The following is a 144179-nucleotide window of genomic DNA, read 5'->3' as shown; positions in this document are numbered from 1 at the left end:
TAAAAGCATTATTTTACCAACAAAAAGGCAAAAATGTGCAACTATGCACTCCACAAAGATTTTCTGGACTTCTAAGGAATTTTTTTTTCTAAAAGTGGGATCTCAGCAGACCCAAGTGAAATGCCAGCTTTTCAAAGCCAACACACTGAACAGTGAGATTAGAAGCCTACTGAGGACTAATCAGATATGTCTCAAGATTGTTCTACACTTACAAAACTATGATATTTAACCAAGCAGAATGTAGAATAGGAATAGACCATAGAACAAAAGAACATTCTGCAAGGTAGAGAAAAATATTAATCAGAAGAAATGGCATATTTTTACATCAGCAAAACCTCCAAAGTATTTATAGATGCCAGTCCGCTTGGACTTGGAATCATTTTGATGCATCAGCATTGTATCAAAGTATACGGGACCAGAACATTAATAGTCGCAGAATCAAGAATTCTTAACAAGCAGAAATAGAAACCCGGACAATTATAGAGGGATGTCAACATTTCCATTTGTATGTTTATGAGAGCAGCTTTACTTTGATCTAGGAATAGTACAAGTTTTGTGTTGAATATGTTCAACACACTTACTTTACCTTGTTCAACAGTACCCATCAGATGTGAGCTGTTCACCAGGTCTATTCAGTTTGACACTGAAGGACTTGAATGTCTGCTGATCAGATCTGCACTGGGTTTTTTCAAATCTGTACATGTACCAAAATATTTCTCATCCAAACAAGTTGGCAGCCATTTTTGTTGCTATGGACATCTTAGACAGACACCAAATGGTATGATTTTTTTCGGGGGGGAGACACGTTTATGACTACATCATGTATTTGTGTCTTGGCATCATTTTGATGCATCGGCATTGTACCAAAGCTGACATTACTCTCTATAGCTACTTCCCCAGAGGGACAGTTCTCCAAGTTGCTCTCATTGCCACTGCAAATGCAGAGGCGTTCTCAGTGACAACAGAGCACTACACAGCAGTTTTTCCTGAACTTTCCTTGCCTCAGCCCCCTATGGCAGTCATTCCCCTCATCACAGGAGGGCCTTGGAGAGAGGGATTCAGTTTGATATATATCTCCACAACAGAACAGCTAGAGACTTACTTTTAAAAAAAAAAAAGTAGCAAAAACTGGGAAGTAGGGGTTTTAGATGGTTTCAACAAAAATTCTGGATGCACCTGACAAAAATGTATTGATGAATAGGGTTGCCAGGTCCCTCCTCCCCACCAGTGGGAGGTTTTGGGGGCAGAGCCTGAGGAGGGCAAGGTTTGGGGAGGGGAGGGACTTCAATGCCATAGAGTCTATTTGCCAAAGCAGCCATTTTTCTCCAGGTGAACTGATCTCTATCAGCTGGAGATCAGTGGTAAGAGCAGGAGATCTCCAGCTAGTACCTGGCGGTTGGCAACCCTATTGATGAAGCAGGGACCAAGGAGCTTGGCAAGGTAGCCCACCAAGCTGGAGGCAAAGAGCCAGGCCCAAAGTGCCACTGCCAGAAAGTGTGCTTCACACCTCTTTTATTCCCTCTCAACTCTCTGATTTTAACTTACTTCACCAAATTATTGTGAGAATAAAATTGATTAGGGGAGAATGTCGTAAGCTACTTTGGTCCCCCCTTAGGGAGAAAACTGGGATATAAATGAAGTAAATAAATATTTACACCATTCAGACACATAGGACAAAGTGCTTCTTTCCATCCCACCTTCACTGCTTCTGGAGTCAGACTAGGGGGGCTTCAGGAGAAAAGCTGCTGCCATTGATTACCAAGGGAGGGAGGGAGGGAGGCAAGGAGAGGAATGGTAAAGACTAATTCTCAGGGATGAAAAAGCCTTCTGAAAAGGTTTGGGGAACTGTTGCACTGATTTTGGAACATTGACAACTCCCCCGCTCCTCACAGCCTGGTCAGCCAGGAATATAGCCTCAGTTGGGCTGATAATTATAAGGCACAATGGGAATTGACGTTCTTCATCATGCACCCAGTACTTGCTTGGATTGTGCCCCCTCCTCTTTATTGCATCTGCCCTCCACTGAGGGGGTGGAGGTCTGCACATGTTATTTATGTGGATTAGGTGCCTGTCCTGCATCCAGCGTGGCACTGCAAGAGACCTTGAAACAGCAAGAGACCTTGGAACAGCATCCAGGGATTCTGAGGTATATCTGGTAGACTAACAAGTGTTTCTGTCACAAAGTGAAGTTTAAACAAACTTTGAATTATAATGGCACCTTAGTACAGCCTACATCTCCAGTGTCTCTTTCATCTTCTCTGCCCAGAAGGAGCAAAACCTTTGAAAGGGAACTTGTCATTGCTTGCAGAAAAGCAAGGGGAGGAAGGGAGGCTTCAAATAGTGTTGCTGAATGAGTGCTTGTGGATTGTGCCCATGTAGCACTATGAGGGACAGATGAGACAATCACGAGGACATTTTAAAAAGTGGTTGACCACCAGATGGGTGAATCCTTCACTTTTATATAGAGGGCCTGAAATAGTAAAAAAGACCAATATCCAAACTAGGGCTGTTGAATTAAAAAAAATTCGGTATAGTTCGGATTCGGCTGAATTCGGCCCATTTAGATTCGGGATATGCCGAAGTCCGAACTCCCCCGCTTCGGGTCCGTGCAATTCGGCGGGAATTCAAAGTTCGGGGAAAAAATTCGGCCGAATAAAGCCATTAAAAACAAAACCGCGCCTTTCCGCGGATCTGGGGGGGCATTTTTGGGGGTAGAGGTCCCAAACTTTCAGCGGAGCTTCAAAGGCCATTTCTTGAGAGACCCCCCAAGTTTTGTAAAGATTGGTCAGGGGGGGCTGAGATATGGGCCCCAAAAGGGGTCCCCCCCACCCTTAATGTGCATGTCTGAGCAGAGCTTGCCGCCTACGCACAAAGCTCCCAGCCCCGACAAACAGCTGAGAAGTTTTGAGCAAGCATCCAAATAGACCTAACTGCTCTTATGAATGAGGGAAAACCTGAAGACACACACCTGAAACCCCCCCTCAAACCAGGGAGAGAGAGACTCGAGGGGGAACACACACCCCAGGCAGAACCGGCAAAAGCCCCCTTTGGCTTCCCCCCCACCCACAGAAACTGCTCCCTCCCCACACACACACAAACTCTGCTTCCCCCCCCCACAAACACACACAGGAGAAAAATTATAGATTAAAGCCCCCAAAGGGGTCTTACTGTGGCTGTCTTCTGTTCCATCAGGAGGGGCTGGGGAGGACTGGGTAATCCAAGACGATTCCAATTAGGCACAGGACGTTTTGCTCTGGAGAAGCATACAGGATCAGCTGATCCATTCATCCGAATAGGGGAAAGGGGAAAGGGGAAAGGGGAAAGGGGAAAGCCCATATCTCGGGACCCCCTGACCCAATGTTTACAAAACTTGGGTGGTCTCTTAAGAAGGCTTGTCTGAAGCGCCACTCAAAGTTTGGGATCTGCACCCCCAAAAATGCACCCCCTGCAGCCACGGAAAGAGAAAAGGGGGGAGCCGATATTTCTGCCCCCACTGAACCCATCTTTACAAAACTTGGGTGGTATCTTAAGAATGATTGTCTGAAGCTATGCTGAAAGTTTGGGGGCTGTATCCCCAAAAAAGCGCCCCCTGCAGCCACGTAAATGGAAAAGGGGGGGAGGGAAAAGGGGTGGAGCCCATATCTCGAGACCCCCTGACCCAATGTTTACAAAACCTGGGGGGTATCTTAAGAAGGCTCATCTGAAGCTCCACTGAAAGTTTGGGGTCTGTACCCCCAAAAATGCGCCCCCTGCAGCCATGGAAAGAAAAAAGGGGGAGCCCATATCTCGGGACCCCCTGACCCAATGTTTACAAAACTTGGGTGGTCTCTTAAGAAGGCTTGTCTGAATCTCTGCTGAAAGTTTGGTGTCTGTACCCCAAAAAATACGCCCCCTGCAGCCACAGAAAGGAGCGAATGTGCACAAGCACCCCCCCACACACAGGAGGATCTCTCTCTCTCTCTCTCTCTCTCTCTCTCTCTCTCTCTCTCTCTCTCTCTCTCTCTCTCTCTCTCTCTCTCTCTCTCTCTCTCTCTCTCTCTCTCCCCCTCCCCACGGCCGGGCCGCACATCAGCTGATTCCTCCAGTACTCAATCCTGACTGATTGGCCAGAAGAAGACCCAGCTTGGCCACCGATAGGCCGGGGGAGGAGAATGCTGCTTACTGACAGTTATGCTGCTTACTGATGGCCACGAATTGGCCGGATTTATTCGTGAACTCCCGAACTCGCTGAATTCGGCTCTCGGTTGCCCGCCATTTTTGAGTTCAGTTCATCCCGAACTAAAAATCACCGAATCAGGGAAAATTCAGCTATTTTTCAGTTCGGGCCGAACCAAATCAACAGCCCTAATCCAAACCATTTTTTAATTTAATGTTGGAGACTCATTCCATTCTAAACGCTGCTGAGAACATATCTCAAACTAGTAGGACGTCATTATGCAATAACACTGATTGATATTAACACTGACTGATCAATATAATTTCTAAACATAGAAATAACAGCTGGGAGTGCTTTGAAAATCAAATCACCATTTGCACAACTTCTGCTGCTGCCTTGCTCACATGGTATCTTTCCCAGCTCTTTAATCACTGCTGCATTTACGATCCTCTTTATAGCCTCTTCTCATTGCTTCTCCACTGAGTGTCTTTTCAGTATTTAATATGGTCAGTTGAATAAAGAAATATTGCTCAGCCACTGATATGCATTTCTTTGTTTACAAGGTGATATAAATAAATCCATGGAAAAGGTGGCCCTGTCTGTCTGCTTTTCTCTTATTGAAATATTAGCAGGTTATCTATGTGTCTTGGCACTGCAGCAACTCGATTTTGAAATTGGTTTCACTGTTGCCCTCTTCACCTCATTTCTGTGAGGGTTTAGTGTCATATATTCCCATTGATTTGTCTCTTCTGACCCTAGAGTGATTGAATGGATACTTAGATTCTGCTATGATTTTCACTAAAGCCCAAATTTATATCCCAACTTTTCGCTGCCAGTTCCTTTTTGGATCACTAGAAAATAAGAACAACTTACAGTAACTATGTTAGAGGGTTTGTTTCATCTGTAGAACAGGCACATGACTGCAGGGTCCTCAACACAAACTCCTTCCTCTGTGATATCAGGTAATTAAAATGTGTTTTTGTTTTAAAATGAATTTAAAAGAATTCAGATATGGGAAGCAGTAGCTGCTGTGGTGGTATTAAGGATGAATAAGGATCCATGTGCATACTAGCTGTTCTCAGCCAGTAGCTGAGGAGAAAGTCCCACCTAGTTTGTGTCATGGTAACACTAGGTTGTCTGTTTATTCTTTACCATTAATATTAGTGAACACTCTGACTCTATCATTTTTGTCTTTTTTATTCTTTTTGGATCCTGAGCTACTATATGATAGATTATAATAAAATAGACAGTATAGAGCTATGGTATGTCTTGTAAAGAAATAATTACTTACTTTTCTCCTAGTGCAATCCTAAACAGGTCTTCCCAGACTCCTATTCAAGTCTACTCAGTGGGGTTTATTTTTGTCTGTCTATCCTGTCCTGTCCTGCAACTAATACTATGTATTGGCATGGCTTACAAAGAAATTTACAAACCATTAAAAGCGCAGTAAAACAACAGAATTTATAAATAGGTCTTGCCCTTACTGGCACAGCTACATATAGGGCTGATTTGCATAGTTAAGATGAACATATTATGAGCACAGATTTTCAGTATTGTAATATTTCTTTGCTTACTGGCATTCAAATTGTCCCAAACAATCCTAAACTGACAGATACTATTGAAGTCTATGCTGTATGTTTGTCCGTTGAAGCATGGTATAAAATCCAAAGTCTTATCCTGTACTAGAAGTTTGCATCAGAAGAACAGATAACATGTTGTAAGACACTTGTTCCAATGACCTCCTGTAAGACACTGTGAAGAATACTTGTGAGGAAATGGGTAAGCATGATCTTGTTCAGCCACATCCACACATGTTTAGATATTGCATACTCATTGTGCTATAGCAGTAATTAATCAATAGATTGTCCTGTGTGGGCAAGATAGTCTAACTGTGGATGGTTTCTATAGTGCAGTTATTGAGCAATATCCAAGCATTTGTGGAATCTAAGGAAGAATGAGCATTGTTTGCTGAGGAACAGTAGTTTTCTGCTTAATTGGGCAGTAGCTTGGTATAAGCTGTCTTAGCATTGAAGAACCATAATGTCAGGCTTCCCTTAGAACCTAATTCCACTCATTTTAATAGCTGACAAGGCCCTGTTTAATATAAGGTGCAACCATTAAACTCAGTGGACTGATTCGTAATGGGAGGTCAAACTGCTCCTTACGGGGATTTTAACAAATATTTGAATGGCATTATGTTTATAATGGTATCATTTTTAAACACAGGACAGTAAGTATATCATACATAATCTATGTGACCTAGTTTAGGTTTCGTTTGGAAGAAACATGGCTTAAAAATCAAGTAAGGGAAGAAGAGTGCAGCCTGTATCTGTCAAAAACCTCAGACACATCATCAACATGGTTGTCAGTGTGCAAGATCTTCCTCCTAGGCAGAAGAACTGATGAGAAGAAGCGCATAAGTGTATAAGCGATGCTTCCAAAGAAGATATCCTTGACAGCACAACTTATTTTAACTCTTCATTTATCTTATTCTTACAAATAAATTTTCCAAAGTTAAGGACAGTGACTTTTACCAATGAATACTTCTTCTTTTTAAAGAAAAAAGGAAGTGTAGAAAGAGAGGAGGGAATCAAAAATTGAGAACAAGAAAAGCAATTTGTAAGCCTAGCTTTTAGCCAATGACCTGAAAGTTCCATGAAGCTCCAAAAATGAAACTGCAGTCATGAGCTGGGGCATCATTTGTGCTGGGGGTGGGGGAAACGACAAGAATGACTTTGGGCAATTGGGCCCAGCACTGGCTGTCAGCCAGTCAACTCTCAAAAGGGTTGCCAGGTCCCTCTTCACCACAGGTGGGAGATTTTTGGGGTGGAGCCTGAGGAGGGAGGGGTTTGAGGAGGGGAGGGACTTCAATGCCATAGAGTTCAATTGCCAAAGCAGCCATTTTTCTCCAGGTGATCTGATCTCTATCGGCTGGAGATCAGTTGAATTAGCAGGATATCTCCTGCTACTACCTGGTAGTTAGTGAGTTTTGTTTCAGTTTCTAGCCCTGCGAGGCATTTATTTTTCCTTTGCCTTTGCCTGACTGCACATTGTTCCTTTATTGTATGTCTTACTAGTGCCAGTCCTTAACCCTGTGTGGTTGTGCTCAGTTACTCCAGCCTTAAGCCCTGCGAGGCGTCATATATTTAATTTTTGCTTTCTTTTTTGCTCTGACATCCTAGTAAATGCAGTAATTTACTTTACCTAAAAAAAGCCTCCTTTTGATTTTGCTATTAAGTCCTTTGAGCCTTGTGCTTACTTCTCTCTTAGTCATTGCTATTTTCAGCATAGGTTACTATATTTCCTGAGACTACCTGGTAGTTGGCAACCCTAGCTCTCAAGCAGCTTCCTGAAGCCCACCCCCGAGTTCAGCCCATCATGGGATGGGTGGGCACACAGCTCTGTGGCTGCAGGTTCTCTCTGGTACACAGCTCAAATTAAAAGGAGCAGGCCAAAGAGGTGTTTGACATTCAGCAACTCTAAATGCTGGACATCATGCAGCTGTGCCAACGGGGAACGCTGTGAACATCAAATACCAACCCTTGCTGAGATTGCTGCACACCATGGCTATTCAGATGTTCTAGTCCTCCACAACTTGGGTATTTTTTCCCCTGTGTTGTGTAACCCAGGATGACCTAGAGCAATGCCTGCTGTGGGTCCCATATGGTGGTGTGATCGAGCACCCAGGTATTTCCCACAAAAAGGTGGTCTTTAAAAGGCTGGATGGAGTATACCATTCAAAGGCACTCCAGGTTCTTATTCTATCCAAAGGCGTGATCGAACACCCAGGACTTTTCCACATGTGAAGTGGACTTTGCAGACCAGATGGAGTGTACCTCTCCAAGGCACTCTCCATCTTTGTTTTAGCCTACCATGCGGGGTGATTGAACACCCAGAACTTCTCCCCTAAGCAGAGGGTCTTTGCAGCTGGATGGAGTGTACCTCTCCAAGGCATTCCAGACTTCGTTTTAGCCCATGGGTTGTGGTGATTGAGTACCCAGGACTTTCCCACAAGTGAGGTAGTCTTTAAGTCCTCAGAGGGCACTGACATATGGCTTGGGAATCTCTGAGCTGTAATGGTACACATATTGCAGGTTTGTTTGTTTGGCAATGGAGCCGGGCAAGCTAAGCTGTCTGCCTCCTGTGGCGTTTAGACATTAGTTGGGGAATATAGTGCAGGTTGTCCATGGTGGGCTCCCTGCATGACCAAAAGGGGAGTCCTCTAAAGGGGCTCTGGGGGATAAGGCATAAGACAGCCAGCCTCAGGGCTGACACACTGGCCATGCCCTCAGCAGGATGGTCAAGGCTAAGAATAGTTGTTTCTCCCGTTTCCAGCCCTAACACCATCACTCGGTTTTTTGTTACCCTAACCGACTGGTCAGGGAAGGTGCTTGCAGCAGTTGGGTTGTCAACCATACTCTCTGTCCCCAGCCTATGCTGTGCCAAGACCTGAGGAACCTGTAATCAATGAAGTTGTAGATGATTCTTCCCAGCACATGTGTCCGTGTTGTCCTTCTCCCCCACCTGTGAGCTGGTCCCCCCTCCAGGCACAAAACACACTTTAGATCAGCTTTGCCCAGTGTTTTCAATAAGAGAGATACTCTACAATAGTCTGGAAGGTGTAACAAGATCTCTAGTGTCATGCTTTAGATAGAAGGAGCTGATAGTAGCTCAAAAAAAGGCTGCAGATGGGCTCCATGAATTCCACCATATTTGAGGAAACAATAAGGCCACTGTAACACTTAGCCATTCCACCTACGATAGCTGAAAATGCAGGTGGCTCCTTGAGTTCTACTATCTTGCAGAAGACCCAGGAAGGTGTTCAACAGTTAGACATTCCATTTGAGATTGTCAAAGTATAGTAATGTTAAAGCTGCTGCTGCTGCTTCTTCTTCTTCTTCTTCTACTTCTTCTTCTTCTTCGTCGTCGTCGTTGTCATCGTCATCGTCCCTGGCTCATAAATAAATGCATAAATATGAGAACAACAAAGCCAGATATCTCCAGAAGCAAAACCCTAGGTGGGACTTTATGCTCTGAAAATGTAGAGGGAATCCTGTGTCCAGGAGGATTTTTTCTGGAGCTCCAGGTTCCCCTGAGTTCATGGGCTGGATGGAATGAGTGGCTGGATATCCAGATCCGCATAAAAAGAGAGAGAGATACAATTGAACACACTATTACTATTTATTATACCATAAAGCAAACTGAAAAGAAGCGTGCATAGCAGTTAAACCCGAGTAAACCAATAATGCATAATATAGTAAGATTAATACAAAGGAATATTTCCATCTGCATACCAAGCACAAGCAAAGCACTTGCGACTTTGGCATGCAGCCCAGAGTAAAAGAATCCGTTAGTTTATATACCCTTTTGAGCCCATAAGAGTGATAACAAATGTCAATAAAATAATATACAATATCCAGGCATTCCAAAAGGATGTGGCGGCGGCGGGGGGCGGGGCGGGGGCGGGGAGTACATAGGGTTGCCAGGTCCCTCTTCCAGGAATGTCTGTTGATGGAAGTTAACTGTATAGGGGCGGTTATCAATTAGATATAAATGCAAGGTTTCAGTAGAAATTCAAAAATTTTAACTTTGTTCTGAGCACTCTCATGCACGCACTGTGTAAACCAGTGGTGTCCAATGTGATGGCTTGGATTGCCATGGCACTCACTGATGTGTTTCCTGGTGCCCACTTCTTTCATAAAGTATCTCTTCCCTAAAGCTAGAAGCCAATACTGACTTTTCTCCACTTCATTAAAGTAGGAGGTGCTTCAGAAGAGCCCAAGAGACATTCTCTCTGTGTCTTCAGGGAGCATTAATTTGGAAACAGCTGCTGCCATTATGGAACCTCACAACATTTTGTGATTGGACCCATGTACCCCAGTAACAGCCACTTTGTTGTGGTGTCCAATATCATTTCTCAAAATTCCAAAAATGCTTATTGTTTCAACAACTGAACTAACCTGCTGAGAGATGGATGTATGCCAATTATGAAAAGGACCTGGACCTGGCTCTTCCCAACCCTTTTAATCTCTTGAGCTACCATAAATGACTCCATGTACTGATAAACACCATAAGGGGATTGGCACTACCAGACTAAGCTAGTGTGTCATTGTGGGGCTACGGAGGGGAAGTTTCTCCATCCCTACTACTGCATGGTGGAACAGAGCTTTACATGGAAAATAGAAAGGTAGAGGGGATATAGTTTGAGGAGTCCTCCCACAACTGTCACCAGATTATAAGGAAAAACATTACATCCACTGAAATGTTCTTACCATACAGCTAGGATTTTTACTTCAAATGTTTTTCAATTCAATAGTTTTAATGCTGTTCTTCAGCTGAATCTTCGCCATAGTCTAAAGATCTGAGGTTCTGAATGTTTGGGTTTTTTGTTTTGTTTTGTTTTTTAAAAAATTGCAGTTCTGCACATCAGTTCCTTTTGGAACCTGGAAGAATAGCATGGTGAGGGAGGTTTCTGTATAAAGGAAATAAAAAGAAAATGTCTTTCAATGGCTACATACAAAATGCAAAAATATGAGAGACACAGCATTTTTTTCATCATTATATTTCCCGCTGTTGTTGAAATTCTGTCTGTCATGCAGCTGTTAAAGAATGAAGAGGAAAGAAGACAGTGCTTTAGAAGTTTATTGAGAACCAGTGCATTTTGAACTTGCTTCTTTAAGGGCTACTGACTTCATGGCCTCCAATGATAGCTGATTTTTTTCTACTACTTGAAACACATTGAACTTTAATAATTTTTCTTAATGCATCTTTAAGATTGCCTCTCTTTCTGCAGCTGTTGAAGATACAGGATTGGATCTTACATAAATGTTCATTATAGGAGTTGTTCTTCCAGCTTCTTTCCCTTTCCCTAGCAACTTTCTTTTTTCAAAATTCATTTCTGAGGATTGGAGGACTTTCATGAAAAAAGATGCACCACAGTACAGGGGGCTATAGGTTGGAAGAGAAATAGGCAAAATCACCTTCTTTTGCTCTTTCTGCCAACAGCTTGCTGTTGGAGGTGAAGGACATTGTGTTGTCTCTTAACCTCAGACTCCAGAGGGGGACAAGACTAGAGAGTCAGAGAGATAGAGGGGACAAGACACTGGGGCATCCTTTCTCTACTGCTCTGACCTATCCCTTTGATATGTAGATTGCTATTAGGGAAACTTCCTTCCTTCCTGTTTCTTCCCTACCTCCTCACACACACTGGCACTCTTCTCCATCTTGCCACCATGAGGGAAGGACACATGTCCTGAATCTCCCTCCATCCTAGTTAGTTAGAATAGATAGGCAACTATACTTTATCCTATCCAGAAATGGATTTCCTACAATAAATGAAGTATATTAGTTAAATAGCAAAAGGCTCCTAACAATTTTGTTCCTGGCACACACAGAAGTTTGGATGGGCTTCTCTGCGCACAACAGCCCTTGTGCACTCTGCTAATTTAACAGGAATTTGGGCATAACAAAGCCCTCACAATCCAACACTTGCATCTACTCAGTGAAGAGGACAAAATTTCACCTGATTCCATTGCCTTATTTCAGACTTCCATATGATGTGTACTTTGTACACAAGGACCCCCCAACTCAGAAGGAATTTGGCAGGGCATACAGTAGTCTTTTCAAGGAAGGGGAAGGTGGAGAAAAACCTGCTCCATGAACTTCAGCAAGCTTTTCTATGGAATCCAACCCACAGGCTGAGTATGGCAACCCTTTTCTAACAAAAAAGCAACAGTTAAAAATTAATTAGGCCAACTGCCTTATATATAAACAGCATGAACAACAAGATTGGCTGAGGGGGACATGATTGCTCTCTTTAAGTATATGAAAGGCTGTCACTTAGAGGAGGGCAGGGAACTGTTCCTGTTGGCAGCAGAGGATAGGACTTGTAATAATGGATATAAATTATGGGCTGAAAGTACTGGCTGGATATTAGGGAGGAGGGAATTATAGTAAGAGTTGATCAGCAGTGGAATCAGCTGCCTAGGGTGGTGGGGAGCTCCCCCTCACTGGCAGTCTTCAAGCATCGGCTGAATGAACATTTGCAAGGGATGCAGACATTGGGGATTGAGCAGGGCATTGGACTCGATAGCCTGTATGGCCCCTTCCAACTCTGTGATTCTATTACCCAATAAGCTGATTCTCATTTGTTTCCCAAGCTAAGGAACTGATTCATGGTGGCAAAGTAAGGTTGGTGGTGAGCCACTTATGATGCAAGCCTGTGTAAATCAGAAACAGGTCTCATTGGTATTGCAAATGAGGCCCACGTGAAGCCTAACAAGGCAGCCTGTCAGCCTGGGGTGTTCAGGCATACACTACTGAAGATTTGTAATTGTGCTGAACACACACAGCAAGCTAATTCACTTCTTAGAAGATCAGTCATTTTACTGTTTCAATCTAATTAGAGCAATTTGTATTTAAGACAATATTGATTTTAGATTATAGCTTTCTCTCACATTACATTAGGTGGTGTTTCCCTTCTTTAACCTGGGTGACAAATATGTCAGACACAAGTAAGACCTATTTGCCAAAGAGCAGCATTAAAGAAACTTCGACAGTTTAGGAGATGACTTAAATTGTTCTTAATTATTCCAGCAAATAAATAAATATAGGATGTTAAACCGTTAATTTAAAAGGAGAAAATATATATTTTTCCCTTGCCCAAAATAATTTTCTCTAACAGCAGATGACCTTCATTACTTAATAATAATAATAATAATAATAATGACAACAAATTAATGTATCCAGTATCTTTGCTACAAAGTATCAGCACACATTTATGTCTCTATTCAGTTCTAAACCTTGTGATGATCGATGATAGCTTCCCATGATTTCTTTGCCCATATTTTTACTTGAATGGCTTCCCATTATTTTCCTTTTAAACATTTTATCTTTCCTTCTCTGAGACCAGGTTCACACATGTACATATATCACTTTTCCTGTATTTGATGACTGCCTGACTCCACTGAGTTCAGTTGGCATTGCTGTAGCGTAGCAGAGCAATGGCATAAGGCCCCTTCCCTCAAACACCCAGGTAGCCTCCAGGGGGGGTACTGGGCTCTCTGCAATGCAGTAAGCTCTCAAAGCCTCTTCACCACTTGGAAAGGGCAGACAAAAATTAATCTTGGCCAACATCTACCCAAGTATCCACTATGACCAAAGTACGGTAACCATGCGACATGTATCCTAGTCTTACATATGTTTACTCAAGAGTAAGTCTGGATTTTAGTGGCTCTTATCTCCCAGTCAGCATACCTAGATATTGCAGACTGTCTTATACAGTGCAGTACAAAAGCCTTAACAGCGCATTCCTGAGATGTGCTGGCAGCCCTCACCAAAGGCCTTTGGAGGCCGGTGAAGGCCTACGCTGGCACAAGGGCCCACAGCGCCGGCGTCCAGGTGGCACACACCGGCATTTGTGGCCCCAGTGCCGGCATGTAGGGCCGGCCGCCGGTTGCCAGCTGCTGCTGCAGCAGCACCAAGCCCAGCCGCTGACAGAGCCTGCCGCCAGTGTCCGGCCGCCGGCAAAGGCTGTAGTGGCATTCTGGGGGGCGTTTCTGGGGCGTCATGGCACCGCCCAGGGGGCGGGGCCAACATTAGATGGCCTCCTGAGCTGTTACAGCTCAGGAATGCCCCCCTTTTTCCCGGCCAAGATATTTCCCCTATGGGGGTTGCACGGTTTTTGGGTACCGGGCGGAGGTTTCCTTAGGAGGCAGCACTGCTGCATTGCCTCCTAAGCCTGGAGCAGGCATTCCGGTCAGGAATGCGCTGTAAAAAGCCTTCTTGTTTCTTCTTCATCTTTCTCTGAATCAGCTCTTCCCTGTGTGGACTTAATGATGGTAATTCAAGTCACTTTCAGTGTAGGTCAAGGCAGAATTGCACCTTTGTAAATCTATGATGTAACTGATTCGGATGGCACTATTAATAACAGGTTGATAGGTCCTGCCATACATCTCACTATCCCTGCATTCTGTACCTATATATCTGTCCTCATTTCAAGATTTACTGGTCAACTGTTTGTGAATGGAGGAATACAACATAGGTATGGAAGTTTAGACAAGAGTGTATCCGAGACTCTCTTGAATGTAGACTCCTGTTCAGGTTTGGATTCAGGAGTAGGTAAGAGAGGCTTGGGAGGCACATCGAGATTATCTGCCCTGCGCTGTTTATTCAATGATCCACTCAGCAGATAAGAGAAGTAGTATAGTTCACCTTCACTTGTAAAGCTTGTAAAGCCACTAGTGTGCATGGATAGCACTGTGTTTACATTGGTGAGGGTTTCCATTGGAAATTTAGTGCTATTACAACAAAGATTGTTTATGTGAGTGTTTGTGAAAGCATTGATACTATAAAAATCATTGAACACTATGAGATTAATAAGTGTAAAAAAACAAACAGATTTTTTATTAATTGTGTGTGTGTGTGTTATAAACACTGGCTTTCAGATATGAAGAAGTTTTTGAAATGCAAAACAACAACAACAACGAATGTTGAAAAGCTGAACAAGTGGGGAATACCAAAAACACTCGTCCCCTGGAGCACTATTGGGTCTAAAGTCAGCCTGCTCTTGGGAAAACTGTCCTGACATTTCTACATTCCTGAGCAGGGAAGACATTAGCCTCTCTTTCTTTTTCTGTAGTCTGAGGATAGTGGTAATCGCCCTCTTCAATATCATCGAACTGCAATTCAAGAAGAATGTATAATTTGAATTCCCTTCACCTACAAAACTATTAATGGAAAAGGAATATACCCAAACCACAGTGGTGGGTTTTGAATTTCTTGCATCACATTAATTTCCAGAAGAGAAAAACCTATGTCCCTAATGCAAGTTTAGAATTTATAGACAGCAAGTCTGTGTGTGGACTAACTAAATCTCTTTTGAAAAATCCTTTGATTCCAAGTCTATTTTCATAAAAGCTCTGGCAAGAAAAGATTTGATGAGGAATGGGAGTTTTACTGAAGTAGTGTTTAAGTTTATTCTGCTAAGAAAGCTCTCAAATGTGGTGAATGGACACTGATTGCCTCTCGAAGAGACCCTAAGGTACCTCGGGTGAGAAAGCAACCTAGATAATTCAGACCAAGTCTCCCATCACTAATCAGAAAAAGCTTGAAGCACAAATAAGTGTTCAATATCCAGCTGTTAGCCAGGTCTGATTTGAGTTCAGGTCAATGAATTGACTTGCTCAGAAATAACTCACATAGATTACCATTAATAAGCTTCTGAACAACACCATATCTTAAATAATATTTTAATTAAAGAGAATATAGGTATTCATTTGGATAATGGTCAGGTTTGACATAAAGGAAAATATAAACTGTCATATGCCAATTTTTTTAAAAGTTACTGTTTTATCCACATTGATGAGTGGCTGGAAAAGAGTAATATTTTTTTCCCGTCACACACTACAGCCTTCATTTCATTTTGGGAATCATCTTCCAGTATTTCTCAGTAGTACTTTCCATTTGAAATGATGTTAAAAAAACACATTATCTTTGAAAATACTGACACATTTTCCAGTTCTAACTTTGCATTTTGTGCCTGCATGGCCAATATTATCATTTACTGACTGCCAGTTTTAAAGATGCCCATTCCATGCACCTATCCACGTTGGGCTTCCATGATATTGACTCCTCCAAGTTTTCCTGCTGTATCCCAAATTGCCCAGTCAGTGTCTATGCAAAATCATCATCCTTGAGATGGATATTCTAGGCATCTGGTGAGCCAGTGATGTATAGCAGTTAGATTGTCAGTCTAGGATCTGGGAGAGCCAGGCTCATAAGAACATAAGAAAAGCCACGCTGGATCAGACCAAGGCTCATCAAGTACAGCAGTCTGTTCACACAGTGGCCAAACAAATCCCTGCTCTGCCACGGAAGCTTGCTGGGTGACCTTGACATTGGCCAAAAACACATGGTCCCTTAACCCACTTTATTCCCCGTTTCAGCCAGGATCAAATTTACCCGGACTGGGGGGGGGGGAACTGTACCCATTACCTTGAAAAGCAGGGACGAAACTGTGTCAATCGATCCATGTAAACAAAAAGTGCAGGAGACATGAAGTTCCTATTTAGTTTGGCACACACCCCACGCCCCCGGTGATTGGTCAAATTGTCCAATGAGGGCCTTCCCTGCCCTGGGAAACGACCAATCACCGGGGGCAGGGGTGTTGCAAGCTAAACAGGAACTGTCCACGTCTCCCGCACTTTCTGTTTACGTGGATGGACTTGCACACAGTTTCGTCCCTGCTTTTCAAGGTAATGTGTACAGTTTCCCCCCCAGCCCAGGTCAATTTGATCCTTGCTGAAACAGGGAATAAAGTGGGTTAAGGGACCATGCGTTTTTGGCCATTGTTAGCCTAACTTACCTCATGTGGTTGTTTTGAGGATAAAATGGAGGAGAGAACAATGTAAACCACTGTGGGTTTCCACTAAGAGAAAGGTAGGGTATAAAGTAAGTAAGTAAATAAATAAATCTAGTTTTAAAAAAAGTGGAAGTGTAGGAAGCAATTTCTTTTAAAAAATCTTGTTTTATATAAGGGAAAAAACGAGGGACAAGGGACAAGGGAGAGTACTTTATTTGACCTATTAGACCTTTGTAGGGTTGCCAACTCCAGGTTGGGAAATACCTGGAGATTTTGGGGGTGGAGCCTGGAGAGGGTGGGACTTGGGGAGAAGAGGGACTTCAATAGGGTAGAATGCCATAGAGTCCACCTTCCAACATGGCCATTTTCTCCAGGTAAACTGATCTCTGATACCTGGAGATCAGTTGTAATAGCAAAAAATCTCAAGCCACTACCTAGAGGTTGGCAACCCCTAGACCTTTGGTATCTCAAAGGTGAAATAAACTACTCTCCCTTGCACCTTGTTCTTCCTTTTTTTTTCCTCTCCTACTCACCGGTGTGGCCTTATTTTCTTCCCGTATATAAGGAAAATACATCATCTATGCATTACATCCATATCATGAACACTCCAGACATTGTCCTCAGACATTTTATGGCACATTAACTGCAGACAAAATTAGTCCTATTCAGTCTGTTGACCATGTCTACAACATACAAAGGAATTATCTTTATCTAAAATATTTCGTAGAATCTTTTTAAAAAAATGCTACCCCAAATTTCGCCTTTAGAAAAAAAATATTTAAAATCTGTGGGGGGGGGGGGACTTTGGGAAAAATTTTCCAGTTTTTTCTCCCTCAGGCCTACACATCTCTGTGGGGTTGATATGTCAATATGTGTGAGAGAAACATTCTTGCCCTGTTGTGAGAGAATGTGTTTCTGTGAATGTAGGGCGGGGTCTTCCTGTTCAGTTCTTTGACCATTACAGATATTGTGATTACTTGTAGCTCTTCCCCTTTGCCTTGATCGGTTCCACTGATTCTCTCAGGCACTGCTACTTGACCACTTGGATTCTTTTCCAGGGCTCCCAGAAGGTATCTTTCAGAAACTGTGAAACCCTAGTGTGGTCTCCATGTTAAGTCTTCCATTGTTTCTGTCTACTATAGTCGCAAGTGACCAGTTCAGATTCAGTTCAAAGCCCATACATTCTGCACTGATAAAATAAAGGCGTCAGATCAATGAACTGCATCTTGTCCATATGCAAACACACATTTTATATCCTAGTATTCTTTTCTCCTCCTATGGCTCAGTTCTCAAATTATTTTTGATGTGCAGCCTACAGTTTGAAGAACAAAATCAGGTCTCTGTTGAAAATATTTGCCTGATCCCACCAAACAATAATTGAAATGAACACATTTCTTTATTTCTTCTCTCCTTCAATGTGATAATATCAGACCATTTCCTCCATTATTTTGGTAACCTTTTAATTATACCATTTTAATATATAATAAAGACAAATGCCACCAGTCTAGCAACAGATTTAGGTAATGGCAAGGTATACAATAATACTGAGTAATCAGCACCCGGGCTGCAAATCCTAATTGAATATTTTTTTCCCTTGATCCTTTTTGCCATTAATCTTCTTTTCATTCTGTCCGGCTTGTCTGGCCATTTTGCTCTCGCTCCTTCAGCATGTCCCCAGAAGAAATAGATTCTGATTCTACTGTGCAAGAAGGTCTTTCTTCCTATCATTAGATAAGTTTATCTTCTGTTTATCAGAAGATAAACTATTGAGTTTCTGTGGAACCGAATAGCAGAAAACCCAGACATAGCACTTAATTGGTATGCTAGCCCACGCAGAGCTATCTGATTGCATTTGGTAACTAGCAAGAGGCAGCCAGCATTTCCAAAGGGAAATAATATCTAGCTGTGAGTGTGTGGCTGTGTGTGTCAGAAACTGAACAGTAAACATCAGCCTTAATTTTAATATCTCATATTATACAAAACTTTAAAAAAAAGATGAGTACTCTGATATTCACACAGCCCCCACTGAGTTAGTAATGTTATCATAAGACTATTATGGAAGCCAGTGTCAAACCTCCAGCTGCCACGAGACGCTCAGAGTTTTAAGACATCGACAACTCCTCAGTCACCGTTTTCATCTTTCACTTGAAGTCATTTTACCTATTAGGAGCAGGAAAAACCTGTTATTTCGCTGGGGTTATATGATTGCAGGAAACATTGCTTTTCAGGTTAGATTTTTATGGGCTAGTTTATAGTACTCTAAATAGCCTTTAAAACTGAAAGGTGAAATTGTAAAGCCATAATCCAATTCTAAATGGCCACTTTAGCAGGGATCACACCAAAGTTCTAGAGAGCTCATTTCCGTTTTTGACGTTTTCCAGTTGGTGGGGTGTCTGAGATTTTGCTCTTAACTATGATGCGTGTTATATTACTACTACTACTATTATTCCTTCCCACACTATGGATATCCAAGACAGCTCACAATAGTGATACCAGTGGCAATTCAGAGACTCTGCTTTGGTTGTCTTTGCTGTCTGAAGCCTTCTCCGTTCTGGCACCAAAACTTTAGAACTGCTCCCCCGGCAATGCATCTGTCTCCCTCTATTGGTGACTTTTGCCAGCAGGTGAAGTTTTTTCATTTCATCGGGCATACCCTCCACCTTCTGGTGCTGCTTGTTTACATGTTTTTAATTTAATTGTTTTATAATTTTAAATGTATTTTTAATTGCTCAAATGTTTTTATGTTTTTTTTAATCTTCACTGCCTTGTGGGTCCTGGTTGAGTAGAAAGGCAGCATAAAAATGTTGTAGATAAATAAATAAATAAAAATAATAAAATTACTAAATAGATTTAAAGCAGCAGTACAAGATAAACACTCTTGAAATAGTAGCATAGGTTAACCAATAATGTTTCAATGGTAGGTTGGGAATCAGCTTCCAAACCTCTAGACAACCCCCCCCCCACACACACACACACACACACAAACACACACATTCTTCTCCTTTGCTCACACTTCCTCTTCTCCTAGGTAATTCTGCAACACTGTGAAGTTCATAAGTGTGGTGTTGTTTTTGGTTCATCTCATTTTGTCTCTCCCTGTATCCTCTCAGCTATTCATCTTGTGGTTTTCATTTTTGTCATTTCTATAAAATTTGCCCATTTCTCTGTCCACTAAAATTCTTGCTCACTCATCCCTCTGCTTCTGTTGCTTGACCTTTATAACCTTTCAGGGGAAACAAATGCCTTCAAAAAGTAGTGAGCTACAAATGCTACATTCCTACCAAATCCACTCCCACAACACTTTCCTTTGGTTCCACCCACCCAAAGCACCTTCTTCCAGTTTCTCTGCAGCTCTGCCCATGGAAACATCTTCTCTCAGCCATGAAAGCTAAATGTAACCTTTATTTAGCCCTCAACCATTCTTATAAGCACCCTGGAAGCGTTTGGATGTCCACTGGTGGAAACAGTGCTGGAGTAGATGAAAACAACTTAGGGACCCTTTCAGGAGAGAGTCTGGTTAGATGTTGTGCTGTCATATTCATTCACCTCCTGGAGACTGAAAAATCTGGGAGATGAACTATTATAATAGTACAACCATGAGTAGATCCAGTGTAAGAAACAGATGAGAGCTGAGTCTATCTTACATTTTGCAGAAGATAAACTGCAAGAGAATCTGAGAGACAAGGGGCTTATACTAAAAATCACACATTGGATGAGGAAAGGATGAGAAGAAGGGAAAGAGGAGACTGCTCTTCCCCTAAAGAGGTGATACATGCATGTACTCACACATACACATTTGTGATCCTGAATGACCAAAAAAATGAGATAATGGAAGGCAGGCTTCTTTTCTCAAAGTAGGTGATTTAAATCTCACACAAAGATCTGGGAATGGCAGAAGCTTGATTCTGCCACTTAAGGAGAAGAAGCTGTGGTTACCAGAGAACTCCAATGCGGATGTTGGTGCTGTTCTTGCCCAGCACCAGCCTCCAAAACATATGGAAGGAAAGAAGATCATGGTGGGTGGGTCAGTAGTTCAGATGTCCCCACCCATGCATCAAGACAAAACCTGTACCCAGGACACCTCCATTCTCATACCTCCACTTTAAAGGAGAACAACTGCTGAGAGTATCAGACTAGGATCTGGGAGACCCAAGTTCAAATCCCCACTCTGTCACGCAAGTTCGCTGGGTGACTTTGTGCCAGCCACTGTCTCTCAGGCTAACTTACCTCACAGGGTGGTTGTTGCAAAAATAAAGTTGAAGCTGTATGAATGTTAGAAGCTCCTTTGGGAACCCATTTGGGAGTACAGTGTGATATAAATAGATAAATAAATAAATAAATACATGGCATGTTTGGGGCGCTGCTCTCTGCAGGATTCTGCATAGCTCTTAGTGATATTCTTTGAGGCAGGCAGGGCGTGCAAACCTGCAATCCCTGTTACTAATCCCATGCCAGCCCTGGAGCATTAAACAGAACCCATGTTTCTTTTCTGCCCTTTTGTGTGAATTCTGTTCAGTACACACCCTGAACAAGCACCAGCTGCTTCTACCTCTTTCCTTGAATCTTTTTCCTCTTTCTTGAATTGTTCCATTGACTTACAAGCCCATTCTAAGCAGAGTTACACTCTTCTAAGTCCATTGAAGTCAACAAGCTGAGAAGGTTGCAACAATAATGTTTAGGATGACATTGTGACTTTCTTCTGACATCACTAGGATTATTATTCCTCTTTTCTGCATTCTACATGATCTCCATTTCTTCTGGCATTTTATGTAAACTTTTCTTGTTGGCCATGAAATGTCTTCTCTCTCCCTCCATGTTCTCCCTTAGCCTATGGATATCCAAAATTACTTCCTTCCATTTCCCAGGTACATAGATATTTCCCCTGTCACTCCATGTCATTGGAGCTCATTGTTTAGTTAAAACAGATAAAACCTGATTTAAAAACTCTTACATTTATTCCAGCATTCATCTGGTCTTACATTTCACCCCTACCACTCCACTCCTCTTCCCTAGTGCGTCTGATATCATGTTTGTGGGCAAGTCCAAAGGGTAGACCCTGTGCCTTACTTTTTTGTTGATGTATAACACCTTGTTCATATAGGCCATAAACAAACACTAAATAAAACATTCATGTTCAGAGGCTACTGGAGCAAGGGGACCCAGAAACAAGTGGATGCCTAGAGTGGAAGAGTAGAGGATTGGGCTGGGAGTATGCAGAGCTACAGGACTGAGCTGCTTATACAAAAACTAGACTGTGTAAAAAATGTGCATAATCTAAAATAACCCCCAGATCGGTTTCTATTGTCTGCTGCTGGAAGGAAGCACAACAAATCACTAATTACAATAGGAAATTAGTTGGGGAAAGGATTAAAGAGGACCTTAAACAAGAGCTCTTTAGAAGAAAATGGAATAATAAAATCTTTTGGATTATCATAGCTAATAATCCAATTTTCTTCAAGCAGTATGCACAAAGGAATGATGGAAAGAGGGATGTCGAGTTGATTTTTTTAAGGACATAGTGCATAATAATAAGATATTTTTTGCACTGTTTAAAAACCAAGTATGTACCTGAGAGCTGTTCAAGATTTTCAAATCAAAAAGGAAGAGAGAGAACAGGTCACCTTCCCTTGTAGCTGTGCTCATTGTAAAAAGCAGAGTCACTTTGTTCCGACTATAATTCTGTGACATTTGAATAGGTGGCTTTAAGCCTTTGCATAAAAAATGTTGCTCTAATTAAAGGATTGTAAACTTGGCAGAAATGTCTAACCTACTTGAAGAACATTTTGTGGTGGAAAAGAAAGAGAAATCTGATGTGTGCTTTTTTTTCTCAGCAGGAAAAATGTTGCTAATGATAAACAACGTAAATAGTCACTTGTGAACTATATTGAACTGGGTAATTATGTTCATCTTGCCCCGTACTTACTTGAATGTATGCATAAAGGTCAAAAAAAGTAAAGGTAGTCTCCTGTGCAAGTACTAACCCATAGGATGATGTCACATCCCGACATTAACTAGGCAGACTATATTTATGGGGTGATTTGCCATTGACTTCCCCAGTCATCTACACTTTATCCCCAGCAAGCTGGGTACTCATTGTACCGACCTTGAAGGATTTGGAAGGCTGAGTCAACCTTGAGCCGGCTACCTGAAACTGACTTCCATCTGGATCAAACTCAGATAGTGGGCAGAGCATTGACTGCAGTACTGCAGCTTACCACTCGGAGCCATGGGGCTCCTTATGAACATATGCACACTAGGCCTTAAATATAAGGTGGCTTTAGGAGGCCTGAGTATGATAGTCAACATTTAATACATCCGTCCATATCTGTCCCTCCAAGACCAAATCTGCTTGTTCCAGAATTGCACATCCAATCAGGGATCTGTGTAGATTTTACCCATGACCTTCTGACTAATCCCTAAATTCCTACTCTGTGCTTCTCTGCCATTTTTGATATCAGCATAAGGGTCTAAGTAAGTTCAGGACAGGGAGAGAACCACAAAAGGAGGCCACAATAGTGACCTACTACAGCCAATATATTTTCTGACATAGTAGTTCATACATTGTCTATTACAACTATGGCAAGATTCAGCTGTTGTTGTATGCATTCCTGTTCTAAGACAGACACATCAGAGATATTGCACAACCGAAAGTGAAGGACAAACACCTGGTAATCTGGGATTACTGCCAGGCTGATTGTAGCTAAAATTGTTTTTAAACAGCCCCAAACAGCTGGGTTTTTTAAGAAATATGCCAAAGATTTAATTTTAGAAAAGACCCTTCTAGCCGTGGAGTGATGACTGAGCCTGGGTCACCTTTCTCCAAAAGGATCTAGTGCTAACTTGATAAGAGTCATACCATCTCTTCAGCCTAACCAACTGAATTGAAAGAAGCTATTGTTTGCTGGTTTGGTTTCTGTGAATGTGTCTATCACTGTGATTTATCTTAAACTGTCACCTAATTAGAGGACTGGAGAACTTGGCAAAAGAAAATAATGGCTTGTTCATGACTATGGATTGTCAGGGAGGGGGTCAAGACTCAGCAGTAGAGCATCTGCTTGGCAGGCAGAAGGTTCGCACTTCAATCCCTAGCATCTCTAGTTAACAGGCCCAGGTCGAAGGTGATGTGAAAGGCCTCTGCTTGAGAACCTGGAAAGCCACTGCAAGCCAGAGTAGACAATACTAACTTAGATGGACCATTATTCTGATTCAGTATAAGGCAGCTTCATATGTTCTTATGTTCCTTGGATGAGCATTCAGATTCATCTACAGAGTTGGAAATAGACCATTCCTATGGGGACAGTGTTTGAGCACCCATAATTTGCAGTTAGATTACTTAGGCAGAGAGAATGAGCAGAGATTTTTTTTTAACTGGTATTAGCCAAACTGTGGGTGTAGCTAGAAGAGAAAGGTCCCAAACTGAAATTGGGTGGGGGGGGGTCTGGGGTCTGTTTATAGGAGCTGATGTCCATTTGTGCAAAGACTCATGATATAGACACTTGGGGAGGTACCAATGGTAGACTACACGTGTTGCATGTTAAAGGTCCACAATCAATCTTTGGTATTTAGTTATTTAGCTATACATATTGCTTTTCTCCCCAATGGGGAACCAAAGTGGCTTATAACATCCTCTCTCCTCCTCCTCCATTTTATCCTCACAATAACTCTGTTAGGTGGGTTAGGCTAAGAGTGACTGGCCCAAGGTCACTCAACAGGTTTCTTTGGCAGAGTAGGGATTTGAACTGGGGTCTCACTAGGGTTGTCAGGTCCTTCTTTGCCACCGGCGGGAGGTTTTTGGGGTGGAGCCTGAGGAGGGCGGGGTTTGGGGAGTAGAGGGACTTCACTGCCATAGAGTCCAATTGCCAAAGCGGCCATTTTCTCCAGGTGAACTGATCTCTATCGGCTGGAGATCAGTTGTAATAGCAGGAGATCTCCAGCTAGTACCTGGAGGTTCAGAAAATCAGTACAGGAGCGAAAAAATCTTAAGAAAGTGCAAAATGTTTATCTAGAAGGCTACTACATCTATACAACATCAAAACAACTGTACAAGGTAAGAATATCACTGAGAGGTGAAACACACTATTACAACAAGTGAAACAAACCAACCAGACAAATACAATGAATTCTCAAAGTCTCTCAAACTAGAGTACATGTGTTATCATAGACAATATTGCACAGACAATTCACTGCATGTTCTTTAGGATATGCAGCCCATAGTTCACAATGAGGATATAATTCTAAATGGTATACAGCAGCTTCAGTTTTTTAGTTCTGCCCACCTCCCTGAATTCCAAAAGTGCCTTCTGGCTCAAAACAGGTTGGACACCCCTGCCCCCTGTTCCATCATAAAACTTTTGCAGCCTTGAAACATCTTGTTCTACTCTCCCTTCCTTTTTTTGTTTAATATCCAGCCTAATTAAGATTTCTGATGAATTTGAAAGCTTTGTAGCATTTTAGTGCATCCTAATAGAAGTATTATTCTATTGTGACTCTTGATTCTTTTTCAAATGAATCAGCAGAACCTCACTTGCAGCAATAATGTATTTGATTGATTTCGCTATGTTCTTGTAATTTGTAAAGAACCCAAATATTAAAAAAGACAATGGGCGTCTCAGTTTTTCTTCAATCAAGGAAGGCAAATTCAGTTGCTTTGTCCTATTAAAACGGTGGCATCTGTTCAAACAGTTTTGGTACAGTGGCATGTGAGTTTTCGATATGTAGTGTCACATCAACATATTTCTTTTGTTGCCAGGTCTCTCTTGAGATTTGGTATCACAAGCTTTCTAGCTAGAGTCATTTCCTCTAAACTCAATGAATACTTCCAACATTTCAGAAAATCTGTATCTACAGAAAGTTTATAAAAATCCATAGCAAAACAGCTAATTTGACACAGGTTCATTCACAGTTCCTTGTATTGTCACTGGCTTGTCAAATCGATTGACCTGTAACCTATTAATATGGTTTCTGTGCTCCAGAGATGAGTGAACAGACTATGATGACCACTCCACCACTATAACCTTTGGCTTATTAATTCTGCCTTTCTAGTTGATAAGATAGCTAATGTGCACTGGCCTACAGATAATTGACTACAATGTTAGTGAGAAAGAGTTGGGGGATAGCAAAATTAATTATCCAGGTCAAATATTGGAAGGCAAAATCAGAAGTGAAATGACTGGTACATATGTGCATAAATTGATGTGCATCCCAAATGGACAGCAATTGGTTTTGAAAAGAGCTTGTGTTTAGAAGACAAAGGAGATACTATTAATTGGAATTTTGGGAACTAGGATCAAAGAATTTAGCTGTTACATGCATTTTGATGAAAGATGTGAACCATTATTTGCTGTAGCAGAAACTGCCTGCATCTGACTCTAGCTGAACTCTAGCAATCCCATGTATACTCCTTAGACTAGATCAGAAAATTTATATTCAAGCAGGAAAAGGAAAATGTTTGGGGTAAATGGTCACTGTGTGAATATACATATAGTGCATTTGGGGAAAACAACATTCTCATGTGAATGATGGCATCAAAAACTTGTAATAAATATGTCATATATTTGGAAAATGGGGAATGAAATCTTCAGTCTATTAACAAAATTATATTTTCAGCCATTCCCACTGTGCTAATTTTATCATCCACCTGTTTTAATAGAAGCTTATCTTTGCTGTCTTTTAATGGAACCCATACTGACTACTCTGTATCTTTTGGCCACAATCCAACCCAGGCTTAGGTGTGCTTAAACTCATTGATTCAATGAGTTTAAGTGCACCTATGTATTGAATGTGGCTAAGATGTTTTTCAGTGTGTGTACGGCATACTGGATTATAGCAAATCAGGCTTAATGGAAAACAATTAAGCATCAAATTAGAAAAAAGTTCACTTAGACTGAAATAGTCTAGCTCATTTTTACATTATGCTGAAACACACTCATCCTTATCAACCAAACAGCTCTTAATAATGGAGTTTTAAAAAAAGATTAATTATAGGATCCATGCTCATATATCTTTGCCAAAGGATGATATTTTAATCTTCTAAATCACACCAGTAATGAAATTATTATCATATCTACATGTGATTTTTAAGCCAAGCCATATCTTAATGGGTACTAAGTATAGTTCCCGGAGTCATTATGGCTTATTAAACATCTTGATTTCTACAGCAAATGAAAAAAAAAACACAATGTAGAACCTTATCCTGTGGACTTTCTTCAGGCAACACTTCAATTTCCTTCGAAATTCAATAGATGTATAGCATGCTACAGCCATCGACAGCCTCCTGTCGAGTAGTTCTAAATTATCTTTCTGTTAAGGGGTACTGGAGCACAGTACGTCCAACCTTCTCCATTATCTGCTGGTCTGACTGCTGCCTATTGATTAAAAAGACAAACAGCTGATCCTATAACCAACTTTCAACTGTGCAAACATAAAAGCAACCAAGCTAAGGACCAAAAGAGCTTCAAAAATCTGTTTAAAAAAAGCATCTTTAGCACTTAGGAAAATGACCTAGATGTAGTTGAGCAAATTTCCTTGGTTATTAGAAGTACCTCTACCACTGAATTTTAAAAAAACTAATTTGAAAAAAATGCCTATAATTCTTAGGGGTTGTCATACATAAAGGCATTACGCAAGAACTATATTTATATTATATATTTTATGGAGGGAAAAAATGAGGAACAAATCTGTAGGTATGAGATTATAGATTTCATTTTTTTCAGAACCAGTGTTTAAGATAAGTTCTGACATCAAAAGTATAGAATTCATACTAGTTTACAAAAAGGGAATCTTTGAAGTACAATGCATAGAAGGCTGTTCTCTTCTTAGGGTCAATGCCTTCACTACAACTGATAAAAGTTTCTGAAGCCTTTTGTTTCTTTTATTGACTACTGTCTGTTAATGTTACCACTTCAGCTGATTTTCTCTGCTTTCATATACATCCTGCGTTTGGCCATTATGTTATTAATAGGTTTTAGTAATATGAAGAATTCTGTAGATAAAGTTGGGATCTCATGAAAATTACTTTATTTCATTTCTTAAAATAAGGGACTCTTGGAAGTCATGATGGTGTCCTGCAATATTATTATCCTGCTTAGAAAGCAGTCCTATTCAAGGGTACTCAGAATCCTACTCAGTCAATTCATTGGGGATTACTCCCAGGAATGTGTTTTTAGGATTGTCTCATCAATGTGATTATTTCCTGACAGGTGGCATAATCTGTGCATTTGAATAACTGTTGCATCATATCTTTGAGAAGGTGATTCCCCCTGCTAAGAAGTGGCATACACTGCAACAGTTGGAACTCAGGAGAGATAGAGAGTGCAGGGACTCTTTCTCTGATGATCCAACGCGGGGTAATGAATCTGCTGCCTTAGAAGTGCCTCTTCATCTCCTCCTCTGGCACTCCTTTAAATAAAAAAGCAGCTATTACTGACATCATAGATATCCAAACAGCTCTCATGCAAAGAAATCAAACCCAGATTGGGTTGCCCCTAGAATTCTCCCCCTTGGGGAAACGATGAACATTTAACAGTCTATATTTTAAAGCCCCCTTTTCACATTTGATGTAGTTACATGAGAAGTTTGGCCTCTGGTTTTTGTTTTTAAAAAAACCCTCACATTTTCAAGCACTGGAAGTCATACTGAACAGTTTAAAAGTCCAATGCAGAGTCCCCAATATCTTAAAACTTTAATGCATAGGAAATATGAAGCTGTGCTTCTTTACAAATGGGTAATCATTTATGGATGGTATGTGGAATGGTATAGTATAGTCCAATGTCATCAGCTCTCAGAAGCTAAGCTGGGTCGGTACTTGGATGGGAGACTTTGCAGAGAAAGGCAGTGGCAAATAACCTCTGTTTAATCACTTGCCTTGAAAACCCTATGGGGTCTCCATATGTTGGCTATGACTTGATGGCACTTCACATAAAAACCCACACACACGTATGCATATATATGGACAGTATATGGTACATTAGATGTTCAGAGGTGAAGGCTAACAGGATACTCCAAGGGACTGTATCATCCTAGATGAGCTGGAAAATCATGATTGGTTTTTAAATTATTATGTTTGGGTTGCATGCGGTGGGGGATGGGTGGTGGCCCAGAGGAATGCTTGTTTTGAGAACCATTGCAGTTCTTGGCAGTCCTATTAGTAAAATATTATACATACATTGTAATACACACAGACATATTGGTTAGCATTGCAGTTATTTTCTTTAGTTGAAATAAACTATATATTTGTTTGAATTCTCCACATAACTTTCTGAGTGCCAAATCTTGATACTACATTTTAATTTAAAAATCTTCAGTGACTCTAAACGGTATTTAATCTGTTTTAGCAGATTATATTTTCTATAATGAGACCTTCCATCTGAACCTCTGTATCAGTACATATTTCATCTCACTGCAGAAGCATACCAATAGTAAGAGTAAAATGAATTAATTACTTATATTTATTGAATGTTACGTAATCTAAATTTATGACCCAACATCTGAGTCTCAGCAAGAGCAACACTTGTTAACAGTACTTTTATCTGTAGGACTAGTATTATTATTATTTTTTTAGAAAATGGCTGGACATTTCTGAAATATTAACTAGACTGAACTTTGTTAGCTTTCATTTACATCAGGGGTGTCAAACATAAGGCCCGCGGGCCAGATCCAGCCCCTTGAGAGCTCTTATCCGGCCCATGAGCCAGCCGAGGCAGCCACCCCCCCAGTCCGGATCTGGGCTGGCAAGGCAAGGCATGGCCCGGCCCGACCAAGTGACATTTATGTCATATCCAGCCCGCATAATAAATGAGCTTGACACCCCTGATTTACATGGAAATCTATGTTTGAACTACATTAGCACAACATAAGCAATAGGTCAGAAGTTCAACCAAGTTCAACCAATCAGTTCAACCAAGAACTTGGCATGTTCAAATTAGATGACTGTAAAGCATTCGATTTTTGAAGATTATTCAGAAATTTCATTTGGTTCAGAATGTGGCAGCAACCAAATGAAATTTCTGAATAATCTTGGTGTAGATAACCAGCAACATAGTTCACCTGTTTCAAAGAAGCCAGAGAAGTTCGGACTATTCAAGTAGATGATGAAACAATAACAAAATGGTGCCTAAGGTGAGCAGAGAGGGGAATGTCAGCCTTGTGAGGCAGAATAGAGGGTGCCCAGAAAATTCCAGTACTCGTGTGCCACCATGGTAAAGATCATGTGTACGATGCCTGCCACACCTCAAGCAGCATACAGCATGAATGTTATTTGTAACATTCATTTTTAAAGCTTCATTCCTCCTTGCAACCGATTATCCATCAAGGCTCTCCTCCATCTCACCCCCACTTTCAGGAATAAAAGGGATAGCTACCAGGAACAGGGCCTTTTTGGTTGTGGTACCCAGCATATGTAATGCAGATGCCTTCTGTATCGACCTTTCAGCATCTGTTGATCATTTTAAACCTGGAGCATAAGATCAGCTCTGCTGGGTCAGATCAGACAAATGGGCTGTCTAGTCTAGCATTCTGTTTCTCGTTGAAAATAACCAGATGCCTTTGGGAGCCCCAAGAGCTACTTAAATTAGAAATCATCACTAGATCTTGTGGCAGTGAAATTTGTTGCATGAGATCTGTTCCTTTTGATTATTTTGAATCAACTTCACTGGGTGCACCCAAATTCTACTATTATAGGCAAGGGAGGGGGAGTTCTTCCTGTCCACTTTCTCTGCCTCATACAGCATTTCACAAACCCTTGGTACCTAAAACAAAAAGGGGACATGTGTCTCTTTAAAGGGCACTCTGATGCATCTGAGGAAGTTAGTTCTGCCCCACAAAAGCTTATGCTTCAATCAATCTGTAAGTCTTTAAGGTGCCTCAGGACTTCTTTTGGCATTTGCTGTGACAAACTAGCATGCCTCCCCCACTGGAATGTGTAAGCTTTGGTAGCTAGTGATTTACTGCTGTTTCCAGATTGTTGTTTTCAATGTTTGGTTTAATTAGTTGTTTTTGCTGCTGTTTTCTCTTTTTAGCTGTATTTTTGTTTGATTTTAAAATGATTATTCATTTTTTAAAAAATTGTTTGTAAGCTACCTCAGGGATTTAAGTGGTAGAAAGACAGGATAGATGTTTAAAAAATATTTGATTTTATTGTGAACAAAAATAGAAAGCCCATAAAAATAAAAATGTTTTTTAAAAATGAAAAAGCCCAGAGAGGATTCTCCTTCTCTTTATTGGTCTTGAACCAATTTACTACTGTCACAAATTCTTGTTTTACATTTTCTCCCATCTCCCGTGACATACTTAGGCTAGATATGTCTGTTGGGCATCCTCAGTGTAGACAAAATCTCAGTAAAAGTAAACAAAGGGTGTGATCCATCTCCCTGTGAACAAAGTGGTGCTAATGGAAGTGATTGTCCTGCCAGTCCTGTTGTAACAGTTCAACAGTTGTAACAGTTCAACTTATGTCCCATATGCCAGTTGCAAAGAGAAACCTGATTTTTCAGCAATTGGTTTGATAGTCTGTTGATGGGTGTTTAGCAGGTTATTTCATTGTATGCCTTTAATATATTCCTTACTGACCATGCAGGACAGCTCAATTGGCTTTCCATTCAAGCGCAGTCTCACACAGTCTGAGTTCTCCCATTCTTGCTGTGCATCTGCTTCACTAGTAGGCAATTGTGTAAATAGTTAGATCACTCACAAATAGTATAAATGTCATCAATACATGGTGTGTTTCAATAAAATTCTGCACTTGGGTGTTTGCCTAAATAGTCCTTAGTCACGCTAATGGCTGCTGATCAGTTTGAATCAGCAGTGTCTTTGCATGAGTGCAGTTTGGGGGAAACCTGACACAAACTGGTCTGGCAAGCAGTTGTGGCTGCTCAGAATGAACCCAACAGATCAAGTGATCAGCTCAAATCTGACTGACACTTTTGAACATGTTAAGTTTAACCATAGAACATGCTTGTGGTGAAATTCCCAGCATCCCTTGAGATCAATATGTATGGCTACCATGTTCCTCCCTAAGACTCCATAATGCAAGTTACTTCTGCCCAAAGCAACTCTTGTATATGCAACTGGCTTGCTTTGAAGCCAAACCCAGGCCAGAATGGAGTTATGGCAGCCGGCAATTCTCCATAATCAGTCTTTTTCCAGCCATAAATGTGCCGCTGTCAATTGTTTATTATGTGGGATCCAAAGATTTGCCCCAAAGATCTTTATTTTCCCAGCATTCCGATACTTTTTCACAGGGAACAATAGTGTCATCACATATTCAGCATGCACACCCTCTTTTCTTGCAGTTTATTCCTCCAGTAAATTTTATTTGACCATACTTTCAATTTTAACCACTTGCTATGTAACAGAACTTCTTATACTTTGAAATTAAATATAGTCCTGGCTTCTCAATAAGGACACTACCATAGAACTTTACTGAATGAGATTTTTAATGCTGAATTACTTCATGTTGGGGGGAAATTCTTTGCACAGTCTCAAATTGTATTTTTCAAGGAGTTGGTTCATTTGTCATAGTAATCCTGTGAAATCCTGCAATGGGAGAGTGCAACTGATTAAGTTAAGACAAACGTTCCTAATTGATGTTTCGTCTCTGGGCCAGTAAATCAGGAGATGCTTTCTAATCAAGCAGAAAAGTTTGCACATTAATAACTTTTTGGAATGGTTAAATTGATCTCATACAGTGATACTGGAGAGAAATGAGGAAGCAAATTAAAGAGTCTCTGAAGAGATACACGACTGAGTTCTCATTTGTCAAACATATAGGCTGAATTTAATGGATTTTGAAAGCTGTAACAGCAAAAGGACTACAGCATCAAAGAGGGATACTGGAATGCCTAGATGGGCCTTCAACAATATTCCAATTTTGCTATTTCCAGGTTATCCTAAGACTGAATTGGAGCAATAACCAATGGTATGTTAATAAGGTATTATAAGAGCCAGGATATAAAAAGTGACGTCAGCTTATGCAAGGGGCTTGTGTTAGCCTAGTGGAATTCCCTCGGGTTTGGGTCATGTGGCACAAGAGGTTCAAAGGCAGATTGGGGGAAAAAGGATTTGAGTGGCCTATCATCAGACAGAAATAACATGGGAAATGATCATACCTGGTTTTATGCATTGATGACATACAGAGAGTGTTGACATGTGTACAAGCCTGGTGGACCCAAGACTTCTCATACTCATAAGTGCAAACGTAACATGAGATACACAGAAAGATATATATTATTTCCTACACGCCAGGAAATGTGTGTGTGGTAGAGGTGAATCTGCAGACACAAGAGGAAAAGTGGGGGGGGGGGAGACACACAAAGAAGGAAGGCAAGGATAGCTGAATGAATTATCTTGGTGTTTGGTAAGATGCTAGAGGGTGGTCAATTTTGGCCATCTCTGATTCGATGACTCTTCGAATGCCATTATTGCTGGGTACTGAAACCACTGCATAGCAGCTGGAACAGCATTAGCCATTGCCATACTTGATCCGGTAATGGCAGCATCATCTCATCACCAAAAGTGGATGTCTGGATCTGAGAAATGATACAATTCAGCTGGCAAGGGCTTCCAAGTCATAACCGGTTAATTTGAAAGTGAAGGTCCTTAAATAAAGATACTATTTGTTGACTTGGCATTTAAGTTTCACTCTGCAGGTGCTCTGCTACAAAAGCAGTATTTCGGTAGAATTAATGACACATCATTATAAGAACTTCATTGCAATTTCCCAAGTGTCTATAATTAACAAGTAATGCCATACTTTAAATTATATAAAGTATCATTATATGCGTGATAAATCATGGAAAATTGCTGAATGATTTGTCACCAAAATTACTCAGGTAATTTTCTCAACTTTGCTAATAAGAGATTTCATATGCTTCCCTCTTATATTGAGAGATTTAGAACCACAAGGGCATTGGTGCCCTTAAGGTGTCGCTAAATTACTAAAACAAATCTGCAATGTAAATGCTGTTACTTTTGCGAAAAACAATGTTGACCTACACTGATTATTGGCCTAACAGCACTCCCAAAGGGACAAAGGGGAACATGTCCCATGATACTCAATAAAAAAATGCTGCTTTTGTCTCTAATATTTGTTTATCTATTTAGAAAATGCACATGCTGACTCTCCTGCTCAAGGTGGCTTACAAAGTAAAACAAATTAAAAATAATAAATCAGAATATAAACATTAAAGGTTAACAAACTATTAAGCCAGAGCACAAAAACAGCACAAAGCATTGAGCAGTCTAACAGTGAGATCCAAATAGGGTTGCCAGGTCTGGATTGAGAAATACCTGAAGATTTTGAAGGTGGAGCCTGAGGAGGGCAGGGTTTGGGGATAGGCGGGACTTCAACGAGGCATAATACCATAGATTTATCCTACTTATAATTTAAAATCAATAAAAAATATTTATTTAAAAAAACGAGGCATAATACCATAGATTTAGGGTTGCCAGGTCCCCTTTACCACTGGTGAGAGGTTTTGGGGGCAGAGCCTGAGGAGGATGGGGTTTGGGGAAGGGAGGGACTTCAATGCCATACAGTCCAATAGGCAAAGCAGCCATTTTCTACAGATGATCTCTATTAGCTGGAGATCAGTTGTAATAGCAGGAGATCTCCAGCTAGTACCTGGAGGAGGTTGGCAATCCTAGATCCAAAGCAGAGTTACACCCTTCCATGCCCATTGACTGCAGTACATTTAGAAGGGTATAACTTTGCTTAGGTCACTACTGTCAGATGTGTCTCATAAAATGATTCTCAGGCTAGAAGGGAACTAGTTAACAATTTTCAAAAGATCAACCCACTTAATTAAAACCTTGTTTGTATGTTTGTTTGTTTAAGTTTTGGCCTGGAACCTAAAAGAGAATGGGGAAGGCACCAGGCAACCCTGAAAGGGAAGAGCATTCCACTGGTCTGTCTTAGGACATCAGTTACTTCACCTCTGCAGGCAGGGGTACAGGAAATCACTGCTACGATCCAGTGGCTCCCATCTCACTCTTGTCATTGTTTATGCAAATCTAAATTCGGAAGAGGGAGCTGAAGTGATGTGATAAATCTGTTTCTCTGCTTTGCTTTGAATTTTCCTTCTCTGATCATCCCTTGGTTTCCCTCCAGTCTGGTTCAATTGTTATCCCTTCCTTGCTCCATTCCTAGACCTTTTCAGTCATTAGTGCACAGGTGACTCACTCCACTGTCTTTCCCCTCCTCCTTTCTACTTCAAATTCAATACCTACTATCAATTGACTCTATTCTGAATTCATTCAATACCTCTTTGTCTCAACACTATATAGTCTTGTTTCACCCTCCTTACATGTTGCATGAGTAATTCCCCTTCCTTATCTTACCTGGCCCCCGCCATCCCACTTTTTGGGATAGGATGAACTAAGTATACCTACTTGCCCTTCAACTCACTGAATACATTTTAATAAGGAATGATGCAATGTGAAAAAACTGAGTCTTTTGAAATGCTGCCCCTGGTATTCGGCTCTGCCTGGCAATAAACTGTGGGTGTGGACAATTGCTTTATAGGGAGGTGAAGTGCTTGGGTCAACCATGCCACTATCACAAAGTAGTCCTTTGGCAAATCCTTCCTTGCCCCCCACGCCGCAGTTACTGACTTTCTCTCGGTCTTCCTTTTTTTCATTACTGCTTCAGAAAAGGAGTGCAAGCTCATCAGGTAATTTTCTAGTAGTAGTCTTCAGACTGTGGGGGAGGAGACATCTATGTTTTAAGACACATTTTTTTCTAAGCTTCAAAGCAACTACAGGACAGTCCACATAAGGATGTGAATGTAGTGTATCATACTTTCTCTGTGCCATTTTCCTAATCTTAAGTACCGACTCTGTATCGACTATTTGCTCTGCCTGGAAGACTATTCAATGTACCAAGGAGATAAGTAAATATTTTCCATTATAGCTTGGGAAGTGATTTATGGTGCAATCCTAAGAAAACTTTCTGGGGAGTGATCCCCATTTAATAGACCTGAGTAGGGTTCTAAGTAGACCTGCTTAGTAAGGTTGCCAACCTCTAGGTAGCAGCTGGAGATCTCCTGCTATTCCAACTGATCTCCAGGCGACAGAGATCAGTTCACCTGTAGAAAATGGCTGCTTTGGCCATTGGGCTCTATGGCATTGAAGTCCCTCCCATACCCAAACCCTGCTCTCCTCAGGCTCCGCTCCAAAAACCTCCCACCGGTGGTGGAGAGGGACCTGGCAACCCTACTGCTTAGGGTTGCTCTTAGACTGGTGAAATAGCACAGGGGAAAACTGTTAAATAAACCTGTCCTAGTAACACCTCACTGGCTCAGTTCTTTCCACTCCATGACTGCTTCATGGGTCTCCCCCATCACATCTAGTAAATGCAAGCATGGAGGGAAACTTTAAGAAATAATATCCAAACCCATCGGCCTGCTGTCCTCCCTTCCTTCCTCTGTGCTTTCCCATCCCACTGTCCGTTTCTGACAAGCAGAGAGGAAAGAGGGAGTACCTTGCTTAGCAACTGTTAGGGAATTGTACACTGCTAATATACAACCTTGTTCAACTTAAAACAGCTCTTCAGCTGTAAGAATTGCTGTTTTTGCAAGGAGGCAGAAAAAAAGACATTCTGCAGAGCAAGAGTAAAGGACTACTTGCCCCAACACCATATCTTTTCCTTAATGATTTTGAGACTCCGCAGTCTCTCTCTTCCTTCTACACAGCTGCAGTGTGTCAGTGCCCCAGAAGGACCACCCAGAATAACAGGTTGCCCATTTAGGTATCATCTACTGCTTGGAAGTTTTAATAGACCAGGGCTCAGCAGTCATATTCTGAATTCCAGCTCTCTGCTCCAGCTGCTTCTCATTACCTGATGTTAAATATATTCTGATGATGCATCAGTGTCAAGATGGTGAAAACCAATGACCTCCAAGCCCAGCTGGCAGCAACTCGGCTGTGCCCATTAAGTTGTCTACATAAATACTTAGTATTAAGTCATCCGATTTCTCCCACTGACAACAGTGGACAACAGAAAATTGAAGCTAAAGATTGTCATTAGCCCCCCTGGATTCTGCAAGCACACATGGACATCTATTCAGGCATTCATTTGTTTAGAAAATGCCAGCAGTTGAGTGTTAAGAATCTTCCCACTGACAAATTTTCATACAGCTCAATTTTTCCACCAGCACTAAGTAATGTAAATATGAAAGGCTTGTGCATCGGTGATAATATCCCTTCATACCTTCTAGCACCAGAAAATTGAATTGAAGCCACTGTGACCAGAAAAGAGATTTCTTGTTCATACCTCTATTTATTTATTTATTTTATTTTATCAAATTTCTACCCCACTCTCCCCAGCCTAGGCTGGTCTCAGACCGCCTTTTTAACATCTATTTGTAACATTGAGAATGAAATTGTGAGCAAAACCCATGTGTGCTTCAGATTCAACTCTAACAATGCTTGAGAAAGAAAGAAAGAAAGAAAGAAAGAAAGAAAGAAAGAGAAAGAAAGAAAGAAAGAAAGAAAGAAAGAAAGAAAGAAAGAAAGAAAGAAAGAAAGAAAGACAGACAAAGAGCGTTTGTCATGCACGGATTTCAAAGCTCTGCCTGTCAAATAATCCATTTAATCAATCAGAAAATTAAAGAATGTGATAGATCAGCGAGTAGCTTGAGGTTAAAACTATGCCAAGAATCCAGCTCTAACAGGAAGCTGGTGTCACAATAGCAGTTACTTAATGATTCATTTTCTGCGTAAGTGTTGATGTAAAAATGCAATTTAGCGTTCAAATTATTTGCAGCTGCACTTTCATCTTGAAAGAGAATATTTAACCTAAGGAAATGTTTACATATATGGCTGCTTCAACCACCCTTCTTCCTAACGTAATCTTTTCTTGTCAGACTCCTTCCATCTTGCTTGCTTAATATTTACTCATACACAACAGCCAATGACAGGGAGCATCCCGTAAGACAACACATCAAATGATCCTGCTTATGTATTCACAGCATTCACATTGCAGTGGTAGCCTAACATTTCACCAAGTGCTGGGCTTTCATGCTGCATTGTACAGAGGTGATGTGCTTTTATGTCCATTTTTACAAGGGGAGAGATGAGAAGAATCCTGAAAAGAGGCTAACTATACAGGGAATGAACCCAAAGTATTGTGATGTCTGAGAGAGGTGGCAGTCCTTAGTAGGAGAAGCTGATTTCCCATTTCTGGTTCGCTGGAGAAATACATGTGAGAATGTGGAATGGTATGGTATAGCTTGATCTCGTCAGGTTTCAGAAACTAAACAGGATTGGTGCTTGGATTGGAGATCCCAAAGGGTCTCCAATGGTATTACCCAGGATGCTTTTTTTATTTCAAAATTTACCGATTATTAAGGGGTTCAAAGTTTTTAAAATTTGGAAGAAGGATATTCAAAAATTTTTGTGGGGAAAAGGAAAACATAGAATAGCGTATAAAAATTTGATTCAATTAAGAGAAACAGGAGGATTAGGTTTACCTGACTTGCAACAATATTATGAGGCTTCCTGCTTTCTCTGGTTAAAAACCTGGATTAAATTAGAAAATTATCGATTATTAGAGTTAGAAGGGTATAATCTTCGATATGGCTGGCATGCATATCTGTGGTATGAAAAGGAAAAGGTAAATAGAGATTTTAAAATTCATATTATTAGAGCTGGGTTATTTCAAATTTGGACAAAATATAAGAAGACTTTAGAAAATACGACCCCGGGGTGGATTAACCCAATAGAAGCTTATATGAAGAGGGGAAAACAATTAAACTTAGATATAGAGATGTATAGGGGTATTATTGAATGGAAGGAGAGTAAATGGGCTTTAAAAAGCAGGGAAGAATTAAATATAAAAGACTGGTTTTTATATTATAAACTACAAGATATTTTTAATAAAGATAGTAAACTTGGATTCAGTAAAAATAAATCCGAGTTAGAAAAGATATTAGATAAAGGAAATAAAGGATTGATTGGTAGGATGTATAAATTATTGATGACTATTAATTTAGAACAAGAAAGAATTAAACCAGTCATGATCAAATGGATGCAGGATTTAGGATTCAATATAGACCTGGATAAATGGGAAAATTTATGGAAGAGGGAGTTTAAATTTACAATAACTAATGAAATTAGAGAAAATCTCTATAAAATGTTTTATAGATGGCATATAACGCCATTTATGATATCTAAAATGAACAGTCAAGATAAAGGAATCTGTTGGAAATGTGGAAAAGAAAGAGGAACTTATATGCATGTCTGGTGGACTTGTAAAAAAATCAAAAAAAATTGGAAAAAAATAATAAAAGAAACAAATAATTTGATTAATAGTAAAGTGAAAAGAAAACCATTATTTTGTTTACTGGGAATACCCACAAACGATATTCATGATCGGGATAGGATTATTTGTCAATATAGTTTTGCTGCTGCAAGGATTGTGATAGCGAGAGTATGGAAACAAACAAGTAAACCCTCAATTACAGAATGGAGAGAGAAAGTGTGGTTATATATGAAGATGGCCAGATTAACGGAAATTCTGCATGGAAATGATTTAGAAGAATTTAAGTTAACATGGTTTAAGGCCACCTCATATTGGGATAAGTTGGCAAAAATGGATTTTACTTTGTTATTTAGTGAGCTATAGAAAATTATTTTTTAAGCAATATTAGAATTTAGATAATTAATAAATAAAGCTACCGGACACTTCTATGGAAGTCATGGTGATGGGTCACTTTTGGTGGGTGGGGGGAAAGGGTATTTTTCTTTTGATGAATGTATTAAAAAATGAAATGTATTCAATATGTTATGTGAATACCCTTTTATATCTATATATGTATTTTTTCTTATTTTTTTCTTGTTTCTTTTTTCTTTTCTTTTTTTTGTATTGTAAAATTCAATAAAAAATTATTATTAAAAAAAAAAAAGGAAGCCTCTATAGAGGAAGGCAAATCACTAAAAAGATAAGGGTAGTCCCCTGTGCAAGCACTGGGTCATTATTGACCCATGGGAGACGTCACATCCCAACGTTTACTAGGCAGATTATGTTTACAGGGTGGTTTGCCATTGTCTTCCAAGTAAATGAAAAGGTCATTAACAGTGTAAATGAGCCAAAGTTATTTTATTTTTCATTTTATTTACATTTATATCCCACCTTTCTGCCCAATCAGGGACAACAGTGTGGCTAAGAGTTAACAGAATAGTATTAAAACCATTCATAAAATCAATTAATAGCAAGACTAAAATACATATTAAAAACACAAAAAAGAAATAAAGAACAATTAAAACATAGGGCGGGAAGAAGGGATCACTGAGGGAATGCCAGACAGATCCTGCTGGCAGGAGACAGTGATAGAAGGTAACAGATGAATATTCCAGGGGAGGGAATTCCACAATTTTGATGACACAACCAAGAAGACCCTCTCTCAGATTGCTGCCCACATACCGTTAAAAAACAGGGGCACACAAAACAGGAACTCAAAAGATGACTATAGTAGTCAGGTAGGTTTGTTTGGGGGTAGGTATGCTGGTATGCTTAAGGTATGCTGGTTCCAAACCATTTAGGGCTTTAAAAGTCAACAGCAATACCTTGAACTGGGCCCAGAAACCAATTGGGAGCCCATGTAGGAATGCTATGGTTTCTATGACATTCAGCATCCTGTACCAACTGAAGTTTCTGAACACTTCTCAAGGGCAGCCACATGGAGAGTGCATTGCAGTAATCTAATCTAGATGTTGCCAGGGCACGCACCACAATGCACCATAATGGACAGATCTGTTCTGCTCAGGAAAAGCCCTCAGCTGGGTAACCCATCAAAACCATGATGACCACTTTTGCTTTTGCATAAGAAGTGATGTTGGACATTAACACAACTCCAAAGAGCCTGTCCATTTTCCTCCCACTGGCCTGTCAAGCAGCAGTGGGAACCAGCAGGGCTGAACTGAGAGGTCTCCCACTATAATGGGAAACCTGGCCCCCCTACCCAATGAGCTTTAACCTGTATCTTATCAGATTTGTCTCAAGTCTTCCTCCACTATTGCTCCAGCCATCTCCACTTCTTCGCCCTCAGCCCCTCAGTAAAGCAAGGGGAAACCTCTGCTCCAACATCTGAAAGAGAGCACTGGGGAGTGATTGTGACCACTGCCCAAATAACAACTAAAGGTTCACTACTTGTAAATCCCATTGGTTTTTTGGGTGGGGGGGAGGGAGGCTATGCATGTCTGAAATGTGCATGTGTGTTAAGTGCCGTCAAGTCGCTTCCCACTCATGGCAACCCTATGAATCAATGTCCTCCAAAATGTCCAATCTTTAACAGCCTTGCTCAGATCTTGCAAATTGAGGGCTGTGGCTTCCTTACTGAGTCAATCCATCTCTTGTTGGGTCTTCCTCTTTTCCTGCTGCCCTCAACTTTTCCTAGCATGATTGTCTTTTCCAGTGACTCTTGTCTTCTCATAATGTGCCCAAAGTACGATAGCTTCAGTTTAGTCATTTTAGCTTCTAGGGTCAGTTCAGGCTTGATTTGATCTATAACCCACTGATTTGTTTTTTGGCAGTCCACGGTATCCATAACACTCTCCTCCAACACCACATTTCAAAGGAATGTCTGAAATAACACCCCTGAAATCAGTGGGACAAAAAAGTACTTAACTTGGGGAACTGTGCCATAAAACACAAACCAGTGTTGCTGTTCATTAGAAAGTATCTTTAGTGGTGGCAGGCAATGTGACTAGTTCTCAGCACTTGCTGGTACCCTGCCCATCCACAATGCATAATGCTAACCACTGTCCACAGGATCTGTAGTCATGTGGTTAGCACAGAGTTCTCTTTATGGCTTTTCCCTCCTGCTTCTTCTTGTGCTTCATCTCCTTGACCATGAAGTGACAGCAGTCGGAGGCGCACATAGGTTGCACACCCAACTTATGTGTGTAAATGCTCAGTATGATTTAAGGGAGCAGGACCAAGGTCACTGGCCCTGCCATGGCTACGATTGTTCACCTCAGGTGAGCACAGCACCTACACATGTACAAACTATGATCAGGAAGGATACTGCTTTTTTGAACATACTTCTTATGCACATTAATACATTAGATTGTGCTGTGACAAGATTGTGGTGTGTGTATGTTTGTGGGGGTTAGACCACCAGCCTTGACTCCCTATGTATGTTGCCTTGTACCCCACAACAACTCAGACCCTGCCTTTGCTGTAGAGCTATTCCTTGACTGTCCAGTGTCCACCTTTCTCCAGCAAGGTACATTCCCATCAATCTTGTGTGTCTCCCCCCATCTTCTAGCTTCCCATTTCTGTTTCTTTTTAAAATTAATTTGTGCTTGCTCTAGTTTTGCTCTATTACCCAGGTTGCTATCTGGGATTCTTGTTGCTCAGGGCTGCAGGCATGATTCATTTGTTAACGGCAAGCGGCTCAGTAAGACATGTGCTGTCTATTGTGAGACTTTCCAGCCCGGGGTTTATCAAGGAGCTGAAATTGGGCTTCAGAAAAGCATTTTGCAGGATGGAGTAGATACTCACCCAGTCCATTACTCTTCTTGTTTGTACCAGGAGCCAAATGCTGATTTATTGAATGTGCTAAGTATAGAGAATGGGAGTTCATCCAGCAGTTCTACTTTTAAGGACTGGGCATACAATTCACAGGACAAAAATATAGGATGCCATTTGAATGTTACTTATTATATATTATATTTTCTAAATATTTTCATAGACTGCTGTATCACATTTTGATCCCACCCTTTCTCCAAAGGGCTCAAGGTGGCTCACATAGTTCTTGCTTCAACTTAGAGCCCAATATGTTAGCCACATATTCCACAAGTTAGCCATGGGTACTAGCAACTATACTATAGCTGCTAATTCCCGGTGGCAACTCATGGGTAAATCTGCAATAGGGTCCAATTTGGATTGGGGCTGCTGTTTGGGAAAAGGAGGAATTTCTGCCTTCTTCCCTGTGGTAATTTGGGGGGCTGAAACAGTCCAGGGAGGGTGAGTCTGTGGTGGAAGCATTATGTGCTCCATTGGGAGCCAGCACATACACTGAATGATTGCACATACTGATGTCCCACAGAGAAAATAACACTCCTTCCTCTGCCACCAAAAACAGCACAGGGGAGAAGGCAGAAATTCTTCCTTCTCCCATGCAGCAGTCCTAATTTGAGTGGCTAGTAGGGTTGGGCATATTGAACCGAAAATGAACCCGAAATTAGCCATATCGATAATTTTCAGGTTTCATGTTTACCGAATGCCAAAACCTGGGGATCTGCCTGAAGCCAAAGAGGCAATTCCTGAAAAAGCCGAATAATTATTTGGCCTTTTCAGGTTTGGCTATTCGCCTTTGCTCAGGTGTATGGCTCTGAGCTTTCTCCCATTTTCCTATCTTTTTTTTAACTGGTTTTGTTAGGGCCCCATAGTTGGAGCCCTTTTGAAGTAGGGATTGTGTAATCGGAGCCAACTTGGTCTGACCAACCATCCAACTACACAACCATCCATCCATCACCATTCAGTGGGTTAATTTGGATCACGCATAAGGGTTGTTTAAAATACGAGTCTCACCAGTCCCGTCCGGAGGGATATATCCTCCAACTAAAAAATGACCACTTCTATAGCTATGCATTGGGCTTTTGAAGAAGACTCCTCACCTGTGCAGATGAGCAATCTCCTTCACAAGAGCTGCCTTGGTCATTACTTTGGCTGGCTCCGATTTCCCCCCTCCCCGAAAATCTGCTCTCAAACTGAAGGTCACTCCAAGTAGAGGCTTCATTTTCTCACACCGTGACCATCTCTTGAAATCAGATTTTTGATGACTAAAATAAAGGACTGTTCACAGGATGTCAGTTGCCACCAAAAGAAATGTTTTCCATGCCTTATTTTTCTTGCATTTAAGCCTTTCCCCTCACTTTCGAAGCTAATTTGCATGGACATCATACTATGCACCCCAGATACAAAGGGAGCCCCCAGACTTTAAGGTGCCAGCCTGCCAATCGGCTCTTTCTGCCAGTGCTCAGCAATGCTGTACTTCTGAACCTGAAAACCGATGGACAGCTCAGCTTGCAAATGCCTGGAGGACAGAGGTGACTCCTTTGCGGGCCCATAAAATTGGACCCCCAGTTCCAACATTCACCAAACTTCAGTGTCCGTCTAAGGAGAATCCCTTGCAACTATGCTGCAAATATGGGGACTCTACCTCCAAAAAGGCCCCCAAGGGCCATAGACTATAATAGGTCCGAATTTTTTTTGGTAAACCCAAAAATAAAGGTGAATATAAATTTACCAGTGTGGGTATTCGGCTTATTCCGGGTTTACCAAAAAAATCAGGCCCAATAAACCCAATCCCAAAATTTACCAAATTTTATTTTTGTGCCCAACCCTAGAGCCTAGGCTATGTGTCACTAAAGGCATTGAGCAGGCTGAGACCTGCTTACTTATACCTATGTAACAGAATCAGGCAGGGGAAGACTGGGAGGAAAATTTCTGGGAAGTTTATAAAGTTTTGGCTGAGCTTTTGTTTTCCCTTCCTGCTCCAGGTATATAAAACTTGGGTGTTGCCAGAGGCACAGGTCTTTGGCAAGCAAACCAAAAAGGACTCTGCTGTTAGATCTTAGCCCATGGCTCACAGTCTGGGCTACCCATTGAATTTTGAACCAGCCCAAGATATCACTTCCTATTTTGCTTGTTTATATTGCATTTCTAAAGCTGCTCTGAGTCCCCATTGAGGAGAAAAGTGAGGTATAAATATCTAAATAAAAATAAGTCTGTTCTTTTAGGTCTCAGGGCTGAAAATGGTTTCTCACTGGCTGCGGTCTGCCTACAGGTGAGTTCTCGGGCTCACAGAAGGAAAATCCTAAAGAATAAGACCCACATATGTCTGAAGGTGTTTTTAAAAAGAAGAAGACTTAGTTTTTATATGCCAACTTTCTCTACCACTTAAGGGAGAATCAAACCGGCTTACAGTCGCCTTTCCTTCCTTTCCCCACAGCAGACACCCTGTGAGGTAGGTGGGGCTGAGAGAGCTCTAACAGAGCTGTGATTAGCCCAAGGTCACCCAGCTGGCTTCGTGTGTAGGAGTGGGGAAGCAAATCCAGTTCACCAGATTAGCCCCCTCCACAGCTCATGTGGAGGAGTGGGGAATCAAACCTGGTTCTCCAGATCAGACTCCGCCACTCCAAACCACTGCTCTTAACCACTACACCAAGCTGGCTCTTGAGAGCCACTTTCAGTACCCTAACAGCCGACTTCTTCACTGAAGCATACTATCTGAATAGCTAGGTCTGAATAAAATCCAGTAAGCTATTTGAGTGGAGGTACATTGTACAAGCTTGGTGCTTCTTAGGAGTCCCTTTGCTCAGCAGGTCAACATTTCCCAGGAAGTGGGAAAATGCAGATGTACATATCCAAACTTAACATATTACAGCAGTTCCTGACTTTGATAGCACTGATACAGGCTTTGATAGTTCCTGATACAGGCCATTTCCTTAGTCAATTTTATTCCATTTTGCCGAATCTCTGGGAAAACGAGCAGCAATAATGAGCAACAATATGTTACCTGTGGAGGCAATCTCTGCGGTTTCTACTGACTATTTCCGCTATGTGCTGCATTCGGATACCTTACTTCAGTCCTTCTAGTTGTACCTTGCTGCAGTTTCAAAAGCAGCTCTGAAGATGAAATATTGATGAGAAGTAAGGGAAGCAAAGGGTTTTTTAAAAATGTTCTTTCTCCTGCCAGATGCTGGAGAGTTGGCAGGCGAGGCTCACTGGGGCAGGATATCTCCTGCCCTCAGCAGACACATACCAACTCTAATCATGCTCAAATGTGATGCATCCTCTCAGCTTATTTTTATTATGGCTAAGGGTTAGGATTTCCAATGGTGTTTGGGGGATTTCTGGAGATTTGGGGGTGATACCTGGAGAGTTTATGAAGGAAAGGCAGCTCAGCAGGGATGTAATGCCATAGAATCTGCCCTTTGAAGCAGCCCTTTCCTCCAGAACTGATCTCTGTGGTCAGGTGATCCACCATAATTCCAGAAGAATTCCAGGTCCCACCAGGAGGTTGGTAACCCTAGGAGCCTCAAAAGCTGGAAGTAGCCGGGGCTTCTGTGGGCTTTTGAGAGGGCCTGATTCCAAGCATAATAAAAGCTGGTACAAAATATCTTCTGGGGATATAATAGATCTGGACATGTTTCCTCTTTCTCAATATTTGCCATAAAACTGCTCACAGGTTTCTGCAAAGATTTTTGGCCTTGCCACAAAGTGTCATTTTTCAAGTACTTTGGACTCTCCTTGTACAATTAATCTCTTTTTCCCCAATTTGAAGAAATTTTGATAAAAGTATCCAAAGGAAGGATATTGTAGAACTTTTGCATTATTTGCACTCAGCCTTCACAAAGAGCAGAGGCCAACCCAGAGATGCACCACTTACCATTAGTCTGCTTATGCTTCGTTCAAATCACCTCTTCCCTTTTATGCAGGGCTTTTGAGAACTTAATTGTGCTGCTGGTGGAAGATTATCCATGGTATGCTTGTTCCACATGGCAGAACAAGACTTAAATCTTGCAGTAGGTAAGAAATGGGAGCAGTGAGCAAAGATCAAGGTATAGCCACTAAAGGTATACCTATGGGTAAAGGTAAGAAATCTCTGAATCCAGAGAAAGTTGTTTGCATTAAAATCCCATTGAAATCAATGAGTGTGGTCACAACTGTGTTGAAAATATGAAGCTCCTTATAATGAATCAGACTGCTGATCAATCAAGGTCAGTACTCTGGCAGCAGTTCTCCAGGGTTTCATGCAGAGGCCTTTTATATCATCTCCTATGGATCCTCTTATAGAGTTGCCAGGGATTGAACCTGGGACTTCCTGCATTCCAAGCAGGTGTCCTACCACTGAGCCAGAGCCCCACCAATTTAAATCCCATTTATTTCAATGGATTTTAAAGGTCAATGTATTTAGAGGGCTGGAAGAAAAAGATTCCACCCCATATGGATGAAAAAGTTTCCCCTTTAATTGGTATCTCTGTGTGTCTCTCCTCAGGAAATATGTGCTTTCCATCACCATTCAGACAGTGAAGAAATCTTATCCTCTTGAACATTAACAACTCCAGTCCGTACATAATGTCCAAAGCTTTTCTCAGAGGAGCATGAATGTGATAATTCAATATGGGTATACAAAAGGACTTCTTGATGACAGACAAGAAAGTGGGAGTACACGAAGAATGAGTTTTGCCCTGACCCAATTAAATGATGTTTGTGCAATTTCCATTTCTCAGTGATCAACTGATGAATACCCAATAGAAATACTTACTTAGAAAAGCTTGTTTTTCCTTTGCAGAATAATGGCACTCGAGTAATCTGAACAGGAGGTATTTCACTGTGGCTGTATGGTTCATTTATTTGGCCAATGAGGAACCAATTTGCCATGAAGAACAGAGTAATAAATTAGAGGGGAAGAGGCAAAGAATATACAGTAGGGCTGTTGATTCGGTTCGGCCTGAACTGAAAATCAGCCGAATTTCCCTTGATTCGGCGATTTTTAGTTCAGGACGAACCGAACTCAAAACTGGTGGGCAACCGGGGAGCCGAATTCAGCGAGTTCGGGAGTTCATGAATAAATCCGGCAAATTCGGGGCGTCAGTAAGCAGCATAACCCTCAGTAAGCAGCATTCTCCTCCCCTGGCCAATCGGTGGCCAAACTGGGTCTCCTTCTGGCCAATAAGTCAGGATTGAATACTGGAGGAATCAGCTGATGTGCGGCCCGGCCAGGGAGAGAGAGAGAGGGAAATCCTCCTGTGTGTATGGGGGGGGGGTGCTTGTGCACATTCACTCCTTTCCGTGGATGCAGGGGGTGCATTTTTGAGGGTACAGACCCCAAACTTTCAGTGGAGATTCAGACAAGCCTTCTTAAGAGACCACCCAAGTTTTGTAAACATTGGGTCAGGGGGTCCCGAGATATGGGCTCCCCCCTTTTTTCTTTCCATGGCTGCAGGGGGCGCATTTTTGGTGGTACAAACCCCAAACTTTCAACGAAGCTTCAGATGAGCCTTCTTAAGAGACCCCCCAAGTTTTGTAAACATTGGGTCGGGGCCCCCGAGATATGGGCTCCACCCCTTTTTCCTCTCCCCCCTTTTCCATTTCCGTGGCTGCAGGGGGTGCTTTTTGGGGGGTGCAGCCCCCAAACTTTCAGCATAGCTTCAGACAATCCTTCTTAAGAGACCACCCAAGTTTTGTAAAGATGGGTTCAGTGGGGGCAGAAATATCGGCTCCCCCCTTTTCTCTTTCCGTGGCTGCAGGGGGGCGCATTTTTGGGTGTGCCGACCCCAAACTTTCAGCGGAGCTTCAGACAAGGCTTCTTAAGAGACCACCCAAGTTTTGTAAACATTGGGTCAGGGCCCCCCGAGATATGGGCTTTCCCCTTTTCCCTATTGGGATGAATGGATCACCCTCGAGAGATGCATACATATGGATCTCATATTGGATACAAATGGAATCATATTGGATTACCCAGCCTCCCAGCACCTCCTGATGGAACAGAAGACAGCCACAGTAAGACCCCTTGGGGGCTTTAATCTATAATTTTTCCTTTCTGTGTGTGTGTGTGGGGGGGGAAGCAGAGTCCGTGTGTGTGTGGGGAGGGAGCAGTTTCTTTGGGTGGGGGGGAGCCAAAGGGGGCTTTTGCCGGTTCTGCCTGGGGTGTGTGTTCCCCCTCCAGTCTCTCTCTCCCTGGTTTGAGGGGGGGCTTCAGTTTTGTGTCTTCAGGTTTTCCTTCATTCATAAGATCAGTTAGGTTATTTTGATGCTTGCTCAAAACTGGTTTTCAAATGGTGACTTAAAGAATGCATCTGCCTGGTCCCAAGTGCAATGCAAAAGGAGAAATTCCACCCCTTCCTGCTCATTATGCATAGCTAGCTGCCTCTGTCCCTTTCCATGGTTTGCAAACTCCCAGGTGTCAGGTGTTGCTTTGCACTGTTGCAAAGGTGTTGCATTGCGTGCTCGTGTTGCTTTGCAGTTGTATTGCTTTGCAAATTTTTTCACACCTGCCCCGCCCTTGCTCTCAGCTGTTTGTCGGGGCTGGGAGCTTTGTGCGTGGGCGGCAAGCTCTGCTCGGAGATACACATTAAGGGTGGGGGGACCCCTTTCGGGGCCCATATCTCAGCCCCCCCGACCCAATCTTTACAAAACTTGGGTGGTCTTTCAAGAAGCGTCCTTTGAAGCTCCTCTGAAAGTTTGGGACCTTTACCCCCAGAAATGCCCCCCCAGAGCCGTGGAAAGGCACGGTTGTGTTTTTAATGGCTTTATTCGGCCGAATTTTTTCCCCGAACTTTGAATTCCCGCCGAATTGCACGGACCCGAAGTGGGGGAGTTCAGACTTCGGCATATCCCGAATCTAAACGGGCCGAATTCAGCCGAATCCGAACTATACCGAATTTTTTTTAATTCAACAGCCCTAATATACAGTCAGTGACAGTAGGTTTCAAAATCGTGTGCCATCCCTTAAGGATTAGTAACCTCTAATGTGTGCAAAGGAGTTACATTGAAAGGCAAAGCCACATACCAGCAAGAGGTAGAAGACTTTAAGAGAAGCCACTTTAATGGTGTAGAGGATAGAATCTTAGGATGTTTCCAGACTAAGAAGAGAAAGGAGAAGGGAAAAAGAGGAAAGGGATGACACACAAAGAGGAAGCAGAATAAGGGGAAAGGAAAGGAGAAGGGGAAAATAAAGGGGGGGGAAGCCAACTAATCTACTAAGCCATTGCTGCCTCAACCGTATGCCCGGCAGAACATCTCCATCTTATAGGCCCTGTGGAACAGAGTTAAACCCTGCAGGGACTGGGTCTCATTAGACAGAGAGTTTCACCAGGCTGGAGTCAGAGCCGAAAATGTCCTGGCTCTGGTTGAGGACAGCAGGATAGTCCTGCGGCCAGGGACCACTAATAAGTTGTTTCCTGAAGAGCATAAAGCTCTCTGGGGGGTATATTGGAGAAGGCACCTGCAGTACAGGAACTCTACTGCAGATCACAAATGGCATACTGGAAAATAGTGTGGACAGTGAAGATATCACAGTCTCAAATGAGACTTTTCAGAAAGGCTCCACGTTACATGAGACTACTTTCTTGAGGTATGTGCTCTGGAAAGTAGAAGGTAGATGCTTCAATCCCACTGTAAATTTCTGCTAATGGAAGGGGAGCAATTTTCACCAATTCAGACAGTGCAAATGTATGACTCTGCCCTCATACTGTTCTGGGGGGGATAAGGTTGCCAACCTCCAGGTGGTGGCTAGAGCTCTCCCACTGTTACAACTGATCTCCAGGTGAAAGAGATCAGTTTCCCTGGAGAAAATGACCACTTTGGCAATTGGACTCTATAGCATTTAGTCCCTCCCCATGCCAAACCCCACCCTCCTCAGGCTCCACCTTCAAAATCTCCATTCTAAATCCAATGAATTCAATCAACTTAGAAGGGTGTAACTCTGCTTAGACTGGCAATGTACATCACATACATGTTTCTAGTGTTTGAAGTGAGGATCCTTTAAAGTATTGTATCAGAGAAAAGAACTACTCATGGTCTACACCATTTGAGTTAGCAGTGTTTCCAGTCTACACAGTTAATCTTTATACTCATGGATGGACTTGCCCTTGATTATAACTCAAATTCTAATATGTGCCATTTGGAAATTTGAGCTTCTTCAATTGATTTTCCAATAGTAATTTCTCAAAAGGTGTGTCTAGTGTGTCTAGCGTTAATGCATCTCCACAATAGCATTTCATAGTAGGAAACACTGAGACAACAAATTTTTAGTGACAGAGCAGGATTAATTCCAGCAACGGACTGTGTGTGAACAAGTCTCTTTGGGGCATTTTTCACGGTAGATGTTGCTTCTGTTTTGCCACGGACTAATAAAAAACACGATTTAAATGTTTTTTTCATGGCCGCGATTTATCCCTGTCAATTATCTGTAGTTTTGGTTTTTCATGAGAACAAAGTACGCTGTATTTGACAACGGTTTGGTCTGTCCCTTTTGCAGGAGGCCTCCCCTTCCAACAGGCTCATTGTTTATGCCTGCCCCCAGCTCCGCCTCAACTCCGCCCAGCAGACTACCTCGTGCGGTTCACCAGCCCCAGTGCAAAAAACAAGCACCAGTCCCTCTGGTCTCCTCCATTTTTCTTCCACCCTCGCTCTGTTCTGCTTTTGGAACAGTCAGATTCCAAATTGGGGGGGGGGGGGCAAGGCAGCACTTTCCTCAAAGCTTCCCTCTATTTTCTATAGGTGTGGAACCCATTGCCCTTTAATGATAGACAGGATTGGGGGGGGGGAGGGCATCCATGTGCCCAGAGAAGTGTTTAGCTGAAAGTGGGAATGGCGGGGGGGGGGGGAGAGGAAAGAAGGCCCCTGGCTTGCGCGCCGGCCATGATCCGGCCACATTGCATTGTGAGAGACAGGAGGGCTCCTAGCTTGCACGCCAGCCCCGATCCAGTCAGTGTGCATGGGGGGGGGGAGGAAAGAAGGCTCCTGGATCGCACGCCGGCCATGATCCAGCCACATTACATCGTGAGAGACAGGAGGGCTCCTAGCTTGCGAGCCAGCCCCGATCCAGCCAGTGTGCATGGGGTGGGGGAGAGGAAAGAAGGCCCCTGGATCGCGCGCCGGCCATGATCCGGCCACATTACATCATGAGAGACAGGAGGGCTCCTAGCTTGCGCGCCAGCCCCGATCCAGCCAGTGTGCATGGGGGGGGGAGGAAAGAAGGCCCCTGCGCGCCGGCCATGATCCGGCCACAGTGCATCGAGAGAGAGAAGGGAGATAAGAGCAGGCTGGCCACCCCTCTTCAGAAGAGTGATGGGAGGGAGTTTTGACTTGGGTTTTCCGCTCTCAGGATGCACATTTTTCCCATCCAATTTCTCAAAAATCCCCCTCCCCTCTGGGGCAGAGGAGCCAACAGCCCCTTCCCTTGAACATCCCCCCCACGGGCCCAGCTGCCCTAGACTGAGCTGCCAACACCACCACCACCCCCAGCGCGCGAGGAGCACATGGCGTGGCCCCACCGGTCTCCCCCTGGAGCCGTCCGTCTGACGTCCCCCTGGGCTTGGAGGTGTGGGCCCAGCTCCAAGGCCCATCCCGGGTGAGGGGCGGGGAAGGCGTGCCGCCTGCCCACCCACCAGCCTCCGGGACGGAGGGAGAGAAGTGCCAGGATTCTAGGCAGGCAGGCAGCAAAAGGGGCTGTATTCTTGTCCAAGCGCAAAACTCCCCCAGCCAATCACCGTTCTTGGGGGAGGAGAAAGGAGACGTCCCGGGGAGCGAAGCAAACATTTTTTCATGGGCATCCACGCAACAAAACACATGTCCACAGGAAAGATCGTCTCAAAAGTGGTTTGGATTGCCTCTCTTTTAACCCGGCTTATTTTGCTCAGTGGGGGAAAAGACGGATCTGCAGTGAATAACCAAAATTTGACTCTGACGCAAATCAGCTTCGAAACAGCAGCAAATCTCCATGAAGAATACCCCTTTGTGAAAGAGGAGGGGGAAAACACCTCTTTCTCCTAGGAGACAATTTGGATGAGACTGAGTTTAATTTAAAAAATGTAACAAACCAGGAACTTGCTTTATAGTTTCTTGCCATTATTCAACTCTTAACCTGACACTGCCTGCCAGATCTGGTAACAAAGGGGAAAGTTCAACAATTGTACAACCCAGCCAACTGATGAAGAGGTTGGATTGTAACAGTGACAAAAATGTAATTGTCCAAACCCCCAAATTGTCTCCCCCATTCTTCCATACACTGTTTACATCTTCCAACTCAATAGTCAGTCCAGTGTATGACTAGCAAGTTTCTACTTCCCAATAGTCTAGACCATAACATCAGTCATAAGCAGGTTGAGGGGAAGTTAGTGGTTATTAATATGCAACAATTTTATGCCACAAAGTCCAGGAGTCGTTTACATGGTGCACTTCTAACAAGACACCACTGTGTTCTGGTTACAATAGCCACAAGCAACTTCATAGATGAAAAGCAAAATGGTTGAGTAGTTAGGACACTTGACTGCATCCCTGAGCACGGTGTGTTTGACTCTCATACTGGGTGACAATGGTAGATCTATTCATCTGTAAAAGGATACTTAAATCCACTGGAGCATGAGTTCTCAGGTTTTGTTGCGAATCAGTGGGCCTGAATTGAAAAAGAAACTGCTTCAGAATCTCCACATGTGGCTGAAACTAAGGAGGAACAAAGCCTTCTACTATGTCCTTTTCCTTTGGAAAGCCTTTGTAACTACAACCCATACCTCTAGATCATGCTGTAGCTGCTGGGAACGAGGGAGATGAAAACTACTTCCTTCTCACTACTGTACAGTAGAAGTGGAAATAAATGAGAACCAGTGTGTTGTAGTTGTTTAATTGATGGAATATGGTCAGGGAAACCTGGGTTCAAATTCTCATGCAGCCAGGAAGTTCCCCAGGTGACCTTAACCACTGGCTCACCACAGTATTATTCGGTGAACCTACTTCATAGAGTTGTTGAGAAGGTAAAAATGGAGAACAGGGCACAGTGCCTTAAGCTTTTTAGAGAAAAGTCAGGATAAAAATGTGGTAGATAGAAGGAGATTTGGCTTGTAGTAGGGTCTTACATTTGAATGACTCATGCTACCACTGCACCTGTAAAGGACTTTTGTGACCATACATGAGTATCAGGGTTATTGCAGATTGTGAATGTTACACTTCCTCTCACTGCCTTGTATACTGATATAATAGAAAACTATACAAAAACTTCTTCAAAGCAAGGCTCTGCTCATACAAAAGTCAGTTTTATACTGTAGCTTTGGTTTAAACGTGTGTGTGTGATTTTATCCATATATGTCATGTCTTAAACTTGGCCTAAATTGCATCATGTTCAATTGGAAACATTTTTAGGTGCCCCATCACCCAAACACCTGAAATTATAAAGAAAGCCAAGTTTGTTGCTTTGGAGAGAAACAGAAGACAGAAAGTGATAAAAAATAAGTTTTATTAGCTGTAGCTTGAGGAGGGGAAATAGATGGTGAAAAGGTTCTAGACCACTGTGTATGATAATTCTCAAAGCATAACATGAGCAGAATAATCTGTAATAAAATGGTTGAGGAGCTGAGCAAATCCAGTGTGTTGAGGGATTATTAGTAACATTCAGACATACCCTTAGGCCTTATTCAAATATGTTCTTAGCTATGTGGGAGTCACTGTGGCATGGCTGGATTCGGTGCCATTCCAAGAATGTTTGTAAATAATCACTGTGTAGACAAGCACGATGGCCTGATTGTGTCCTACGCCCTGCCCCAGGACCATCATCCCCCCCACAATCCATGTCATTTCAAGAAATTGAAAGTCACAGCAAGCACATTCAGAACAAAAGGAAGTGTCAGTGTAGAAAAAGGAACTGGTGCTTATGCTGTAGTTTACCAGTTGAATTGTGAGTATGGGAGTAAAGAAACCTGGACCTTCTCACAATGCCATAGATTATACTGTTCCATGTTTCATGCACAGTGTTATCTTTAGTAACAAAAAAATTAAAATGTATTAAAATATAAGACTTGGATGTTGGCTTAAAAGATTAATTAAATTGTTAGAGCCTACTTTCCTTATATCTCCAATCCTAAATGTGAGGCAACAGAGAAACAATGCAAGCGTGGTAGTCAACAACATAACACACTACATCATTTTCCAATCATCGTTAGCATCTCTACACCTAGAATGATTCTATCCTGATGGCTCATCTTAGCTGATGATTTTTCACAATGTATTTCATGGCTTCCATCCCTACATGAGACTTTATTACTATCACATAGGAATAAAAAGCCATAAAACACTAAAGTGAATTTATCTTGATCAGATGCAATACTGATTTTCTTCACATGATTTCACAACCATTTCCAAACTAACTGAGAATTTCATGCTACATTACTCAACATTTTAAAACTACATTTCAGTTATTAAGAAAAACACACACCACAATGGTTACATCACAAATTAACAGCACTTTAAACTTCAGAGAGTTTGCTAACTAAACAGATTGGGGGACAGTCACAACAACACACAACCATTGAATTCACTGAATAGACAGGACACCACAGAAAAGTTGCACTATGACAGACATCTGTGAACACATAAAAAAATGGACAAAATAGCCATAAATTCACCTTGGAACATTTAAAAAAATCCTTTAATTCTTTCTCAATGCAATCTCCTGGCACAGCCATTGCAAACGTGGAGTTTGCAGTAGGGGAAAAATCAGTAATCTGCAACTTTAAGGTGTCTCGGATGAACTGGAACAGTTAATATAAAGAGTGGTACACTGGATTGGATCCGAAGATGCTCTTCTGCTACGTGAGAGCTTTCTTCCAATGGAGGAAGCTTTCCTGTTGGAGACAGACTCTCACTCTGCAGAAGGGACTTTATGGATCCAAGCCAAGGCTTCAAAAGACGTCCATCAAATCAGACTAAAAGGCAAATCCTTCCCTACAACTCAATATGCCCTGATCCTGATAACACCACCATATATCCTACCATCACATTCCTAATTTCCTATGAAGAAATTATCTTAGACTGTTCGTTCCAAAAGCAAGCTAGAACTTTACAGGTCCTAGAACAAATACAGTAATTTGCAGGAGAAATTACTGTTCTTCCTACTAATTGGCCAAGCTGAAGCACAAATCTCTCCAGTAATTGAACAGTCAACAAAATGGGTTAACTCAAGTTCAAAGTGTGTTGAAAATAATTCTACATGAACATTTAGTACATATACACTAAAGGAAATCCAAAGTGTCTTAAAAGACTAAAATAAATATTTTAAGTCTTAAGATAGCAGACATTCCCCTTAGTATTTACTGGTGCTAGGATTAATTTGAATTCAATGTTAACTATTACCTCTGAAAGCCTACTCCATGCTATTTACTGATCACTATTATCTGACTGCCTATCAAACCCTACTTCTGATCTAGCGCGATGCAGTTAACATAAGTGATAGAAGGAAACCCATAAATGAAAGCAAGTGCACAAATAAATTAAGTCATCATGATAAAACATGCAAATGTTTTAACGACTGCATATGAAACTGTCCTTTATAGTCATCAATCTTTTGAGGGGCAAATAGATATGAACTGGGTCCAGATTAATGCACTCCCAATCCCAAACCATTCAGCCTGTTTTAGGTGAGTTTTAGGTTCATTTTAAATGAGATGTATGAAGGCACACACAGCTGCTCATCTCCATTTTTCTCTCTCATTTTGCAAGGGAAACTACCAACAAATAAATCAAATTGGGACCATTTTTTTCTACTTATAAACCAATTGGTATAAACTAATCTCTACACACTACAGGATGTACAGAATGTATTCAAGTCACTAATTTTTCTTATTCTAATGAATATCAAGCAAATTATTTATGCAAAAAAGAGGGTCTCATATACTGCTAAATGCACTCAATATCCCTATATATCTCACTCTTCCTTTCACATATTCTCCAACCTAGCAAGGAAGAGCTGTATGTAGATAGAGGCTTACATGTGCTCAGCCTAAGCAGTTGCCAGTGAACATCTGGATAAGCACCTGCATCATATTGTCCATGTGGGACCACTGAACTAACTGGATGTGTCTCTAGTAGCATCACTGGGGACTACTGTATGTTGTGCGTGACTTGTTGTGTGCAGCCTAGAGCTAGGTCAGGGCCATTATGTGTTTAAACACATTTCTGTTTTCTTAAAAAAAAAACATGGTGAAATTAAGATGGCACGATCCATCCGGCCAAAGTTAAGCAAATCTGAATCACACTGCTTTCAACAGAAGACTTTGTACTGAACTTTCCCATGGTATCAATGGGACATAAAAAGTATTTAAAGCTTGGCCCAGTTGGGAACGGTGTTTATAAGTAGGGTTGCCAGGTCCCTCTTCGCAACTGGTGGGAGATTTTGGGGGTGGAGCCTTAAGAGGGCGGGGTTTGGGGAGGGGAGGGACTTCAATGCCATAGAGTTCAATTGCCAAAGCCGTCATTTTTTTCCAGGTGATCTGATCTCTATCGGCTGGAGATCAGTTGAATTAGCAGGAGATCTCCTGCTACTACCTGGCAGTTGGCAACCCTATTTATAAGTCAGCTTTCGGTTTCAGGCAGTTGTATGCAACTCTTTCCTTTCCTTCTTTCTTTCCTTCTTTTTTTCCTCCTTCCTTCCTTCCTTCCTTCGCTTGGCAATGCCACATAACTCAAATAAGTGGGAAACTGAGAGACATGAAACTTGTTTTTATTTTGGCAAGAGAAGAAGGAGAGGAGTAGACTTTTCCTATTGTACTCTGGGCTCAGCTAGCCAAAATTCAACATAACAAAACTGGTTGTGGGCCAAATTAATCCTTTCATTCTATGGATGTTCTTAAGAAATGCAGCCTTGGGCTGAAAGTTTCCTCCAGTGCCTTTGCGCTGCATGGAAGGCTTTATTTGTGGAAGCACAGAAATTGTTTGTCTCAGCTGTGCTCTCTTGTTGGCTGGCAGTCTGAAATAAAAAGTAGGAAGCAAAGAACTACAGGAGAAATTCAGCAGGGAGGGAACACGGTCTCCAAAATTAAAGAAGAAAGGTTTCATCCCTGACACTCCTCTTAACAAAAGCAAAAAAGCAGTGAAAATAGACTTGGGGTTAGAGTTCTAGAAGAATTGTTTTTATTACTGATTTGTTGAAATGTGGTAACATTAAAAAACTCAGAAATAAAGAGAAAGAGAGAGACTTAAACCTAGTTCATACTGAAAAAGAATTGATTTGTGGAAGGATCCGAACAGCTTGTGTGTATATCTGTATCCCCATAGCATATATATATTAAAAATTAAGGTTTAGCCAGAGTCTACAAGTTAAATAAATTCACATATTTAACTTGTTTTAGGAAGAATTCAAGCCCCAATGTGTTTCTAACCCTCCTTTTGAAAAATGGACAATAAAAAATTACCATAAAGAAGCGAAGACACATACAAAGACATATACACACATTCACAGGGATGCTTTCAGACACACACATTTATTAAGTCTCCCACCCTGGGAGCCTTTTGGTGGCTACTTGTGCATATTTGCATAAATTGAATTAGTTGCCATAAATAACAGCAATAAGGATGATATCTGGTCTTTCAATATAGTGACAAAGTTCTGACAGCCATTTAGCCTAGAAAATATGCTTATGCTTAAACATGTTTAAATTCATGGCTCCTAAAAGAGAAAATGATTGTATAGTTACAAAACCCCAAGTAACAGCTAAAGATATTCACCTCACGAAGCCATTTCTCAACTAGCCCCTTGGCACTTGCTGGAATTATTCACAGTAGGCATGCTACTTTTTCATTTTCTGCCGACTCCATGTGGGTAATTTTTCTCTCATTATTAAAAGTGAACCTGGCAATTCCTTCAAAGCTTCCCTTTAGGTGTGGCTGGAACCAGAGTGGATCTTTTGTCTCAGAAATGTATTGCTGAAAGCTCATTGTCACACAGAAGGGGGAGAACCTGAAAGTGATAAAGTGAACTTTATAGAGATCTATATAAACATGTTTTAGACCAACATATACAGATGACAAATGAAATGGACTGTTTACCCTGGGAAGAATAGTCTTTTCTTCGTCAAATAATCATTCAGACCTGAATGTCATCCAGAAGCGATTCTGCCTTCTTCAACTTATCCAGCATCTGGGGCCACGAGATAACCCTCATGGCTCTGGCCGCCTTTACTGACTCCTTCATTATTAGCCTCCTGGTGAGTGAGATAGAATACAGTGAATGTAATAACCATACTTCACACAACAGGCCCTCTCTCGCTTTTAAATTGAAAATCCCCTTATTACAAAACAAGGGGTGTCCTTTTTCTTCTATCCTTTAAGTAGGACTGCCACAGTCACTGCTTCTTTGTTGTTGTTGTTTTTTACAAAAACGCAGCTGCATTTAAGCTACAGATAAATAAGAATCTGCTGGGCAGTAATTCTCTTCAGCTGAATTGCATCATTTCCCAAGACTTTGTTGAAAGACATATGCCATGACAGATATGCTCACATATACATTTATGTGTGTTTGCATGTGGGGGGGGGGGAAGAGGAATTATCAAAAATATTTTTCTTTTCCAATTACAACTGCTCCGTGTTTTACTATTAAGTTATGCTATATGGATGGCTCTCTAGGGCTTATTTGGGTTCAGTAAAACTACAGTTTCCCCCATCCTAGCAAAACAGAAGTCTGGTTATGAAGGTTACATTGACTAATGACCAACAGAAGTAACATTAGATATTAGAGGTGTAGGCTCAATAACAAATACATACCCTTCTGAATATTTATATGGATGGCCGGTTTTGGGTTTTAATAGTTCTGGTTAATATGCAAATTTATTGGTGACATCATTGGTAATCTTTTCAAGACCCCTCCTCAAACTATCTGTTGTTGTTATTCTTTAAAATGAATATATGTAATTTTCAAAATATATCAGTGGTAATTGTCCCTCATTTACCTTAGTTTTACTACCAAAAAAGAAGAAAAGAACAAAAGAGATACTACACCACAGCAAACACAAATAAGTATGGAACTGTAGTGTCTTCCCTCTCTTGTCATAATACTTTTCCCATAATTATGGATAAGGCAATAATCAAATAAGCTTGCATTTACCAATTGTACTACTACCGGTGCAGTCCTAAGTAGAGTTTCACCTTCGAAGACCATTGATTTCAATGGATGTTGAGGTGGGTAAGTCTGCTTAATATGACAATGTAGAATATTGTGATTATTTTAATTTTTGTATATTATTAGGAAAGACACAGTATCTGCAAAATTAGCTGTGCCTTTCATAAATTTGCTGACTTTCTAGGTTTATCCAGCAATTCAAGCCTGCTAATTTTAATCAATTAATTGGCTTTTAAAAACATCATGGGTTTGAGGATTTTTGATTGAAGGATCCTTTTAACTAAAATGCAGATTAGTTTTGTTTGAATAGGATCTTAAATATTTGGAAAAACTGAGAGATTAACATGATCCAGGGCATCTTCCATTAAAATCAGATTGAAATCCGCAGTCATTAAAGAAATTATTAATTAATTAAACTACTGTGGATTTCACTCTAATTAATGCCCTAGAGAAATGATACTAAGTAAGCAATCTATCCTCATTTCTTGATTTGCCATGTATTTAAGAAGATTTTCATACAAACTAATTTCCAGCATTTAGTCAAAAGGTTAAATACCCATTAAACATCCTCAGAATTGTGAAGATTTAGATGCTGTGATATTTATTTTAAAAGTTAATTAATTCATTAAAATTAAGACAGACTTTGATTGGTTGGGTTGATAGCTACCAATAAGACTAGAAAGTCATTGCTTATTCATAAAACTGCTCAATTTTGAAAAGATCCAATATGTTCCCTAATGCACAAACCTAATATAAGACCAACATTTCTGTAAAACAAGGGATTTTGCCATGCAAACCCACAGAGAAAGAAGTCAGTGAAACACCAACAGAAATACACTTTTTCTAACAAAAGCTGTTTTATCTAAAGCAATATAACAGGAAAAAAAGATCATAGATTTAGATACCACTACAGGTTTTGTATTATCTCTTGTGGGAGAGTTTACCCACATCTCTTGTGGGAGAGTTTATTTAATTCCCCCCTCCTACTCTTTCTTCAGAGAGCTCAGGTGGCAGATGTGTGGTTTTGCCTCATTTTATTCTCATGAGAGCCTTGTGAAGTAGGTTAGGGTGAAAGATAACGGCTGACCCAAGAATATCCAGTGAGCTTCATAATAGAGTGGAGATGGTAACCCAGTGTCTGACATGCTAACTACTACCACTGTCAATGGATTCAGTCAATGCTTACCTGAACAATATGTATTATTTAAATGTAATCCTTACTATATAAAATGTGTTGAACACAAATACCCAGGCATGGTCCTGAAATCTTTCCTGCATCAACATTACACCACTACTCTGGATTATTGCTTACAGCATTGTAAGTTATTTATTATGCCTGGTAGGAAGATTCATAGATGCAGTAAGGTTCCCAAACTCCAGGTGGCATCTGGAGATCTCCCACTATTACAGTTGATCTCCAAATGGCTAACATGAGTACCCCTGAAGAAAATGGCTGTTTTGGAGGGTGGACCTTATGGCATTATACCCTGATGAGGTCCCGTTCCTCCTCAAACCCCGTCCCCCCGGCTCTACCCAAAATCTCCTGGTATTTCCCAACTCAGAGCTAGCAACTAGGGGTGTGCATCGAATAAAGCCAAATAGGGGGGGGGGAACCCTGAAAAATACTTTTTGTTTTTGGGGGGGATTTTTATACCCCCCCAAAAATGATGGCAATAAAAGGGAGCCAAAAAAGCTGATCCCAAATAATGCTGAGTTTGGAAGTGGCAGCGAAGCAAAAGTGAAGGCTGGGCTCGCACTGACACCCCCCCTTCCTTCAGGGCTGTGCCATGTATTTTTTGGTTTCGGGTGTATTAACTTAAAAATTTTTTGATTATGTGGGAAAAGCCGAAATAAGTATTCAGCTTTTTTCAGATTTTTTGAAAATTTCCAGGTCATTCAGCTTGAACTCGAAAAATACCATAAAAATTGGTGCACACCCTGAGATATAGTGGAGAGCACTGACATTAGTTTGAGATTCTAAAGCCTACTACCATAAAGAGGCTTTTTCACTGGCAAACAGTGGGGCTCTTTGAGTTGGTTGTGTCTATATCAGGGAGCGAATCTCATGAATCTGTGCCAAGAGATGACTAATTTGCTCTATCTAAAGAGCCCCCAAACCTTTTGAAGTCATCTATCTAGCAGACCTCTTAAATACTTGGCCTTGCGTATTTGCCAGCAGTGCTACTATATCTGCTCAAAAAAAATTTGTAACATAGTATGGGGGCAAGAGTAGAGTTTTTTTGTAATTCTATGGCCCTTATTTATTGGTATAGGAAGGTGCAGGAAGGAGCCCAATGTGGATTTCCCATAGCTATTGTCTGTGCACTGAAGCACACTGGAGTAAAAGGTCTTAGTGAAGGAAGGAGACTGCTTATACCTCTCAGCTAACTGCTAAAATGTACTTGGGCTCAAGTTCATTGGAAGCTCCAGCCTCTGTCATCACAGCTCTCTTCTCTAATCTCAGATTTGTGGGGTGGTGATGGAGATTGCTAACTGGTGAGTGGAAAACACTTTGTACATGCCTTATTTTATGTTATCATAGCTGAACCTCATATTGAAAATGGGTCCCAAGAAGATTCCTAGTCTTTCAAAAAAGCAGCAATTTCTGCTGCTAGATGTGATTTCTCATCCAAGTATGTGTACTGAATATCATCACGTACTTCATGTTTATCCTCTCTGTAGCTGAGTGTTTACTGCATTTGAGGCAAGACCTGGTTTCCTAAGGAGCAGAGACAACAGCACAAAAATGTGCTGTCACGGTTCACTACAGAATATAATTGGACTGTTCATTTCCTCTGAACCAATGCTCATTTTCTTTAACAGGGTAGCACACTTTGGACGATAAAGGAATTATCATGAAGGAAGACAGCATGAGAAAACATGGGCCATTTACCTTTTGAACACTGTTACTTGATTATTTCCCCCCATTATATGAGAGATAAGGATCATTAGGAAAGATAATAATTTTGGAAATGATCAGAGTTTTTTGTAATTCTATGGCCCTTATTTATTGGTATAGGAAGGTGCAGGAAGGAGCCCATATAGCTGGATCACTGAAAATTGCACCAGGAAACGACGTCTCTTGTGATGCTAACAGTGTCTCTGTAGTTTCTGTGTAACACTATGGCCTGCAGTCTGACCCCTGTCTTCAGCTGGGTTCTCAACACCCCTACACTGGTGCAAGAAATTTTAGGATTTCCCAATGTGGCAATCAGCAATACTCTGGGCATACAAGAAAGGGTCACAAGAGCCAAGCACTGGCTCAGCTCTTCCTGCCTTCTCTCTCACAATCTGCCTAAATTCATAGTGATTCATAGAATCAGTATTGCTGTCAAATGGCCATTTAGCCTCTGCTTAAAAACCGCCAAAGGAGAGCCCACCATCTCCCAAGGAAGCCTGTTCCACTGAGGAGACACTCTAACTGAAATATTCTTCTGTGGACGTTTCCATTCATGAAAGAGTTGAGTTAGTCTAATGGTCCAAATCCTGGTGCAGTCACATGCAACAATTAAAGGTCTGAATGAAGAGAACTGCCATCATATGGGATAGATACCAAGTTAAGTTTTATAACACTGAAAACACTGAACATTTCAGAAGTACGTTCTTGAAAATATGTTGTATACATCTACAATATACAGAGGAATGATCCTATATCTACTGCTGGCACTGGAAAATTTAGTCAGGATCCTACCCACAGTGTCTTCCATCTGAAGTCACATAGTCTCCATGTAGCTAGATTCAGATATACAGTAGCTGAAGGGTGTAGTTTCACATATGAATTGGAGGCCCTGGGTTTAGATGCACATCCCTCTTTGCACCAAAAGATGCATTCAGCCAGTTAAATATGGTGACCAGCAGGATGGGGATGTGTATTTAGATTGGAATTGGCAATACATATTCAAGGCAGTTTGCACAACTGGATTTTTGGGTTGAAATGCAAGAGTATTTACGAGATGAAGAGCAGACTCCAGTAGCCTGAAAACCTTTAGGAACCTTTGGTACACGTATTAAGCAAATGTGCTCTGCATGTCTGTTTTCTTTTCCATTTCTCCAAGAGCAAAGGAGAAGAGGCTAGAACAGCTGTCCATTTCTGTGTCTCACTGGGGTAATGGACTTACTTGCTGAGCCATTGTGTCTGTCACATTCCAACTCCCACAATAATAACTAAAGTGAAATCAATTTAACATGAAGCAATTTAGACTCCTTTTCCCTTCCACTTCTTAATATTTCGCAAAGTGCAATGGCATAGCTAAGTTCAAAAAAGTTTTATAGAATGAAAGCTACTGAAGCATAAATCACACAGGATGGTGAAAACGGAGATGTGGGATGGAGATGAAATCTAAAAACTAATTAAATTCCACAAGCACCTCTCAAAAGGCAACATACCAGCTTAGCCTCCCATGCTAATAGCACAATTGCAGAGAGCGCAATAAATGGAAGGCCTTTCATGGTTGTAGTTTTCACAGTGTGATCCGCCAGCAAAACCTGAGAGGGGAGGAAGAAAAAAAAAGATTAGATGCATGGATTACAGCCCTGAATTGATGCCAAGGCCAAGATAAAAAGAACAGATAAGTTAAGGCTTCTGAGGAGCTGAATTCGAAGCCAACTAGTAAAATGGATTGAACCTTATTACTTCTAGTCGCTGAGAAATTCCCTAGATACTTGGATGTAATTTGAAAAGGTTGGGGGAGGGGGACGCCTCCACAGTATTATGGCTTTGTGGTTTAAGGGCGTACATTTTGCGAGGTGCCAACTCTAATCATTTTTATTGATTTGCTATCAAGCGATAGACAGACAAAGGAGAGGCATGGCTGATTTTGCACAAATATATGAACTTTAAAAATTTACCCATACCATACATTGCACTATGTGTGTGTGTGTGTGTGTGTGTGTGTGTGTGTGTGTGTGTGTGTGTGTGTGTGAAGTGCTATCAAGTCATAGCCAACTTATGGCAACCTCATAGGGTTTGGTTTTCAAGGCAAGAGATGTTCAGAGGTGGCTTGCCATTGCCTTCCTCTGCATAACACCCTTGGTATTCCTTGGTTAGTATTCTCATCCAAGTATTAATCAGGGCTGACTCTGCTTAGCATAGGGTTGCTAGGTCCCTCTTTGTCACCAGTGGGAGGTTTTTGGGGCAAAGCCTGAGGAGGGTGGGGTTTGAAGAGGGGAGGGACTTCAATGGAATAGCGTCCAATTGTCAAAGCGGCCATTTTCTCCAGGTGAACCGATCTATCGGCTGGAGATCAGTTGTAACAGCAGGAGATCTCCAGCTAATACCTGGAGGTTGGCAACCCTAGCTTAGCAGCTGAGATCTGGCCATCCAGGTCAGAGTATATATATTTTAAAAATAACATTAAAATATTAAAATGGTTGTTTCAATATTTAGCACCTTCTGTTGTTAATGTAGTTATTTTTGCTATGTTTTAAAAAGAGCCTGTTGTATTTGCTTGATGTTCTCACTCAACATCCCCAAATGGCCTGTAATCAATATGGCACTGCCATACATACAGCTAGTCAGCCAGCCCTTTTCCTCCTGCTGCAATTTAAATCAAATAAGATTTACAACACATAAGTCATATTATCCTTGATGAAGATTAATTAACATTAGATTTTCATTCCTGAACAAGTCATTTGTCTTGCAGCTGTAACACAAAATCAGTATTCCCTGTTCAAGTGCTCCGAGACATTTTTAATGGACTTAAAAGTATGGTTCTGTGCCTTCATCTGCCACATTATGCTTATGGAACCTACTTTAAAGCTCTCTAAAATAGTTTCCACTTGAATAGGAAAGAAATTTCCATATCTTTTCACATTTCCTCCTCTTAAGGCCAACACATTTAGAGCAACAAGGGATTGCAACTGAAGGCTGTGTACACCTTCAAAACTGCAACATGATAAGGTTTTAGAAAACAGAAAGGTTGAGGAGGATACGGTATAGAAAAGGACTGGAAATTGTTCCACTAATGGAGGCAGATATTCTCAAATGAACTGGAGCTGTTTCTCAACTGGGGCATGTGGGGAGGGGCAGAAGGAGAGAAGAGAAACAATGGCCATTTATGCAGGGGCATTTAGTTTGCAGGCCCAGCTGGCCAGCTTCAAGGCTTAATTGCATTATTCATAATTTTACCGACCTTCAGACGTGACTTCGCTCTGGCCTCGTTCTTCCCCCACAGTACTAGGATCGTTTTAGAATGAATTTCAGTACTGCTTCGAGGCAAGAGCAACGCAAATTCCCACTATTTCCATGCATATCTCTTAACTTTGGGTTTCTCTCCCCACACCCATTTTGGCTTCTCCCTCCCATATGTCTGTCCCTCCCATCCAACCCCTTCTCTCAAAGCACAGCACAAAAGAAGGAGTTAAATCTTCATGAAATGTGCAGGAAGGCACTGAAGAGAGGCTGCAAAAGTTGGAAGGCATGCAGCTCCCGGCAGGGAGCTGTAGAAGAAAGTTAGGGAGGAATACCCAGCAAAAGCACACACAGCCCCTTTAAGAGCTGACCCGCCCCTCCAAGTAAAGTGCAACAAGGCTGCATTTTCAGGGGGAGGGACTCAGAAGTTCTGTGATTCACTGGGGATGCCTACTTAATCACAAGGTACTCCTGGAATTTGGGGGTGGGGAGCTCTCATGCATATGATGTTTGAGAATTCGGAGCAGAAAACTGTGCAGCAAACCAAACACAAATTTCCCCTGCATAAATGACCAATGTTTAAAGACAACACTTTTGGGGGGCATTTAAAAAGCTGAAACAAAACATTTGATATATTAATGGCAAAAATGACACACCCATCTGAACCATCAAAGTGAGGTGCTTTTTCTGTTAGCCCTGAAACTGGCATTCCTCATTGTTTTAAAGTTATCTCCCATGCTGCTGTTGACAAAGTGCCATGAGAAAATATAGCCACGTGCCAGGATTGCTTTCCTGGCTAGTTAACAACAAACAGAACGATAGGAATTTGATTTATCCAATTTATTTGGCTGTATTACATGGTTATGGTTACAGCTAGACAAAGCTGCAGGCTTAAAGCCTGACTAGGGTTGCCAGACGAGGGTTTTACCATAGAGTTTTGGAGAATTTGCTAGAATGTCCTGGTGATGCATCACATGACTTCTGGTTACCTGACCAGAAATGGCATCACTTTTTCATCCAAATTTCTCCTGCTGGTGCATTGGGCAGGGAGAGGAACTGGGGGCCTGACTGAGCCAGCATGATTAGTCATAAAGACTACACCACACTGCCACCATTTTTTCAAACCAGAACCTTCCTTATTCTAGTTTTTTTATGTATGCATGCCACAAATTTAAAAGCCTTTAAAAACAATCTTGGGAGGAACAAATCAGTGATCCAGGTATGACGATGCACTTATTAGCCTCATCTTGGCCATGGACCTACTCTGGGTAATGGGATTGCCTCCTTAATCATGTCAGTCTTTATCAGTAAATGGGAATGGAAATTATTTCACACAGAAAAAATGCATTCTATTCATTGTTGCAGTTTTGGGAGCCTTAATTGGGAGGAAAAATGGGATACAAATTTTAAAATCAGTATCAATAAATATTGTTCATTAGATAGTAACAAGAATATGGAACAATAGCACAGAATGCATTGAATATTTTGGACTTGGCCATAATTTTGATATGTGATATTTACAAGGTTTGGAATTATTAAATAGTAGAAAAATGTGACACAGTGGAGGGAAGGCTCATATACTGCACTTCGTATTGGAGGCTAAACATCTGGTGATGAAAGCCAAAAACTAGATTTCAGTAACACTCTTCCAAAATGTAAAGCTTGGAGTTTTGTAATGGGAACCAATAGTAGTCATTCAATTTTAAAAGTTGACAATAATGTGTACAGTTAGAGACACTATTGGAATATGATCCTGCTTCTCTGTGCATAAGGGCATTCCCCAGGCTGTGTGTAAGTCACCTAGATTCTTTATTACTGAATTAAAGTTGTTTAATACTTTTACCTTTTACCATTTCTTTCAGTGGGAAATATATTTTTGATTGTAACCTTTTTGTCCCAACCAGAGATTCTATTCTTCACCAAGGAATCCTTCTTGCCACATTCCTAGCAGATAAGTATCCCTATTTTATAAGCCATTAAATTTTTCATTTGCATTGCCAGCATAAAAAGGCATGATCACACTGGTATATGATTTGTTTCCTTTCCTAGTATCCTAAAACACATGCATATTTTTAAACAAATCAGAGCCATTTGGGGTTTGGCTCTGCCTCTTCTAAAAGATTTTTTTGGAATGGTACTCACAACCGCCTCTCAAAATTCCAAATGTGCCCACAGGCTCAAAAAGGTTGTAGACTCCTGAAATATACAATTTCTATGAAGCTGTTAAAAGCAGAGGACCCTTGATGGATCTACAAACTCCTTATTTATTCTTATTAAAAACATTCACAGCTCAGATTTCTATCCAAGAATGGATCATCAAAGTAGCTTACAGCCATAGGAAATGTAGAATTAGTGAATATTGAATTTTAAAAGTTCAGCAGAATACTCCAGTCACAATAAACAGTTAACAGCATATTAAAATACTTTATCATAACTATATGCAAAGTCATAGCTTCATTGCATAATCAAATAACAGCTTCACATCTTATAACCCCTAAGGTGCTCTCAAGGAAGGGGATAAAATGGGGGTAAGGAAAAGGAAAGATGAACTTGCATGAGAGGTCATTCCATGTGAAGCTGCTACTGAGAAAGCACTATCTCTTGGGGGGCACCTGCTGTTCTTCAGGCAAGGGAATACACGAAGAAGGATCTCTTAAGATTACTTATATAGGAGAACATCACCCTTGAGATACTGTGATCCCAGACCATTTACAGTTTTAAAGGTAACAATAAAATATTTTGAGCACAGAAACTAACTGGCAATTAGTGAAAATGATACTAAATAAGACCAATATGGTCCCAGCAGCCTGCTTCCACTGGCAATCTGGTTGCTGCAGGATGGACCAGTAGCAGTTTTTGAATACTCTTGTAAAGCTGCCTCAGCTTCTTGACTCAGTGCATCTCAGTGGATATCAACAGCCCAACAAGCTCCTTTGCCTACATTCCTGTCACTTCAGTAACTCATACAATATCTTGTCTATAGGCCCTGTGTGAAGTTGTTTCAGTCCAGCTTTTTCTCTGACTCTTTTGTCATGTACATGCTTCCTGCTTTCAAGGTTTTTCTCTTTCTTGCTTCCTGGTTAGAGTATACAGTTTGTCTTGGCCCTTAGCAAAGTTTTCCACAAATGTTCCTTTCCATCATTTTATCAGGTTTCTGTCTTCACCACTTACCCTTTTTGCAAATTCTTTCTACTCTCCCTTATCTGTCTTCCTTACCAGCCCTATGGGTTCTTTGGTCTTAGCTGCCTTTTCTTCTGGAATTTTTTTCCTTCACGGCGTTCCAGACTACGGCTGTTACCGCACTAGGTATTCCCAGCAATGTATTAAGAGTTTGAAAATGTTATAAAAAATACTGTTCGCACTTTCTATGTATTCCCACTGATGTATTAAGAGTTTGAAAACGTTATAAAAAATACTGTTCGCACTTTGTTTGGCCCCTTTAGCTGTGAAGATGTCTTCCAACCATTTATAAGCCGTGGTAGCTAAAAACCCTTTTAAAGCGATGTTTTTTACAACATTTTCAAACTCTTAATACATCGCTGGGAATACAAAGTGCAGTAACCCCCACAGCCTCATTCTGTGTACAAATGAAGATAACTTTACTGTGTTTTTGGCAGATTTAACCACTCCTCTGTTTTTGTTTGAAGTTCTTAGTTTTTTTCCTGCAAACGTGGGCAGGGGGGGGGGCTCTCAAGCTTGTTGAATTTTTTTCTGTGCGAATGGGCCCAATCGGTAGATTTATGTATCTGCAGATAGCCCCCGCACCTCACTGTTAGATATATAGATGATATGATGATAATATATATACACTGTGTGTATATATATATATATATGTATATATATATATATATATATACACACAGTGTGTATATATATATATATACACAGTGTGTATATATATATACAGTGTGTGTGTGTGTATATATATATATATATATATATATATATATATATATATATATACACACAGTGTGTATATATATATATATACACAGTGTGTATATATATATACAGTGTGTGTGTGTATATATATATATATTAACAGTGTGTATATATATTTATATATACAGTGTATATATATGTGTGTGTGTATACACACACACACACACACACACACACACACTGTTAATAATATTTTGAAAAATTATGGTTCACTATCTAACTCTAATGATTATATAGTACGACCAACTTACTCAGTAAAAATGAAACACATTTAAAGGCAGCCAAAAACATCTACAAAAGCCTCAAGAACCTGCTTAAAATGATTCATTGATAAAAGGTACCACTACAAACTAGAGCTCCCCTGATGTGATAAATACCGGCTTCCACACATTCAAATGAAAGATTCACTATGTGAAACTGATGTACCAAAATAACTTCATGGTGGCTACAACATATTTAAAATGTAAGGGGTCAAATCAGTCTTGTATCTGTAGAGGAATGTTAGGAATGGATGCTGCTATTTCTGCAACATCAAAAGGGGATTCCTAGATCTATGCACTGTTGACCCTTGCAAGGCCCAGAAACAGCTTAAGGGATCACTGAGTAGGAGTTAAACAAAGTAGAGGATCAGAGAACAATTCCCTTTACCAGCTGGCAAGTTTGCTGATAACACGTCTGTTTCAATGCATTTCCAGGATGGCACAGCTCTTGGTCTCTCTCTGCTGATGCAACCAAAGCAAGGACCAATATTTTATCATGCTGTGTTCAGCTTTGGCTGCCCAGAATCTCTTCCCTCTATCTCTGCAGTTTCCTGTCTTTATGAGTACTGAATTATTTAACACATATATTACAGTAGTGCCAAGAGACTGTGAGCAGGCTCACAGGAGCTGTTGTACTTTGCATTGTACAATGATAGGCATCCTTCTTGCCCTAAGGATCTTAAATACAAGTTTAAAAATAAGCTGCTAGATCATTATTATTTGTTATTCCATTATTTCAGCACCTATAACACACTGACACTTTCTTCGAGCTGGCATGCAGTGGTTACAGTTCTGCAAATGTGGCCCTCATTCATAGGGTTGCCATCCTCCAGGTACTAGCTGGAGATCTCCTGCTGTTACAACTCATCTCCACCCAATCGAGATCAGTTCACCTGGAGAAAATGGCTGCTTTGGCAATTGGACTCTACGGCATTGAAGTCCCTCCCCAAACCCCTCCCTCCTCAGGCTCTGCCCCAAAAACCTCCCGCTGGTGGCATAGAGGGACCTGGCAATCCTACTCATTCAGTCCTTCATATCTATCCAGCTTCCTTCTTGCTATTGTTTTATGAGTCCTCTCTTTCTCTAGAAAGAACCAATTCCCCAAAGCCCTCACACATTTGAACAAGCCCTGGTCTGCACAAGAAGGTTGTCAGACTATTCTTAATTCCAGACTGCAAGAAGGGAAATCTCATGATTAAATGCTTTCCCCCATTTTTTAAAAATAAATCAACTTACATAAAATAGTAGCTATCAGGGTGATGGGAAATAAAGCATAGCTACTTCACTGCTAAGATTTTTTCCCCATGCAATAGCACTCAAAATACAATTTCCCACCTGCAATCTGAAATGGTATCAACCAGAAACAATTTTACCATGTGAGATAATCTATTTGTTAAGCCTAATAGTCAAAGTGTAAGAAACAAACAAGAAGCTGAAAAATGACTTGTTCATTATGCAGAACATAGTATACCATTGTGAGGAACCCACCCCCTCCTCCAGCCAACCCCTTGGATGGGAAGATTCCCCATTTATTTTGGACTTAATTGTTTTAATAGGCACTCCCTTTTACAGCCAAAGTGCCAGGGAATCTGAAACTTGGGGAGTCCCGATAAGGTACCTGGGTTAAACCATGACATTGGAAATTCCCAGGAATTAAGAGGAAGGGGGTTACTGCAAGGAAAGCAGAAAAAGTGCAATCTCTCCCAGCAAAGTGGCATATCTTTCTCAATAACAAAAGTCTTTTCAACAGTGGAGACATCACCCAATATCTTGACATACCCCAGAGGTTTTTGCCCAGCCCAAGGACAGTGCTATGTCATTAACCAACTGCCAGTTCCTTTTTCACTCAATCATGAGGGGCACTCAAGTAATTAATTTGCCCTCCATCCTGTTTCAGGAGAGATGTGGCCTCATCTAGACTTTTACAGTGAGGGGAAAAAGTATTTGATCCCCTGCTAATTTGCCCGTTTGCCCTCTGACGAAGAAATGACCAGTCCACAATTTTAATGGTAGGTTTATTGTAGCTGTGAGAGACAGAATAACAACAGGAAAAACCCCAGAAGACAAAAGTCAGAGATTGATGTGCATTATAATGAGTGAAATAAGTATTTGATCCCCTATCAACCAGCCAGGTTAGGGTTAGGGTTCTGCTGTCGAAAGAAGCAATCAATCCATCAGATTCCAAACTAGCCACCATGACCAAGACCAAAGAGCTGTCCAAGGATGTCAGGGACAAGATTGTAGACCTGCACAAGGCTGGACTGGGCTACAAGACTATTGCCAAGCAGCTTGGTGAGAAGGTGACAACCCTAACCCTAACCCTAACTGTCAACCTCCCTCAGTCTGGGGCTCCATGCAAGATCTCATCTCGTGGAGTTGCAATGATCATGAGAACGGTGATGAAGCAGCCCAGAACTACATGGGGGAAACTTGTCAATGACCTCAGGGCAGCTGGGACCATAGTCACCATGAAAACAGTTGGTAACACACTACGCCATGAAGGACTGAGATCTTGCAGAGCCTGCAAGGTCCCCTTGCTCAAGACAGCACAGGTACAGGCCCGTCTGCTGTTTGCCATTGCACATCTGAATGACCCAGAGGAGAACTGGGTGAAAGTGTTGTGGTCAGATGAGACCAAAATCGAGCTCTTTGGCATCAACTCAACTCGCCGTGTTTGGAGGAGGAGGAAGGCTGCCTACGACCCCAAGAACACCATCCCCACCGTCAAACATGGAGGGGGACATATTATGCTTTGGGGGTGTTTTTATGCTAAGGAGACAGGACACCTTCACCGCATCGAAGGGACTATGGACGGGACCATGTATCGTCAAATCTTGGGTGAGCACCTCCTTCCCTCAGCCAGGGCATTGAAAATGGGTCGAGGATGGGTATTCCAGCATGACAATGACCCAAAACACACGGCCAAGGCAACAAAGGAGTGGCTCAAACAGAAGCACATTAAGGTCCTGGAGTGGCCTAGCCAGTCTCCAGACCTTAATCACATCGAAAATCTGTGGAGGGAGCTGAAGGTTCGAGTAGCTACACATCAGCCTCGAAATCTTACTGACTTGGAGAGGATCTGCAAAGAGGAGTGGGACAAAATACCTCCTGAGATGTGTGCAAACCTGGTGGCCACCTACAAGAAACATCTGACCTCTGTAATTGCCAACAAGGGTTTTGCCACCAAGTACTAAGTCATCTTTTGCAAAGGGATCAAATACTTATTTCACTCATTATAATGCACATCAATCTCTGACTTTTGTCTTCTGGGTTTCTGGGGGCTTTCCTGTTGTTATTCTGTCTCTCACAGCTACAATAGACCTACCGTTAAAATTATGGACTGGTCATTTCTTCGTCAGAGGGCAAACGGACAAATTCAGCAGGGGATCAAATACTTTTCCCCCTCACTGTATGTCTATGCAGATCTAGCTCACTCCTACCTAACTGAAGTATGTTAATCAGAATACCTCACCCAGATTTTTGTGTCCATTCAGATCTACATCACTTCAACTTCATTAAAGTATGTTAATCCTGTTGCCTCAACCAGGCATGTTGTACCTATGCAGATTTGGCTCACAATAGCCTAATCAAGGTATTTTTTCATTATTTTCCCCCACTGAAGTTTGACAGCAGTTAACTTTAAATCAGCCAATGAGATTTATACTTTTTATTTTGACCCAATCCAAAGTCAGAATGGTCAAACTCCCACCAACCTGCAGTCCTTCTGTCTGTAAAAAAAAAAAAAAAAAAAAACCACACAAAACAGACCCAGTAAATTGTTCCTCAGATCCCTGGTCCAGACCTCTGCTGGTCAGAACCCTGGTTTCTTTTTGAAAACCCCTGCTGTACTCTACAGGCTCCCCCACCCTCCTTTGATGGCTCCTTCCTCTGCCCCTTTGTTGGTGTGTGTGTGTGTGTGTACATGTGAGATTCCTGAGGGAATCAGTTCTTAGGTGCTTAGTGTAGGTTCTTTAAATTTTTATTTCCTTTTATTTTGTATACAATAAAGTTATTTGTTTGTGCTTACAACTGCATTATCCCTTCCTAATTTTTTTTGGGGGGGACCCCTACTGAGATCCTCCCTAGTATACACAGATTACAAAGTCTTGCATTATTCCTTTCTGGAACCCTTTTGAAATTAATTTTCTCTTTTCTGGGTTCAATCTGGGAAACACCATTAGTAGTGGGTCTTCAGCTTTATGGCACTAGAAGAGCCAATAGTGGAAAATAATTGATAAAGAACACTGTATTTCCCATCTTTTACAGTCAATTTAAGTGTACAGACAGGAATATGGTGTCGATCTCACTCTCCTGTTCAGAATGCAGGGTGAGGAATAAGGGCATATTGGAATGTTTCCCTAAATGAAAGACTTGCACACAAATGGGAAGCTCCTTAGCATAAGGGATGGTATCCATTCATATAACCCTCTCCCATCTATAGTTTGTATTGTACCTTGAACTTTTTTCTGCACAGATTGACATTTAAGCATCTTATGAATATGACATAAATTATTCCAGTCATCATTCCCTTCTATCCTATCAGTTTTAGTTAGCTTCTCTCTATTTTCTTTGTTTAGGACATTTACACTCCACTTTTCCTACATTCAAAGAGGTGAAAAAACAGTGACCAATAAACAACAAATTCCAAGAGAACTATAATATCCACACATACAATTATTTGAAGTATGGAACAATTATACCTCAATAGGATTATGCAAAAAAAAAATTTTTTCCCCAGTAAATTTCAGGTTTGGGTTTTTTCAGCCCGATTTTTTTCAGTAAACCCAAAATAAGACGAAAACCCATACCGGTAAATATAGGTATTGAGCTTATTTTCAGGTTTCCTGAAAAATTTGGACCCATTATAGTCAATGGGGATTTTTTTCAAACTCCTGGAGGGCATTTTTGCAGCTTGGCTACAAGGGACTCTCCTTCGATGGTCACCAAAGTTTGGAACAGGGGGTCCATTTTATGGACTCGCAAAAGGGATTGCCCCATCCCCCAGGCATTTGTGAGCTGAGTTATCCATCAGGTTCAAAAGTTCAGCGTTGCTGAGAACTGGCAGAAAGAGGTGATTCCAGGCTGGAACCTCAAAGTCTGGGGTTTGCCTTTGTTTCTGGGTTGCTTTGCATGATGTTCATGCAAATGAGCTTCCAAACGGAGGAAAAAGGCTTAAATGCAAGAGAAATAAGGCATGGAAAACATTCCTTTTAGTAGCAAATGACATCCTGTGAGCAGTCCTTTATTGTGGTAATGAAAAATCTGATTCCAACAGATGGTCAACATGTGGGGAAACGATATCGGAGCCAGCCAAAGTCATGACCAAGGCAGCTCATGTTAAGGACATTGCTCATCGACGCAAGTGAGGGAGTCTTCTTCAGAAGGGCCATGAGCAGCTGACAGCAGCTAACATTCTCCGGACTGGATGATCCCCACCTTTTAAAGGGCAGATCAGGTCAGCTCACTGCTGTCAGTTGGTGAGATCAAGCTGGCTCCAATTACATGACCCCTACCTCAAAAGGGCCCTAACAAAACCAGAAAGCACAGAGCAGTGCCTCTGAACAAAGGCAAATAGCCGAATCAAAAAAACCGAATAACTATTCAGCTTTTTTGGGAATTGCCTATTCAGCTTCGGCATTATCCCCAGGTTTTTGCATTTGGTAAACGTTTATTTTTGGTTTGGGTTTATCAATATGCACAACCCTATACCCCACCATTTCCTTGTAGCTCAAAATTCAGAGTGAAGCTGAACACAATACAATAGATCTCCAAAACAACAAAACATTCCTGGCAACAAATGCCTGGAGCTTAAACCCCATTAAAAGCCTTAGCAAGGAAAATGGCCTTACAGTAGCTCTTACCCATTTCTAAGGACAGTGCCCTCCTCACCTCTTCAGGAAGGCCATTCCTCAAAATGAGAAGCAATATTGAAAAGGGCTAGATGCCAAGCAGGCGACCTTAAGCAAAGGAACAACCAAAAAGCAGTCAGAGGAGTATAATTGGTGAATGGGGACATATGAGGGAAGAGATGGCCCTTCAGATATGTGGGTCCTAGTCCATGAAAGTTATAGCCATCACCTAGAATTGAACATGGAAACAAGCTGGCAGCCAGTGTAACCATTTATCTTTTTAAAATAGGTGAAATTTGTTCTTGTCATCTAGCCATAATTGGGCTGCTGCATTCTGAACTAGTTGTAGTTTCTGGGTTGCTTTCAAGGGCAGGCCCATGCAGAGTAGTAGTTTAACTGTGAGGTGACAAAAGAATGGATTAGCATAGAGAGTTGGCAAACTAAACACATCTGACAGCAGTCAATTTTGGCCTGAGTGCCAAACTGCTTTTCAAACAGTAAGGCTGGGTTCATGAGTCCGTACTGTACAAATGCCAACTCCACTACATCCAAAAGAAGCAGATCCAGTTTTTCCAAAGCATCAGCCTTTCTGACAAGCATTGCCTCCCTCTTCTTCGGATTCACCTTCAGCGTATTCTGCCTTAACCAGCTTATCACAGCCCCAAAAGCACCAGTTCACAGCTGAGACTGATGCATCTGGAGGCTTAGACAAAATATCACTGATCCACTGGTCAGATCCTCTCAAAAGCTCATCCTAAATTGCATCATTACCAATAGAAAGATAAATGGACAAGGAAGGTTATACAGTGACTGTGAAATTGCAGTTGGGTGTTTTGCTTACCTTACCTGGGCTGCTGATCTATAAAATAGGTGCAACCACTATAAAAGCTCTTTTCCTGTCCCTCAACTTCCTCACTTCACAACACAAGGTAACTCAGTGAACTTTGTTGGTGCCATCTCCTTGACATGTGCCACTTTTGCAAATGGTACTGAGACATCTCTTCAGGCCAAGATTGATAATATGTGTCTGGAAACTGACAAGGAAAACTGTGAATGAGCGTGTATTTGGGTGTAGCAATACATAACAGTGTTATCTGGCTCGTGTTTGTGGAACTACTGTCCAAAGGAAACTTTATTTCCAGATAGTGAGGTCTAAGACAGTAGTGTGTGAGTGTGTGTGTATGGTGTGCCATCAAGTTGCAGCCAACTTATGGCAACCCTGTAGGGTTTTCAAGGCAAGAGACTTACAGAGGTGGTTTGCCATTGCCTTCCTCTGCATAGAGACCCTGGTATTCCTTGGTGGTCTCCCATTCAATTACTAACCAGTGCCGACCCTGCTTAGCTTCTGAGATCTGATGAGATCAGGCTTGCCTGGGCCATCCAGGTCAGGACAAGACAGTAATAGCAAATGTTTATCATCTCTTTGTAAGTGTTTCTGTAGGTCCTGAAGGACTCCATTCTTTCCCCTCCTGTGTCCAATGTGCTGGAAAACATCTAGTTTTCACTCTGATTTCTTCAGACCATACACTTGTTGAATCAATACAAAAGGTTGGACTATATGTTACCTTGGCACCACGTATTCCCAAACCTCTATTTGTCAATGTAACACAAATGAAGGGGAAGGAGAATTTGTAGGGAATAATCAGTAGGAAGGAGAGGGGCATAAACTTAGCTCCATTCCCTCTCCAATTCCATTTTCCCTCTGGCAGGAATGTGGGGAGGAAGGGAGCATTTTCAGGAGAAAAACTGAGGCCAACAACAGATTACCCCCACATGTATTTCACTCCAGCAAATAAAAGACTGAGAAGTCCTTATTGTAAAAGATAGAGGTCATTTATGCATGGGAGTTTTACCTGAGAATCGCTGCTTGCTGGACCCACACTTTCCTGTTGTGGATCTATGCACCAGCAGTCTCCAAGCTCAAATCAGGAAGCATTTGAGCATTTGAAACACCGCTTTGTAATTGGCTTTAGTGCTTACTGTGAGAGAAAGTCCACCCCCCCCACCCCGCAGAAACCCAAGTGCCCTGAAAAAAGCATTTTAGAAAACGGAGCTCTCTAAAAGGAATGGGAGAGGGAGAGGAAACCCAAGCCTCGTTTCTAAAATCTTTTCTTCTGCTCAGAAAGAACTCCCAGGAAACAGGAAGCATTTATTGCCTGCTCCTTGACACGCTGCTTTGTAATCGGCTATAGTGCTGTCTGCGAGAAAAACGTCACTCCCCAAGCTTCCATGTCCCACACTTTGCCTTATGCATGGGGATTTCACCTGGGCTGAGCTCAGGGGAGATGGAAGAATTGGATTAATAAAGGAACAGGAAGTCCTGGGATTTGTGAGGGCTGGCAGCAAAGTCATCTCTAATGGATGAAAAACTCATGCATAACTCCAAGGAACAACTGAGACAGACCAGGGGCAAATGTGAGTGAACGTGCCCATGCATAAGCCTCTAGAGTGCTTTAAAAAAAAAAACAGAAAGGAGAGTTTATGGGTGAGGGGAACTAAGCCCTCCCGCTCCTTATTGTACTTACTTGGTTGTTTGAAGCATTTATTTTCCAGCCCAACTCACTTCTCATGTTAGAGCTGCAACAGGAGAAAAATGTCTTAAAGAAAATGGAGGTTGGCAAGGTACGTTGGAGAGAAAGTGGGGGTTTGTGCCTCTTGCCTGTATGTTCCATTTTCTATAAAACAAGCTGATAACACCAAACATTTTCTGATTTACACATGAATGGGTGGAGAGATGCTAAGCAAATGTGGATTTTCCCAACCCTCTAGTTTGGTCCCCAGATAATACAAGAACTATTACCAGAAGGCAGGGTTATCACATGCTAGCACTCAATTCGCTTGCCTACTTATAAGCTTCTGCTACTTCGGGAATCACTGCAGTGCTGAAATCTTCAGGAAGTTCCAGGGGATACAAACACTTTTCACAGTCTAAGTGGAACAGCTGTCCTAAAGCACAAACCTATGCAGAGTTGCTCTAGTTTAAGGCCATCAGTGTCAATAGGCTTTGACTGGTAAAACTCTGCACAAGGTTGCACAGATAGTTGGTATTGTTCTTAGCTCCTACAACTGCTTAAAATTCTCAGTAGCATTCCATGGACTCAGTAGCATTCCATGTGCTTGAGTATATTGGCTTCCCAGTGTAAATTCTGGTTTTTCATAGCCTTTAAAAATGTGTCTGATAAGAATTAGGCTATTCCTCCACTTGAATTTTTTTTAAAAAAACTTTTTAATGCAAGATAACAAAATAACGAATTAACTGTTACTTGTTACTCTTACTTGATTATTTTTGGCTTTCATAAATGCATGGCTGTATTTCTTAAATTGGCAAGCTGTTTTTCCAGTATTGTTTAGGGCAGAAAGTAGACACAATTGGCCAATATATGGAATGCTAATTGTTTCAGTTTAGACCTAGTTATGTGGCATAGTGTGAAAGAATACAATAGGCTGCTCTCAATTTTTACACCCACAGACACACACCGTAAACAAGGTCTATGTTATCAGCAAAGCACAATATTCACAACACTAGAAGCAAGTCATGAGGAGCCCAGCCGACATCCCATCTGGTCTCATGAATTAACTTTAGGAAATCGTATGTAATATAGACATTTCTGTCTGCATATCATAAAGCCCTGACATATCCAGCCTTTCATTAAAAAGGCTCTGAGATGTGACTTGAATAACAATCTGTCTCAGCTAATTAGTATTTTCAGTTCAGCATATTCACTTTCAGACGTATTGCTGTTTGCACATGGTAATTTAGGTAAACAGATCCCATCCACAGCTGCATCAATTAACACTGCTAATCAAAACTGAATTCAGGTAATTAGGCACATTTATGCAAAAAGTGTAATTTTTGGGGAAAGCTAGATCCTATAGTAATAGTTCAAAAAGCGGGAACCTCTTTTTTGGCAAATAAGATGAAGAAATACAGGCGATTTAGCACAAATGTACACATAGTGCAGACTCAATGAAAAATATCGAAATTAAATCTTTTCATTTAATTGGGCTGTGTTTTCAGAAACTGTGTGCATTTTAATATAATTATCCTCCTCACTATTTCCAGAGCAATAGACTGATTCACCCTCAGAACAAAGAAGCACATTCAAGGTCAATATACCTACAAATATGTATCAGCAAGGACAAATTAGCAGCATTCAGTCTAGCAATACCACAGGAACACTGTTACAAATGTTATTTTAATATAAATGTTTACTTAAATTGCTTATCTTTCTATTATCCATATTTTAAATGGTAAGATAGCCTATCGCAAAGTATGCTAAAATAGCCCACATACTATACATGGAAGGGGGAGGGGGGATGAGGAAGCCCCATCAGGGAGACAGTGAGACATAATGTGTGAAGCTGCATGGTTAGAGAAAATGACGCAAGAAATGGGCAGGCAAACATTTCAAAGATACAAGGATTTATGAAAGTATTAAGGAAAAAGTGACATGAATTGTGGGAATGTGAGAGCCAGCGTGGTGTGGTTAGAATGTCAGACTAGGATCCGGGACACCCAGCTTCAAATCCCCACTTTACCATGGAAGCTTGATGGGCAACCTCAGGCTAGTCACACACTCTCAGCCTAACCTACTTCACAGGGTTGTTATGAGGATAAAATTGAGGAGTGGAGGACCATGTAAGTTGCTTAGGATCCACATTGGCATAAATGTAGGGTACAAATGAAGTAAATAAATAAATAAATTATAAACACACACACACACTCAGGGCCATCTTAACACATGGGCCCGATGGGCTCTTGCCCGGGGGCCCCACGAGCATAGGGGCCCTATGCTAATCTGTGTATGTTAAGTGACTTGCCATAAATAAATACTACTACACAGTAGTCTAGACTGTGCCAATAAAAGTGCCAATAAAATAAATATATGTTTAGGTGCCAATAAAATAAATATATGTTTAATATTATCAACCATTTACTTTTTATTCCTGTGAGTAGTTGTTGTAGGGGCCCCAGCACACTGGTTTGCTCAGGGGCCCATAATGCTGTTAAGACAGCCCTGCACACACTCCCCAGTGAACCTAAAGTGGCACCCTAACTCTCACATTTACAGAACATCTATCCACCTCTTCCCTTTCAAGGAGGACAGTCTACCTAGTCTCTTCTTACTGCATAGGGTTGCCAGCTCTGGGTTGGGAAATTCCTGGAGATTATGAGGGTGGAGGCTAGAGTGTGGGAAGAGATGGGACTTCAGTGTAGTATAGAGCCATGGAGCCCACCTTCCAAAGCCAGACATTTTATCCAGTGGAACTGATCTCTGTTACCTGGAGACAGTTGTAATTTCAGGAGATCTCCAACAGCCACCACCTGGAGACTGGCAAACCTATTACCCCAAATAAAGTTGTGTGCTATGCCACACTGGCTTTCCTGTATTTCTTATGGTCTTGCAGCAACTACAGTGATATGTCTCCTCTGTACACAGTGATGTTGCATGGTGCTTTTGTACTGGGCTGGCTTGGGGTATGAGATCCTTTCTGCTGTGCTGGTGCTGAAGCCATCACATCCTATTTCAGTCAGTGCTACCAATTACCAATAGCATCACAGACTCAGAGAAGAGTCAGATCTCAGAAATGAGAGCATCAAAAAAAACCTACAGGATGGGGCCATCCAGGAAATAATTTTTAATTAACCGTTGTATTCTACCCTTGAAAAAGACATCTATAGAAATTAAAAAAATAAACCAGCAAGACAAGTTATCAGCCCATTTTTGAGAGAATGGAATACATTTGAGCAATTGCACAATTTCCTACACAATTATCCATGTAGGGAACTACTGCTACAAAAGCCGCACTCACCACACTCACACACATATGTCATGTGCTGGGTGCATGGGTACATAGTATAATAGGATGTTGATCCATGTCCTGTTGTCTGGCTGCCAATTCAGCGTCATAAAAGTTAATATAAAAGTAATGTAAAACTCATTATGAGCCTGATCATAAATCTAATGTAACCAAGGAGCCGATATTCTGATATCAGTACATGTTGTTAAAGTCCTCATTTATTGCATTTGTTTATGACAGCACAAGGGCAAAAGCATAATACCAAACATAAATGTTTATTTTGGACTTTAGCTTCAATCCAGAGAGTTCAGCTACATATATGCAACACATAGAACAATCCTAAAATGGTCTACTCAGAAGTAATTCCCATGTTATTTGATGGAGCATTAGGGTTGCCAACCTCCAGGTACTAGCTGGAGATCTCCTGCTATTACAACTGATCTCCAGCCGATAGAGATCAGTTCCCCTGGAGAAAATGGCTGCTTTGGCACTTGGACTCTATGACACTGAAGTCCCCCCCTCCCCAAACCCAGCTCTCCTCAGGCTCAGCCCCAAAAATATCCAGGTATTTCCCAACCTGGAGCTGGCAACCCTGTGGAGCATACTCTCTGGAGTAGGCTTGCCAAATCTGACTTGGGAAATTCCTGGAGATTTAGGGGTGCAGCCCAGGGAAGGCAGAGTTTGGAGAGGGGATGTGATATCAGAGTCCACCCTCGGAAGCCTCCATTTTCTCCAGGGAATCTGATCTCTGTAGTCTGGAGATCAGTTGTAATACCAGGAGATCTCCAGGCCCCTCCTGGAGACTGGAAACCGTGCTCTAGAAAGTGACTTTGGCTCTGCAGCCATACAGACTTGCATTGCAGACAAAAGGAAAGGGCAGCTGCTGGGCAAACAAAAGGAAGAGAAGGAAGCGGCTTGGCAGAAGTGGCATTAATGCCCCCTTGGACCACGGCCAAGGAATGAGCAGCAGACAGGTACTTCTAGTTTCAGTTTGATCTCATTTGTTAAGTATGTATAATGGCATGTTGTAACACCATAAGGCTAAATATATTTCTCTCTTTTTAAAAAAAACAACCATGCAATTCTCAGTGATAAATGCCTTTGTCATGTTGCAGCTGGAATTCCATGGGAAAACTTTACAAAGGGCAATATTGATTTTTTTTCACAGATGTCTAAAATTAATCTATCAGCCCACCTACCCCTGGCAAATGCATGATTTCATAATAAACCAATATATCACAAAATTGATTTCCCTCCGCTAAAATAGAATATTATCTTTTCACAATGACCAGAAAACTTATTTTTTTAAAAAACTTTCATGCTTCTATTACTCATTTGCTAGAACATTCCATCTGAAGACCAATTGAACTCAGCAAAACAATGTTAAAGGTTTTTTTCCTTATGCAAGTTTATGCTTGTGTTTTCCCCAATTTGTTTCACGGATAGCTGATTCAGGTTTGTTACTCTGGATGAATATTCATGGTTTACATGACAAGGAATACCAGAGTATGTTCGTCACATCTTGTTGTTCACTTTCCTTTGTCTTCTACATCATTTTGAACTTTATATATGCATATCCAGGACAATGAAGATACTATTGTTTATATCATCATTTAGGCCCAATTGGCATATAGCAACAACGTGGAACAGCTTTTTCAATGGTACAGTCCTACACTGCTGCATTATGCATGAAAAGTTTGTAACCTATGTGTCTGGTCTATCATATGGGTCTTTCCCACCCAATTAGTTTACCCATGTCACAAGTCATGTGGGAGTGAACATGGGGAAATAGCTCTTGTAGAACTACATTTAGCCTGAAGAGGAGAAGACTGAGAGGGGATATGATAACTATCTTCAAGTAGTTTAAGGGCTGTCATATAAAGGATGGTGCTGAGTTGTTTTCTGTTGCTCCAGAAGGTCGGACCAGACCCAATGGGTTGAAATTAAATCAAAAGTGTATCTGTCTAGACATTAGGAAGAATTTTCTAACAGTTAGAGTGGTTCCTCAGTGGAACAGGCTTCCTCAGGAGGTGGTAAGCTCTCCTTCCCTGGAGGTTTTTAAGAAGAGGTTAGATGGCCATCTGTCAGCAATACTAATTCTATAACCTTAGGCAGATGATGAGAGGGAGGGCATCTTGGCCATCTTCTGGGCATGAAGTATGGGTCACTGGGGCATGGGGGGGAGGTAGTTCAGAACTTCCTGCATTTGCAGGTGGTTGGACTAGATGACCCTGGTGGTCCCTTCTAACTCTATGATTCTATGTATAAATGTGATAGGACCATATCCCCAGACATAAAGATATCATGCTAATGTCCCTAAATAACTAGGGTTTTTCTTATCAGTTTATCCCACTGAATCCTATGATAACTGCTTAACTAAAGAAGATATTGCAGGTATATATCCAAGTACTTGTATTTAAACATATAATGCAGCTTAGTGGTTCTGGAATCTGGTTACCATAAGGCAGTGTTTATTTTCAGGAATGGCCTTGTAAATATTACTATGCAGTGTATTGATCATCTTTGCTCATAGTGATTGACATTTCAAATAGCAAGGACATAAGGCTCCAAGGCCATCAAGATTCACTTGAAGTTTCCAGGGAAAGATTTCCTCTGATTCTCTTCATACGATCCAGAGCCACCCTAAACATCAGATGAAAACAAATCACATTATTTCCCTAGCTCCATGTGTCCTCCAGGTGACAAGCCCCTCCGAATAATTTTGGTTCCCTATTCCCTACCTCCTCAGCTACCCTACATAGCAGTCTCTGTGGGGGTCCTCAAAAGACTTTAGACATTCATATGGCACTTCACCATTCAGTCATTCTTATGGCTCAAAACTCACAGCTGACGTGGTCACAGCTTACTGGTGTCCCAGAAGGCAAACATGTAGCGAGCCAATGTTCCTCACATTGGAGAGGCAAGCAGGATGAGCATCAGGAAAAGTTTCAGAGGGTAGCCATGTTGGTCTGTAGTAAAACAGCTAGATTCAAGTCCATTAGCACCTTTCAAGCCAACAAGATTTTCAGGATGTAAGGTTTTGAGACTCAAAGCTCCCTTCATCAAATACTGACTCTCGAAAGTTTATACCCCAAAAATCTTGTTGGTCTCTCAGGTGCTTCTGGACTCAAATCTAGCTGTTCATCAAGAAAAAAAAAGTCTGGGAAACTGGTGCTCATCCAAAAGGTAAAGGTCCCCTGTGCAAGCACCGGGTCATTCCTGACACATGGGGTGACATCACATCCCGTCGTTTCCTAGGCAGACTTTGTTTACAGGGTGGTTTGCCACTGCCTTCCCCAGTCATCTTCCCTTTACCCCCAGCAAGCTGGGTACTCATTTCACCGACCTCGGAAGGATGGAAGGCTGAGTCAACCTTGAGCCGGCTTCCTGAAACCGACTTCTGTCTGGATCGAACTCAGGTGGTGAGCAGAGCTTGGACTGCAGTACTGTAGCTTACCACTCTGCGCCATGGGGCTCTTTGGGGCTCATCCAAGTGAGGTGAAATGATCATTTCTGATGAAAAAGTATGGGTGGAGCTCCTGAAGACCTGCAGGAAGAGAATACCAGCTCCCACCCCCAGTGGCATCTCTTTGGAGATTTGCATCACTGTTGTAAGCCAGGAATATTTGCATCCTTCTAATTAGCACAGATTCATACAAATTTAACAAATATAGTGTGCTTTTTAAAAAGAGGGTCTACTAAATTGAGATCCTAAGAATTTTATAAACATGTATAAAGCATGATACAAACACCTATACAGTATTTTCCATTTCTCTCTCTCTCTCATTCATTTAAAATATCAAAAACACGTTTATAGTTTTTACAGGGTAAATGGAACATTTGGGAAACACATGAGCAAAAGATGAAGGGGATCAATTCCCAGAAGAGACAGAATAGAGGTGAGAGATAATTAAGAACTAGAGAGCAGGATATAATTAAAAGACAATCAAGTGCCTTTAAGCAAATGGATCCCTTAGTTAAAATCAGAGCTAATCCAAGCCTCAAGGTGCATCATTCAGTATGTAAGGGGATTTCTCCCCCACACACACACACACACACTGATCACCCTGCTAAAGCCCTCCACAGTTTAGTTTTCATCTTTTCCATATTCCATAAGAAGAATTTTTTTTTTTCCTGGAGGCTGTTTAAAGTGTAAATGCAAAGACTAGAGACAAGGAAGCCGCTACCTCAGAGTCCTTAATTTCTCCACTACAATGCCAAGGATATTGCTACCTTGACAGAGTCAGTAGGAGCTCATCTTTGATGAAAGAGAAGTAAATCAAATAGGATAAGGAGTCTGCACATTTATTATTAATTTTAATAGCATACATTAATTTTTTAAAAGAAAGAAACTTAGACTGTGTGGTGAATGAAAGACCAAAGTAGAGAATTTACCTTGGCTCACAAGTGCTGGCCTTTGGTAGCCAACAATGTGAAAAGGGAAGCAAGATCTGTAGAGTTCCCTCTTCTACACAAGAATAGAAGATTCTTTCCCTCTGTCTCTCACTAGTGGCATGAGCACATTGGAGCATATGGGACAGTCATTCAAACTTTCAGCCCCAAGTCCCTCTGTGCCTCAGGGGACATTATGTTCCACTTCCGTCCTGATTGCTTTACTTTCCAAATTCCACCTCAATCCTGGCCCAAGCTATAACTTTGGGCGAAAACGCATGGTCGCTTTATTCTCCTTTAATCCCTGTTTCAGCCAGGATTCAGCCTGTATTGAACGCATGCGTTTCGCCTAATGTGCGTTCGATCCTGGCTAAAACAGAGATTAAAGGAGGATAAACCGACCATGCGTTTTTGCCCTTAGACTCTTGACCAATGCCCCATCACAAAACTCTCTGGGCATGTCAGGGAGATGAGAGTATAACCCTTTTCCATACCATCCAGTTTGTAATGTGCATCAAAGTTTTGTTTCTATGGAGAAATGGAGGACGGAGGATTTGATTATGTGATTGTCCACCTGCAGTCTGAAGGAGAACAGGGCAGGAACAGTCAGGATAATCTCACATAGCTTTTGTAGACCAGCCCATAGATTCCCAACATGATGAAATGTTTCTCCCAGCCTAGAAAAATAGCTCTCTGCACATAGAAAACTAGCTTTCAGCAAGTACAGTTTTACTCACCCTTCTCCTGGTTTTTTTTTTTTTAAATATGCAGAGAGGTTTTATGATTTCAAGAATGTGCTTTCACATCACACATTAAAGTTCTATAGCCCAGCAAATAGTTTTGCCACATTATTGGCTGTATGCATAGACTAGCACAATGAAGAGTTTTTGGAAATGTGTGGCACAGTTCCTCCCTCTCAAATCCATCCAGCCTCCAATCTGCTTGCCAGACCACAGAATTATAGCTGCATCTTTGATGTGTCTATACAGACTATAGAATAGATATTGGCAGAGGTCCCTTAGGAAGTGCTTCCGAAAGCCACAGGAGAATCATTGGCTTAGTTCAATTGACTTTATTTTGTGGTAATAGCATGGAAATAGACAATAATACACACAACATTCAAAACATAATACTCTGCACTGGGATTTTGTTGGGAAATTAACATCCTGATTCTCTATGAGCTCCAAATCTCTGTATTAGTATCATCCCTGAATTTACTGTTTACTGATTAGTGATTTTAGCAAAAAAAAAATCCAGCTTAATCCTCAATATTAAGATCGTATCAATTTTTTGGACTCTGGCAAAGTTTACATTCAAAGAGTAATGCTGAGTCACTATGTCTTGTGCAAGTCATTGCAGAAAACAGTAGAATAGTATTATCTTCCCTGGAAAATGCTAAATCAAGATCTTATTGAGAATCATATCTGAAAGTTTGTAAGAAAGACAGCAGCTAGTTCTGAACCTGACCTTAATCAGATGATGACTGAAAATATAGCAAACATATCATGTCAACCCTGCATCAGTAGATAACTACGTTGACCAATGCCTTGATACAATGAGGTTTCATTTTAAGCTACTCAGTCTCAAAACATAAATTACACCATTTCAATGGCGATTACTGAAATGTCATATTTTCATAGCAAAATCCTGCAACTTGTATAGGAAATTCAAACATTTTTTTAGAGATCTGTATTATTTATATACGATGTATCTCAGAAATTTATTTTAAAGAACTTAATATCTTTTTCCTTAATCCAGTCAATTGAAGTGTGCATTTAGTTCTCTTTAATATATAAGGTTACTTGGATATGTTTTATTTGTTCCACAACACTTTTGTTGGCTTAAAGACAGACTTTGAAAATTTTGCAGTAAAACTCTTTAAACATTCTTATATGAAGATGCAACTTGTGCAAATCAATCACCAGTGTAAATTGACTTGTAAACAGATAACTATTAATTGAATTGTAAACAGATAACTATTAACCTCTTACCTGTTGTTTGATAGCCTCAACACATTCTTCCTCTGTTCTGAAACTCTTCTGCAGGACAGCCATTTCTGCTCTCTTGGTTCTGGAAAGTCATTTTGCTATTCAAACAGCTTAGCCCAAGCTAACTGGTCTCCTTTTTATTATCGTATCTTCTCACCAACAGGTACAAATGAAAATTAAAAGGGTTTTTTAAAAAAATATGAACGAAATTTCCTCATGTTTGCATTTAAATTGAACTCAGCCCTTTAGCTTTGGGTTTTAATTTCTGAAGGGTTAATCACCCGAGCAAAGGTCCATCAAGCTTTAATCTCCAAGAAACATTACTGCAGCCTGAGTCACCTGGGGGACATTTATTATATTCTTATTTCAGTGCAAAAGAATGCTGCACTAATCTTCTAGCCCTTTATATTAGCACATTTGCTATTAACATATTTCACAAAATTATGAGTTCCTCAGAAACTATTACGAGTTCATTGCTACATATCCCAGGAAATAATCCTGTTAAAAGCCAGACACATCTGCTGTGACATTGTTTTAGTGTTTCCTCCTGTAATCCATGTAGACATTTGGTTTTCCAGCTGAGTTCTAACAATACACCAAGTCTCAATTATATAAAATATTATGGGAGTGCCGAGTAAAATAACGATTTGTTTGCTCTAGTAGCTTAATCTTTCATTCTGTTTGAAATTTGCATTACTAATCTATTGTTCCTTCCATATTTATATCACTCCTTATTCCAAGAAAACAAATTATTGATTTTTTTTTAAAAAGCTGATACTGAACAATAAAAATGCCAGACAAGGTTAAAATTATTACTTATCATTGCTGATATGGAAGGAAAAATTTTGGCCAAGCAATGAAATTTTGATTGAGAGCAATGTCTTTCGAAAAGGGAGAATGCCAGCCGCCACATCTAATTTTGTTTGAGGAATGAAAAAAATATATATCTTCACTCATTTTGGCCAGACACTGTAAAAAAATCAAAGTGGAATACTTACTGGGTCCTACTTAAAGTGTTTATGCACTGGTATTTTTTTAAGTGTACAATAATATTTTAATGTACCTTAAAATCTGCAGATGACATATTGCTAACCAAAGAGGATGTGTGAGATATCACTTTCCCTAGATTTTTTTGCAGTTATAATTAAAAGCCATCACAATAGCTATTGTATATTATGCTAAATGATTTTAATAAATTTAATAGCCCAAAGAGCATGCATTCAAAATTGGTTCTTCAAACAGATTAAAATGTACAGATTCATCCATGAATAACAGCAATTTACAATAGCAAATTACAACAAAAACATGTTTTTTCAGGGATTTTGCTGTACCTAAACAGCGCAAAAGCAGGCAGCCTTTACAGTGTTTTCTTGTTTCATTTTTTGGTACTGCTTTATAAAATAGCTACAGCTATTGTTTCCTTTCTCTTTATTCCCATCATCTCCCAGTCTTCATCTCTTTCTTTATATGAAGCGTGTGTGTTTGCATACAAAAACTCTCACACAGACACACACACTCATCACTGACAATATTCCCAGTCATATGTTAGCATGGCAATTGCAGCTTGGACTTGGGGACAACCAGATGAACAAATAAACCTTACAAAGAGAAAAAATACAATCGCAAAGAAGAAAGAGCTCAGTGGTGTATTTTTTTAAACCCCCAAAAGTGTAAACATTACTAAACAATAACTGAGATGCTTGAATAATATTTCCTAGATGTTCTGGGCATTGAAAGTCAAGGTTGTTAATCAGATATTCTTACAAAGTTTAACTTCTAACTTAGCAAGTATTTGCATATTTATCTTTTTAGCAACATTCTTTTGATCAATGGAAACAAGGTGCGGAGGATACTTCTATGGTCAATTTATGCTTAAAGTCACATTTAAATGAAAAATGGAAACCATTTTATAACACCTACAGCTAGAAAAAATACTAACCATGGCAACAACCAGCACATTCCTAGCTTTTAAAAAATAATGTTTGGCATGATCATGAACAATGACAGGATGTAATAAATTTGTTTTCTAGATAATAAATATCAAGCAATATGAAATGTGATTAAATGTGAAGAAACAGTCAATGACGTTCTGAAATGGAAATTAAGGTTGTTCTGGTTTTCCAATGAAGGGGTAAGGATAATGCAACAGTGAAAAGAAACATACCATAATAGTTTTCAGGTGTACTACTTTTCATTCTTCCCATATAGTTCTGCAGTTCCATTAGTCCAAAAGTCGACTGCCATGCCTATGATCTTTGTGGGCGACAATAGCATCATACTGCTGGCAAATTCTTTCGATTAAACTTCTCAGACACGGTAGCAACTTTGTTAATTATGATATTAGCCAGCTGCCGGGTACGATCAATCATCCACTATAAGAAAGCCAGACAACGAGACATCTAATCATTGCAACCAGAGCAGATAAATTTTGTTCCTTTCTTATACGTGTCAGAGATTCTATCCCTCCTGACCCCTCTACACTGCCATCGACTGTCAAATTTAGATTCAGCAAGCTCCCGGCTTTTCTTTATCCCTGCCTTAGATCTGAAAGTCCTGGTTATCAGGAAGACAAGCGTCACCAGCTGTCTCAGAGCAGGAAGGCAATCAGGTGAATAGTACTTATTATCTTTCATTGCTTTCTGAGGAATGACAAGATAGATTTGAGACCAAGAGCACATCCATATCTCAAGAACAGTTAGTAGGGCTTCAAGTTCAGATTGTGGTGCATATGTAAAGCTGCAATGAGGGACTTCGGTGCTACTAACCTTATTAACAATGTGCATATAAAATTTAGGGGACTAGACATAACCCTTGAAAATTTAGAAAATTCCCTTTTGAACATGACGCGAGGGGCAGGTAATCCAATGCCTACACAAGAGACTGTGTTTCACAGTTGGGTAGTCTTAATTGGGCCCACAGAAGCTGTTGGCTGCCATTAAAGATTGTGTGTAGGCACCTTCCATCTTAACTAGTCTGACAGTCCATAAACTCTTACAAGTGGAACAGATACCAGAATTCTAATCTTATTATAGAAAAGAATCATCCTACATACATAGTCAACATTTTACTGTTGCTCTTGAAATTATTATATCTTTGCTATTTTAAAACAGCTTAAAAAATACCACGTAGAAGTTGAAGATCCTGGACTTACTGCAAGGTAATGAAGTACCCATCAGTAAGTTATGCATAATTTAAATATACAACATAGAGAACTTTTTTGTCATTATCCAGTACTACAATATCGTTTAAAGAAGCATGATGAAAATTACATTTCAAAAACTAGATGTCAGTTGTTCACCCAATTACAATGATCTTACAGAGTAATACAAAATTTATCTCACTAACCCAAGCACTATTAGCACTTATAGAGGAGTTATAGGAAACACACATTGTGAAATTCTGCTTTAATAGTCATTGCTTACATTGATCAATTGTATCTTGGAATCAAAATAATCTTTCTGCACAACTTTCAGACTTGGCATTGTTTTCTATAACAATGCAGTAAGGATCATATGACAAGCAATTTACTTGTTCTTTTGAACAGCTGCTGGTAAAAGTATGAAAACTATCTCTATTCTTGAGGTTACGTAGGAAAAGGTTAACAAAACACAATCCTAAATGGAGTTACAGCATTCAAAGTCCTTTGATATCAATGGATTTAGAAGATTATAACTCTGTTTAGGACTATACTGTTAATTATAACCTGCATCTTATCTTGAATTTTGAAATTCCAGGAGAAAAGCACACTATGTAAGTACAAAGTGCTATTCCAAGACAATTTTTAAACATCCTATTGATGTATTTTAAAAACATACATACTTCTAGACCTTTAAAATCCCAGGAGACCTTACAACTGAAGAAATTTTAATAAAGAAACTAATCAAAAGCCAGATATTCTCAAATTGACATTTGAATCAGAGTCCATCCTATTCCCTCCATTGGCCAGACAGGGGAATACAATAACACAGCTGCAAAAATTTTGAAACATTTAGTGTGTAAAAAATATCTTACTCATTTTTTAATCTTAAAATTTATAATGCATAACTGATGAGAGAATACAATGGGTACAACCATTGTGAAAAGACATGGTATGAAAGGGCTCTCCAATGTCACAGTGACTCAGTACAACACACATTTATGTTAAAAATGTGATGCAATGAACAAAATAAACGAATTAGAAAGAACTTCATAGGTTCTCCATGCCTTACCCAATCATCTGCAAGTGAGTAGAAAGAGTTTATAATAACCGAATGATTCACTTGTAGAAACACTTTACATATTTTCAGCTGGAAATTCCCAATGGATTTCAAAATGATAATGAATAAGAGGCTGAGATGACAGTGGAAGAGCCCCAGAATGAATAGAGTGCTAAGTCAATGCTTCCTATCCCTTGACAAAGGAGTTGACAGCATCACTATGGAGAGGAGAAGGAGCAGGCAGAGGAAAGGAATGGAACGACATTGTTAAAGAAGGAACTTGTCACACCACCACAGAATATCATAGAACCACACAAACACTTTAACTGGAGCAAACATTTCACTCCTAAGACTGTACCCCCCTCACTCCCCACCCAAACAAATGTAACAATGAAGTAAAGTAGAAGCAATTCACTGAGTGCAAGTATTAATTGCCTGTTTATTTAATTAACGTTTCACTGCACACGCCAGCATGGTGCATTTTTTCCATGGAATGTTTCATTAAATACCCACACAGTTATATTTGCAGAAAAATGTATAAATCTGAGTGTACTTGTGTACATCTGAGTGGCTTGAATAATGTTCACTTTATCCAGTCAGCTGACTAACAGTAGAAGACTAATATGGGCACCGTACATCATAAGTAGTTTGACAGTGTATAGTAGTTTGACAGTCAATAAACTCTTACAAGTAGATTCCTGATAAATGAGAGTATCATTAACCTAGAGTTCTGTTGAGACTGCCCTTGGAAAATGCTCATTAATAGGGTATTATTTATAAGATATTAAAAGCAGACGTTTATTTTAAAAATATTTACCTATAATCTTTTAAAATGTCTACACCTCATTCAATTGTCAGGGGAAATGTCCTGTCTCTTGAAAGTGCTATTTAAGCAGCAGAAAGGCTATAATTGAGTGACAGAGGCATACATACACAGAATGTCCCTGATTCAACCCCTGGCACCTCCATTTAAACCACTTCAGGCTGGTTTAGAAGAAATCTGATTGGGATTCATGATTGTTTCATTGCTTGCTTGGGACATTTGAGTTAAGAAAGATCCCCCTGAGGAAGCGTACATGAAATGCATAGGGGCAATTTAATTATTATCCCCCTTGCACCAATTGCTGTTTTGTTGTTGTTGTTTTGGTCTTCGTTTGGGATCCTACAGAGTCACTGCCTGTCAAAGCAGACTATATTGACTCAAGTGCTCAACAAAATGCAATCTCTACTTTTGAAGTTATTGTGTGATTTGTATTTGTATTCGAGTGGAGATCTATCCCTTGGGACAAGCAAAAAGGGGCAGATGTGTGTCAGGCATTGCCTACACCTGAGTAGGACAGACAAAATAAGGCAGTTTTACACGTTCTTCTACTTTACTCACTTAAGTCTACTCAGTAGTTTACCACTTTAGTCTACTCAGTTCCCAGGAGTTCAGAACAACATCAAGCCAGTGAACCATCCTGGCTAATTTAGAAAGCAATATCCCAGGTGGACAGGTATCTTTTCCAATAGCTGCAACCCAAGGTCCTAAGTCTGGGTCAGATGCTTAAACATTGCATGGGAAAAGGCTGAAGTGGAGTAAATCAGCCTTTGTGCAAGTCACCTAATCAGTATGCAACATTAATACAGATACCCATTCTCTGCTGGCATTGACATAAAGGTGTCAGATTTACTATTCTGAGTTGTGTTGCCCAGCTTCTTAAGAAGTGACATATCCATGTTCTTTTCATTGACAACATTTGCTAGTTTCCTATGACATGCAGAATCAAGCAAGAGGAGATCACACTATGAGTGAAGCTGAACAATACAGAAAGGAATTCTTAATTATTTAAAATGACTGATTTGTCACACTGAACACAATGTGGAGCTTCCCTTTCTTCAGTAAATCACATATTCTCATGATCCAGTAGTTATTGTCAAAGGGCAGCAAATCCGAAGTCAAATATGAGTAGACTAGTGAAGGTTATAGACACAGAAACAATTGTGAAACATAGGTGACCCATTCAACTGATGTCTATTAAAAGTAGGATGAAGCATATACCTTAAGTCACAGTTAGTGACAGTATTATTAATAACTATTTATTTATAATGCAAGTTAGGCTTTCCCACTTCTTGATGAATCTGACAATATGGTTGTTTGTTTTTTAATGATAGAAGAAAAAAGAGAGGAATAAAACCCAACCTAGAAAACAGAAGCTGGGTACTCAAGGTTGGGTAGAACTATACACACACACACACACACACACACACACACACACACACACTGTCTAGATTAAAATGATTAAAAAACGTTAAAATAGCACAATGGCATTTCCTGAGGTTGATGTCTCTAACCACATGCCAGATGCGTTTCAGCCCATTTGGCCTTCATCAGTGGTCAATTAAAACCCATGTAACACCTGCACACATTTACAGAAATATATACATATACAAACAGTTTAAATCAAACCAGGCATGTATATAGGTTGTATACTATATTACAAATTACTCAAACATCTGGTAAGATTGACTCTAGTTGTAATTCTGGTTTACATATGTCTCCCTCATACAATATGTGCAGTTATCAACCTTGTAAAACTAGCTTGCCAGTTCACCTGGGTTATCCCTGTAGATGTGCATGATCTCCTTAGGACTGAGGTCCAGATCATTCTTCTGCTCTTAGGTTCTAGAAGACAATAGGAGATATTTGCCTCTCAACCTAAACATGTTTAATCAGATATGGTCCACTGTGTTTGATTAGATGTGATGATATTGCGTCATGTTGCTTTGCTTATAAACTCTACATCATCTGATCAGCCTGGGGTACTGATATGGATAAAGGTAGGCTGTCAAATCTGTATGGATATTTTTTGAGTGAGAAATGCTAACAGGATCCTTGTGTGTCCCTTAAGGAGAGGTGGTGTTTTAACATCTGCATTCACCAATTAAATGAGATTCTCTGAAGCTCTGGGATTGTGTCATCAGTATGTTTATGAGACATAGCATATATTCCATTACATAAATCTCCAAAAGCTACCATCTCCATCCTGTGCTGATTCCTGGATGTTATTGTCAGGTGGCTAAGAGTAAACAACTAGAAATGAATCCAGCGAAGATGGAGGTGATTCTGGTTGTGACGACTGATGCTCTGGAAATGACTCTGCTGCCTACTTTGGACTGAGTGAGTCTTGTTTTAGCTGACTTGGTTAAAAGCTTACAGGTATTTTGCAAACAGCCTTGTTGTTGGAGAAGAATGTTAATATGGTAGTGAAGAGTCCCTGTTTCCAACCACATCAGGTGCAGAAATCATATTTCCTCTTAGATCCGGCTAATCTGGCCATGCTGATAGCCAAGTGTGGGGCAATCTGCAGATATCTAAATCTGTGGCTCAGACAAACACTGACAGTAAACAGATGCTTCTGAAAACCTGGGGGACACCCCCCCCCAGGTAAACAGAAGTTGTTGAGGTGGGGTGTGTGGGAATTGTCACTGCCCCCCCCCCCAACAATGCTGGCAACAATGTAAGGGTTGTCAAACAGGGGTTGGGACAGAAGGAAAGAAGAAGTGAGTGAGTGGGGGAGGCAAAGTAAAGGCAGGAGGAATGGGATGCCCTCTCCCTGCAAGTTCCTTGTGGGTCTACGCTTGTGTGACTGTAATATTGAAAGAAGGTCACTGACTTGCATTCTACATGGGTCTACCATTAAGGACAAATCAAAAACTGATATCGGTGCAAATTGTGGCAGCTCAACTTTTAACTGGAGCTAGCCATTCCCATAATGCAATATATATTTTTTAAATCCTCATTCGTTCCCTACTGGTTTCTGAGTTATGTTTAAGGTGCTTATGTTTACCTTTAAAGTCTTTCATAGCCTGTGACTTACATACCTGAAGGACCATCTCTCCCTCTCTCACCCCTTATAACAATTATGCTTCTCCCAGAATTTTTTGTTGAAAATAGCATTATACAGACTAGTAAGATCAGCCTTGGCCCCGTCACAGGCTTTTCCCATGGTGGACCCTGCCCTATAGAATGGCCTCTTGGGCTTCAGAATGTCATCTTCATTATGGACTTTAAGGAGGGTGTACAAAGTGGGGCTGTTTAGTAGATAATTTAATGGGTGTTTGGTTTGGGCAGAAGATAATTTAATGGGTTCATGATATATAGATTTGCTTCCCTCTTCCCCTTTGGCTCTCAGTTACTGTTTCTCATGTTGATATTTTATTGTTTTATATTGATGGCTTCTTGTAAGCTGCCTTGAGTATCATTGGGGAATAAGTGGTAGGTACAACTTTAAATAAATAATTAAACAGCTCGTTCTGCTATAGGTTCATTGGGCTGAATCTTATACATATGTTTTACTGAAGAATGGAGAAGCTAAGGCTGGAAAACCTGGGACACAAACAAAGATAGTTTTGGTCAGTATATGGGAGAAATGCTGGTCCCTGGAATTAAAAATACACAACCTTTACTAAAAAATAAAATAAAAAATAAAGCCTAGAAAGAGCAACATTACTAGACAGTTTGTAAAAGTCTTCCCAAATTCCTTCAATATTGGACAATAGTACACTGTCATTTTTCTGAATCTGCAGAATCAGATTTTTTCAATCTTCATCCTCTTTAAAGCAAATTACCATTGTAGTTCTCTGACGGAACAAATACAACTGCAGTAAATTTTCTATTACAAGGAAAAACTATCAGAACAAAAGTGATTGTAAAGCCTGAGATAAAACATTTTATTGAAGCAGTTCCATCACTAGTGTAGCATAGCACATTTTATGTTGAACAGAAGGCTTCTTCAGAAAATAAGCCTATAAAAGGTATACTCTAAATCTTTTGGGATCTTTCCTAGGATCTGAATGAGTATTCTGAATGAGTATAAAGCTAACATAACTGTTAAGTTTGGGGCTAATTTTCTTTGAATAGTTTAATTAGTCACCAGAATCTACATGCTGGCAAAACTGTGAACTTGTTAATGCTGCAATATTTTTTTTCCCTATGGGTAGATGAAATAACACTGTTTACTTCCTCTTGATAGTGAAATGTGTTCAATAAAACTAGATTTCTATAAATGGTTCCCATGCTTCGTTTAAAGGCTTAGTTCATCTAAAATAGCCCTCCAAAACAATCACAAATAGCTTGGTCATTGTATTTTTAAATCTATGTACCAAGCAGTGATGATTATATTCAAATTAATGACATCAAGTTCAATGCACATAAAAAGCAAATGCCAAAAGAAAGCAGAAGAGAGTAAAATTGATGAATTCAAGTGAAAAAAATAAAGCTAAAATTGGGGAAGATTGTGCATTAAGATGAAAGATGAAATAGATGCAATACATAGCAAAGATCAAAGAGCTCCATCAATTCATTCTGAGAGTCAAAATCCAGCTGAGCATTGGAGCCCTGCACACATAATAAGAAAGGTTGACTAAAACATAAGGATTAAACAGATGAGCTGTCTCCTGTGGATATATGGCAGAGAGACCCTGCTGAGCCACTTGTAAAGACACTTTGGAATGGTACACCTGCTATTCTGCAGTCAAACCCACAGGAAGTCAGCTTGGAAGGAAAAATAGCCACTTATGTACTAAAGAGCTGTCTTCATGGAAAGTGGAAATGCCTTGTCTGCATGCACTTTTCTTTGATACAAAATGGTACATTTCAGAAAATTATTGTCTAATGATGTGATTTTTCCTCCTCAGTTTAACAAACGATTTACTAAAGTAGGGAAACAGAAAAAAATAGTATCATCTTCTCACAATTTTGGAATTCACCTAATGTTTTGACTTGGGCATCATGGTGTAGCCTTGCAATTTATGAGTTACTTTGAAGGTCAAATTCATCTCTGCCAAACATCAGGTGTACCATCAATCCTTTGAGGTATTAAGGACTATTTGGGTACAGCCCATAATAATTTTTAAGAGTCAAATTTTTATCTCGAGTTCCCAGGACTATGGAAGAGTGCCTTACAGTGCTGATCCGCAACTAGTTTTATGAAAAAGCCATTTGGAACATAACTTGTGGCTTGCCAGCACCGCTATGAATTCCCAGTACATCCAGTTGCATCAACTATTGCTTCCTCCCTGTGGTCCTCTTGCTTCTGGGTCAGAAGTGTGGGTTCAGCTTGAACTCTTCACTGGGCCGGATTTGGCCCAGGGTTTTTAGTTGATGATGTCTATACCAACAAACCAGAAAAGATTTTTAAAAACCATATTTACATCTATGAATATGTATGTCACAACCAGTTCCATTTCAACCTTTAATCAAAATTCCTTTCTGCACTGGAGGATAATCACTATTATTGAAACAAGTAGAGATATCCATTCCATCTAGTAGAGAAGCATATCTTCCCTCAACACGAAGAAAGTGGGGAAGTCCTTGTGGGCTAAGTATTTTTCAGGTGTGTATCAAGACCTATGAGCAATGGCTGGAATGTGGCATTTGACTATCTTATATATGAAAATTGTATGTGTAACTGTAGCTGTACATTCATATCAATAATACAAAAATATATAACTATTTTTCATAGTAGATTGCTTTGAAATGTGGTGTTGGAGGAGAGTATTACGGATACCCTGGACCGCAAAAAAAAAAAACAAATCAGTGGGTTATAGATCAAATCAAGCCTGAACTGACCCTAGAAGCTAAAATGACTAAACTGAGGCTATCGTACTTTGGCCACATTATGTGAAGACAAGAGTCACTGGAAAAGACAATCATGCTAGGAAAAGTTGAAGGCAGCAGGAAAAGAGGAAGACCCAGCAAGAGATGGATTGACTGTATAAAGGAAGCCACAGCCCTCAATTTGCAAGACCTGAGTAAGGCTGTTAAAGATAGGACTTTTTGGAGGACACTGATACACAGGGTTGCCATGAGTCGGAAGCGACTCGGTGGCAGTTAACACACAAACATTTTTCATCTAATCCATGTATAGACTAGTGTGGCATGGTTTTTTGCCCTGTTCCTTAACATTTTGAAAAATTGTAGTTCTAAGTTAGGATACATTTTAAATATACGTAGGAATGCCTTCTCCAGATGTAAATGCTTGCACTCCAACAAGAATGGCTTGCTCTGTGCACAGAAAATGTTGTGCAGAATAAAAAGAGATCACATGTCCAGTATCTGTGCTACATGCATGGTGTGTTCCCCCTTACACGATCAATGCTCTCATCATAAAGAGATGATCTTGTGCTTGGGAAACATCTAGACAAGGTTTTCCCATTCCATTCCAAACCGGTATTTTAGGCAGATAACACAGAGTACCTGTTGTATGTGACAAATTTTGGATAGGGACCACCATATTTTAACAATTAAAAATATTTCTTGGGTTAGTAAAAGTTTTGTTTGGTACATGTTGGTATTCACAATCAGGTCTTAAGTTTAAAATAATGATACACGCTGTGTTCATAGAAGGCCAGTAAAATACCAGCAAAATACACTTTTGTAGGAATACTAGTAAGTAAGTAAGATTAAAATTAGTGTTCTGTTGCCTAGGTTCATTTGAAGCAACCTCCCATGGTGTCCAGTCAAATGCAATCCTTACAAATAAATAATTCAGCAGAAACTGTTATCTCAACAGTTGTAACAAATGCAAAATTATTCCAATTGGTGGCATCATCAAAATGCAGTTCCAGTTGTCACTAGAGGGATACTAGTAGATGGCTGATTTCCTGCATGCCATTTTAATGAAGAAAACATATCTCCATCAAAGGTTTCATCCAATTTCCATAATGATATTAAATGACATTGGGTAAAAATAGATGCAAAACAAGATAAGGCAATATATTTTATCAGATCATGTCTGAAGGAAATTACACAGAACAGATTTTTTTTAAAATTGCCCTGGCATAATAATGTCCAGTATGAAATCCGATAAACAATGCTTAGTTCTGGTAAGACTGAGGTTTTGTTTGTTGGTGCTCATTGTGTAATTGGAAGATAGCCTACTCTAGATGTGGGTTGTACTCCACCTGAAGAACCAGGTTCACAGTTTAGGGATGCTGTTAGGCCCAGATCTACAGGTAGAGGATGCTTAGATTTCATTTAGCTCCTTTAGCCAGCTCTAATAGGTTTGCCAGCATTGGCATGTCCCCAGAAAGAGCAATCTGGCCACAGTGATCTGTGCTGTCATCACTCTCTGGGGAATTTTTCACGGAGATTTGCTGCTGTTTCGACGCTGATTTGCATCGGAGTCAAATTTTGGTTATTTACTGCAGATCCGGCTTTTCCCTGATAGAGGTATAAAAGCCACGTTATGTCAGCAGCAAACCAAACCACTTCTGAGCCGTACTTTCCAGTAAAAGCGCGTTTTGTTGCTCAGATGTCCATGAAAAAATGCTTGCTTCGGTTCCGCTGTCCCTCCCCGTGACGTCTCCTTTCTCCTCCCCCAAGAACGGTGATTGGCTGGGGGAGTTTCATGCTCGGACAAGAATACCGCCCCTTTTGCTGCCTGCCTGCCTGCCTAGAGTCCTGGCACTTCTCTCCCTCCGTCCCGGAGGCTGGCGGGCGGGCAGGCGGCACGCCTTCCCTGCCCCTCGCCCAGGATGGGCCTTGGGGCTGGGCCCACACCTCCAAGCCCAGGGGGACGTTGGACGGACGGCTCCAGGGGGAGACTGGCGGGGCCACGCCATGTGCTCCTCGCGCGCTGGGGGTGGTGGTGTGGCAGCTCGGTCTAGGGCAGCTGGACCCGTGGGGGGGATGTTCAAGGGAAGGGGCTGTTGGCCCCTCTACCCCAGCGGGGAGGGTTTTTTTTTTTTTTTTTTTTTTGAGAAATCAGATGGGAAAAATGTGCATCCTGAGAGCGGAAAACCCAAGGCAAAACTCCCTCCCATTACTCTTCTGAAGAGGGGTGGCCAGCCTGCTCTGGGTCTCCCTCCTCTCTCTCGATGCCCTGTGGCTGGATCATGGCCGGCATGCAGGCCAGGGACCTTCTTTCCTCTCCCCACCCCGCCATGCCCCTCTACCCCAGCGGGTAGGGGGAATTTTTGAGAATTCAGATGGGAAAAATGTGTATCCTGAGAGTGGAAAACCCGAGGCAAAACTCCCATCACTCTTCTGAAGAGGGGCGGACAGCCTGCTCTTATCTCCCTCCTCTCTCTCAATGCACTATGGCCGGATCATGGCCGGCGCGCAAGCCAGGGACCTTCTTTCCTCTCCCCCCCCCCCGCCATTCCCACTTTCAGCTAAACACTTCTCTGGGCACATGGATGCAATTCCTGCCCCCCCCCAATCCTGTCTATCATTAAAGGGCAATGGGTTCCACACCTATAGAAAATAGAGGGAAGCTTTGAGGAAAGCGCTTCCTTCCCCCCCCCCCCAATTTGGAATCTGACTGTTCCAAAAGCAGAACACAGCGAGGGTGGAAGAAAAATGGAGGAGACCAGAGGGACTGGTGCTTGTGTTTTGCGCTGGGGCTGGTGAACCGCACGAGGCAATCTGCTGGGCGGAGTTGGGGTGGAGCTGGGGGCAGGCATAAACAATGAGCCTGTTGGAAGGGAAGGCCTCCTGCAAAAGGGACAGACCAAACCGTTGTCAAATACAGCGTGCTTTGTTTCCATGAAAAACCAAAACTACATCGAGATTGACAGGGATAAATCGCGGCCATGAAAAAAACATTTAAATCATGTTTTTTTTTTAGTCCGTGGCAAAACAGAAGCAAAATCTACCGTGAAAAATGCCCCTCTGTGTAGGGCTGCCCTTTAAGACAGTTCAGATGCTTCAATTAATTCAGAATGCAGCCCAAGATTGCTAGCTGACATGATCCACAGATAGCCTATTATGCCAGAGCTGAAAACGCTTTGCTGATTGCCTGTTTGTTTCCAGTCCTAACCCTTGGTCGATGTGTTCTGGCTAATGCAGTAAAAAAATTAATTCATTCATTCAGTCCTAACCCAAGATGCTGACTTGATCTATACATCTGCATAAGGCCTAGGATCTGGATATTTAATGAACTGCCTGCCCCCATATAATCCAACCTAGACATTATGTTTTTTATCTCATATCCTCCTTTGTGTCTTTCTGCTGACAAATATTAAGATGATGGCCTGGAAGGACAGGGTGCTTTCAGTGGCTGGCCCAGCCTCTGAAAAGCCCTTCACACCTCCTTGAATTTCAGCTGAACTCATTGTTTCCTGATCAGTTTGTTCTTGCCCTTTTATGCTTTGTTGCTGGTTTTAATTTGAATGCAACTGGTTGCTGTGGGTTTAATCTAATTGTATTTTAGTTAGCTGCAGTATGTTGTTTATTGCTGTTTTTGGAATTTGTTACCTTTTTTAGATCTGGTGGATTGTGTTGTCTTTGGGATTTGAGATTATTTTTATTTTGCAAACTGCCTGGACCACTTCGGCGGAGAGGCAGTATAAAAATATTTTTAAATAAATAATAAAGTAAATACATAAATACATAAACGTTACTACTCTTTCTTATCCTTTGTGCAGCATGATATTATGTTGCCTGTGTACAAGTATCATTGTTCCCACTTTATGGAAAGCCATGAAGGCAAACTGTTATTTGGGCAACACTTGAGTCTGTAGCAGAGATGAATGCTGAATTCAGCCAGTTTCAGATATCTACAGTGCTATCCCAACAAAGTTACACCTTTCTGAGTCCACTGTCATCAATGGGCTTGGAAGGGTGTAGCTGCTTAGGAAGGCACTGATGTCTCTGCATGTTGGTGAGACCTGGGATTGGGCCTCAAATGTAAAAGATGTCATTTGTGAGCCTGTCGTTGCATATACACAGTGCAATCCTCAGCAGAGGTACACCCAGTGACTTCAATGGGCTTAGAAGGAAAAGTGTGCTTAGGATTGCACTAACAGTATATGTTCCATATAACCCAATATTAAGTCCTTCACCTGCCACAACAGAATAATTCACATTTGTACATGCAATCCTTGGCATCATTAAATGGTGCGGGATTTGCCAGTTCTACCAAGAGGACAACAAGGAACCAAATTTCTGAGCATAAGCCTACTAGATATCTACCCACTGGACCACACATGCTCCCCTAACAAAGACTGAAAGATACAAATGTAAACAGAGGCAGCATTTCATTTTGATTCAAAACAATCCAAAGACCATTAAAGTCTGTGGGATTAGAAAGGCGTAACTGAGTTTGGGATTGCACTGCAGGTCACTGAAATTATGTATAGAAAAAAATACTTGCATTTTCCAATGCGGGAACAGCTGTGTATGTTCGCCTGTTGTCAGGGCGGGGAGGGGGATGCTATGTGCAATCACATCTTTCATTCTTGTTTAGCTGATAGAACTATCTTTTTATGGATCTGTATACAGATGATATATTTGGTTTCCAGGTTATCTACAGCCTTCAGATACAAGTGGTTTGATTGTTTACCACAAGGGAGTAATTGGTAACAGCTAAATAACTCCAAAGAGACTGATTTGAGAGCCCTCTACCTATTACAAGGAATCAGGTGGTTGATCATTCAGTCACTGCTCAGCCAAAATTCTGATACAACATACAAAGCAAAACATGAATGAGGGAATGAATACAACAATATTTTAACATGCAATCACCAACATTAATTAGCCATAATTATATTCATAGAAACTTGATTTATATTTACAAAACAGGAATGAAAGTAAATAGTTGGCAATTTGCAGCATGATAAAGCTATTTCAAATGTAATTACAGAAAACTAGCACCAAATGTATTAGTCAGATTCATGAAAAAATATATTGGCAGTTTCAGTACAAAACCCTTTTAAAAAAAGAGATTTAACATAAATGCAACCGCCGGCTTTATGCAATACTTGATTCATTCTTGGGGTTTCTTTTGTCATCATATTTCTGCAAAAACATCTAAGCCTTCACTTTTTAAAAAGCCTCTAAGAAATACTTTTCAGGCATGTTATTCTAAAGGTCTCATTCAACTCAACGGGATTTATTTCTGTGGCTAAAACTAGACATTATGTAAAATATCTAGTAATGCCAAATCTTTACAGAGTAGAGAGGTGGAAAAGATTTAAATTACAGTACAGGCAAGAGAATCAGTTGAATCTTTCTCCCACCCCCACATATCCATACTGCTTTTTAATTTTTTTCCTGAAGAGGCTGGTTCTGGTCATGGAACCCCACCAGAAGAAAACTTTCATCATTTTAGCTTCTAGGGTCAGTTCAGGTGTGATTTGATCTAGAACCCACTGATTTGTTTTTGTTTTTTGGCAGTCCATGGTATCCGTAACACTCTCCTCCAATACCACATTTCAAAGTAATCTACTTTCTTCCTATCAGCTTTCTTCATTGTCCAGCTTTCACAGCCATATATAGTAACAGGGAACATGATGGCATGAATTAACTTGATTTTGGTGGCCAGTGACACATTCTTACACTTAAGAATCTTTTCTAGCTCCTTCATGGTTGCCCTTCCCAGTCTCAAGCTCCTTATGATTTCTTGGCTACAGTCTCCGTTTTGGTTGATCATGGAGCCAAGGAATAGAAAGTCTTCAACAATTTCAATTTCCTCATTGTCAACCTTAAAGTTGAGTAATTCTCCTGTCATTACTTTTGTCTTCTTGATGTTCAGCTGTAGTTCTGCTTTGGCACTTTCTCTTTTAACTTACAGCAGTAGTCGTTTCAAGTCTTCGCTATTTTCTGCCAGTAATGTAGTATCATCAGTATATCTCAAATTGTTAATGTTTCTCCCTCCAATTTTAACTCATCTAAATCTAATCCATCTTTTCTAATTATATGTTCTGCATATAGGTTGAAGAGATAGGGAGAAAAAATACATCCTTGTCTAACACCTTTGCCAATTGGAAACCATTCTGTTTCTCCATATCCTGTCCAAACTGTGGCCTCTTGTCCAGAGTACAGGTTGCGCATCAAAACAATCAGATGTAGTGGCACACCCATTTCCTTTAGAACCAGCCATAGTTTTCATGATCCACACAGTCAAAAGCTTTGCTGTAGCTGCCACAGCCTTCAATTTGCAAGACCTAAGCAAGGCTGTTAAAGATAGGACATTTTGGAGGACGAGTCGGAAGCGACTTGATGGCACTTAACACACATGGGAAGTTGCATGAACAGGAAAAGACTTTAGCTCCCTATTCCCATCCACCTATCTTGCCTCTTGAAGTTCTTTCTAAATCCAGACTTTGTAGGGATTCAGCAATCACCTGATAACCGAAACGAAAGGTCTACAGCCACCATGTCTAGTTTGGCACGAAGTACCAATGAACAGGATTGGGTTGTAAAGCTTATACAATACATTAACGCAATCCAGTGCTGAGGGTTAGGTTCCAGAGTTCCAGAACCATGGTTTCCCTTACTCCAGAAACTGGAATAGACTCCAATGCATGAGAATAAACAGCAGCATCCTTTGGTATTGCCACAAGAGTAGCAGAGATAATCTATCATGTAGAGTTGCCAGGTCCCTCTTTGCTTCCGGTGGGAGGTTTTGGGGGCAGAGCCTGAGGAGGGGAGCATTTGGGGAGGGGCTTCAATGCCATAGAGTTAGGGTTGCCAACCTCCATGAACTAACTGGAGATCTCCTGCTTTACAACTGATCTCCAGCGAATAGAGATCAGTTCACCTGGAGAAAATGGCCGTTTTAGCAATTGGACTCTATGGCATTGAAGTCCCTCCCCTCCCCAAATCCTGCCCTCCTCAGGCTCCACCCCAAAAACCTCCTGCCAGTTGCAAGGGGGGACCTAGCAACCTTACATAGAGTCCAATTGCCAAAGCAGCCTTATTCTCCAGGTGAACTGATCTCTATCAGCTGGAAATCAGTTGTAATAGCAGGAGATCTCCAGCTAGTACCTGGAGGTTGGGGAGAAAAACGGCACCTCTGTACTCGTACCAAAAGGTTTAGAAAAACAGTACAGGAAACTGTATATACACAAAGTGCAAATATTTATAAGCTACTGAGGTGAAACATAGACCATATACGTGACATATATACAACACAATTATATACAATATGTACAGTTCACACAAAAAATGTAGAGAAATTTCCAAAGGTCTCAACTGAGTACCACAAATATATAGAAGAAGTTCCAAAGGTCTCAACTGAGTACCAAATGAATGCTAATATTGTAATCCTTGTGTAAAGTTCATATAGAGCCACAATCATCGATGGATACGGCCGTTTCAGATCCACAGCAGTGGAAATCTTTCTTCAGTCCTTAATACAAAAGTGCTGTTACATATTCATCATTCCTTCCCACACAGGGTAAGTATGAGCAATCAGACGTCAGTAAAGTACATCACATAGTGCAGCTAGTAAAAAGCTTGCCTCACACTGAATGCCATCCTGTAGCATTGGCATTTGGCAATGCTACCAGAGAATTGTTCCATTACATTACAGCTAGGCAGAAGATCATATAAAATCTTAATTTCTCATACAAAGACATTACTTTTCTTTTTTAAAAATATAACCCTTCCTGACTGGGTATGAGCAAGATTTTTCTCCTTAAAAGTTAAAAAGTCATTATTCTAAGTTTAAATTTGAATTTTCACTGTCAAAGGCAAGTTTTGCTTTTTCAGCAAATGGAGTGAGAAATGGCGAGACATAAATCATGTCGCATTGTTGTGCTTTTAAATACACTCAAGTATCATCTTATTACCAGCATATCTCATTTTTATTGCCTATAAATATTGAGAAAGCCTTCTTAAACCACTTATTCAGGTATAGTTTCAATTGGACTACAAACAGTAAGCTTGAACTTAAGTTATCACATGCTTAAAGATTGTTGATTAATTTCTGGCTCCAGTATGAGTAACAGGTTTTGTTTCTATAATTAGGCAAGTGCTTATGTATAAACTTGATATTATGTATCCCTCCATTACCAAACTCAGATATTGCACTCCCACATTTTATAGTGCAATCTCTCTCCACTGAAGGCAATGCGCTTAGAAGGATGTAATGCTGCTGAGGGGTGCATGGTTAGTTAATTGTTTATACTTTAGATATTTTAACATAGCAGCCCTAAAATGTAGCACTATTTTGTGGTCTCATTATTGATTTCAGTTCTTTCATATTTACATTTGCCTGGCTGCCTTGAAAAGGATTTGCACTAGACTAGGAATTGTTTGTAACACTTGAGCAGGGGAATATGAGCGCTATGGCAGAGGGGTCCAGCTGAGGGGGTTCAATTCCCCGGTATGTCTTGCAAAAGGGTCAGGGGCTGGGGTCCCAAATTCAAACGGATCCTGTCCAGGCTCGTTAAGATGTTATCCAAAGGTCCTGGCACGTTCAGTTCCTTATTCCTATCCTATGTTCCTTAAAGCAATTCAATAGACAGCAGACTTTATCTGTAACTCTCTAGTGCTTCAGCTCCACTGTGGATTAAACAGGGCTCCAGTTAATCAGTAAATAATGGCACTTTGCACCATACAGAGCACTGCATCCCAACTGTCAAGCAAAACTTAAGTAATAATCACCAAAGCCCATATAGTTTGTGGTTACCACAGAGACACTTAAAGGAAATTCTAATGAGAAACCGCTATTATCATACTGGCAGGCTTGGTGTTTAACATTAGAATTACCTACTGCAAAGTTTACAATAATTCTTTTTAAGGATAGATAAATGCTTGGACAGTTTTTGTTAAAAAAAACTATTAATAGGCTTCAACAGCTGCTGAACAGGCTTTGTTCTGAAGAAGACTCCTCACCAGCATGGATGAGCAATCTCCTTCACAAGAGCTGCCTTCGACATGACTTTGGATGGCTCCGATATCACCTCCCCTCTGAAAACCTGTTCTCAAACTGAAGGTCGCCCCGAGTAGAGGCTTCATTCCCCCACACTGTGACCATCTCTTGAAATCAGATTTTTATGACTATAATAAAGGACTGTTCACAGGATGTCAGTTGCCACCAAAAAAAGTTATCCTTATTTTTCTTGCATTTAAGCCAGTTTCCTCAGTTTGGAAGCTAATTTGCATGGACATCATGCTATGCACCCCAGATATGAAGGGAACCTCCAAACTTTGATGCGCTAGCCTGCCAATCAGCTCTTTCTGCCAGTCCTCAGCAACGCTGAACTTCTGAACCTTAAAACTGATGGACAGCTTAGCTCGCAAATGCCTGGAGGATGAGGGTGACCCCTTTGCAGGCCCATAAAATTGGACCCCCATCCCAATGTTCGGTGTTCGTCTAAGGAGAGTCTCTTGAAGCTATGCTGCAAATTTGGTGACTCTACCTCCAAAAATGCCCCCACAGGAACTTCAGAAATACCCCTTTATCAGTATAGGTATTTGGCTATTCTGGGTTTACAAAAAGAAATCAGGCCCAATAAACCTGAACTTGAAATTTACCTCTTTTGTTTCTTTTGCATGACCCTACTTACTAGTAACTTAATTCTTGTGCAGGATGAATCTTTGGCCAAGTCACCAAAGTGATTGTTTGGGGTATCACAATAGGGATGGCACCAACACAGTGCTAGAGCTTGGTTCACTTCCATGCTGGGACCTGGCCAGAGCCAACGTAGGAAAAATCAATGGGTCTACCTTGCTTTGAGTGACAAAATACATATTTGCTGGAGCTTCTGAATTAGCCAGTCAGTAAACTGACCTTGTCACTGCTGGAAAGCAATGGAGGGGTTTTGGCTAGTCATAGAATTTAGGATTTAAGAATCACTGGGGGACAGGAAGCATTAACTGCAGTTCAGAAAAAAGTTAACAGCTTCTCTTTAAGAACACACAATACTTTCTCTTTAAAATCAAATGTTTGCACTTTGATTCATTCAAAGTCAAACAGTCAAGAGTATGCCATCTAAAATTTAAATCTGAAGGACAGAACACTTGGCTATTTTCCACAAGTTTTTAGTTACCAGCAGTTTTAAGCACATTTAAATTTACTTCACCATCCAGTAATGACCATGTCTCTAATTTCCAAAATGTTTCAGCTTTATCATCAGCATATGAATTCATTAATTTCTTTATTAATTCAAATGATTTTCTTCAATTTCACATACACCCTGAGGCTGTCTCACCAAGATTAACTCCCTCTGTGTTCCATAAAATTGTAATCAATCTCTATTATAGTCATGAAAATGGTATTTGTCACTTTGCTGAGGAAAAAAAATAATCAATATGTCTTCTAGGGCAGAACAGGCATTTAATACATCGAACTGATGCCTGTTAGAGAAATTTAGCTTGCCAGCAACTCGAGACAAGCTAATAGAAATCCAGAAAATTTGTTGATGGTTGGCAGGCGAATATACAGACATGCCTGAAAAATTAATATTGGGGCATTGAGAATGGGCTGTCATTTCTTATGCTGAAGAGAAAATGGATTTAGACCAGCAAATCCCAGTGGAAATCCTTTTCCTTTTTAAAGATAAATTCCCTGCAAAGTGTGGACAAAAAGGAGCATGTGCTTGCATTATCCTTTTGGGTTGGCAGCATATCATTCAGCAACTGAAAGATTCTTCTGTGTATATATCAATATACCTAACACTCAACATGTCCAAATCTGTGGATACTTAAATCTAGAGATTGGAGCCATGAACAGACAAGAGAGGTCTTTCTACAAACCTGAAAAGCCCAGGATTTCTGAAATCTTTAAAAAAAACAAAAAAACAAAAAATAATAGAAGAGTGCCTGCAGCTTTAAGAAACAAATGTCCTCAGGAGCTGTTGCTAGGCAATGAAAGCAGTATTGTCAGCATTGTTTTGTTAGTGAAAGGCGGGGTGGGGGGGACTTTCCAGGGCTGTACTGACCTTTGAGTGAGGACTCATCACGGCCAGGCTTGGTACCAACCACCAAGCAACTTACCATGTGACTTACACAACTCCCGTAGGACTGGCTGATTGCTATTGTTCAACAGCAACCACCCCACAAAATCCAGTGTTGTGGAGGTTAGAGTTTTGGAACAGGTTCTGGCAGACCCAGGTTTGAACCATTGCTCTGCTCTGGAAGCTCACATCAGACCAGTCACACATTGTCAGCCTATCTTACCTCACAGAGTTGTTGTGAGGATAAAATGGAGGAGAGGAGAGTGATGTAAGCTATTTTAGGTCCCCATTGTGGAGAAAGTTGGAGTATAAATGAAATTAATAACATAGCTGAAGATGGGTGTCAGAAATAATGTAGGTTGGTGGGTGGGTGGGAAGGAGAGATAGAAGCAGGGGAAAGTGAAGATATGAGAGTTGCCAGAAGGAGGGAAAGAGTAAATAGTGTGGAAAGAGGGATGTAGGGAAAATAAGGTACTCCTCAAGTCATTGTACATTCCCCACTCTACAACTGGACCTGGCCCAGCATTATACACTATGCAACTGGGCCATTAATTTTTCCAAGTAGACAGTGCTGGGTTAAGGAAGGAGGGAATGTTGAAAATGGACTGATAAAGGTAGATTGCCTGGTGAGTGTTAAGGCTATGGGGGTTTGGGGAAGAGAAATAGTAGGGAAGGGGAAAATGAGTTGCCCCGCAAGTCATTGCAGATCCCTGCTTATATATAATGTCTTGCCTGTGTCTATTGTATTGTTAAATGAACTTTACTGAGGCACAAGGAAAATTCTAGGGACACACAAATGCTTTAAACATTAAAATTGCACTACAATGTCATCATGTAAAATATTACTTAATTTGTGAAGGATTTAATACTATTTTAGGCACCCTGGGGAAGCTGCATTTATGAGAAGTAATGTTTTGTTCAGGCTGAATATTAATCTGACACATTTCTTCTTCTCTTTGTCAGGTAACTGCAATTATTTCAATTGTGTTTTACTTTGGAAGTCACTCTTCAGTCTGCAATCAAGGTTGAGGATTTTTTGATGCATACACACCAAGGCTTCATTTGTAGAGTGCTTCCAAAAGAAAGGAATGCCTTTCGGGAACGAGGACAGAAGGCACAGCCCAGACACCAACCAGTAAAGGCCATTGGATGGTTTTATTGATAGCCATACTTTCATGGAGGAATTTTCCATTCACAGATGAAGGGAGATTTGATTCTTGAAAGCTTATACTTCAAAAAACTTGTTGATCTCTAAGGTGCTACTGGACTCAAATCTAGCTGTTCCATTCACAAAAGAAATCATATAAAATTACAGCCATTGGGTAAAGTCCTGTGTTACCTGGAGGGAATGGGTTGATATGTGATTGGCTAGGGGAGTGGATAGCCTTAGGTTGGAGGTTCAATTAAATGGGCTTTTCAGCTCTTGCAACCTCCCACAGAAGAATCAGTGGGAGTCTTCGGATACACTGGGAATATTACCCTTAAAGTCCAATACTGTAACATTTGATTTCAAAAGAAGGAACTTGACAAAAATGAGGGGAATGATTATAATAATTGAAGAATTATACAAATCAGTGTTGCAGGACATTATCAGCATTCACAGTTACTCTCTGCATGACAGGAAACTTTTGTAATTCCAACACCCAAGATAGTATCACAGGTGATAACATACTGCAAGTGACTTGAAATATCAGCTATTTTCATCAGTATTGTAAGATGTTATGTCCATGTATATAATTTAGAAAAGGGCACATCTATGATGTACTTCCTGACAGTCACATAGTTGTGCTTGGGTATTATTTCATAAATTCTGTTGAAGGCAAAAATTGCACAAACCAAATTGACTTTTGGAAGAGTAGCACACATTACTGATTTTGTTTAAAGGCATATGTCACACTCTCCCCTTCCCCTCCAGGTCTTTGGTTGTGTAGTCAAGAGGCATAATAGAGGTATTAAGTATTAATATTTCTATAATCGGTATTCTATAATCAGTATGCTGAGCCCTGAGGAAAATATTCCCATTGATTTTCTTGAGATAATTTGCAAACACCCTATGAATACAGTTCACTGATTTGAAAGCACAAATTCCACAGACAGGAAGAGGAAAATGGTATTCTTTCAATAGAACTGACATGTAAGAGTTTATTGACATGAATTTGAAATGAAATGTGAGCATTCCATTAAGTTTAAAATCAGATGGGATTTATATGGCTACCTTACTCTTTCAAAGCTATCTGACTTTTATTCATACACATATACGCAGACTCCTACTCACTTCAAATATTTATTTCGTTAGTCATATTTTTTTAACCAGTGAGTTAAAGCCTAATGACTGGATATAACTGAAGAAACGGAGGTTTGTGAGTAAAGATACTGGGATGTGGGACATCTGCTTATGTTTTTTAAGCCTGTTGAACGTACATTTTTCATTCTGCATGGTCAACATGCTGCTGTGATTTGAATGAGTCATTTCCTACCTGACTCATTCAGTTATCTCACACTCACAAGTTGTAAATGATATAAAGCCATGGTACTCAGCCTTCATATCCATGCCTATGATCTTCATTCCTCCTGTAACTTTTCCTCTGTGATCCATCCCAAAGTCTAAGTAAGCCTAAGTGCTTATTATTTGCTTATTATTTTCTTTCTTTATGTTCTTATTTTGCTTGTTAGTAATTTTTTTACATAACAGTAAACAACAGTAAATGTATTCTGCCCAGAGATACCATTTTGTGTCTATAGGATCAGATACAAGGGTGGTCAGTAAGAGATAGGCTAGACAGATTTTACATCAGGTCTACACCTGTCTGTCTCTTTTGTAATTTTGTAATGGTTGTAAGGCAAAATCTTTTAAAGAGAGAATGGAGTCTTTTGATGGCTTCTGTAGTATATTGGTTCATGGGTTTAGGGGTCTCTTAGGGATGTCATTCATAAGGGTTCTGCTGGGTGTTTCATTAGTTTGATGTTTTAAATTTTCTGTGCTTTGTGTGTATTTTTTTATTCCAGGTGCCTGAAAGAAAGGGAGGCTGTTAAAAATAAATTGTTAAACTGTTAAAAATAAATAAATGGATACCTTTGAATACATGATGTTGATTATCCAAACTCTTCCACCTCCCCCAAAGATTTCCAAATGATGTTTCCAACCTTGGGTTGCCAACCTCCAGGTACTAGCTGGAGATCTCCTGCTATTATAACTGATCTCCAGCCGATAGAGATCAGTTCCCCTGGAGAAAATGGCTGCTTTGGCAATTGGACTCTATGGCATTGAAGTCCGTCCCCTCCCCAAACCCTGCCCTCCTCAGGCTCTGCCCCAAAAACCTCCCATCAGTTGCGAAGAGGGACCTGGCAACCCTATTCCAACCTAATTGTAATTAAAATTCTCTGAGGCAGGGATGATACTCTTGACTCATGAACTGCCTCTGACTCTGAAACAGTATTATCTGGCCCTGTGCATCAGTGCCAGATTGAAGCAATGTATGGTATATCATTTGCTCCTATTTCATTCATAGGGGAAAGAGCAAGGCTTTCAAACTGTATGCAACAAAGATGTTGGACACTTTAATTTTATTTTGTATATCAAGCCTCTGTAATATACATATATAAAATATTATACCTAGGCCCATTTGTAACATAACTTGAAGACTTTATTTCTAGATGTCACCAACTTCATTATGGAATCTAATCATTCAGAGAAGCAAAATACACTTCATGTTTCAAATTCCTATATGTAGACTAAAACAACCCAAAGTTAAAAGTTTCTTATACCTGCTGTAAAGAATTGTGTCCTACTCTATGTGATTCATTAGTGAAAAAAATAGCACTCAGTTTTAAAATATTATTTTTAAATGAGCATCAGCATTTTACAAATTGTAAGTTTCAGTGCACAACTATAACATCTCTGTGCCTCATTATTTTCTGGGGAAACACGAAGATAGAGCTTGATTTAATCCCAGTTGTGTTATTGACTAGGTAGAGTCTGGCCACTGGTGATAACAACAAAGTCTGATTGCCAGCAAGCAGCCTGGATTTCATATAAATTAATGAGAGACCACATACTCTATAATTTTCCTTGGGCCACGTATTTTACAATTTGTGACACAGTCTGCTGTCCAAAAGTGAATAGCATTATTTTCTCATTTAAAATATTTTTTAAACAGCAAAAATCTAATATTTCTTCACACCTTCCCCAGTGTTGTAGACATCATGCTATAGTATACAACAGTGATAGGTGATTCCCAATTCAAAATATTTTCAACTCAAACAAATTAGTCATTTAAGCTCAGGCTTTGAATTTTGCCCCGCCTTCCTTTAGCCCAAACTTCAGAACTATCTGGTCATAATTCAAAAAGAACTCAGGGAGTCTCAAGCTGCTGAAATTTGTCACCATGTCTTGCGGTAAACTATTAGATTAGAGACCCAGTGTGGTATAGTGATTTTAGTGTTGGACTAGGATCTGGGAGACCCAAATTTGAATCCTAACTCTGCCATGGATGTTTGGTGGGTGACCTTGGGCAAGTCTCACAGTCTCAGCTTAACCTACCTCATAGGGTTGTTGTGATGATAACATGGAGAAGGGGAGGTAAGGGTTTGTACTGCTTCCATTATTCTTTGGCTTAAATTAAATCTTATCCCTCAAGGACTGCTACCCCTGCTTCTACAGGATAAATTCCAGTCAACATGGCTAAAGACGGTCCTTAATAAAATGGCCTGCCTGGGCCTTTCTCCACCTACCCTGTTAGACATGAGCATAGACCAAACATCACATTTCTTGAAGCAAAGGGTGGAAGACATTGAACGCCAGACAGATCTTGGAAAATCACCATTTTCCCTAGTACCTGATAAATCTAGATACTTAGTTTCACCTGTGGCTTATTTTTATCATCTTGAGTCTATTAATTATAGGAAGGTCTTTACCCTTGCTAGATGCCAGGCCCTACCATCGGCTGTTTTAGAAGGGAAATATAAGAAGATCCCTAGATCAGAGAGGTTATGTCCATGTGGGACAGGGGACATTGAAACCATCGAACATGCACTGATATGTTGCCCATTCTACCACAAAGTTAGATCAAAGCTTATTTCCCCCCTACCTGGTAAATTCCCTGAAGAGTCAGTTGAGCTTTTGGCAAAGAAGCTCCTATTCGAAGACCCTCAGCTTATCCTCCAAACTGCCAAGTTCTGCGCCATTGCTATTAAAATACACAGAACTTTAGTAGAAAATGATTGTTAGAATATTTCAAAATTTTATCAATTTTAAGATGATAGTTTTAACCAGGTGTTGCTTTTATTGATCTTACACCTTTATAAGTATGGGCAGTCTGCAATTCTGCGGTGCAAAACTATCGAGTCTGGAAATTTTGATGTATTGGCACGGGATTGGTCAGTCGACTGTATTAATAAATTTGAATTTGAATTTGGAGAAGGGGAGAATATTGTAAATCACCTATTAGGGAGAAAATTAAGTTAAATAAAAATAAAATAGACTGTGGCCAATTTATTTGGGGTTTTTTGCTAATGTATAGCTTCATCCACCCAATATATCCTAGCTAAATCCCTAAGGACTATTAGAAGATTGCTGTGCAACATAACTGAAATTAGATATAATTGATAGTCCATAGAATAGGGGCCCACAAGATGATGCCCATTGGCACCATGGTGCCCACCAATACCTTTTGTGGCACCCACTAAGTGTTTTTAGAAAGTTGATGAGGCTTTTGGCCATTAGTAAGGTTGCCAGGTCCCTCTTCGCCACCGGTGGGAGGTTTTGGGGGCAGAGCCTGAGGAGGGCGGGGTTTGGGGAGAGGAGGGATTTCAATGCCATACAGTCAAATTGCCAAAGTGACCATTTTCTCCAGATGAACTGATCTCTTATCGGCTGGAGATCAGTTGTAATAGCAGGAGATCTCCAGCTAGTATCTGGAGGTTTGCAACCCTAGCCATTAGAGATTTTATTTGATATGCAGATTTTTTAAAACGTTGCTTTGTCATCAGCTGCTACCACAGCACAAGGATCTTCACTATGTAACTAAAGGTAAGCTGCAGCAGCCATTTTGTGGCTGGCTCTGCCTCCTACAGCAGTCAGTTTCTGTGGCTGCACCAACCATTTTGTGGCTGCACCAACCATGCTGGTCAGAATTCCAAAGGTGACTGTGGGCTCAAAAAAAATTGGGGGGCCCTGCCATAGAACATTATTAAAAACAGAAATGCTAATTTATAAGCGTTTCTCTAGTTAAGTTCCTAAACAATAAGAACATAAGAACATAAGAAAGGCCCTGCTGGATCAGACCAAGGCCCATCAAGTCCAGCAGTCTGTTCACACAGTGGCCAACCAGGTGCCTCCAGGAAGCCCACCAGCACAACCAGTGCAGCATCATTGTCCTGCCTGCATTCCATAGCACCTGATATAATAGGCCTGCTCCTCTGATTCTGGAGAGAATAGGCATGCATCATGACTAGTATCCATTTTGATTAGTAGCCGTGGATAGCCCTCTCCTCCATGAACAGGTCCACTCCCCTCTTAAAGCCCTCCAAGATGGCAGCCATCACCACATCCTGGGGCAGGAAGTTCCACAATTTAACTATGCATTGTGTGAAAAAATACTTCCTTTATCTGTTTTGAATCTCTCACCCTCCAGCTTTAGCAGATGACCCCTAGTATTCTAGTTCTAGTATTATGGGAGAGGGAGAAAAACGTCTCCCTGTCCACTCTCTCCAAACCATGTATAATTTTATAGACCTCTATCATGTCTCCCCTCAGCTGCCTTCTGTCTGCCAGATGGTCCATAGTCATGTTCCTCCTGGGTAGTTCACCTTTTCTATATGTAAAAAACAGCTTTTTCTTCTTTTATCATCTGGTCACCTGATGCATACCAACCAATCTGAAGTCACTGATTTCAGTTAGAGAACTGGTTAAATGTGGAAGTCTGACTGAAATCAACAGGACCTTAGCCAGCTAGTGACTTCTGGCTTGGATACTGTGTTTGAGGCAGCTCAAAAAGTAAAAACAATGTAATAAAATAAAAAAAAAACAGTTTAAGAATTAATAATGGACAAGTTGTAAAAAGAAGCCAGGGGCATAAAAACAACAAAAACACCCCTCATTGAATAGCCTAAAATGACAGCCATAAAACAGTTTGTAAGCTACAAGCATAACAACAGCTTAAAGAGCCTTGCTTCCTGCTTGTAGTGCAATGTTTTTCTATTACAGGAGCACTCCTTCTGGTACTGGGAGGTTCTGATCATGCAAGGCTAGTGTTTTTCAACAGCCAAAAGGCATGAAGTGCCTTAGAGAGTGCTGTGCAGCGGAGAACAGCCTCCACAACAGACCAAGAGAACCACAAAAGCCTTGTGTGTGTGTGTGTGTGTGTCTGTCAAGTGCCATCATGTCACAGCCGACTTATGGAGACCCCAGCAAGGGGCTTTCAAGGCAAGTGAAAAGCAGAGGTGGCTTGTCATGGCCTTCCTCTGCCAAGCCCTCTTTGGTGGTCTCCCTTCCAAAAAAACTGACCCTGCTTAACTTCCGAGATCTGATGAGACTGGGCTATACTTCACCATTCCACATCCCAAACAAAATTTAGGACCTGTTAATAGCCAGCGTGGTGTAGTGGTTAAAAGCGGTGGTTTGGAGTGGTGGAGTCTGGTCTGGAGAACCAGGTTTGATCCCCACTCCTCCACATAAGCGGCGGAGGCTAATCTGGTGAACTGGATTTGTTTCCCCACACACACACACACTCCTACACACTAAGCCATCTGGGTAAGTTACAGCTCTGTTAGAGCCCTCTCAGCCCCACCTACCTCACAGGGTGTCTGTTGTGGGGAGGGGAAGGGAAGCTGATTGTAAGCCGGTTTGAGTCTCCCTTAAGTGGTAGAGAAAGTCGGCATATAAAAACCAACTCTTTTTCTTCTAATATTTTGGTGTATAACATAGTTAGTAAATATAGCAAATATTCAATGTTCTTTCAAGCAACAGAAGCAGGGAGCTAATTTGGTCCATGTAATTAAGACGAGCAAGTAGGATGACTCTAGTAACATAGTCTGTTTACTCTGATATAAATGTCAGCAAAATAACAGAATGCCAATATAAGACTCATTCAAAATGGATGAGAAAATTTAGAATCTCTTTATGCAAGTCAGGGTGATATTATAGAAGATAGTTTTTTATCACATAAATCTAATATCTCATTTCCCCCCCCCCAAGAGATTACCTGCCTAAATGAGAAAGGCAACCTTTTGACATAATGTAAAGAATTGTGTGACATAAGGTATCTTGATTAAATCTCAGTGCAATAAGAACAAAACCCCACTCAAATATTTTTAAACAACAGGGGACTAAAGGATTCCAAAGCTATATCATTAGAAACAGCAGCAGTAGCTGTAGATACAAACACGTCATTATAAATGAGAAACTGTGCACAGTAAATATTTCACCATGCAATTTGAGCATATTATTTCTAATTGGTTTCACGTGTTTTAAAACTAAGCAGAGTTATACCCTTTTAATGACTTCAATTGACTTAGGGCTATAATTCTGGTTAGCATTGTTGTTTACTTAATTCCTGTAATAACCCCTAGCCTATGATCATCACTAACCTCAGCCAAACCAAAACCTCCGGAGCCTTAAAAAAACACTCCCTTCTCTCTTGCTGGTGTAGGTTGGAGCCATTCGATAAAACTATAGGACATAGAGGGGAATGGGCTATCTCAAGCAGCTTATAGTTGTGTTAAAGGAGTATCGGCACAGGAATGACTGAACCACTTTTCTTAAAGACTTTGCCTGCAGGCTGGCAAGTTGGCCTGCATGAAGGCACTGCAGCCTCTCTCCCTCTGCAGAAATATTGACAGTTACAGCAGAATCAATATTCCACTCAGCGTAACAAAGTGACTCTATCATGGCTACAGCCCATCACCAGCAATGCTCGCAAAGTCGACCGACAGAAAATACAGTGGGACATTGGGAACCAACGCTGAAGTACAAAGATTACAATGTAGGCTAAATTAAATATGACATGTATTTAAATGTGATATATGTTCCATACATGTAGGAAAAAGGCATGAAGGTACTTTTTAAAAGGGAAACAGATCCACAGGGAGAAGGCAGACTGCTGAACTCTTCCCTGCGTCCACAGCATAACCGCCTGTTCCTTCAGGCACTTTTCTCTACAATGATAGCGGGAATAAGGCTAATTCCCATGGGAATCTTGCCTCATGTGGCCAACTAGAGGCCTTTGTTTTCAGAGATGTCATGCTCATCCAGACCATGACACTTAAGGCTCCCGTATGGTTTCCCTTAGAGCCAGAGCAAAAGGGGAGGGAAAGTCCCTTTGCCCCTGCTGAAAGGGGAATTGTAGGGTGTCTGCAGGCAGGATTCTTCTCCTAAAGCAAATCCTTCAAAATGGCAGAGCTAAGCTCCACATTCCACCAAGCCTTCTAACAGGCTTTACAAACACACACACACACACACAGAGCTAAGTGGAGAAGCTTTGAGCAATGTTTTGAGCACCTCAGCTCAGCTGGGAAGGGGGGAAGGGGGGCAGTTGCTTGGATGCTGGGGTGCCCACTGTGATCATTGGCATTTTTGCACTAATTCAATGGAAGGGTGGGGACAGCAACAAGCATCATGGAGAAGCTGTCTCCACATACCTCCTCACTGCTGCCCAAAATGATATTTGCTCCGTTTTATTAGGAGTTAAGATTCCAAATATAAATGTCACCAGAAAAAGGCAAGGTAACTATTCCAAAACATCTAAAGCCACAGATCTGAGATGCAAAGATGTAGGACATGAAGTGTACCATTCATCACAAGAGAATCCAAGAACACCTTTTACAGATAGATTTGAGTCCAGTAGCACCTTAGAGATGAACAAGATTTTCAGGGTATGAGCTTTCAAGATTAGAAGCTCTCTTTGTCAGAGAGCTTTGGTTATCGAAAACTCAAGAGTTTTGACTTGATAGCTCATACCCCAAAAATCTTGTTGGTCTCTAAGACCCTACTGGACTTGAATCTTGTTCTTCTGCAGACCAACAGAGCAACCCTCTGAAACCACCTTTTTCACTGCAGGCCTAATCAGAGGTACACCCTTCAAAGTCCATTGAAGTCAATTACTTTAGAAGGGTGTAAGATTAGGATTGTACTGTTAATTTCTAACAATTATCTGTAAATTCATTGCTGCAGCATGAAAAATGAAGAAAGCCATTCTATTTTGAATTATGGTTCCAAGGACTCTTGATTTCAAATGACTGAACAGACAAAATAAAATCCTGCTACCTAACAAAGGGGGGGAACCTACCTCCCCCACACACACCATCTTAGCCAAATTGCACATATATGGGCTATATATACAAAATAGGTAACTTGTAGAGGGACAGGTTCTCACATGGTATTATTCACAACATGACTGCAGTTACATGTGAATGACCTGAGCATGAGAAACTGTTTTGACAGTCACCATGTGAAAAGTTATAATGGACAACTACTTCCTATAATCTCAGACATACACTACAAGGTAAAAGCCACACTGGAAAGCAATACAAAACAAATACCTCTCTGCTCCTACCTCTACTGCCAGAGTGGATAGAATGATTTTAGGAGCCTCAGCATTGGTATAAAAGCACAACTGGTTCCCTTACATGGCTGCAAGACCTCCACTGATAAAAACTGCTATTGATCCACTACTGCTGAACTGCCTGTTCCACCATGACCAGGGAAACAAAGAGTCAGAACAGGAAGAGATCGCGGAATGTTTTACCTGTCTACTCTCATGGCTACCGTCCCTAAGCTTTGGACAGTGTGGGACAGCACAGCTATAGGGTCAGGATGAAGAATGTGTCACCTCTGTTCTTAAGCTATTCATTACTTCCCTATGAGTAAGAGTCTGTGGAGCAAAGTATGGCTATTCTTTGTGTAATATCTGGAAACTTACACTGCATTCAACTTTCAAGTTAGTATAAATACAGGGGGGCTTCTTACATGATTGAAAAGGGTATGGTCATACTCGTTGTTGTTGTTGTTTTGCCATCAAGTTGCAACTGACTTATGGTGACCCCATAGGGTTTTCAAGGCAAGAGACATTCAGAGGTGGTTTGGCATTTCTTGCCTCTGCACAGTGACACTGGCATTCCTTGATGGTCTCCCAACCAAATACTGATCAGGGCCAACCCTGCTTAGCTTTTGAGATCTGACAAGATCAGGCTAACCTGGGCTATCCAGGTTGGCCATACTCATTCTTTACAGTTAGTGTGATGGTCTGTACAGTTGTAATCCAGCATCTGTCATGAAATTACCCATCCCCACCCCCATGGTTGATTGCTAGTCCACTTGCTATTTGCAACTGTTATTTAAGTTGCCAAAACTGATTTACAGAAAAGGGGGATTTAGTCAGAACTGTATTTTAAAAGTAAATACATAATGACGCAAGTAATAGAATAGGTTCAAGAATGGCAAGGTAATGTACAAGAGAAGGGCTAGTAACCTTGCCGTTCTTAATAAAGGTTTTTGTTTTAATCCAGGGGAAGTTTTCTGTCCTATGTAATCATATTCCAGAAAGCAATCACATATTGCAAGGGACACACCGTCTAGGGGAAAGACTTATGTTTCTGTAATGCTGAATCTAGCACATCCAGCACCAGGAGAATGTGACATGCTGCCAATAGAAGTGGGACTTTGAAATCAAGATGACATGTTTAGGTAGCGTGCATTGAAAGGGTAACAACTACACATTTATTGTACTCAAAACTGAGTGTGTGAAAAGGTCCTAGAGGGCTCTGTTGGGCTGGTGTTTACACAGTATGTGATGTTTGACAAGATACAGCAACTAGAAAGGACAATATGCCTTTGAAGTCAAGATCAAATCCTGAGAGAAGGTCTCTACCTCTGTGAACCCTTAGCATCTAGAGAAGAAGGCATAAATAGTTAATGGATGTGTCCAAGAAACTTTTTTCTATTTTCCCCCGCAGTCATTTATACATTCTCTGAACATTGCTCAGCTTTGCTCTCTTCCTCATCATTTTTTGAAATCAGTTAAGTGCATCCTCCTTGTGTGTAAAAATGAATGTATAGAAAGTGTGGGGTGAAGCAGCTGGGCGCTACTCTGGTTCCCATGTGTGCACCGACTATCTGAATGAGGCTATCCTTGAAACCAGTTCCATCAGAATTCCCTACCTTGTAACAAACTACCTAGAAAGCACAGCTGGAGTACAGGCTTTCAGTGACATATTTGTATTACAACAAACAGCATGTTTTCTTGAAAACAATTTATCCTTAAAGTGTACACCTTTGGAAAATCTTCATTTTGTCGGGTGGGGGGAACCATAGTGATGCACCCACTTATTTCTTCAAAAATTATAGCTTTAAAGGGAGCATTATTATTATTTTTGTCTTTATGGAACAAAACCAAAATAAATCCCTTACCTTGTAGTTAAACTGAATGACATTTTGTGCATGCACGATGAGAGACATAGCGTTCTTTTCAGTTGACTCCTATAATTTACACACATGATAAGGATCCCTCCATTTAACATCGTTGATAGAAAGCTAAACAAAATATCAAAAAGAAAATCAGTAAAATCGACTTCCGCTAGGGCAGCGGAGTGGAGCAGTCGCCTCCCCCGGAGCTCCGGGAAGGGGAACCAAAAACGTCATAAATAAGGGAGCTATCGTGCCCCCCCATTCCTAAACAGTGGAACGGGTAACAGGAAATCTCCTGCAGCCTCGTTGTGCGGTTAACTCCTGGAATCTCTGAGATTTACGACTTGGGAGACCCAGTAGCAGTTCCGCCCGCTAAGGAGTACTACACCGCCGAAAACGCTTCTTGGAATTTTAATTGGCTTCACTCCCCCCTACCTATCTACATCTGGCAACTATATAAGTAATTATACCTGCTCTTCTGACATCTGAGTAAGTTTGAAAGACCTCTTTTGTTCTACCTGGATCTGGAAGTCCCAGGAAATTCTTAAGCTTTTCTGTTGAATCTGTCTCTCCCCACTCAACCTTTAAATGACTTTTTAAAATCAAGAAAGCATCAATAACGTGACAGGAGCTTTATCAACTTGATCAGTGGGAAGACATAACAGCTAAGATTTTTGATAGACACTTTAATTGCCAATCAGGAACTATTACGTATTAAGGGGAGGGAGGAGTGGAGATTCCCCCCCCCAACTCAAGAGCTGTCTTTTTAATTAAATAAAAGCTTCCTGCCACGCCTTCCTGACAACAGGTTAGCATCGCGAGAAAGTCAGAGAACTTGGAACCGGAAGTCTGATATCAGTGTGTAACCAGTAATGATTCCTAAGCCTCTGACTGCAAAGAAGGAAGGTTTATGACTTTGGTTCCTGTAGTACCTCCCTGTTACTCATCTTGAATTTGCCTGGATTTCACTAACTGAACTTTAACAGGAAAGTTTGGAGGTGCAATCATGGCATTCATGGCAAATATGATTCAACAGATGGAACAATTCATGGATTTGATGAACACCTCATTTCAAGGTCTTATTCAGAAACTGGACATTATTTTAGAAGAAACCAAAGAAATAAAAGCCTCATTCACCTCAATGAGATCAGAGGAAGCACCAAAAGACTTTTTGGCTGACAAGAGAGACAAAGAACAAAGTGATCTTGTAAATGTCATGGGGAATTTTACAAAGCAATCTGCAGCAACTCACTGGATAATAATGGACTGGAAAGAGACTGAGTTTCATTTTCACCATCTGGATTTGTTTGATGACCTTCTAAAAGTGACCGATTTGGACATGTGCTACCTGGATATATCTGAAGGATTTTACAACAGCTGCATGGAGGATTTGAGGAATAGAAAAACTGGGTCGGTCAAGATTTCCTTCTTTGAATTTGGGATGGAAGACAATGCAACATGAATCTACTATGCTCCATCTGCAGAAAAGAATTTACCAACAATATCCAAGGATGCCTTGCGTCAATTACTTCAAATGTGGAAAAGGCAGAAATGTTGGAAATTCAGGATAAAGAGACTAATTTAAAAGAGTCTGGTTTGTTCCTGCTGGTTAAAATTGACAAGTAACTGACTTAAAGGATTGGTTATAATGGAAATGGAATTACATAAGATATTAATCTACTAGAAATGTCATGCAATAAATGAGTGCTAGGGAGAAATGGAGGATTTACAAATTAACTAATTTTCACTAGAAATTTTATATGCTTCTTACTATACTAATCCATCTTTTATTAGGGAGATTTAATATTTTTCTTTCTTTTTTAATCTTTTTTTTCCTCCTTCTTATATGATGTTATTAATTGAATTCTTTTTTTTCTTTTTTTGGTTTTGTTATAGAAAATATAATAATTAAGTGATTAATGATTAATGATTATTAACAATGGTATTAGGGTTAGAAATTTATGCAAAGTCTATTGTAGGATGGAGGGAGAAGAAGGGGAAGTCATTTTTTTCTATTCAATATATGTAATTGTTAAACCTCTATATTAATAATTTTGGAAAATAATATAAAATTATATATAAAAAAAGAAAATCAGTAAAATCAACACCCAATATGCACATGCCTATAAAAGGTTATGCTACAAGAAACCAGTTACACTTTTAACATGTCATAGGGACTCTGTGGCTTTGGGTTTAACAGACTAGTATGGCTATTTTTCTGGAAATCATGTATCCCACTGAAGATGTTCCTAGGCTCCTACTAGCTGGAACTACAACCAAGAAGTGAATGGGGCACATCATAGCACCACATATTGGGGCTGCAGTCTGCACAGGGTTTTCCCCTGCCGTGTTGTTCTTACTTTCTAGAACAATAGAATGTGCTCTCACCTTTGCCTTTGGTGTTAGGAAAGTGATATTGAGCAATACAATGTTTTGCCAAGAAAGTAACAGAGGGGCATATGACATCACTGATGTCACATGAACACATGAAGCTGTCTTATACTGAATCAGACCCTTGGTCCATAAAAGTCAGTATTGTCTACTCAGACCAGCAGTGGCTCTCCAGAGTCTCAGGTAGAGGTCTTTCAATCACCTACATGCCTGGTTTCTTTAACTGGAGATGCCAGGGATTGAACCTGGGACCTTCTGCATATCAAGCAAATATTCTACCACTGAAACACAGTCCCTCCCCTCACAGCCTGTCACGATCTCACTTCCAGATACAACCCAGAAGTTACAATGGGGATTCCAATGATACAACCCAGAAGTTACAATGGGAATTCACTGGCAATTCCCAGAGCTACTCACTGTTACATCTGAGTTGTACCTGGAAGTGGCACAGTGGCGCAGAGGCCAGCAGCATTTTTAGTGTTAAAATGCTTTTAGTTTTAGTTTTCTCCTGAATGGTAGCAGGCAACAGATACAACCCCAGCAACCTTAAACTGTTGCTTTGTGGCACCAGACACCTGGTCTGAAATGACTGCTTTCAGCATCAGACTCACAAATAGGTACCCCAAAACAGACTGAGGTACATCTCCCCAACATCTCAAGCCAACATCTCCTATTTCTTCTCTCCGTCTCTCCTACTGAGCTACTCGGGAGCTCTTAATGCTGCCTGCTATGAGCCTGCTGTTATCGCCACTGTTCTCTTTGTTCATACATGCCACTTGCTGCACGCAGCATTTGCATTGAGAGATTTTGCAATCTCTTTCTGGCTGCCTGGCTAAGGAGCAGGTGTGCTGTGTATGATGATGCCACAAAGTTCATGAAGGCACTGCCACATGTGTATTTTCTGGCACACACTAATATGGTAACATTGTATAAGTGACCTCCTGATTGTTGCTGCTTTGTTACAATTTGTTTCTACAGCTATCATCCTGCTATTAAACGTGTAGCTGTGAGAACATGGGATTTGGCACCACAGACCCAGAGGGCTACCCTGACAAATTAAACCTACCGCCCTTCTAACTTAATTTAGCATTATTGTTTGTTGTTTATTTTAAGGAATGAGAATGTTTATCACGGTCTTACCTTTGGAGCTTATGTCAATGCAAAGCTGGTTTAGTCAGTGGGTAATTAAGAAATACTTCAGTATGGATGTCTTTATAGATCCCTATACAGCAACATAACAAATAAATATATTGAAACACACTTGTTCAAGGAAACATTGTCAGATGTATTACAATAACAATTGCTATATTTCTTCATAAAACAGTCTGACTTTGTTTTGGAACATGTTACTGGCTGTCCATATTCTGACCTAAGAAACACACATAGAAAACACTAAACATGAAAACAAAATTTGTTCAAAAGTTAACTTTCAGCCCCTATTTCCTTCTCCCCTCCCCCCCAAATTTGAACCCCTCATCCACAAATGCAGTTTCAAGCAAAAATGGTCATTCCTGCAAAAATGGTCTCCCTTTTCAATGAATGTTTGGGCCACTGCCACTTTAATGTGTGTGTGTGTGGGGGGGGGGTTTCAGCTGCCATGTGCTCAGTGTGACCATTCACTTTCTCTCAGCAAATAACAGGACATGATCTCTTTGCAGATTGTGGCCTGTTATTTGTCTGCAATAAGGCACTGCCAATAGAGAGGGCTGGATGGCCTTTTTCTAACAAAGGGCGAGCTTTCCAGGGGACATTTTATAGCAAACTTCACTGCACCTCCTCAAATAATGCCAAGCTCCACCCCAAAATAAAAATGCCATGAAAATTCAGTGGAGGCTTAGAAAATCCTTCCAGCCCTCTGATCCAAATGATTTACAGGGGCACGACATCACCCAGTAGTTATTCTCTCATTCTCGAGTACATTTGCTGGTTAAACAAGCCTTAGGCTGTAAACCGCTATAACAATTTGCCAAATGAAAGAAATTATCTTAATTATGATGTATTCAAACCATCTTTATTAAAAACCAGTGGAATCTTTGCCGCTGACAACATTGCAGTGCCATCCTAAGCAGAGTTACACCCTTCCAAGCCAGCTGATGTCAATGGCCTTATGACTCTGCTTAAGATGGCATTGCTGAAGATTGATCTTAGAATAGCAGCCTGCAGTTCAGGAGCAGCAACTATGTTATGACAGTAAAATGTTGCCAACTGGCTGCTATGCTTTCTATCGGCCAGTAGCCTGTAGATGCACTAATAGTCCCTTGCTTGGTATTATGAAAGATGATACAGAGGTTCCAGTGCCGTAGTATGCACACTATAGTGCTAAAGTAGCCCCCCCCCCCACACACACACACATACTGAACCCTAGGACTGCTTTTATTTTATTAAAGGATATTTATATGCTGTCGAAGGCTTTCACGGTCAGAGTTCATTGGTTCTTGTAGGTTATCCGGGCTGTGTAACCGTGGTCTTGGTATTTTTTTTCTTGACATTTCGCCAGCAGCTGTGGCAGGCATCTTCAGAGGAGTAACACTGAAGGACAGTGTCTCTCAGTGTCAAATGTGTAGGAAGAGTAATATATAGTCAGAAAGGTATCAAAGGTAATGTGCTAATCATTGTCCTGTAAGTATCAAGATAATGTGCACATTATCTTGATACTTACAGGACACTGGTTAGCACATTACCTTTGATACTTTTTGCAGGACAATGATTCAGCTCAACCCAACCCCTTCCTACACAGTGCTGCCACAGCTGCTGGTGAAACGTCAGGAAAAAAATACCAAGACCACGGTTACACAGCCCGGATAACCTACAAGAACCAAATTTATATGCTGTCTCTACAAAGGCAGCATACACAGAACCTGTTTTTATTTACTTAAGTTTAGTTCCACTTGTTTGTTCTACAGTTACCTCTAAGCTTAGCATAGCTTGGTGGTAGAAAGTGCCGTCACAGCTGACTCATGGCGACCCCATAGGGTTTTCAAGGCAAGAGTGGGCTGAGAGAGTTTGGAGAGAACTGTGACTTGCCCAAGATCACCCAGCAAGCTTCATGTGGAGGAGTGGGGAATTGAACCCGCTTCTCCAGATTACAGTCTGCCACTCTTAACCACTACACCATGCTAGCTCGCTAGTGTAGCTTACAAAATATCTTATCCTTCTTTCATAGTTTCTGCATCTATCTTACTCCTGGTGGACTCATCTTACGGATTTTTTAAATCCAGATATTAGGACTTTTAGCTATATAAGAAACAATTTCTGTTACTGAATCTAATCAAAGCTCCTCCAGCTGGTCTTATTAAGCCAGGGTAGGGGTTTGTCTGGAGGAAAAGGGTAAACTTGGAGATATGCACGGCCCAGGAAAATATAAAATTATGCATCACAAGAAATTTTTATATAGTGTTATTTGAAGAAAAAGGGATTTCTCAAAAATATAATTCAGTTTTTAGATCTCAGAGATGCACAGTGCTGAACTGTTGCCAATTTCATGAAAAAAATTGTATTAGTTATTCACAAAGAGAACCGTTTACTAATACAGACAAACAGAGAGAGACAGAGACAGAGTGGTTTTATTCTTGAACTCCCCTGTTCCGTCCTGAGCAGAATACAGTGATGCTGCTTGATGTGTTACTTCATACAATATTATAGGGAATTAATTGTTCAAGGTAAATTTAATGGCAATTTGGTCTTTATCCTACAAGATACACATTTTTGTTTGTGTTTCAGTGGTAATATGTACTGGGCTTTAGCCTAATGGCTAAAATGCTACTGAGGGTGTCAAAAGTCCACAATTTCCTGGTTCAGAATGCAAATTTGCCTAGAATGTAATGTTTGCTCATGTTACAAAACTCTTTGTCTGTGGATGTCAAGCACTCTTGAAAAACTATATTTACAAAGAATCCTTGGTTCCTGGGACACTAAAGAAGGCAAGAGAAATCTTTCTTCCTGCCCTGCTGCCTTTGCTGTCACCATCACAGGAGCAGCCAAGTAGTTGTGGGAAGAATGGTGGAATTATTCTCCAGTTCAGATTACAATCCATGAAAGTAAAGAACTAAAGGAACCATAGTGCTCTGATATGACTAGAGGCAAGCATTATGAATGGTTGTATTTTGGATCTCGGACTTGTTGATTTTGATGCTTATTGCAACCATAATTTTTTTTTAAAAAAAAATGTTTTGTGCCTGGTATACATTCATAGGGTAACCATGAGTCAGAAGTGACTTGACGGTACTTAACCCACACACACATACATTCATGAGACACTGTGTGAAATAGGCGGGCACTGTTCCCCAGGAATATGCATTATACTTCATACCGACTGCAATCTAGTGACAGTTGAAACCTGAACATCTTGATCTAGAATGTGGTGCTCTATCCAAGCCTGTTTAGAGCATTTTCCGGAGAAGCTTGGGCTTTTTCTCAGAATGAAAAGTGTAGACATGAGTGCTGTCTTTCAAGAAGCTGAATTTCAAAAACACCTGTTCTTCCAGAACCCTTTTTATCTAGATCTGAATTCTTACAGATGTTTTCTTGCTTGCAAGATTCTTCAAGCTCAGTGGTGCTTCTTTCTGAGTAAAATTGTACAGAAGTGGGCATCTGGTATACTAAAGAGATGTAAACGGTGACATTTATTTCATATAATGTTTTATATTGAGGGCAAGAGTCATTGTATTTCTGCCTCCAACTCTGCTTGTCAAACATTAATGGAAAATCAATAATGAGTTATGTTTCCAACATTTGCCAACACACCTGTGCTAAATCCTGAAGGGAGCAGTCCCAGCCTTTGCTGCCTTCAACTGGAATGTACATACAGATTTCCTACAGCCATTTTGCACTAAGCGGATTCACTTCAGAAGGATCGATGAATTGGTCAATAAACTTGTAGTTTCTGCAAAGTGAAAAGGCAAGGTGTGGGAAAGAGAGATTATTTCTGATAACTTAGCAAATCATGAACAAAATGAAAGGGTACAAGTACAACCTCTTTCCCACCACAAGTAGGCCATTCCACCTTGAAATGGAAGAAGCAAGTACTATTTTGGCTAGCCCAGTGCTGAAGCACCATTGTTAAGCCCACATTCTGCCAAACACAATAAGGCTCATATTAAAGCTTTGACTTGATGTTCCCGTGATTAAACTCTGCCACAGTGCATATTTATTTCCTTTCAGGCTTATTCTAAATTAAGCTATTTTCCATCTCATTGTCAATCCAAGTCTTGAACGCCTCTGCTAATAAAAGCTGTAAAAGTCTTCTGACTTAATCAAACATGTCATACTGTGGAATCATAGGGAAAAATGTTTTAACTTGGTCTAACAGCCCATTCCTATGTTAATTTACTGAAGAATATGTCCTACTGAGTTCAAATGGGCTTATTTCCAAATAAGCGTATTTCAGCCTCTAAATATTGTTAATACATTATAGACAGTGGAGGACAGCCATTTGTTCTAACATAAATTTCACAGATTTAAGGCCAATTTAAGGCCAAATTAAAACTTAGAAGTTCTGTGAATAAGCTTCCAAGCTTTCATTTCTTTTTTAATATGCAGAAATCTGGAACCCTAATCTGGACTGAAACCACAATGCAGTGAGAAAGACCTCCTGCCCAACTCTATTTTTTCAACCTGAAATAGCCCCACAGAGTTTCTATTATTCCTCTTTGGAGTAAACCAAAAACTCCATAGGAGTTCTATGGGGCCATTTCAGGCTAGGAAAACTGCACAGAGGATAGACTTAAATCCTCTTCACACTGCCCTGTGACCCTGGTTCAAACTGCAGCCCCATGCACCTGTTTAAAAAACCCCTGCTCCAGAGCTTATTCTCAGAACTACCAGCACCACAGGTCATTTGCAAGGTGATTTCAAGTGCCATCCTTAGAATCACTTGTAGAAATGGTTTTTGGTTAGGGTTGCCAGCTCAGGGTTGGGAAATACCTGGAGATTTGGGAGGCAGAGCCTGAGGAGGGTGGGGTTTGGAGAAGGGAGGGACTTCAATGCCATCCATTCTAGCCTAGTTCCATTTTCAACACAATAATTTAAATCGAACAGTTCCTTTCTGCCCAGATCTTGATAGCCCAGGCTAGACTAATCTCGTCAGATCTCAGACGTTAAGCAGGGTCAGCCCTGGTCAGTACTTGGATGGGAGACCACCAAGGAAGTCCAGGGTTTCTATGCAGAGGGAGGAAATGGCAAACCACATCTAAATGTATCTTGCCTTGAAAACCCTATGGGGTTACCATAAATTGGCTGTGGCTTGATGGCACTTTCCACCAACGCTAGTTCCTTTCTGCAAAGTGAGGAGCTGTTCTCCAGCAAAAGAAGAAGATCTGTTAACATGTGGAATCCAAAGCTAATCCGCATGGCTATTGTGGACTGTAGTCTTTGTAGTCTTTGACCCAAACAGGACACAGGGTCTTATTCCAAGACACTGAAAGACTGGACAATTCTACCAACTATTTTGTCAGATTGCACAGAGAAGCCATTGAAATTCACAAGCATCAGCACAACTTTAACAGAAAAGAAGAGAGTTTAAGAATGAATAAGGCTTGGCTTCCTGTCCTGAAAACCTCCAGACTAACAAAGACTGCAGTCCACAATAGCCATGTGGATTAGCTTAGGATTCCACATGTTAACAGATCACTTCAGGATACAATGGTTCCACATTAACATACCACACCCTCATTGTCACATTTTCTTGATACTTACAGGACAATGATTAGCACAGTACCTTTAATACTTCACAGGACAATGACTTAGCTCAAACCCAAACCCCTTTTGACTATATATTACTCTTCCTACACACTTGACACTGAGAGACACTGTCCTTCAGTGTTACTCCTCTGAAGATGCCTGCCACAGCTGCTGGCGAAACGTCAGGAAAGAAAATACCAAGACCACGGTCACACAGCCCGGATAATCAACAAGAACCAAAGAGTACTATGGTTTCTATAACATTTCTTATGCTTCTGGAAGAGATAGGGCAGCTCTTGTATAACCTCTATCACACACAGGAGAACATCTTTGGGTTAAGAAGTGGTTTTTCCCCCATAGCATGAGATCTATAGCAGCCATTCATGAGTGGAAGATACTTTCCTATTTCAAAGTCTGGAAAACCATTTGGATTTCTTGGGCAGAACTAAGAAATGCAGATCCTTCTCTTCAGGAAAGAAGTGTTGCACATACAGCATCTGAAATTGTTGCCTGTTGGTCTGATTTTGTTTGGAACTGTGTTAATTTAAACCATTGTTCATTGTTGCTTTATTTGATTGTTTGCTGCTTAGTGGTTAAAAAATATTCTTAAAATATTTCAAATGAATAAATAATTACTTATTTTTTTTGTCTTAGCATTAAAGTTATTTTAAAAGAGGACTTTTAAGTTTCATGTCTATTTCAACAAACAAAACAGAAGGATCTGTTCCAGAATTCATAATAACAACCACAAGCTCCTGATAAACTTGCAGAGATTACCATGCGATGACAAAAAGAAAATAAGAAAACACTCGGCCATTCACTAGTAAAAAGGCATGGTAATCTCTTAGAGTACTGCTTCATCTTGATGAGAAGGCATTGTGGTGTAATGATTGGGATCTGGGTATGGCTTCGAACCCATCCTGGAATATGATAATACAGCCTATTTCAAGCTGTTGTTTGTTAACTGTACTATAGGGAAATGATTTTCTAAGCAGGGCTGAGAAACAATAGCAATATTTTTAGATATCACAAGTGGCTTCTAAGCAGTCCAACATGCGGCTGCCTCCAGGGAACAATTTCCATGCCAAATGTCTTGATGAGACAGAAAGAAAAATACAACAATTAGGGGATGGGTGGTGATGTTTGCTTGTAAAATCTGAGACATTTATGTAAGTCCTGAAATCAAAACAATGAATAAACTACTGGAATAATACCTGTAATAATGATACCTGGCATGGGTAGAACAGGGCTTAAATGGCAGCGGCATTAGGTCCTGCTACACCGCAAGCAAAGAAGCAATACAAACATAATTGGTTTACCCTCCAGCCTTCTGTACAAGACTACCTATCAGGAGGCCAGTGTTGAATGTGGGGAAATAACAGTATGATCCTAAACTGAGATACACCCTTTTAAACCCATAGTTTAGGACATTAATATCAGTCTCATTTCAATTTAGCAGGATTTACCCAATTAAACATACACAGGGGCAGGCAGTATGATCAATACCTGTGGACCTCTAGCACCAGCACAGAATTTTGGTTGTCATAGTTCTTTTGGTTGTCATAGTTCCTTGGGGGAACCTGGCAGTTAAACAAAGCTGTGGTTCTAGGTCACGGGTCGCAAAAGCGCGGCTCCCGAGCCGCATGCGACTCTTTGAGCCCTTGAGTGCGGCTCTTTCCAGTCCCACCCAGCTGGCCGGCGGGGGTTTGAAGCGCTTCCCACCCCTTCCACCTTCCCAAAACTTCCAAGGGCCCTCCCGGTTTCCAGCCCCGCCCCTTTCCTCTCCGGCGGGTGGTCTGGTCGGGGGGGCGTCTGGTGTCCGTCTGGGCCTGTCTTCCCTCCGGCCGGCCAGCCCAAGAGCTACCTCCCCCCGGGGCCTCCTCTAGGCCACCCCGCTTTGGCTCCCCTCTCCCTTGTTGTAAGGGCCGCCTGGTGCTGGAGCCATCGGCGTCTGCGCGCCGGCCCGCTGGGGCGTTGCCCTGCCCCGGGTCGCTCCTGGTCTCGCCTTTCAGTCCCAGCATGCTGGCCGGGAGAATGCCTTTCTGGCCCGCCCTCCCGTCGGGGATGGCTGTCGGGGCCCCAGTCGCTCGCCCCTCCCTGCTCGACCCGGCACCGCAGCTTGGCTCTGTCTACGCCGCGCTCCCGCTGCGCTGCGCCACCTGTTCCCTAGGCTCAGAGGTAAGTGGGGCGCGGGGCCCGTCAGTGTCTGCCCGGGGCAGTCCTGGGTCGGGTCTTGAGGGAAGGTAGGAAGGAGCCCAGGCGGCGGCGAGGAGGAGGAGGTGTTGGATTTGCCACTCAGATGCACATTTTCCCCATCCAGATTCTCAAAACTCTGCATGGGGGTTATTGGCCATTTGTGAATGGGAGGTTTTGCATTGGATTTGCCACTCAGATGCACATTTTCCCCATGCAGATTCTCAAAAAACTCTGCATGGGGGTTATTGGCCATTTATGAATGGGAGGTTTTGCATTGGATTTGCCACTCAGATGCACATTTTCCCCATCCAAATTCTCAAAACTCTGCATGGGGGTTATTGGCCATTTGTGAATGGGAGTTTTTGCATTGGATTTGCCACTCAGATGCACATTCTCCCCATCCAAATTCTCAAAACTCTGCATGGGGGTTATTGGCCATTTGTGAATGGGAGGTTTTGCATTGGATTTGCCACTCAGATGCACATTTTCCCCATCCAGATTCTCAAAACTCTGCATGGGGGTTATTGGCCATTTATGAATGGGAGGTTTTGCATTGGATTTGCCACTCAGATGCACATTTTCCCCATCCAGATTCTCAAAACTCTGAATGGGGGGTTATTGGCCATTTATGAATGGGAGGTTTTGCCTTGGTTTTGCCAGTCAGATGCACAACTCAACAATAAGCCCCCCTGCAGAGTTTTGAGAATGCAGATGGGGAAAATGTACAGTGTTTGTCAGTCATTGTCATGATTTAATTTTATGGATGCCTTACTTACTTTTTTCCCTCCTCAGAGGCCATGTCTACCCACTGGCTTTCTTGGCGGTAGACTTGGACTCGGAGGAGGGGAAGTCCCCCTTCAGAGGCCAGGTCTACCAATTGGCTTCTATGGGCCTCCAGAGGCCAGGTCTACTGCCAAGAAAGCCAGTGGGTACACCTGGCCTCCCAATGGGACTCAGCCGGAGTCCAGGTCTACCAATAGGCTTTTATGGCTGTAGACCAGGCCTCCAGACGAGGACTCCGGACGGGGAGGGGGAAATGGCAGGGACTTACAATTTAATTTTTATCAATAAAAAAGATCATTATTAAGTATGATATCAAGTTTTATTCAGTGTACCTATAGTTTAATTAAGACTTAAAACTTTAAAGTTTATTAAGTTAATAAACAGTGTACCTACCTATATAGTTTAAGAAATCTGGCTCTCAAAAGAAATCTCAGTCGTTGTACTGTTGATATTTGGCTCTTTTGACTAATGAGTTTGCCGACCCCTGTTCTAGGTGGTTGTGCTGACTAAGACCCAATTAAAAAATCTGGTTAAAGTTTTACTTCTTTAAACATTGGACATCTTTTTTACACTGGCCTCAGGCTGACACAGATGTCAAACATTTACAAATCCTAGGAGGGCCCACATTTATCAGAGACGTGCGTAAAGATAAAAGATGATATTATTATATTATATTAGTTGCTATGGAACACAGGCAGGATAATGCTGCTGCAGTTATCTTGCTTGTGGGCTTTCTAGAGGCACCTGGTTGGCCACTGTGTGAACAGTCTGCTGGACTTGGTGGACCTTGGTCTGATCCAGCATGGCTTTTTTATGTCCTTATGAAGATACATCTAATACATAAACTGATAACCTCCCACTGCAGTTACTATCCCTTGATCCACGTGTTTTTCTCAGCTGAGGAGGGGGGGAGGGATTTTTGTGTGTGGCTGCTTTTATTACAGTGACAGTCAAGTCTACATGTTAAGGTTCTCTTTGCAGTTATCAAACATGGAAGAGAATCCTTCGAAGGCAGGCATTAGCAGCTCCGCTTTCTGGCCAACTGATTAAGACCTTGACTACAAGGGCTCAGAAGAGCATGTTGAAGAAATGGTTTGGGAAACATTTACTCCATTGTACAGCCACAGATGAGGAAAGGGGATTCTAAACCTATTTGCACCTGTTTGTTTGGCTGAGAGATGCTCAGAGTTCCACCTGCAGCCACTCTTTTAATTATTATGCACTTGACATTGTGCAATTGTAAGAAGCAACACAAGCCACCTAGCTTTAATGAGGGTCTGGTCCCTGTCCCATCTGTTAGCAACCTGTAAACATCCGAGGAAGGCCTTCAGATCCTGTCTGTAGCCAGGTGTTCCATAAATTGTTTGGCTGACACTGATTTTAATCATAGTAACCGGATGCTATCGTTTCCAGCATCCATCTGAAGCTGACTGAATCATCTGTTTGATGGGCAGCAGATTATTCTGTCTTTTCTTAAGGGGAGAAATGTGGTAGGGAGAGATGTTAAATAGGGCAGACTTGTACTAAAATGTTTTGCTGAATTCATGGTGTAGATATTAACACTTTGTATCTACAATACTGTTTTTTTATGTTTGGCCCACAAGCAGAGTGTGTGTGAGGAAATTATAGGAAAATATTAAAATATGATCTGATGAGAATATCTCAAGGTATTGTATCCCCTCTTCTGACTATACAAACAGTTATGTTTGAGGCATCTCTTAATTCAACTTGGAAGTAAAAAGGGATGAACTATTCCCTTCAGAATGAAATCATGGAACTCAAGATGTTATGTCCAAGTTAATATTAGAAACACACAAAGCAATTCTCTCCAGCCAGTGCAGAGATGGAAACACTGGGGTCCAGAACCTTACTTCTCAAACTAATTGTCCAAGTATAATGAAAAGTATAATTGAAAAGTATAATGAGACATTCTTGATGGAGACAGTGTTTTGTTCATTTAAAACATTTAACAATATTAGAGTGTCAAAGCTAATTAATCCTCCAAAGGCTGTTACAAGCCAATTTTTACTCCCCACATTTTAGAGAAGGTACACCATGTCCAAAGTCACAAAGCTTCCAAATTATATTATATTATATTATATTATATTATATTATATTATATTATATTATATTATATTATATTATATTATATTATATTATATTATATTTTTACCAATACTGCACATACTTAACATTTACACACTTGCAACAGTTCACTGGCATGATACGAACCCAAAATGACATTGACTATATCCACTGGCTTTTTAATTTAAATTAAATAAACTCAGCAAAGATAGCCAGAAAGAGATTATGAGTTGAATCCTGAGGAAAATTTCAATAAATGGAAAAGGGAACAATTTATGTCAGTTTCTCTTGCCTATTCCTTTCCCCTCATGGTTTTCCTGGGCATAATTTTGGGCTGCAGTGGTAGAAGATAGGAGAGAAGGTCCCATTTGACTGATGTGCCCAGGAGTGACTTGGATCATGGGATATAACCATAATGATCCACAAGGGTAGGGAAAATGTGCTGAAGAATCTGATGAGGAAGCTAGGCAACTGTGACCAGGCATTGGGACTGCCTTTATTTTTAAAATCACCTCTTAAAAAAGGACTTAAAAGAGGAGAGGATTTTTTTTTTTTTAGATTGGTGCTATGGAGGTCTTTTCTGGATTGAAAAGTAGGGTGTAAATATAATAAATAAATAAGAACAGGAGCAGCCTGGCAGAAAGCACAGATGTGAGAGTAGTAGATCTGACTATTAATTATCTAACACTCAAGCCTATTTCATTTACACTAAATCTTTCTATATGTACAGTCTATTGCTTCTTGCAAACCATTTGAAAAGAGCAATGTAATTGACAAACAAAATGTCTTAAAGTTATTTAGTGTATTTTTATCCTGTCCCCTCTATAAAGGGTCCAGGGCATGGTTCTCCTTTCCATATTTTCCTTAAACTAGTCCTATGAGGTCAGTTAGCTCAGAGAGAATGACTCGCCCATGGTCACCCACCGAGTTTCAAGGCTTGCAGAGATGTGAACGTCTAACCACTCCACCTCACTGATTTCCAGGTTTTCTAAATGTTACTCTTTTCTCTCTGTTTCAGTAACCAAAAGTAACAAAAGGAAGGCTAAACTGAGATTGGGAACTGGAAAACACCATTTGTGTGAGAGGTATGACAAAAATCATACCCAAAATTAAGTTATAAAACACTCACTAATTCTAGTTTTTGGAAACTGTGTCATTCTGGGGGGAAGATGATTCCAAATAAGGGTGAAACTGACCAAAAGGAAAGACCTCTAGACCCTAAAGTAGTGTAGTTCATCCACTTAGGTTCATCCAACTCACTTAACCCTCTCAAAGCACATCCACTATACTTTTCTCCAGGTGCTGCGATCAACCCTAATCCCAGTTTTTTCATATCAGATTGCCAATGATTCTTCCCAGGTTTCACATTCCCATTAGGGGAATATACACATCAGGGAATATGAACTCCTTTTTTAATATATTTAACAAGGGTGCTTGCAATTTTGAATTTCCAACATTGGCTGCCTTTACAAGATATTTGCATGCATCGGTTTGCCGTATGTCTTTGTATGCATTTTAGGTCTGGCTTTAATTGTTTTAATGATGTGTTTTTGTTGGTTTTAATGTTTTTTGAGATATGATGGTTCTGCTGGGCTTCTGTGAATTGCCCTTGGTTCATTAAAAAACAAAACCTGCTGGATTCTCTAGTTTGATGTTGATTCTGTTGGGTTTGCACTGCCACATTGGCCCTGGGTTATGCTGGGCTTCTCTGTTACACATTGGTTCTGTTGACTTGCAAAAGTGCCACCCCCACTTGATTTTGTTCTGCTGGGATTCTCTGGAGTGATATTGGTGCTGCTAAGCTTGCCACATTGGCTTGTGGTTCTGCTGGGATTCCTGAGCCCTGCTTTGGTTCTGTTGGACTAGTGTTGTTTCTTGGTATGGGAGGCATCAACCAGTGGATGCTGCTTTTGCCCTGGAGGGAAAAAAAGGCTGTCCCCCCCCCCATTGGAAACAATGGAAGATGGATGGGGGGCCCTTACTTGGGGGCCCATAGAATTGGCCCCCCAACCCAAACTTATTGAAGTTTGGGGGTTCTTCTGTGGACAGACACCATCAGCACTGCTGCAAATGTGGTGCCTCTAGCTTAAAAATGCCCTCCAGAACTCCAGATAACTTCCCCATAGGCGATAATGGAGCTGAATAGATTTGGATTCCTGAATAAAACCCAAATCCAAATATCATACCGGTACTGGAATTCAAGAATAGTGAGACCATCAATATTTTTGGCTCCAAGCTACCCAAATCCAATAAACACTGGCATTTTTTGGATGCACACCCCTAATGAATTGTCCTGTTAGAGTTTTCATATTGCCCTCCAATGGTTCATTAATATAAATGACTGGAAAGGCTTAATGATAACATGTTTGGCTATATTGTAGTCAGTGCTTGATTTGTTTTTTTAAGTGCCAGTACTCACATATGAGGTTGCACTAATTTCCACCCAACTTGGGAGAGCCCCTGCCAAAATGTGCCTGTACTCAGTTTCAATGAACACTGCTACAAAAAATCCAACAACAATAAAAGCAAAATCAGTTATAAGGTGATAACTGCATTTCTGAAGCTGCCCATATACTTGTGGCAACGAAATGTTAGACACTGCTTATTCCATAATGTATACACTGTGATTATAATATACAGCATGCATATTCTGATCTGGAGAACCGGGTTTGATTCCCCACTCCTCCACATGAGCAGCGGAGGCTAATCTGGTGAACTTGATTTGTTTTCCCACTCCTACACATGAAGCCAGCTGGGTGATCTTGGGCTAGTCACACTCTCTCAGCCCCACATACCTCACAAGGTGTCTGTTATGGGGAGGGGAAGGGAAGGTGATTGTAAGCCGGTTTGATTCTTCCTTAGGTGGAAGAGAAAGTTGGCATATAGAAACCATCTCTCCTCTTCCTCTCCTCTTCTTTTTTCCTTCTCCTAAAATTTCCCAAATATTTATATCTGTGATACTATTATAGCACATTAAAACCTATTGTGAGTCAATAAATAATTGGGGATAAAGTATTGGATCTCAACCAGAAAAACTCAAATTCCAATCCCCTGGCTCATCTTGGGCAGTCAATAGGGCTCAGCCTGACCTCTTTTATAGAATTGTTGTGATGATAAAATAGGAAAACCCCATGTATATCCCCTGAGCTTCTTGGAAGCATAGAGGTTTACATTGTTTCTGATAAAAAAATGTATACATGAATATTTACATATTTGCTTCTTGATGTTGGGAGAGCTCTTTTGCTGCCTGAAACCCTGGAGAGCTGCTGCCACACTGAATAGACAATACTAATGGTCTGACTGGGTACAAGACAGCTTCCTATGATCCTATTCTACTTCAGTGCTATATTTGTGCAACTGTAAGCCTGAAGTGGTCAGCATAGAATGAAAAGCAGCTTTAATACTTTAATACTGTATATCTGAAAGAGCTTCTGTTTTAGAAGTCCAGAGATTTCCCAATTCCTCAAGGGACTATCACCAGCCAAAGAGTTTGCATTTTGATCTTGGATTCCACTAGCACATGTTTAAAAATGCATGTAACTAGACAGCTCCCTTTTGGCTACATGTCTGAGAAGACTCGAAAAACCTAATTTATTCTTTCAAAGGTCAGCTGTAACAGACACCCAAAATTGGTTTCAAATCCTCCTGGGGAAAACTGTAGAATAAAAAGTCCTTCTGTGTTTGAGTAATTTTACCCATTTTCTGCAAGCATTCATTTCTCCCACAGGCAAATAATACATCTTGACAAGCTTATATCATATATATGCTTCTGGAATCATACATTAAGATCACACCATAAACATAAATACACAATGTAGATGGTGTGACCAAATATATTTTGATCTAACAATAGATTTTCAGAATATTTCAAGGTCATGAATCCTAAACTATCATCTAACAAAAGGCAATACTACTTGCTTTTTAAGTTGAGCTAAGTATACATTTTATTTGATGATATTAGACTGAAAAATTGAGATCACTTCTAACTGGAATGCATAATATTCACTTCTAACTGGAATGTATAATAAGGAGGATGAGATCTTGAACAGAGCTAATTATATTGTCGAAGGCTTTCACGGTCAGAGTTCATTGGTTCTTGTAGGTTATCCGGGCTGTGTAACAGTGGTCTTGGAATTTTCTTTCCTGACGTTTCGCCAGCAACTGTGGCAGGCATCTTCAGAGTAGTAACACTGAAGGACAGTGACACTGTCCTTCAGTGTTACTACTCTGAAGATGCCCGCCACAGTTGCTGGCAAAATGTCAGGAAAGAAAATTCCAAGACCACGGTTACACAGCCCGGATAACCTACAAGAACCAAAGAGCTGATTATATTTTCCCCAAAAATTCTGTGCTCTGTCATTTTGAAATGCAAAATATAGTTAAGTTATGGATTTTCATATGCAAATTTTAAATTTTATTATATGCGATACAACATACCATCACATCTCAAAAGCATAAAATGCTGCTTGATTTGATTTTAATGCTGCTGTTGGTCTGACTTTGGTTTTTATTGTATTATTTAATTGATTTTTTAAAAACTGCATTGAGAACTGTCTTAGAGGTGATAAATAAGGACTCGGTACTCCTTACAAGCTATACCAATTATTACGACATATCTTTATTTGTCCTAAGAAAAAAAAACTATTCAAAATATTTAGCTGTCCTTTCTCTGAGGATTCAAGGTATTTAATAACCAATATGCCAAAAGACAAAACACAATAAAATTAATAAAATGCATAAAACAGAAAGTTCACATAACATATCTAATGAGATAACTCACAGAATAGATAAGAGTCAGTGGCCTAACGAATGATTTTCTGAAGAATAGTCTTATAAATGTACCTTAAGATCCTCCTTTTCTCTCCTCCTCTTTTCCTTGTACACTGTGAATCCTTCCTTCCCTTCTGTTTCACAACAAACCATAGTTCACCATTATATTCAAAGCAACTAATTATGGTATGCCTTTGCCTTATTGGAAATTGAGGAAAAGAAACTGTCCAGTGGAGCTGAACCAGGCATGGCAGAACAAACCTGGATACTTCTTGCCATTCCTTAGATGGCCTTTCTAACATAAGCTAGAGGGAAAGGATCCTCCTCTAAGCTAGATTCAGAACAGGGGTTGGCTAATACCAGACCCTCCACCACTGGCCCCATGGATAGCACTGGAAGATCAGGTACTGGCAAACTATAGTTTGGTGTGCTCAATGGTGTTGTTAGGTAGTTTTCGGGCCAGGACTAAGGATCATGTAGAGGCTAAGGATGCTGTGAATTTCTCTGTGACTTTGTTTGACAGACAAACCAACCATGTTTGCAGCTGTTGATCAGACAGGAGCAGATCACTTAGTCTGTTTGGTTCATGCCAAACAGCCACAGACACATGATGTAAAGGTTTGCATCAGTTTGAGTAGAAGTGCACATTTGCAATGATGTTGTTGTTTCCAACCAATCAGCAGCCTTTACTGTCACTAAGGGCTTCTTAGACAAATACCAAAGGGTAGGATTTTATTAAAAGCACAGTATCTATTTATGACTGATTTATATGATCTGTGACTGATTTAATTGTTTATTTAAACAACAGCCTGCTGACCAGCAGTCATGCAGCAAGGTCAGGGGGAAGAATTACCCAGTCAGCCTGTCTGAGAATCAGCTTGCACAAAAAAAGCCAATTGTGCTGTACTGAACACCTAGGCAGTGTGTTTGAAACCCACAAATAGGTCAACGATCAGTCAAACTAATCGCAACCAATGAACAGGAGCCAAACCAAAGGGTGATAGATCCATCAGTACTGGAGATCTCCCTTAGGTGACATGGTAAAGGAAGAGCTCTGCTGGACCCATAAAGTGGAACCTTGAACTTCACCCCCCGCCCAAGTCCAGCACTGGTAGCACTTCTCAGCATGCATATGAACTAAGCAAGTGTGAATAATGAAAAGACCTATCCGAAATATTTTCCCTAAACCTGTTCAGTGTAATTCTCATCAATCCAACAGAATCAAACCACACTTTCTCTTTCTTACTCACAGAAATTTGACAAGTAGACTGTCATGTATGGAAGGAATAAAACAAAGAGTATGCTAACTATTTAGAGGACATGGGAAGGGAAAGATATGAAAGGTTTGAATGGAAGTTCTTCGATGGATTGAATGAAGGTGTCATGGATTGGCAAAGGTCCTGCCCCTTTCTATCAGTCACCAGTCCCATGTATGCCTATTTCATGTGTGAGCAAAGCAGCTAACAGCCAATCAGATGGTATGAGAGAGTGAGAAAGATCAGTTATACAGTTAGCTCTGGAAGAAGAAGAAGAAGAAGAAGAAGAAGAAGAAGAAGAAGAGTTGGATTTTATATGCCGACTTTCTCTACCACTTAAGAAAGAATAAAACCAGCTTACAATCACCTTCCCTTCCCCTCCCCATAACAGACACCCTGTGAGGTACGTGGGGCTGAGAGAGCTCTAAGAGAGCTGTGACTAGCCCAAGGTCACCCAGCTGGCTTTATGTGTAGGAGTGGGGAAACCAACCCGGTTCACCAGATTAGTGTCCACCGCTCATGTGGAGGAGTGGGAAATCAAACTCAGTTCTCCAGATTAGAGTCCACTGCTCCAAACCACTGCTCCTAACCACTACACCATGCTGGCTCTCTTAGGGTTGTGCCTTCAGAAGAAGAGGCTGATAATCCTTTCTCAGGAGGCTATGGATGTTGCAGTCTTTCTTGGGCATAAGTAGACTGAACAGTGAATGCTTGGAGAGAAGGTTTGTGCTTACTGAGGGGTAGGCAGATAAACCTTTCTCAGGAGACTCTGGAAGACTCACAGTCAGTCTTTTATGATAAAGCAGGTTAGCAGAGTGAATGTGTTAGGAAGAGACTGAAGTTGTCACAGGGCCCAGTTTCTGAGGGAAACTGGCTAAAGATTTGTAGCTTTGGGAAGGAGCTCACATTTACACTTTTGCGAGAATCCTCAGGCTGAGGGAAGAATGAAAGATTGCTAACTGTTCTGTGCACCAAGTTGACATCTGAAAAGTTATAACTTAATGAGCCCAGCAAAAGCTGTGTGTTACCTGTAAATAGTGTTAAGCCTCTTTAGTGAACATTGTTATTTCTCCTATACCTGGTAGTGAATGGAAGAATGTTTATCTTTTCCCCTGATGCCTCATATGAAAAAACTGCTTTTAGAAGGCCTCTGAGGTTTAGTCTGTCAGTAGAAGGTTGGGATAGAGACAACCCTGGTCAAATTACACAGCATGCTACCTCTTATTAAATGGAATTTAAAACCCTGACCTGCACGGGGCACTCTTTGGCAGGTGAAGGGCAAGAAGAAAATTGCCCACTGATGATCACTTAAAACATTACGCATGCCCTTTATGTGTGGACCAAGTGGGAAAGAAATAATTGTTCTAGCTTGAGCAGAAGAGGATCCAGGACACTGACACAACAAAGCCTTGTAAAAAATAACACAGAAACAAACATAACCTGTAGCTGCATCATCAATACTAGTAATAAAACATGCATAATGGTCCACGGAGTATATAAAATGAGGATTCAGAAAATAGAACAAAGTGGAAGGGAATGGAGATCCAAATTACTTTCTAACAAAAGATGAGAGAAGCAGGTAACTGTAATCTGGAGAGCCACAAGCTGGCAGAGGGGTTCTACTGCCATCTCTCCTGCTTCTAATTTGGCCAAACTGAATGTTTGTTATGATTATAATGAGTTGACATGAACATTGTCTTTTGCAGTTTCACAGTCATTACTCACTATAAACTAGAATGTCCAAGGAGTACAGCTTTCAGTAAACCCCCATAAACCTTTCATATGAGATCTGGTCATCTGTCAAGCACAGGGATCTTGCCAAAATGTTCAAAGTCAGCTAATAAATTTTAAATCCATGGACAAAGCCACATCATCCACTTGCAGCTGGGTTGTGTTCATGTATGTGAATACATACATTGATCCCATATATGATAGGGCTATTCATGGTGAAAGGAAGCTATAGTTAAAGATCTGTTTTATATACAGAACAAAAGGGCCCCAGACATACCATGAATCCTGAGTTAAAATTAACTATTATTAGTTAGCGAAACCAGGATTCAGGCTACAGACAATCACTTTTACCTGATTTACCTGAGTAAATGTGGGTTTCATCACCTTTGTCCTGGTCAGGCATCTTTGTAACCTGGAGGGGTATGAGCATGGTAAACTGAGCCAGGCTTAAACCAGGATTAAGCCACCATTCATATGTCATGCAAAACTATTATTAAGACTGTGGCTCATAAACCAAACCACATTT

General features: G+C 40.8%; 1 long non-coding RNA gene across 2 annotated transcripts; it reads right to left on the bottom strand.

Moving 5' to 3' along the window:
* Window positions 1–57457: 57457 nt before the first annotated feature.
* Window positions 57458–121848, bottom strand: LOC130475200 (uncharacterized). 2 transcript variants are annotated; one of them, XR_008933234.1, is made up of 5 exons: window positions 121767–121848; window positions 89659–89866; window positions 63518–63616; window positions 58063–58217; window positions 57458–57973 (listed from the first exon to the last, which is right to left on the bottom strand). It is a non-coding gene; the product is annotated as an uncharacterized LOC130475200 (long non-coding RNA). The 2 variants fall into 2 exon arrangements; XR_008933235.1 differs by lacking the exon at window positions 121767–121848 and adding an exon at window positions 93097–93169.
* Between the last annotated feature and the right edge of the window lie 22331 nt (window positions 121849–144179).

This window comes from Euleptes europaea, chromosome 3 (assembly GCF_029931775.1).
Source record: "Euleptes europaea isolate rEulEur1 chromosome 3, rEulEur1.hap1, whole genome shotgun sequence".
NCBI lineage: Eukaryota > Metazoa > Chordata > Lepidosauria > Squamata > Sphaerodactylidae > Euleptes > Euleptes europaea.
Note: the sequence above shows the minus strand (reverse complement) of the source record. Positions and strands in the feature narration are given on the sequence as shown.